This window comes from Condylostylus longicornis, unplaced genomic scaffold (assembly GCF_029603195.1).
Source record: "Condylostylus longicornis isolate FDR11 unplaced genomic scaffold, ASM2960319v2 ptg000074l, whole genome shotgun sequence".
In the NCBI taxonomy this organism is placed as follows: domain Eukaryota; kingdom Metazoa; phylum Arthropoda; class Insecta; order Diptera; family Dolichopodidae; genus Condylostylus; species Condylostylus longicornis.
In genome coordinates, this window is record NW_026578042.1 from 1636095 (window position 1) to 1746364 (window position 110270).

The window sequence follows — 110270 nt, forward strand, 5'->3', positions numbered from 1 at the left end:
TTAATATTATAATATTATTTTACCTTATACGGTTTAAATGTGTGTACTAAACTGTATAAATTATAAAAATAGAAATTTTTATTAAAATAAGAAAAAATTATTTGTTTGGTAATATTTTCATTATTTGTTCAATAATTATTTATTTAAAAAATTAATTAAAATAGCTTATAAGAATAAATTTACAATAAAATATTAATTTAATTCCAAACTTTAGGGGAATGTGGTTTTGTAAGCCACAAATTTGGTAAACAATAAACCTAAAATAAATATGAAACGTGATTTTCTTTCGAAAAAGACACAAGTATTTCAAATATTTTTCTTAAAGTTTTTTTAAATTCTAGAAAATTTTATAAAACAGTCATTTTATATAAATTTATATCTCGAAATTTTCAGTCACTTAATTTGCATAGTGCTATTAAGAGTCGTCAAACACACTTGACTGCTCTGAAAACGGCACACTTGACACATCTGAACCACAAGTGCTGTTTGGGGTATAACATTTTTAAAATTTATACTTTCGATAAAATAAACTGCAATATCTTCCGTTCTAGGGAAGTCATTAAAATGTTATATTATAATAGTTCTAAGATCTAATGGACATCAATACCATCATTCTGAAAGAGGCATCCATATAAATTAATATATGACTTAAGTGAGACTGTGCTATTGTATAAGACTTACAATATTTCACGAAAGCAAATTGCCATAGGTAACATGAAGTGTTGCCAGTGTGACATTTTTTACCAAAAACCGAAGGGTGTTTATGTAGAATAAAATTTTACGATATAAAACGGTATAGATTTTATGTTGCATAAATTAATTAAAATTATTTAGAAATAAAATTTACATATGTAGGCCCCCCTAATTTTACTTCATTGTATAAAATAACAAAAAAACAAAATATTCATGAATAAATAAATCGTACGCACATTCTTTTTATAAGTATTTTTGTTTTGTTCATTTTTTTTTTTTGTAGAATATTATAAAAATCACAAGTCCCAATTCTCATATCAAATAAAAGAAAAAAATTTGTTAAAAATAACAAAACAAATTTGAAGGAAAAAAGGAAAATAAGAACGAAAAACAAAATGTTAATGTTTTTTTCTTTCTTTTATTATAAATACAAGGACATTCGGGCAGGTACCCATTAGTTTACTTTAGTAATACTCCATAACCTATATTGATGCCTTTATAAATGTTTATGTGGGTGTTAGTAATTGTGATAAAATAAAAATTACACTTTAATTTCACGATATTTATCAATTTATTTTTAATTGTATATCCGCACTTTCTAAATTCTTAATGAATTAATGAATGTCTGAACATTCTCAAAAATTATTGTATTCGAACTATATGTTAAATATTTAAAATAAATATTTAAACGTAATAATTTTAATTTGTCACTTTTGAAATAAAAATCACAATAGGCGATTATTAATATTTTTGTTATTATTTAATGTACACGTGGTCTTTTACTAAAAATAAACTCTTGCCAACTAAAATACACAAAATATTCTTTTCAAAAGCGATTTTCAATAGTCAATATCTTTATATTCATTTAATATTAAAATTACTATATAGAAAGCTACCACATATTCATATACGTGTTTCGAATGAATGAATAAAGAGGGTTAAATATAATTTTTGTTTTGTTGTTATAACAACCGAATAACATTTTCTTTAAATATTTTTATATGTGATTAACGAATGGCTATTGCTATACCGTAAAAACCACCCTCATGTTATCTTGCTTAAATTATTAATTGCATAATAAATTATTTATTCACTTTCATTATTGTTGCTATAGTTAAATGCAATACAATGTACAAATAGAATAAAAAGAAAATAGAAATTTCTAATGCTATAACAAGGATATTAAATTTTGTTTTTGATTTCTGCAATATCCTTGTAAAAAAGTTTATGCTTTTTATAGTTTTTTATACAACTTACTAAATGCAGCAATCTTAACAGAATGTTAATGTAATAATATTGATTTTACAGTGAATTGTAAAGTTATGCATTAATAATTTTTGAGGATATTAATAGTTTTGTTGTATTTTCATACAATATTCTTTATACTTGGCCTTGACTTAGAGGTTTTCTTTTTAAAAAAAACTAATGATTTTTTTTTAAATACTTTTTTAATTTTTGAAATATTAAAGTGTATAAATGTATATGTATATAAAATATATTGTTGGTGCTGCTGTAAATTTAATAGTAGGTCTTTTAGAATTTAAATAGTTATAGCGTCACAAATAGTTGTGACGTAATATTGCAATATTTGAATGTAGAACGTTTTCCATTTGAATTGCTAAAATCAAATAATGAATTTAAATCAAGTATTCGTTATTCACCACATTCACAATTGTTTTTGAATTAAAAAAAAAATTGCATAAATTTAGGCTTAAGGTGATCTTATCAAAATATAAGAAGGTATGCAAAATAACTACGACTTTGTTTTGGAATTTTCACTTTTTTGTTTAGAAGCGTTTTGTTTTAGTGGTTCTTTTTATAAGTTTTATAGCGGTGTTTATAAAACCAGTCACACTTTTGTTAGCTTGAAAGATAATTTTGTTTTAGCATTTCATAAATAAAATGAAATTAAAGTTTTTTTATAATGCTCAAGAGCTCAAAAATATTTTGTAATCAATGAAGTTTTGCGAGGTTAACTAAAAATCAAACGAAGCCTTTTTAAGTTTTTCTTTCAAATGAGCTTAATGAGCAAATGAGATTTCATAATGAACAAATTATACTGTAAATAATTAATTAAATTAGTAATAACACGTTTTTTTTGCATGTTAATATTTAATGTGCGAAATATGAGTTGTTAATTCAGCTGTATATTTTATAACAATGTTGAAGATAGTTTATTGTAGGTGGATAATATTAAAATCGAAGGGTTGTCAGTTTCGTATACAAACAGTTTTTTTTAGAAATTTTAGAAAAATTCTTTTTAAATTTTTAATTATCAGAAAAGTTTCTCCAATATATTTTAAGAATGGGATTCCAAAATATAGGCCGTACCTTATAATTTTGTATAAAAGATTATATAAGATTCGTAAATATGCTTGTATACAGTGAAAGATGTCAAATGTTGTTATGTATTATATAAAGTATATTACGCAAAGTTTATTTAATTTAAAAAAAGTAATACTGGAAAAAGTAATACTCGTAATACTGGCCCGCATAAAATAATACTAGAAAAATATAGTACAAATATGGTATCAATCACAACTCATAAGTTCATACTAAAACTAGAAATGATAACTGTAATAATGTTTCACGCGGTCGTAGAAAATTAATTCTGAGAAATTTATACTTCAAGTATTTGACGTTTATATTTCTTTATAAAAATATAAGGACATCTACCGGAAAAAATATACGTGTAATTATTCTTGAATTATTTTTTAATATAAATAAAAAAAACATAAACACAAAAGAAAATTTCAACTGTTATATAAAAGTTTTTTTTTTTATTTAATTTTTCTTTTTGAAATAATCCATATTACATTTTTATTTATAAAAATTTAATAATATTTTAATTTTGAAAATTATAAGGGAAAAAAAACTTAATTATTAATTTATATATATAAAAAAAAAAAAATTTTAAATATTTATGAAATCATTTAAAGTCTGCAAAATTAAACAAATTAAAAGAAAAAATTATTTTAAAATATTTTATAAATATTCTGTTTCAATTGTATGTGATGTTATTTAATTTGTATTTTTTCAGTTCTATTAATATTTTTTATTTTACTGAATTAGAACTTAGAATAGATAATTATTAGACAAATTACTTAATTATTTTAATTTTTTTTTGTTAATTTTCTTTTATTTTTAATATAATATTTTTTTTTTGTTTAATTATTATATAAAATCTTTAATATTATACAAACTAATTTACATATTTTAATTTTAATTGTAAGGCACAATTATTTTTTATTTTCACATAATAAGTTTGTGAATATATTATTAATTTTTTAATTCCACATTAATTATGAAATTTCTCACTTTATTAATAACATTTTAAATTTTAAAAGTAGAAAAAATGAGTTTTTCAAATGCAAGTCCAGTAAAATTAGTATGAAACAAAATTAATTCTAAATTTAGTTTTTGTTTTTAAATATAATTTTATAAAAATATATTTTATATTTTATTTCTATAAGAATTTGATTAAAAGTGTAAAATATAAAAGATTAAATTAATAATAATATAATTTAAATATTTATAACTGCAATGATATTGTCAGCATCACTAAAATAAAGGATATTGTGATATATTATTAAAATTTTAAATATTTAATTAATTGAATGTGAAAATAACATTTAAAATTAAGTGTCTTAAAATGATTTAGACATAATACAAGTTTTGAAATATTTGTTCTATAAATTTTTGTGACATTTAGTTTGATTCAAATAACATTTGAACAAAATCTGTATAACACTTATAATATATTACAATCTTATATCCTTTATTAGCAAGGTGTCAATAACTAAAAAAAAAAAATAATTTAAAAATGAAATAAAAATATTTTTATATTTTCTTTTTTTAAGATGAAAATTATAAATAAGAATACGGAATATATGAATATTATATGTGTATGAAATGAAATGTATGAAATATGAAAGATGTATGACAAAGATGTATGATTAATACAAATGTATTGTTTATTTTATTATTTTATTATTGTTTACGCTCTTGTGTACAAAATATTGAATATTTTGACGTGTTGTGTGCTTAACGTAAGATAAACTTAACAAAATTTTTATATGAAATTAATATTGTTTTTATTATTTAATAAGATAATTTTTAAACAATTTTTTATTCGTTGTTTCGAGAACATTCGGTTGAAAGAACGAAATTTTATTTGTTTTTGATAAATAAATGACAAATTAAATATTTTAATTGAATGATAATGACATAAACAAAAATTTTGATCTGGCAATATTGACTCTATTTTGAAATTTCGTTTTTAAATTTTGAAAACAAGAAATTAATATAAATTTTTTTAAATTTTCTAGATTTATTTTTTTCACTTAAATTAAATTATTTATTATTTTTTTATATATGATTTATTTCAGAGTGTTCGTTGTTCATTTTTGTGCTTTCAATCACATTTTAATTTGTTCTTAAATTTTACATATTTTTATTTTTGCTGATTATAATTTTATATATAATTTTTTAATAATTTTTTTTATATCAATAATTTTTCTTATTAAATTGACTAATAAAAAAAAATATATATTATTAAAATATTATGTAAAAATATTTTTCTTCATACACTTATATAGTAAATTTATAACAAAATTACTTAAAAATTATGACATTTAAATTAATTCTTCTGGTTCTTGTCACTTTAAATATTTTAATGATATAAGAATTTTTAGGTTATATTGTTTGTATCAAATCTAATATTAAGAGCGGTGAATGATTATTTTAAATCTTTATGAAGAACATCAAAAGTTAGTATTAAATTATAAAATTTGAGTTAAACAAAAAAAACTAACGTTTTCTATAAATTTATAATTTGAAACCTATTTTATAATTAAATTTTTCAAAATTTTACATAAAACTACATTTTATATTTTAAATTTTATTTAAAGAGATAGATTTTCTTTCCTATATTAAAAACTAATTGTTGAAAATTTAAAGACTTATGTATATAACATGATGATGGCGTTTAGATTTTTATTCAATTTATTATTCTCTTCATTTCTATGTACTTTTCAGTTTTGTTGAATAATTTGTTTTAATTCCAGAATGGCCAACCCCATAATGATGGTTGGGCTGCAGGTTGTGTTTGTGTTGGATCCATTAAAACTCTTGATGCTCCATGAACTGGTGCAGGACAGCCTGTATATTACAGAAATATTTTTTATTAAAATATGCTAAACAATGATTTTATAAAAATGTGGTACAAAATATGAAACTTCTTAGTGATAATAAAATTAACTCCAGCAATTTACTTAAAATGATTAGAGCTTATGCAATTTTAATTGAATATTCTATTGATTTTTGCAGATATTTGAAATAAGTTAAAATTTTACCACAATTGACTTGTATTTCGAACGCCGCACGGATTTAAAAGTTAGGTTATATGAGATATTGAGATATTTATACAAAAGTAAGGGTAAATGAGTTTTAAATGTCATTTTCAATATGACTTGTGACAGATGAATATGTATATATAACTATGAAAGAACTCAGATTGACATTAGAAATATTTTTCGTGTATAAGAATGTTATTCGAATCACTTTACCTAATTTACATAAAAAAGCAATTATTCAATGTCTTAATTATGTAAATCGGGTAAATAAACATTTGGAAAAGAAATATGCGGCTTTTTTGCGAAAAATAATTTTGTTTTCTTTTTCTTCATGTAAACGCTTCTTTAAAATGTTTTCAAAAGACTTTGTTGTTAATTGAATTTCAATTTTTTTCATCAAAATCATAAAACAGAAAATTAAACAAAAAAAAAATGTCGAAAACTTACGGCATACAGAACAGGTTTCTTCATCGGTACCATCACCACATCCATCACGACCTGAACATACAATAGCTGTTGATCTGCATCGTCCATTATTACATCTATGTGGACAATAATGATTCATGCGATTACCACCTAACATTCCGTTATTATAATCATTATTTAAACTATAATCATTATTATTATTATTGTTATTACTATTTATATTAGAATTACTGCTACTAAAACCATTTGTAATTGTATTACCAAGATTTGCAGTTAATAAACGTAAAAAGAAATTTGGTACTGAACGTGATCCACAAAAATGTGGTGGTTCATCACTACCATCTTTACATGTTATTATTGCATTACAATATTCATATTCTGGTAAACATTCACCACTTTTACAACGGAATGTATTCTCTGGGCAATTACCATATTCTGATTTTAATGAGTTACAATTTAATTCATCTTCACCATTTGGACATTGACGTTTACCATCACAACGTGCTGCACGACTAATACAACGACCCGATTTATAACAATTGAATGATTGTTTTGGACAATATTGATTTTTTCTTGGATTATGTATACATTCTTCATCAGATGCATCTGTACAATCTGGGCGACCATCACATACAAAGAACCATGATATACAAACACCACTTGAGCGACACTATATAAAATGAATAATAAAAAATTATATAATTAGAGTAGAAGTATTTATAATGAAAAAAAAATTTTATAATTAAAACAATAAAAAAGTGTTGGGTGTATTTTTAATTAACTTTTAATTTCTATAAGACTTGATATTGATTTATTTTAATGTTGTGCAGGAATTATGACTCATTTTTCTTCATGTATGGGAATATTGTGCAGTGATACGAATACTGGGCAAAATAATGCATGATTTTTTAACCGATAATTTGTTAAATTTAAAGGGAACGACAGATTAAGTGCTGCAATTTACTTTTTTAATAATATTCATTTCTTGTACCAAAATATTGCTCACGTGGCCTATATGTCAGAATATTATCAATCACACATTCAATATTGTTTTCAAAAGATATAAGCACTCACGTTAAATTGTCTGATTTCGGCTGAAAATTGACAGATTCAAAATAATTTGAATAATTTGGTCTTTTTCGCTATGGTAAACTGAGTTAATTTGACGTTGACAATTCGAACTAAATATACGTAAAGATCTAAAAGCTCCTATGTTTGCTTGTTAACGGGCTAGCAAAAAGAAAGGATTTCTTTTTGACAACCACCTGAATACAATTGAATGGATCGAAAATTGAATGGATGCATTCTTGAATACAACAGGTATTTCATAATTATAGGCATACATATATTTTGAAAAAAAATTATTAAAGAATATTATTAATAATTAGAAGTACGAAATTTTATTAAAAATTTTTTTCTACCTGGAATGTTCCTGGACTACATCCGGTATTATTGGAACTACAAGCATTTGAATTATGTCCACCCGTTATTAAATTCACAGCACAATCACAAACTCTTCTTTCGTTACAATAAGTATATGGATCAGCTAACACACATTGGGTATCCGAAATACATGGCAAACCTAATGATACTGGTCCATTTCCTAAGTCAACACGTTTACGAAATTCTAAAAAAAAAAATTATATAATCCAATGTCAGTTTTAATTTTGATTAATTATACATAACGTTTATATCCTATTTTAAAAACCAAAAAACAAAAATACAATACTTACCACTTGGTTTTCCTGATTTCCTGGTACTAGTTAAATCCATTAGTGAAGCTTTTAACTTACTACTATTATCATTATTATCATTGCTACTAGTATTATCATGATTAAATGGATTTTGGAGTGGGGACGAGTATTCAATTACAGTTTTATTCACATTCGATGATAATTCAACAGAATTTTTATTATCATTCGAAATGACAGAAGAAATAATTGTAGGTGAATTGATTGTTGCTTCTGTTGTTGTTATAGTTTTTGCTGTTGCCATTGTTGTTGTCATGTCATTATCATCCATCAAATTAGCTAACGTTGTTGTTATTGGAGCAAGCGGTTCCATAAGAGTTGTACGACTAGCTAAATTAATCATTGTTTGTGTTGTAATTTCAGCAACATCGGCCGCTCCTGTTGTTGTTTCATAGGTTTTTGTTTCAATTTCGTTATTTATTTCTGTTGTTGTTCTTGTTAAACTACTATCTTCTATATTATATAGATTTTGTTGTGAATCAATAATATCACTTCTATTAGAATTACTATTATTTTCTTGATCTACTAAAGAATAATGATGTTGATGATGATCAGATTTTTCTTGATGATAGTCAGAATTAGCAGCAGTAACAGAAGAAATTGATTGAATTTGTTCTTGTTGTGAATTACTATAGTTAATGTCTGAGCTGTCTTTTATATTATTTTTTTCCATATTATTGTTATTTTTGTTGTTTTTTATTGTAAGATTATCTGAAATTGTTTCATCAATTTTATTGGCACTTAGTGGCGGTATAGCCATTGGCATTTTATTGGTTTTTATTATTTCAATGTCGGCATTAAATTTATTGATTTCATTCGTTGTTGACGTCGTCGTGGTCAGTTGAAGATCTTCAGGTAATAATTTTTCAGTTGTTATTTCACTATTATCCTGTTTTTCATTATTCTCCATGTTATTGATATTGATTGTTTTGTTGATTAAAGTATCGTCATTATTTTTATTATCAACATCATTATTATCATCACCATTTGAATCACTGTTATCACTGTTGTTGTTGTTGATGTTTTCATTATTGTTTTTATTTTCAACATTTTCATTTTTGATACTATTATTGTTTTCAATATTGTATTGGTTCCATAACAAATTGGGATCGTTTGTTGTTATTTGAACTGAATAAATATTCGATTCTGCTTCCGTTGAATCGTGAGAGAGATTATTTGATTGGAATTTTATATTAGTTAATTGATCTGGAATAGTATCGACAGCAGTGGTAACTTCAACATCACTATCATTTATTTGTTGATAAATTGGGAATAGAGTCGTAATAAATTTATTTGCAAGGTTTAATGTTTCTGGTCTTGTTGTGTATGATTCTGGTAATTCTTGTGCAATTTCACGTGATATATCTGTTATAAAGTGATCCTGTTCGGTATTTGAAATTTGTTCAGGAATATCTTTATTAACATCATCGAGTGGTTTAACAATTTCAGAATCAAATTCTTTCTCACTCATTTTCTCGGTTTCTTTTTCTACCTCAGTATTGAGATTATCTTTCATTGGTATAAAATTTGCTTCATTTTCTAAATCATTGTTTACCATTGAGTTTATGTCATTGATTCCATCAGGCTTTGCAGTTACGCTTTCGTTTTCAATAGTTTGTTTTTGTGAAATATCCTCGTTATTTGATGGCTTTTGTTGATTAAAATTATTATTTAAGGATAATATTTGACTTGGACTAAATAATTGTTCATCTTCGCCCCTTGGTAAAATTATGTTTGGAGCAATGGTTGTAGCATGAGTTTCATCTAACGATTGCATAGCTTCTTGAATCATTTGATCAATAAATAATGAGCCAATAGGAATTTCTTCACGCTCAATGTCTATGTCTGGTGGATTTTGTGCCGCTAATTCTGGGGCAACCGTTGTATCAACACTTTCATCAATTCCTGGAAGTTCTTCAGTATTTTTGAAAGTTTCTTCCGTTCCTTTACTACTATCTAATTGAGGTTTCAATGTTGTTTGTTCTAAAATATTTTCTATTTCTTCCTCTATTTGTTCGAAAATATTTTTCTCTGTACCTGAGGATTCGTCTAAAGGTTCAGACTTTACAACTTCTTCTTTAATTAAGTTAGGGTTAATTGTTGTTATTGTCATTATCTCCAACTGTATTGGATCAGTTTCCAAAAGAGAAGGTTTATCCTTGCCTAAAATGTCATCGGCTTCATTTTTACTCGATAATTCGTCAGCCTTTTCTTGTGATAATTCTTGGGGTATTTTTTGAGTTACAGATTGAACTGCTGATTCATTAGATATGCTATCATCTATTTCTGATTCCTTAAGTGTCTTCATAGTTGTCAAATCTTTTTTATCATCTAGTTTATTTTCCTCAGATTCCATAGCAGCTTGAAGAGCATGTTCCTCTGGAAGCTGGTTGGTATTACTAATCATAGGAGGAGATATTGTTGTAAGAGAATCGATATCACGATTAAGATCGTCTACCATTGAAACTATGGATTCTAAATTTTCGTTAAAATTCATGTTTTCTAATGGTTGTGATTCGAATGAGATGTTTTCATTTTTTTGAATTGATTCTACAGAAGGTTTCAATGTTATTATTTTTTCGTCAATTTGGTTAACAGAAGGTTCTATTGTTACTAAATCAATAATCGGAGCTTCTGTCGTAAATTTGTTTTCAATTTTTTCTTCTAGATCGCCTGCCAATAAATTTTTCTCTGGTTCAAGTGCATGAGAAATTTCCTCACTTTCAGAAACTTGTGACAAATTGTCTGACTGTAGTACTTGCACATTTTCTACAATCTTTTCTTCAGTCAAATTTAGAATTGTGGTTTGTTCTTCTGCTGTATCAACTGGTTTTAAAGTTGTAACTTCTTTCATAAGACCATATTGGTCCGTTAATTTTTCAGTATCGCCTGCATTTTTAATTAAAAATTCGTTGGGTTCATTGTTCTGACTATTATCACTGGGAAGAATAGCGGAATCACTTAATGTTGTACTTTCTGCGATATCCTCTTGCTGAACAAATTCATGCCAAATTGGTGATTCTGTTGGATTATTAATTTGTATTTTATATTGATCAGAAATATCTTCTTTAGTTGGAGCATCAGTTTTCCTTTCTATTTCTTCTTCCAAAATTCCATCTCTGATATGTTCTCCTGAGTTCACATTTTCACTTTTAGTTGTATCTCCTTCTACAGGGTGCTGAGTGACAGATGGCAACAATAAATCGTCTTTATTAACATCATCTTCAGATTGAATTTCTTCTCCAAAAGTTTCTTCTGAATGTTCACTAGAAACTTTGATTGGTTGCTCTTTTGAAACTTCTTCGCTTAACCTCTCGGCACTATTATTTTCCTCACTTAAAATATGTTCAATTTCTTCATTAAAAGCGTTATTGTTTTCTTCTTTAGAAACTTCTTTGTCATCATTTTGTTGCATCATAACATCTTGATGAACTGGCTGTTCTGTTTTAAGGTTAATGCTTTCCTTTGGTAGTTCAGTTTTATTTTCTTCGGCAGCTAAAGTTTCTTGAGACTTTTCCGTTGTACTTTCATTAGTGGTATCTACATCCAATTTTGATAATGAACTATCATTTTCTTCGATTGGTGAACTAAATAATGGGGTTTGTTCAGTATTTTCACTTTCTGGTGATGTTTCCTTTTCAGTTGAAATTTGTTCTTGTGGTTTAAGCAGTTCTGTGGTTCCGTCATCTATACTTTTATCTTCCTCGCTTTTTATTTGATCTGCAGCCGTAACAATATCCCCATTTTCGAACGTTTCTTCACTATTTTTCGTTATTAAGCTATTAATTGGACTAATAGTTGTATGTTCAACACTTTCTTTGTCTAAGTTATTTAAGTTCACATTGGAATTTGAGAAAATATCTTGATTATTTTCGAAGCTTTCATTAACAGAGTGTGAAGCGTCCTCCTTTTCACCTGAGTGGCTGTCGGTTGATGCGGAATCGATTGTTTCTAAATTTTGTGATTCATTTATTTCTACTGATTTTTCTGTATTACTATCTTGGGGTGCTTTAAACACTTGTGTAGTTTGTTCAAGGTGAAATTCTTCTTCTTTTTCAGTTTGTTCGGAATGTTCACTTTCGTGGTGTGCATATTCATCTTCTTCTTCTATTTTAAAAGGATAATCGTAACTTTCATCATTTCCAGAGTCATTCTCTTCATCCTCAAAATTTTCTTCTGGATATCTTATGGTTGTAGCTTCATTATCACCTTTTTTTTCCGTAGTAGCTTTAATTTCGTCTTCATCCATGCTTTCATCATTTTCATGCGAAATTGCGTTTTCTGTTGACCCTTCAATATCAGACTCGTTTTCACCTTCCTTGTTTTCGTTTTTCTCTGGTTCCTCTGATTTAGTTGCATCTTCTGAGGACAGTAGTGGTTGCAGAGTTTCTTCATGCATAACATTCTGATTTTCTGAATTTGACACTTTTGTGGGGTGATTTTCAGTTGATTGATTGTCATCAATGTTCAATGAAAAACTTCCACTTTGTAATTCATCTGCAGATTCATTGCTTATGCTTTCTGGTACATGATGTTCCAAAATGTCTTGACCAACTTGTTCTGAATTTGAGAAGCTTTCTGAATTATCTTGCGCACTTATATATTCCTCTGACTTATCCGGTAACATTTCGGTACTATTTTCCAAACTTGATTGGTTTTCTGTATATTGGCTTTCTTCTGTTTTTGAAGTATCATCAAGTATAGCAATGTCACTTTGATTTGTTATTTCATGGTTTTCTAATGATTGATCCGCTGAAATGTTTTCTTGCTCGGAAGAATCACTTTGCTGTCCTACCACATTTGAAGGAATATCATCTTGTTCTGCTATTTGATTTTCTGCAATTTTATTTAAAGGTAAATTAATACTTTCTGAAGTTTTAGTATCATCATGTTCTGACGAAGTTTCTGTTGATTCTAATTTTAGATCTAGCTGATTTTCAGTGAATGGAACCACTACAGGACCTAAAGTAGTTTCGCTTTGTTTTGTTGTTATTATTTCTTGTGGTGTCACAGATGACATTTCATAAAACTCTTCAAATGTTGACGTTTCGTTTTCATATAAACAATCTCCACCAACTTGACGTGCTGGTGCACTACATTGGCATCGGCCGAAAAGATTTGGTATTAAAAAATCACAGTGGCTTTTGACTGAAAACATTCGACAATGCGCATCGCTGTAACAGACGGCACCTGGATGTGCAGCTGTAATTAAAAAGAAAAAAAAAACCAAGTTTTTTAAAGTAAACTTTTAAAATAGCTTTATGTCTGTTTTTATGGACGTGGGAAATTTTCGATTTTAAAGTTCTTGCACTCTGCATGAAAAGTTCTCGAAATGATTAATTGCAGTTGAAATAATGCCGCAAACCAAACAAAATATTAACAATGACATCTTATCATTATGTCCTTAAAAGAATTTCATATAAATGTTAAAAATGGTTGACATACTACGCCACCACGGTGAAATATTAAAGGAGATTAGCGTAATATGGCAAAAGAAATTTTTCTTTTACAAAATAGAGAGCAAAAACGGCAAGAAAAAAAATTCTTGAAATATTACTAAATGCAATTTCAAGCTAAAATATTTAGGTCATAAGGAAATCTTTCGGCCTTCAATTATTTTTTATATAAACACATACATACGTACGTCAAAACATACGAGATATACACGGACGAGTATAATTATATTTTTGGGTCTGTATATCTATTTAAGTATGTAGAAAAAAATACATAATAAATATACCCATTCAAGTTTGTATACACTTGTAATTCTATACAGTGAAGCCTTAATTGTTTGTTATTCCAAATTAATTCCAGTTCAAAGAGTTGAACAATAAAAATTTCTTTGTTTTTAGGATATCGTTAAGTGCCATACCGCCCGTAAAGTGGATTCCTGGAATTGACCTGTATTTAGTTTATGCTTATAAATCAGGAAAACTCCACATTTTGAAGGGCAGTATTGCTCTGGTAATTCGTGGCAGAAATAGAAAGGAATTTAAAGAAATAGAAAGGAACCTATTACATAATACAAAAAAAATTGAATGTCAACATAATTCCATAATCCTAATAATAAAATCCATTTTATTCGGACTCTACTATAGAAATTCTACATGTACATATGTACGTGTTATTATTTATATTTGTACATAATTCCTAGTTCTCTTTCTTGCAAGTTTTTCTTTTCTCTTAACCCCTCTGCGTTTGTGTGTGTTTGTTTTAATTTCATCTTATATAATATATATCTATCCTTAAAGAAGCGAAATATACGACGGTCTTCACAACAAACTGCCGATAGCCAGACTTATGTGTATATAATATTTTATATGTGTATATAATTGTAAATTTTAATGAACAGAACAAGTTTTCTAAAGTTTCAACTTAGGAAAAAAAATATGAAAAGAGACAAAACTAGAAAAATAAAATGCATTTTTTTTTCATCTATGGAATTGACAATGAGAATTATACTTTTCGCGATTTCTCCTTTTTGGAAAAATGTGCAATTCCATTTATGTATGTGCAAAAACGGAAATTATATGAAAAAAAAATTAAGAAGAAATTTTAATCCCTCTTATATTTAATAACAAATTATATGAAGAATTTTATAGAACATTGGGTTTGTAATTTAATGATGACCAAATTATATTTTTAAAAGATTTTCGTCAAATTTAACTGACTTGAGCAATTTGCGTTCAGAATAAGTTTATATTAATATTTAAAAGTTTTAATCAATAATTTTACAATTCGTGATGAAGCTACCTATTGTAGTTAAAATTCTTGAATTATATTTTTCTAGTTTGTAGAGCAAATATAATTTGTTTTAAAGCGTTCACCATTCAAAAAATGGAGGCGACGTCCGGTATGTTGTTGTCCAAAAAAGGGTTCTGTGTATTTAATTGTCCATTATGGAAATTGCTGTACAAGATTTAAATTTTTAATTCCAAGGGTCCGTTGTTAGAAGCAAAAGATTATTTTAATTCTAACAAACATCAACCATAACTTTATGACAACAAAATTTGTAATAAAGTAGTAATAAAGCTCTTTAAAGTGCATGAAGGGTTGCACTTTAGCAAATATTTTAGAAGTTTTAGTGATTTGTCTTCTGAGTAGCTGGGTAGCACCAGAAAATTCGGCATCAATTGGAGTGACACCAGGAAATTCGGTAACAAAGTGCCAAATTATAGTTTACATGTTTCAAAAATTTTCTTCAGCTAGTTCGCTAGGATTTGATTCTATAAACAGATTGTCAAGACATATTTACAATTTATATCTATAAGGGTTGACTGAAATATTTTCATTTGTTTTTAAAAGATTCGGAAACTAAAATACGGCAATGCTTAGGCGTTTTGAAAAGTATATTTTAACGAAGGCTATGTATGTTTTGAATTTGCCAGAGAAAGGCTTACACTGACGTATAATACTCAATTATATCTGTTCAAAAAATATTTAAAACAGTGTTAAACGACTTTTTAAAAACTTTTAAAATGTAATAAAAAAATACTTCAATCATATTTTAAGTGTGGTCCATAAACTCAAGTAGTTGATGGCGAATCGTAAACGAAACTGATGTTTTTAAAATTATTTCAAAGAGTCCTCAATTTTTGCATTACGAAGCACAATATTTAATTAATAGATGAATTTAGAGCGGACATTCTCATTATTATTCCATTTTGTAAGAAGAGACTTTCAAATACTTGAAATAACTGGTATTTTATAAAGAGAATAATAAAAATTTGTTTCAAATGGATCAAAATGCATCCCAAATTAAATTTTAAGTGGAGGTGGATCCAATTGACATCGGCGTATCTCCGAAACTAAATGAGATAGCGAAAATCTGATTACTTAAACTGAAAGATCATCATCGAAAACCTATGAAAGTGGTCTTAAGTCAGAAATTTCGAAAGTGTCTTATGGATCAAAATAGCACTCAGCCGACGAAATGTATTACGCCTCGCTTTGATAATTTTGTTTGAATCATTTTAAAACAGCATTCGAAAATGTTACTAAGTTTAAAAATATAATTGTTAGAAAAGAGTAGGAATGAGTAGGAAATCGGGGAATGATTGGACGTCCCGTACCGATTATTAAACTATTCTGAGCTATAATTAATTAAACAGTCAACAACACATATTTCATTCAACACACGCATACTGATTTCCTGATCGATTATATTATTGAAAAAAGTAAGCAAAATAGTAATTACGTATTTGAAACGGGAATATAGGTAAAATTAACTACGCTAATTCTGTTATACCTTATAATTATGCCTTATAAAATTAAGTTTCAAGAAGTATTCGGAAAAATGACAGACAGATTTAGCGAAATCGCGGAAAAATGGCCGAATGAATATATAATCTTAAATAAAAACGCGTTCAATTTGAAATCTCCTTGAAATCGTTTTAAAATTACTGATCAATTAAATGTTTAATAATTTACAAGTTTATCAACAGAAAGTATTATATAAGAACACTGATTCCAACTTGTCTCCTGTTGTTTATATTACATAATTAATTTATATCTACTTTGTTAAATTAAAAGCATTATCCTATATTTGAAATTATCGATAATATAATAACAAATATCAATGCGTAGAAGTAAGAACTTGAAGTAATACACTAAAATCATAATTTTCTTGTATACTTTTCTTTAAATATTAAGTCAGAAAATAATTTCATATTTATAGTCTCTGTCTACACTGAATAATTTCGCATTAACAAGAGCTACTTGGTATAATATTCAGATACACGAACAATGTTAAGAGTTTTCTTTGAAGAAAATTGTTACTAAGGCTTGTTTCAAAATTATTATATAACAAATAATATTTCTTCAATATGCGCCATATAATTTTAAATCCGGCATTTCAACTATTATACATTATTGTTATTATATTTTTGTATGTGTAATCAAATTGCTATTACTAATACATAACAAAAAAAAAACAGAGTTGTATCCCGGGAATTTCTATATTCATGGGATCAATTAATAAACTAGAATTGAAAAAAGTTTTTTTTATACAAGTTCTAATATAGTGCCTTCTTGTATTTAAAAAAAATAGTGTTACAAATTCAATGATGCGTTTATGATATTGTAAATATCAAATTCACATAAGTTTATTGAAGTATTGTCCCAAATTTAAGTGTCAATCAAAATTATACTAGATTTATTAAATAATCTTGAATACTACAATTATCATACACTTTAAAAGCAGTCTTACTAATACTAGTATTAAAATACTGAGAATCAGAATTCACTTTACGCCACATTTTTTTCATCGACTCATTCCCACCATAACCATTCTCGGATCTATTTTTCTTAAACGAAATTTGTTGAAACAACGCGGGAGAAATTACGATTACACTCACAAGTTGATGAGTAAATGCTACCTCAGTAACCACCTTGCGTGATACCAGCGCGAGAAATATTCAGAACGATATTGTTTCTAACAGTATTCCTAACCTATCGCATATAAATTTTTTGTAATATATAAATCAAGAAATTCCTTTACCCATTTCATGACAAAACCACTCCGATTGTACTGAGAGCTCCATTATAATTTCATTTTAAAAAATTAATACTTTGATAATATCTTATGGTTGGTCAGAATAATTGTCTATACTTTAATACTATTGAAATTAAATCTATACATGTTTATTTGTTATAATTTTATTTGTACATTTTTAATTGATCACAAGATGAATGGATGGTATCATATGCGTATTTAGTAAAAAGAAAAAGCAGAAACAAACAAAAACTGGATTAAAGAACCGTCCATATTATATAAAATGATTTTTTTTTTAATATTTTATGACTAACTAGTTAGCTTGGTTAGATTCTAAAGTAGATCAAATTTTCAGGTAATCAATAATCACATATGTGTGTACAATATGCATATAAACATATTTTTCTTAACATTTTCTATATATTTATAAGAGTATGTGCAGTCCAATAATACTTTGTACTTTTTAGTTGCAATATGAAATATAAGAAAAAAAACCATCTGAAATTGAAGATAAATGAATATTGGCAATTCAAGTATATTTTTTTGTAATAATAGGAGTAGAGTTTCCTAATTTAGAAAAACGATGTCAATTCAATTCAATTCGACATAAAATAAGGAATTAGAAAATTTATTGACTTTTTTTTTGTTTTTGTTTTGTAGGATCATTGAGAAATGAAACCTTCTCTATAGATTTTTAAGTAATTTGCGGAATTTTTATTAATGAGAAATGATGGTATTTTATTTCCTTTAAATATTTAATTCATAGAGTGATATACAAAGCATAATTCTGTATATATATATACATACATACATACATGGTATTTTAGTATATAAGAAAAATTGTTGTAATATTGAATGAAAAGTGTTAATTATTACAGTTAAAAGGTGATAATTACTTGATATTTTTTTACTTTTATCTTTTGTTTTTTTATTTTATTGAAAAAATTAAAAGAAACTGGGAGAAGTTTATTATAAAGTAAGAATTATGCATAAAATTTTGAAAAATTATTTGGGAACATTTCAATTTATTTAATTTATAATTGTACTATAATTGTAGTATTATTACAATACTAATAGTATAACACTTTGGATGCATTCTAAGCTTCACCAGATTTTGTATAAGAAGGAGTTCAAATTTATCCAAATAGGCTACTTCCGCAAATTTAATTGAAATTGAAAAGAATTACCACACATACAGTACAGTATCCTACTCCTATTTTCAAACTACTTCCGACCCAACTACCTCGGATTGGTTTTAAGTGTTATCATATTCTCTGCAGGTTTCTTTTTTCTATAATTTTGAATTTTTCCAATAATTAATTTCACGCCATCCAAAGGTAATTTGATTTTACTTTTTTAAACTTTATTTATAAATGTTGCCGTGTTTGTATACGTATTCAATACACGATAACACTTTGCAAATAAAATTAAAAAAAAAAATTTACAATTTATTTTCATTTCTATAACTTTATTAGTTCCCATTTACAAAATAAACTCATAATTTTCTTAAAGAAAAAAAAATTGTGATTATAAACTTTTTAGAAATTTTGAAAAATAATTAAAAAAAAATATTTTTAAATTAACTAATAGATACGTTGCAATTAAAAGCAAACAAAGTTATCAAAATATCTGGGAACAAAACACCCAAAGTTTAAATTTTTTAACCCTTTATAGTTTTGTGTTTTTTTTTGCTGTTTTTGCTTTTAATATTGTACTGCATTTTTTTACCTTCTCAAATAACCAATGATCACACAATAACTATACTATTCACATATATATGCCTAATTACATACATATATACATATATTTATATATACAAACATATTTCTTCTTGGTATTTTTAAATTTCCTTTTTCACTACTAACCTGCTTTAAATTTTTTTTTTATCTTTTATTTTTTTCCCTCCAAATACTTTACGTTGCAATTGAAAATTCAAAAAAAAAAAAGAAAAAATAGGAAAAAATATAATAGAAAAAAAAAGAGAAAAAAACAAAACTAAAAATTATTTCCAAGTTTTCCCACTGAAGCGGCGAACATTTTCCGTGTTTATTTGCAGTTTAAATTGAGAATGAAAATAAGAAAAAATAGATAAAAAGAGAAAGAGAAAAAAAATAAATAATATTTTTTTTCTTATTTTGTTTTTGTTATTATAAATTGATAACCAACTTTGATAGTAAAGTGCAACACTGACTGACTTCTCTCTTTTAAAATACAGCGACGAACGAAGAGGACACGACCATTTCTTTTTTTTTATTCCAATTCAAAAGAATGGTTGATTTCGCTTCCGTTAGGTTTACAATGCGCTTTTTGATTACGGGGAAATCAGAACTATTTTACAAAAGTTTTACTAATTTAAATGAAAAGGGAAAAGAATTAATTGGTTTTTTTTTGGAGGTGAAAAAAAATTTTCAATATGAAAATTCAAATTTTCAAATTTCGAATTGCAAACTTTTAAATGAAGACATTTAACATCAATTTGATTTGTTCATTAATTTAAATAGTTTTTCCGAATTAATCAATTTGACATTAGTTTGCCATTTAGAGCTATGTCAGAATTTTCAAATAAATTTAAAATAAGTGATTTTAGTAAAAAAAAGTCTGATTAAATCATAAAAATCAGACATACTGCGTTATTCCGCTGATATTAGATGATAGATTGCAGATTTTTTAGCTGATTGCAGCTTTTCATATATTTAAGTTTCAATTAACAGCATTTAGTCGAAACCTAAATTAAAAATTTGGTTAAATTGGAAGGATACCGTTGCATTTAACTTTAAAGTACCCCATAACAAGGATGTTCAAAGACATTGTACATTTTCAATTCTATATTTTAGTTTGTGTGAATATTTTTGTTATTGTAGCTAACAATTTTTATAACTTAAAAAAGTTTTAACTATAAAGTTTGCAGCTGATTCTTTTTTTTTCTTTTCTTCTTTTCGTTGTTCAAAGTAAATGAAGAAAATTTAGTGGAAAAAAAATGAATCAGACATGCTTCCACATTCTATACACAGCACATCAAAGTTCAATTTAGTGCACTTGGCATTTAAAATGAAACGAAACTAACGATTGAGTCAAAAAAAATTAAAAGAGAAAAAAGGGGGAAAAATAAAGGTAAAATTGCATTGAAGGCACAAGGAGTCTTAATTCATTTAATTGGTGAATTTAAGAACTCGATTGGAATAGTTTAGTCAAGTAGTTTATAAGTTTCACGGATAAAATAAAACTAAAACCAAAAGCAAAAAAAAAAAAGATTTATAGGTAAAAATAATTTTTTTTTCCATTTCATAGAAGAATTGAAATTTTTTTTTTTCGTTTTAGAGAATGGCAAATAACATTGTGATTAAAAAGTAAATTTGTATTAAAAATTATAATGGATTAAATTCGATGAAATAATTGGAATACCTTATGGAATGTGAATTTGAAAAACCTATTTTTTTTTAATTCTAACAATTACTTGCAGTATAAAAAAAAGTTAAGAATTTTCATATTTTTACTAGGTTAAACAGACACTATTAATAATTTAATATCTTGTGCATTGTCCTCTCTCCCAAAGAAATTTTATAATCTCGATGTCTGTAAATCGCTGCGAAAATTTTAACGAGTAAATAATGCAAAATTCAGACTTAAACAAAATCTTCTGAACAAAATTGCTGTGTTTCTCTGTTCTTTTGACGCTCTAAAAGAGAGGATATACAATTTAAAAATATTAGTATGGACCCAAACCACATTAACTAGTTCAATTCGGTTGGCAGTTTTTTGTAAAAATACACAATACTCAATCACTTTCTTATTATCCGGCTGACGGCGTGGTAAAGCGGGGTACAGAATGCACTTTTAGGAAAAACAACATGAACGATAATATTTGTGTCAATATTCAGCATTAAAAAATTTTTTTTTTTCCTTTATGTATTTTGGTTAAATTTTGCTATTTTAGTAGTTTTATTTTGTACATTAAAAGTACATTAGTTTTATTGTATTTCATTAAATTTTTTTAACACCTTTAAGAGAAAAGTTTTTTCCTATTTCCTATACTTCTATTTTTTGGTGTTTTAAAATAAATATAAAAAAAGCGTGTGAGAATTTTTTTTTTCTAGAATCGAGATACAAAGTAATGAAAATGCAATTTTTTAATAATTTTCAAACTAAATAAAATTGAATTTTAAATTTACATTAATTTTTTACTATTTTAAATTTAATTACAGGCTTTATGAATGAAAGATTAATGGGACAATGACATCCAACAACATATGACTAAATAAACGTAGTAAACATTCTGCAGTTATGCTATCTCAATACGGCATCGATTAATTGTATTTGTCGTCTCTATGATGGCAAACTCACGAATCTGAAAAATTATAAATTTGTGATATCGCAAAGTAAAAATATTGATATACTATCAATGATTAAGAAGACTTACACTTGCTTATGGCACACCAATATTGCACCACATCAATGCACATTTAAAGGAAAAACTACGAAAGTTTGAAAAAAAAAATACATATGGATCTGCAACGGAATATACAGAAAACCCGAAACCAATTAAAAGCACTATTATTCCAACAAACTCTTGTACAAGGAAGCAAACATAACTAGAATTCATAATTTTCTTATAAAATTGATTCGAAATCATTATGATAAAGCACAAAACATTCTTGAAAATGGTTTAATATCACATATATTCTATTAAATAAAGAATATGGATGGTTGCACAATCGCCTTAGTAACATGTAAGTACAATATGAATATACAAGTAGTTTTAATTAGGGTATAAGTATTAGGATAGGATAGGTTAGGCTTTATTTTTTTCATTAAATAATATTGTTGGTTTTCATATCCCAATTTTTCCAATACATACACATATTGTCATTATTGTCTATGAATTTATCAAGATAAAAATTTATTTCTTAGTATAAATTTTAGATAGAACTTTACAAAGGTAAAGCTTTTTGTAAAGTGTTCTAGGCTCTTCTAGGCTTCTATGATAACCTTAAATATGATTGTTTAAAAGATTAGATAAAGTTTTAATGAAAAGAAAAGTGATATTGCAAAAACAGACTTTGACCTACCATATAAAGGTATTTAATTTCTTGCGATCTGGAAAGATGAAATACTTTTGGGTTGATGTTGGATTTGTTTTTAAATGTTTTAATCCTTTCTATTTTTGCTAAATTGCTGTCTTTTTCTCTACCTAATAAATGTCATTTAAATATTTGTATTTGACTCAATTCATGACTCATTCAATAAAATCAAAAATCAGTTAATCACCTACTGATGTTAAAGCGTGAATTCATTGAACCTACTCCTATACTCAAACTTCAATAAATTCATTTCAAATTCTATCGGCCACTCTGCCTCCCGTTTTTCTTTGAATTCAAACAATTAAATTTTCTTATTAGAAATTTTATCTCACGGTTTCAAAACAGTTCTTTATTAACAAAATTAAAAATATGTTCATCAAAATGTCATATAAATTGTAGTTAAAATGTTTTAAAATATTGTTAAAAGTTTATTAAAACGCCATGTTATTTCTTTTTACAACTATAAGTTTTAATAATAGGGTATGCTCTTAATATTGTAAAAAAATTTCTGACATAATCGTATTTTTCTTAACATTTCATAATTTTTTATGAGCTTCAGCCTTTGTTTTTTTAATTTAAAAGTTTTTTTTAGAATTCCCCCGTTTTTTTATTATTATTATTACTGCTGCACTTTCACAAAAAAAAAAACTAGTTGCTGTTTGATGAGAATCAGATCCTCATCAATTAAAGTACATACAAACATACATACGTGTATAGTTTCGAATACACAATAATTATGTAAAATGCAAAAAAGAAGAGGGAGGAGGAAATTTTTCACAATTTAAGAAAGAAGCTTCGCAATGGTATAAGAGTTGTTTGCATAAAAAACAACACCGTTTAAATGTTTTAAGAAAATTTTTTTTAATATTATTTTTTTTTGTTCTTGTTCTTTGTTTTGAAATTATTTTTATAAAATTTAAAAAATTCTAGTAAGTTTTTATTTAACAAAAAGGTGTAACATTGTTTTAATTCTTGTAATTCTTGACTTCAGAAGTGCATACGAATGAATTTAAATCAAATCATTTTTAAAATATAATTAGAAACGTGTTCTTTGAATAGCTAAAGGGTGTATTATGAAGCAATTATGGCAATAAAATTAAGAATATTATAAAATATTACAAACAAATGTAAAAAAGTTTATGGTTTGCTTAATGTAGTAACTACTCCGTATATCCGTGCTACCAGCGGTTGATTTGCACGTATACGTTCCAAAATATGTTTAAAATAAAATATAAAAAAGAAGCATTTGCATATACATATATAATGTCAGGAAACTTACGCGGTATGACAGTTCATATGACAAATTAATTCATTCGGAATCTCCTCCTAAACAACCGATTTTTTCTATTTCGGAAGAATAAAACAGCTATAGTATAAAGAGCAGACCTTAGTCATATTAGCTAGTGTCATCACTGAATTTGTATAAAAGTATATAACATAGTAAATTCTTTCCTTATTTCTTACTATACTAAGAATTCCTTTTGTTTATTCTGTTTTTGTTTCTTTTCTTTTACAAAATCTTAAATATTTCCCTTAAAAAATAATAAAACTTATAAAAAACAAAAAAAACGGCATAAGTATACCATTCAAAAACTTAACAGCTATAATCATCCGCATGTATCAACTGATTTGTATGAAATTTGTTTGTATGATTGTATATTTATAATGTATAAAAGGGCCATTCACCTGTCAGTATATACGTAGGTACTGTTTCACGCCACATAATAACAGTATGCATTTAAATTTTTTATATTCACATGCATAAATATAAATGTAAGAGTATAATGATATGTAGGGTACATATATGAAAAAAAAGACATACATATGTATATACATACACGTGTATAACATGCACATGGGTAAATAATATGGAATTGCATTTGTACATAAGTGTAATACATTAATTTATGACAGTAGAATCATGCAATATTTTTTGTTTCATATTAATGTTAATGTTATTCACTTTTTAAAACTTTGTTTTGATTTTTTTTAATACCTTTATAGTTTTATTCCAGCATGTTGGATGTGGATTGTTATATTTACAAATTCATTCACTTTTTATCAGTCTTTCAGTTGTCCTAATTATCTATATCAATTTCAAAATTGGTCTGCCTCCCTCCATTTATCACTTACTGATACAAAATTATTTGAACCTGAAGGGGTTATGGCTTTGTTTTTTGTTTCAATTTTTGTTTTTGTAAATGTGTTATAGAATATTGAAATTTTTATCATTAAATTATAATTGGATATTATTTTTATGACTTTCGTCTAAAATAATCGGTATCACATATCATAGATGACATCATATACATAAGTTGATCTTTACAAAATCTTTAAATGATAAATCGCATTAAGATTACATGTTTGTCGGGAATGCATTAGGAAAAAGTGAATTGTATTTCATGTTTTTTATAACACACCTGTTCTGAAACAACAGGATAGAACACCAATAGAAATACGAAATGTTATAGTAAAAATAAAATATAACCCTTTATCATAATTGTTTTGCTATAAAAGAGTTTATAAAAAGTGAACTGTCAAATTAGCTGTCATACCGCACTCTTCCTTTGGGATTTATAATAAGTATGTATAATGTGGAAGTTAACTCGTCATTAACAGGCTTATACTATTTGGCTATAGTAACAAACAGATAGAATAGGAAAGTGCAGCTGGAGAATTCGCAGAAAGTACTTTTATAATAACAAAAAAGAGAATGAAATTTGACAAGTTGTAAAAATTTATTGTAAATAGTGGTGTTTCGTCACGTTATACTCGTATTTTGTTTACTTTGAGAATAGACACAAATTTATATTTTTGGTACAATGTAGAATTTTCTTTCATCGGAACTTCAGGAGTAGGTTAAGTTCATTTCAAATGTTGCGATAAACATATAAAACTTTGAAATATAATCGATATAACTTTTATAACACATTATTTACCTTTATATAATTTAACCTTGAATTATGACTTAGAACTCATTCTGAATTTACCGCAATTTAATTAATTATTATAAAATCTTCAACATATTACACAATGTACATAGAGGCATTCATACAGATATGAATATTTATAAACTTACACTATACGTGAAGAAAAAAGAGATGAAAATTTATGTAGTGTTATAGCACCACAGCATAGCATCATTAATTAATTTCATAAAAATTTAATTAGCTCTTAAGTGGTTAGATATGCTCACTGAAACATTCACACATATATGCTCACTTATATCTGTAATGTATACGTATAATGTATATAATATTAAAAATTTTTATAATCTGCTTTTAACATGAATGAATTTTGTTTTGCTCTTCTAAGTTTTGAGACAATTTCTTTGATATTAAAATGAAAAAAGAAACTTGGAAAAGAAAAAAATTTAATTATATCTTGACATTTATGATTTAAGCATATGTTCACACGTTCTTTCATTTATACACAATATATATGTACATATACATATGGAAAGATCTCATACACAAATCAGAATTATTTAAACATTTCCCTATAATTAATGCAATGAATTAATTTTGTAATAAAAATAATTAAAAATAAAGAAAAGAAATCGAGATTCATAAAAATCTTTACCCTTAAGTTTAAAATACTTTAATTAAAATGTATATTTTGTGTAGTGAGAATTTAGAATTCTAATATTTATTATTGAGGAAATGATTTTTTAAAATTTTAATTCATGCTTTTGCATTTACAGTATATAAGTGAATGGTGAGATTGATAAGTTAGTGAGAACACAAGGAAGTAATTATAAGTACACGTCCTTTATGATTTCACATCACTTCCTTAAACTGAGATTTTAATTTTTGATTTCAAATAGTTGTTTACTCAAATATTTTTTAATAACTATGTAGAAGATGATCCGATAATATTTAATTATTCTTTTGTGTTATCATAATATTCCGATATAACGGGTAATTTGTTTTAGTTAAAAAAACAAGCGATTGGCCCTTATATATAAGTAAGAAATTTAGAAATGAGAAAACACTTACAATGAGAATGAAACTAGAATATATAATATTAATAGAAGACTATGCGAGTCAGTCAACATAAGTATACTAGTCGAAGCTGCCGCATTCTACCGAATGTAATACAATTTCTAGACGAAATAATGAAAGAAACCAGGTGATTAAGATGGGCAGTCACTTCCAGACTTCAAGTCGTTTGGAATATCTGAGTTATGCCGATGGCATTTCTTGTTTTCACATTATAACGTATATAATAAGATGCCAGGAAAACTCCATCTAGTATTTTATAGCAAAATTAAATAACATTAAAATTAATAACTACTGCCATTATTTTATATTGAAAGATTTCAAAAATGTCTTGTCAATTTAAACTAATCAAACGTCAACAATTTATCACAAGTTCTGGTTTTTTTCAAAAGTTCAAGAATTAAAAAACGACAATAACATTTTTATTTAACAAAATTTTCCATTATTTGACAAATAAAAATTTTTATTTGCCATTGCAATTTAAAATAAGTAATTCAGAAACTAGGGCAAATAAGGTAATGATTATCAATTAAGGTGCTGTTTTTTACATTAATATCTGTTTTTTTAGCGGCTCATCTTTAACTAGAATTAAGGTTTTAGGTACAACTAATGAATTTTCAAGTATAAACTAATTTTTTTTCTTTTTTCTATTCATTTTATTTTCTTGTTAGTCGAGAGTGAAAGAATTGAAAATTTTTGCTTTTTTTAACACCATCTCATTATGACATTTAAATTTTTGGAAGAGTGAGAAAAATTTAGATGATTTTTTAATGATTTTAAGTGTTTTGATAAAGTTGTGGGCGGTGTGCTCTATTTTGTATTAAAATTGATGATTTTCTTTCTTTTGTTAATGAAAAGTATTTTTTTTTGGCAATCTCATTAAGAAATGATAGAATTTTAAATAAGGTTTAAAGTAAGGGAAATCTCGCCGACAAAGAAACTTAACACAAAGAGTGTTTTCAACTGTTTTGCTTTGTATTCAGTTTGTTGTGGTTATTATATTTTCATATAAGAATGCGGAAATATTGTGTGTATAGCGAGACATTTAAAAATTTCATATTATTTATATGTAAATTAAGTTGAAAATTTTCTATTTTAGACAAATTATTATTAAATTACAATTTTAATAGATAAACTAAAGAGATTCTTCGATTTTTCTAGGTCAAACTTTCTATTATACCAATAATTTATATTTACACAATGTATTCATGTATAACATTATTTTAAATGTTACAATTGTATAAATTAAATATGTTTAGTACTTAAGGTAAAAAATTAAAAGGTTTATGTGTACAAAAAATATTTTGTTTATCAACAAAATTTGATCAATAATGTATATGTCAATATTTTAAATTCTAAAAATGTAAATTACCATAATGATGAATGAGAGAACAATACTGCCTTTGATATTAATAATATTGCGTTATGAACGCAATTATTGTTAAGAAATTTTAAAATTTTTCATAATTTTGTTGTATAAATAATTTGAAGACACTTATTATTCAATTAAACGCAGCAGATCCGACTCTGTATGCTAATATCACATGCCATTACTCCTCTTTCACCACTTTTTGAGAGTGATAGGTCTGCCATTGCTATATATATGTACATAACTTATTTACCCTCTTAATTTTATGTTGGTTTGGTGTAAAAAAAGTCATAATGTTTTTTTCAGCAAGGTGTTGCTCGCAACCAGCTCAACTTTGAATTGTTCTAATTACATACATTAAGTGATTTTTACATACATTTATTTTCTAGCATTAAATGCGACTGAATATTTAAAATAATTAAAAGCCTTTCAATGTGAACTTGACTAGATAGCTTTATTTGATATAAAATTTAGTAAATTTTTGCATTAGTTAAGGAGCTGCCTTTATAATATGTACGTTACAATTAATTTCATATGTTTTGAAACATATAACAACTTTTTCCGAAAAAAATCTGATCTCATTAATCTATCGTGTATTGACTTCAATTCATTTTAATTTTAAATTATTTATTACATATATTTATTACTTAACACATTGATATTCACAATGGATATATTTAGATTGAAAGATTCACAATTAATTGAAATCACAATTTTCTTGTTCAGTTTAACTTTAACGCCCTTAATCTCTCTTTATAATACAACATTAATCAATCACAAAAAATTCAATAATTCTCAATTAATAACAAACTTCGCCCTAAGTCATAATTAGTAACAAATTGTATTTTAAACCAAAACAAAAAAGAAACCCATATAGGCACTTTGTAATTATTATTTCATTTCATTATATTTTTTATGAATTTCAGCCTCTTTAAAGTTAATTTAATTAAAACTAATATCAATTACAACATTCAATATTTTTCAATTATATTATTACAAATACTTTATTAGCACCGAAACGTGGAATCACGCTTCGAAAACATCAAGTCAATAATGTTTTTGTTATAGAAGACGCTCGTGTACGTAACACAAAGGTAACCCCATTATAAGAAAAGGCACTTAATAAAATATAATTTTATATAATAAAAAAAAATATTTGTTCAAACATATTTTTGTTAAACATCAAACACAACTTTCATTGATTAATTTAAGCTTATGGGTATCCAAAAAGAAAAAGACGAAAAGAAAAGAACACCTTGTTCGTTACCTTAAAGATCATTTTCTCAAAATCATAATTTCATCAAAATTCAATTATAATTTTTTTTTTAATAGTGAGCACAATATCAAAAAACTCAACCATGTTTACCTCAATTGAATACTTTTGACCACTTAATTTGAACAAAATGTGAAGAAGAAAAAAAGATGAAAAAAAATAAAAAAAATATCTGACACATTTTTAAAATAAATTTTTTTTTAATGAAGTTGCTGAAGAACACCGTATCGAAATATATGGTCCAATAAAACTAGAAAATCAATAAATCTTGTCTAATAAATTTTGATATTTTTTTTTTTTCATTGATATAAAAATGAAAACATGGATAAAATATGGCATGTGCAGCAGCATGAATTCCATGTATAACCGTATGAACGTATATTGGAGCGGTGTTATAAATTATCACTCCATTTGCAGAAGATTGGGATATAGACATGTTTAGCTCAGTGTCCATATTTAATTAATTTATTTATGCTTGTCCTTTTGCCTTTGGTCCGTACATTTGCCGCAAATGTTAATATATTCTTGCTCAATGTCCAATTACGAGTTGATTTATATATATCCTCACCTGTGACTTAAACCTTGACAAATTAGATGTACAATATTTTTTTATATTTTTTGGAGCAGTTAACTTTCGAATATCGTTTCATTTAAGTTTGAACTAAGCAAAAATTCGAACAGCTGTCATATAATTCCAAAAAAAAATACTCAAATGTCGCAGGTTATAAATAGTACAATGTTCTAATTTTGCATAAGAATATTTTAATGTATTAGGACCATTATTCCAGCAACATTTTAGATTGTATAAATTCTAACATTAGCTAATTAAAATGAGTTATAAGAATCCTTTTGTCAGCCGTTATATAGCTCCTATAAAATCGTACAAATATTATAAAGGTGACGCGGTCAAATCTATCTTTTTTCGTTTTACATTTATAGCAGTCTTATAACTAGTATTAGCACACATAATAAAATAATAACAATATTTGGGGTTCCTTGACAAGTAAAGTGCCTATTGAAAAAAGAACTAAAAAAAAAAATTCTTAACTTACTTTCGAGAGAAATTTTTTGGTTAAAAAGATTACCGCAGCATTAAAAAAATTATGATGTGAGTAAGTGAATGAAATTGTGAAGATCATTACCAAAATACTCAATAGAATTGATTTGACAGAAAATTAAAAGGGAAAATTTCTCAAATTATTTTGTACACTTTTATATATAAAAAATTTAAACATATGTACACATACATGCACATATAGAATGAAATAACTTGTAAAATTAATTCTTTAAATTCACCTGTTGCGTGGTGAATAATGGTTTCTTTGTAATTTAATACAATAACCAAATCTATACTGAATAAATTCATTAAGTTTAGTAAGCTAGTGAAGAGTTGACGTATAAGACATGTGGAAAGAATTTTTTTGATTAAATTTCTTAAAAAGTTCGCAATATAGTAAAAATTACAGCCTATAGTAAAAGTAATATCACGTTTGAGGGAAAAGGCAGAAAAAATTTAACAACTAAAAATCACATTTTACCAAAATTTCACAATAAATTGTGTTTCGTGTTATTATATGGAAGGACCATATGCATTGACAGCATTTTTCATAAAAATTAGGGGAATGGTCACTATAATTTTTGATAAAATGAGCGAGAAATATTAATAATTTTGATAATCGTTATAAATTTGATTAATGACAACAATAAAAATGTTGATTTTTCGTATATGTTGATTTTTTCATCAGTGCCACAATAAACTGAATTGGGTCTCTTCTTTAAATCTCAAGTGTAAGATTGAATAGGAAATTAGGTTAGTAAAGAAAAAAAAAACAATAACAAAAATGAACAAAAAAATTTTTTTTCTTCTTTTTTGTCTAGCGCTCAGCGGCTATTCTGCCTTTTTTTTATTGGTTTTCAAAATTGTGTAGACGAATTTTTTTCTTGATGTTTCGAGATACTAAATCATTTGTTTAGATTTTTTTATGGTACAAAAAAAAAAAATTAGAAATTTTTATAAAAAAAAAAAATAAAATTGATTTTTTTCTATTTTAGAAATTTTTCGCTTTTATTTACAAAAAAATTATGTCAAAATTTTTCTTTTCAATTTTGGATTTCTGGTGCTTTAAAGCAAAATATGTGCTCTTTTTTAATTTTTTTATTAATAAAATTTTTCTACATAAAAATTTACTATTTTTCTTTTAATTTTTTTATTGGTATAGGAAAAATATTTTTAATTGTTTACTATTAATTTTTTATTTTTAAATTTTTTATGATTAATTGAAAAGTTGTTAAAAAGGTTTTTTGAGTGAAATTAAACCTTTCAAACAAATGAAAAGTGAAATTTTTTTTAAGTTCTTTTGAAACTCATTTTCTATTATTTTTGCGGTCGGTATTCCCCCACAATTTTTTTTTATGATTTTACAAATTTATTGATTTGAAATATTAGAAATCATTTTGACAATTGTCTGTCCCCAATTCATTTAAATAATATTTTTTTAGAAATTTTTGGAAATTTCTGGAAATTTGTACTTTTACGAGCAAAACTACTAAAGTTACCCTTTTACATTTAATTTAAAATCGTTTTTTCTACTTACTTTCAACGTATTTATTCACGCTAGATGTATAAAACTCCCATTTAAATCAGCCTATATATAAAAGATGGAGTTCAAAGCTTTAAATATGCGCATTTATTACGGTAGATGGCTTCATATTTTGATAGTCATCAATATTAAAATTATAGTTTAGTTTTTACCCATACATTGAATTTAAAAACTGTGGCCCCAACGACTCCGAAATAATTTGGTTAATATTCTTGTTAAAAGAAACGTATCCACTCACTCACTTTCTCTCTCTTTTTGAGTTTCTATCTAGTGTAAAACGGTGAATAAATTTTTTTTAAGAATAATGACAGTGAATGGAACAAAATGCTTTTGATTTCGGTATCTATTCGGTTTCAATAAATTTTATAAATAAATTTTATTATGACCCATATATAAATACCACGCCCCTTATTATTTATCACAAACAAAATTATGAGTTGATCAAATCATCTTAAATTTCAAGATTTTTTAATAATTTTCCATACATATGTTTATGAATTTGGTTATGTAAAAAAAAAATTAATCTTCATTCCAAAATTCAAAAAATTAATTATATGGCAAAAAAAAAAACCCAAATTATCATAATTTATTCATAAATGAAATTTTAATTAATATATTTAAGAATGAAAAAGTTAGAACGAACTGAACGAGCACCTGTCACGGAATCATATAGAAATTTATCTACCTTCCTATATCTTTATTCCTATATATTTATATACGCCGCGTTATTGTTGAAAGAATTACAAATGCGAAATTTGTTTGCAAAACTAACAAAAGCCGAAGAGTAAGAAATAACAGGAATTTTTATTTTTTAAATTAATTGGTCTCGAATCTTAATTTGAATTTTAAATCCGCAAAATGAAAGAACAATCGGCGCTTAACTATTTTTCATATTTCCGCTTTCATTTTTGAAAACAGACAGATAGAAAAATTAGCGATCGGTGATAGTATGGATAATCGGGTTGTCAAATTTGTTTTTTTCTTTAATTTTCTATTTTAATTATAGACAACGATACATCAATTTTAATTTAAGTGAACAAAAATGAATAAATTCTTTGTTGAAAAATCAAGTATGGAGAAATATTTTGTAGCTTTTGTTTAATCTGGGAACATTATAAACACAAAATGCAGAGGTATTAATTGATTAAATCGTTTTGAATATTTTCTTGTGCTTTCGAACATTGTTCAACATGTTCGAGCTTTATCAAACATGTTGTAAACGCTTTAATAAAATAGCTGTACAAAAACAAATATGAGACCGAAAAATTAATAAAAATTTCTGTATACAGTTTTGTATTGTTGCCAGACGTATAAAACACGTTTCTTCAAAATATAGTTGTGCTTGTTCATAACTTTAAACTAACTTTTATTTTCCGTATTATTAGCGAGGCTAGAAAACAGATATCATGTGCGTTCTTACATTTCATATTTTAAGTCAAATATTTTTGTTATGCTATTATTTTTTTATCCATTCGAATTTTAAATATTTTTTTAAATAAAAAACATACCACATTTCAATCGCAAATAAACTGTAATATCACAAATGTTGGAATAGAGAAATTTGTTAAGGCGGCATATAATTCTGAAGTTAGCAAAACCCTAAAGCATAAAAATAATAGGTGTTATTATAGTTATTACATAATCTTATTTACATATGTATGTTTCTTTCCAGAATTAAACAAATGAAAAGCTCAAACAAAATTAAATTAATAAAAATTTCATTGCAAATCAAATTATAAATTTTCAAAATGATGTTTGATTATTTTATTTTTCTGTATGTAGTTCAAAAATTATAAATTCTATTCACAAAATAAATGAATTATTTTAACCCAAAAAACGTGAAATATTTTTGCGGTATTAGTTTTTGTTTCTTTCTCTTTTCTGTTTATTGTTCTCTTGTTCTTAAATTTTACATACATTGAATTTTTCATGACCTTTCTAAAATTTTCCATATGCGCATAATTTACATTATTTTATTTTCAATTATTGCAGGCAACAAAGTTTTAAAGTGAAAAAAAAAGTAGTTCACCCTAAAGTAATAAACATTTTATTTTGCTACATAACACAATTATTATTTGACATATTGTATGATTGTTTACACAATGATAACGAAAAGTGCATAACATACATGCTTTATGTTTGAAGACGCAAATGTATGAATGAATTGCTTTCATTACGCATTATTTAAACACACTATATAACTATATTTCTTAAGTGTGTTATTAGGGTTTATACACGTGTTGAAATCTAATAAAATTAAAGTCTAATACATATGAATAAAAGCATAATGAAAATAAATTAAATTTTTAATTTGAATAAATTAAAAATACTTAATTAGTCAAATAGTGAAGACAAAAACAAAAAATGCATGCTGTAGACTTTTTTAAAATCCATAAAAATAAAATAATTTGAAAATAATGAAGTGACAATATGAGTGTAAACGTGATAAAAATTTAATTATGAAATTCGTTTTATTTATTCTTTTCTTTATGAGGTTTGACATTTTTTGTTTTTATAATCAAATAAAAACATTTTAAAGAGTTCCCGCTTTATGCTTTTTGATCTTTTCTCTATAAATTGTTTTAAGTATAATTTTTTATTACATACTTAGAATTCAAAACTGAGAGTTTATTATTTTGATAACACTGTAAAAAAGCAACAGAGTAGAGCTTTCTTAATTTTTTGAATATTAAGAAAGCAATTTTGGAAATTGGAACACTTTAGATAATAAATAGTAATTATTATTTTTTCGATGATCTAAATGATAGGTGTAAATGAGATTTCTGTTTTTGTTTCACTTATTTAAATTGTGGTTAAAACGTTTTTTAGGTTAGAAATTTAGAGAGGTGGCGGCATGTTTTGTTATATGTTTTATTTACATGTTTATTTTGCGTGTTTACAATATTTTAAAAAAATTTTGGTTTTTTTTTTATTAAATTATTAATAGAGTTAATATTCTCTTTTTGTAAGTACACAAAAAAACTTATTCTTACAGAATCTGCTTCAGTTTAAAAATTTTTGTTAAATAGGTGACTAACTGCACTGATTATTTGTTCGCAAGACGGTTTTATGAATCAGCCCGAATCCACACTAAATTCTGCTTATAGTTATTTTTAGGTAGTGGCGCGATACGTGTAAATTAATAATGCAAACCTAATTTTTCAAATGGCAAATTCATAATTCATTTATATTGTAAAAAAAAGAACTCAAGCTCTCTGTTGCGACCTCAAAATATTTGTTCGGTTGTATTCAGTTGCAGCAGCATTGTGAATTTTGTTTGTTTTGATGCGTGTTTTATTAAATATTTGTGATCATATTTTAAGTTCAGTGGAAGTTTTTATGTATTTTTATTCATTGGAAAGACTTAATAAGCAGCACTTTATTAGCAGAATGAAAGTCGTAACGTATATGTTCTTATACAACATTCATGATATTTCCTAATAATTTGTTTTAATATAGTGTTTCGAATCAATGAAATTTTATTATACTCTGCTTGTAGTCTAGAAATTAAGAAACCTTAAATATTTTACTCTAATCATTAATATTTAAAGACAAAATTCGCTCATTTAAATCAAACAATAATAATTTGGACAAAAAATTCAAATTAAAAACATAAAAACAAAAATAAATATAGTTTCTATTAAACGATTTTGTTTTTAATTATTCGCAATTAGCATAACCTATTTGACAATTATTTTTATTATTTCTCTTTTCTGTTCTACTACAAATTGCCATTTTTCGTTCTTTGACCCTGATCCTGACTTTTTTTTTATTGTTTCAATTTTTATTTTAATGTATTATATTTCGAATTGGTAATTTTTCTATACCAGTGTTTGTAAACCTAGAATAATTGATTCAATTACTGACGCTCTATTAGATTTTCATTGAAACATTTGATAATTTCTACTAACTTATATAATAAATCATAGATGAGAAAACAGAATATCAAAGATATCTTGATAAAATGAAGTACAAACGAGAGGCTCTTTAAACTGAATTTCAATTATCCAACTTAAAATTTGACGAAATTCAAATAATATTTGATAATTTGCCAAATTAATAACGTGTTTACACACGTTAACAGTTAAAATTATCATAAATCATTTCATAAATTCATATAATTCAAATAAGTTAAAGTACAGGCGAATGACAGCTAGATGAAGTTGTCGTAATTATCACTACATTCGTCTGAAGGCGGTCATGTGTATCAATACTTTCTCTCTTTATATTATAAGGGAAGCAAAAGGAGGAGTTGATAAAGGTTTTCAATTCCAATTACAACTAATTCTTAAAAATCAAAACATTTTTTAAACAAGTTTATTTACATTCTATCTATGTGGCGCCCGAGCATGTACTCAAAAGAATTTTCTGAAGAAATTTAAATTATTTTTCAAAAAAGGTTGACCATCACTGTTACAGAAGACCACATTTATACTAAAATCAGACTAATTTTAAGTATTCCAATTACACAAACCATCCGAAAAATAAAAAAAAAGTAGAGAAACCAAAAGCAAAAAAAAAGAAGAAATCGAGCGCCCATAAAGCAAAAAACAGAAAAAAAACTTTACTACATTTTTGTGACGATAATAATCTCGTCAAACGGTTAACGGTATATTCTTTAAAAAACGAATAACATTCTGATTTGCTTTTTTTTCGCGAGTTGTTTTTTGTATCACATATTTTTATTTTTACTATTTTTTTTTATTGTGTTCTAACTTTTTTCATCTGCCAATCTACCATTTTTATTTTCACTACCTTTCCTTATACTTATTTTTTTTTATCACTAAATTTCAATCGCAATTCACGCTTCTTAATTCAAAATCAGTGTTATTTGTCGTGTTTTGCTTATGTTGAGAGCGGTTCAGCTCATTTCATTTGATATTTGTTTTTTTTTTTCAATTTTTATTATTATTCTTGTGTTTTTTTTTGTCAATTTCCAATTGTTTAAATGTTTTGCAAAGCTTTACACATACCCTCGCATATATTTACATAAAATGTATGTAAATATGTCTAACTTTTTTTTGTTTCTAATTTTTATTGGCAATTTTATTTTCGTTTCGGTTTTTATCTTCGTTTTATTTGTGAATTTTATGTATTGTGTTGTAATTTTTTGGGTGCCATGCTAAATCTCTAATATTAGCTACAAATTTTTTCCTTTTTTTTGTGATTCTTTTTTTGTTTGTAAAGAACACCACTTGAATTAGAAATTAATTTAAAAGAGATGTTTACAAAATGTAAAATTGTTAAAGTTTACGTGCTCGATTTTTGATTACTTTTCATTTTGCTTTTTTTTTTGTTTGTGTCTAATTGAGGATTTTCTTAAATTAAGCAATTAAATTTGAAACTGGAACTAAAACCCCAACTAAAAATTATATCAAAGCGTATAAAAGTAAATCAGAAATCTATTTTGTTAATTTTTTTCTTTTTTTTTTTTTTCAAATTTTTTCATTTTATTACTTTAATACCAATTGGATAATAAAATAATCGAATTTTAGAAATCGAATAAATTTGATTCTTTTGTTAATGATTTGCGATTTTTATTTTAAAAACGTTTTTATTTCGATTTTTTATTTGAATTTCTAATATTTTAATTTTCTATTTTATTTATGTGTAAAAAAAATTTAATTTCCAAATTCAAATTAAAATTTCTAATAGAAAATTTGAAGGAAAGTTGGGAAAAATGTAGCGTTGCAAAATATTAAGATAGTTTCATACAAAATGTTTGTAAAACATCTGAAATTTACAATGGAAATGTTTGTTAGTGAGGAACACAAATGTTGCAGCATCAAAATTTCAAAATTGAACTGAAATTAAATTGCTGTTGCATATTTTTATGCATAAGGGGTCATATCTCCTGTATAATAATGTATAATATTTCCCACATAAGAAATTCGACGTCTAAGATCTCTTGGAAACGTGCAGTTTTTAGTTTTGCAACTGTTTGATTGCTTATTTGTGTGCCATAGTTTTATATCCAAGCGCGCACACATGCAATTGTATGATCGCTTGCAATCACTGTTTATATTGATATGATAACGAAGACGATTTCTTTTTGTAAACAGTGATGCTTCAAAAAAAAGTTTGACGTCATACTAAAATTTGCAATAAATATTAATACAAATATATAATACAAGTTATATTACACAATCATACATGTTCTGACATACAAATTAAATAATATTACAATTGCTTCCCAAAGAAATGATCTCAATTTTAAATAACCAGTTATTTAAATATTAAAAAATATAATTTTACATTTTCATAAATATAATTTGAGTACATAAATTAATTTCAATCATCCGAAGTTCTGAAAATATTTGTATTATGCATGCATACCACATTCAAACTTTATTTTTAGTATTATAAAAGCAATCATAGAAATAGATATCGTGTGTGAAAAATTTGACCTACTATGATGAAATTTAATGGTCGTAAAATTTTTGATATTAGAAACCAATTTTTATAATAGCCTAAGCCGTTTATTCTAAGGTTAAAATTTCCTAAGAAACTATAAATTTAGAAGTTAGAACTAGAAAAATAAAAAAATATTTTTTTTTTTTAAGATTTTTTTCTAAGAAGTTTCAAATATCAAAGTAAAAGTAAGTGTAAATGTTTTTCGTATGATGAAATGAATAAATTAAAGTGTGTATGTATATTTGGTTAATTGTATACCGTTATGTTTTTTTTACAGAAATGAAATTTAAGTATTTATGTGTAAATTTATTACGGAAACAAAAATTGTTGCAAAGTAATTCGCATTTGCAAAGTATTAATATATTTTTATAATATTTTCCGACACTAAATAGGTCTATTCATTTAAAATAGAAAATTTCCAAGAAAATTAATCCAATAAAAAACAAAAACCGGTTTGTTCTATTTAATGAATTTCTGATCCGAACACTGACTACCTGTCATAAGTGGTTCTTGACGAAAAACTTACTTTCCTAGAAAAAATTTTTTACCTATATTATAACATCCGTTAAAAGCTATCGTCACTTAGGTCCTACGACAGCTATGTTAGAATTGGCTGTATTATGACATAATTTTGTGTTTCAAAGTCTGCAATGATTTGCAATCAAAAGGTATTAATTTAAATTACTTACTTACCACAAAATGGCGTCATAAGCAAACTTAAAGAATTTAACAAATTGGTACTTGAAATGAACTGTTATAACATCATTTCTCCTAGAAAAGTAAATAATTTCGAGACTCTGTTCCTAAAATTAGAAATTAAATTTCAAAAATTCTTCGGCGTGAATAAGTACTTCGTTTCGGTAGAACAAAATGCTTGTTCCATCTGTCTCTCGTATCGAGTTATCGCCCCTCAAAATTAGCCGTCTTATTCGACCATTGTCCTACGGTTATAAGACATTTATAATATTAAAAGAATATTTTATAAAAGCAATTCATGTTGTTGCTTGGAAAAGTGCTATTACACAAAATCTTGGGTTTTCCCTAGGGTTATATTTTAATTTAAACTATCACAGTGTGTTGTTCAGTATGACTCACAAAAAAAAAAGAACACTTTATATTTTTCGCTTAATGAAAGCTATGAATTTGCCGACATTTTTTTATTTTCTCAATTTTTTTTTATCTTGCTTTGAATTCTTAAATCACTTTATTTCCCATGGAAAAACCAAGACGTGATGCCATTACATAGTATTATATAACAAATTATGTTGCGTAAATTCTTGTTTCTTTTTTTGTTTTTGTTCCCATCTAATATTTCAAAAGTATTTTAAGAATTTTTTTCATACATATACACATATTTTATGTTTTACCGCAAATATATTGTGTATATATATCTCCTTTCTATGAGACTATAGAGCGTTACCAACCACCAATTATAACAATGCTCTCTATTATTGTCTTCATTCAATCTAAAACCTGACAATTATTTAAGTTGATAATCACTTGTTATTTGTTTTCTCTATATTTTTGTCCATACTTTGTTTTTTTTTTAATAATGTAGAAGAAGTTTATTATAAATTATTTTTATTAAAAAAAAAGTGTTTGTGTATAAAAAAACAAAATTCATGCAAATTTATTCTGATTGTGTGTACATACTTGCATACTTGTTAAATTAATCGTTCTGATAGTATGCATGACAGATGACACTATAAAATATCACCTCTATAGTAATGACATGTTGGAAAAATTAAAAAATATTGTAGGATTGATTGTTAGTATTAAAAAATATTGTAATCCTTTTTGGTATTATGTAAAAATTAAAATCTTGTTTGACACATTTAATGCATAAGAGACAAACATTTAATTATTAATAAAATACAAATAATTCATATTAAATGGGAAAAAAACACGATATGTATTTGATGTAACCTGTCAACTATGCTTCACTTTTTAAGAAAAATAAATATATTTGGAATATACATGTGTTAAAATTTCTATACAAAGTATTGTAATGGTTAGTGCTGTCAAAACATGGTGCAATTACAGTATTTGCACTACAATCGAAATTGGTGTCCTACTTTATTGTAACTTTTATTTGACAATTAAGAACGTACCGTCATCTATTATTTGTAACATACTTATATCTAATTTTTGGTTTGCTTTAATAAAGTTGACTAATTTATGATGTGTCTGTGAAAATCACAAAAAGTCACTAGTCACTGTAACTTCAAATTTCATGATTTTTCATGAACTTATCGATTTACGTGGACGTGACAACCAACTTTTAACTGAAACTATTATATTTGTGGTCTAGCATCTAATATTATGCAAAGGTTTCATGGAAGGACAATGTACAGAATAAAGTTCCCATCTAGAAGAAAAAACTCATCTTGTGGATCTGCATTTGATAAAAATTTTGTTGGTATACCTAGCAAACGAAATCTTTTTTTAATTTTAGTATATTTCACTTGACACTATACAGTGACATTGTACTAAAGCCGTAAATTACAGTTAAGTCATATGTATATAGATAGATTTTCAAAGACAAATTTACAGCTCTATTTCAAATTAGATTTTGTACTGAGCTCGTAAAATTCAATTTAAGAAAACATTTAAAGATCAATTAACAACAAGTCCGCCTTCAATATGATTCTGTTATAAAAAGGTTCGTGCATTGCAAATAGTTCGAACATATACATATATTCTAAAGTTCTAAATCCAAAATAATCCCACATATAAAACCCAAATATAAGCAATTCCCACATAAGCAAAACCCAAATATATCCACACATACGTTACTTACATCAATTTATATTAAAAATCAACAACAAATCAAATATAAAACATCATAATTTAAAAGTTCAATAGATTAAATTACTAATAATAATGAGAAAGAATAAATTGAAAGGCAAGGAATAAAAAATTAAAACTTATTGCTTAAATTGCAAAGTAATACACACACACATATACACACAAGGTAGGTAAAAAAATAAAAGTAAAGTAATCAGTAAATTTTCTACTATTTTTCTTATTATTTTTATTGAGGAGAACGTGCTTTATTTAATTTTATTTCAATTCTCATATTATAATACTTGAGTTTCTGTAATATATTTTTAATGCTATGCACTTGAATGTTTGTATGTTGCATGTCTATTCAAACAACATGTTTGAATGTGCATTGGTTTATTTACCCTATAATTCTATAATGATGAATACATATATGTACAAGTTGGAAAATTTTTATTTATACAGAATGAAAACTAGTTCAATGATTCATGTTATATATTTATATACTCGTATATGTATATAATATGCTAATAAAATATTACTTACTTACTTACTTATTTCAAGTAATAAGTAGTAATAATAAAATATTCAAGAAAAACCTGCTATAACAACAGCATTAATATAATGAAACGCGTTGACTAACGCCCAAAATATCTTTACATTTTACCACACAATACCATATATAACCATAATAATCTATACAACACATTTATATTTCTATATCATACATGTATGACATATAGTATGATGAATACAACATGTATGTATGCATATATAACATATACCTATACTTCTTCTATTCATCGCACATACGTTTATAAACATTGAATGGTTCGTTATAGGATGGTTGGTTGTCCTACTTTCAAGGTAATATTTCTAGATTTTTTATTTATATATTTTCTTATTTTTATTCATTCTTTTATTATTATTATTATTATTCTTTTTGACATTTACAAAGGTTTTCTGATTTCTGTTTTTTTTTCTGCTTATAATAAAATTTTTGCTTCCTATTTACGCGAAATTATACCATATGCCAATAAAAAAGAATTCGCGTCATATTCGCGTATTTTCTTCATATGACTGTTATTCATTGTAAATGTATGAATGTTTGTATATACACATGTGTGGTAAAAGTAAGTATGGTGTGTGTTTTTTGTTTAACATTGGTAATAAGGTATGTAATAGAATTTTAAACTCGCATTCAATATATAAATACGCAATGAATGATACTATGGTTAAGATAATACTCTTCAGTTGATGCTATTGAATTTTTTTTATTATTATTCTTAATTCATTTTTGCTGACATGATGACTGAGTTGGCATATATTATTGAAAAAAAAAGCAGAGAAATGTATGAAGTGAAAATATTTTAAAAAATAACATAAATTTTTTTTTTAGAATTCATATGGGCAATCTTTTTTACAATAACTCAATTTATTATGTGTAATGGAACGTGTATAAAATACTGGGAAAGTTAATTGTGAACTGCATCTCCTTTTTCAAAATCTCATAGTTCATATTGTAAAAGATAACACTCGCTAAAGATACTGAGAGAAGAAAAGGTACAATATTTTCTTCCAATTCCAATTTCATTGTTTTGTATTGAAAATAAATCAAAATTTACTATACAGCTGAGTCTGGATGAAAAACACCTGGAGAAAAGCGTCAATTAGTGAAATTACTTTTGTATTATAAGCAAAATTTTCTTTTACTTTATTCAAAAATTATAGTTCTAATCGATTTTAAGAGAAAAAATGTTTACTCTCAGAAGTCTCATAAAATATTGTTTATTCTCTAAGCAATTCTCTTACTTTTATCTTTTGAGAATTTCTCTCTATTCACAATTTCCAAATAATTAAGCAAGTATTGACATGACGTTCACTAATACGGTTGACATTGAACATATGGAGCTCTATTAATTTTTCGAAGCGGATACGGGAAACGTAATTAAATAAATCAAAAGCATTTACGATAAGAATTCCGACAACTTGCATTAATTAGCGTCAATGGGCTAATTAATATTTTGTTATATAATACTTTTAACATTATGCTTCTTTTCTTATCAGTCTCTTTATGATAGAGTACAAATGTGACATGTTCCGAAATCAGAAAAAAATCGTTCCGAGATCAGATTTTTAATAATTTTTTAATTAAATTAATTTCGTAATATCGTAACATATAAGATCACCCAGAAGTATGTAGGTATTTGTTAAAAATAATTACCTTAAAAAATACAAAAACCCTGAAAACAGCAACAATAAAAGAATAAAAAAAATATGACGCAAAAGAAAGTACAACGAACTGAGCACAACAACACATTTTTGTTGTTCAATTGCATAATTTTTTTTTTCTCATTTTAGATACAAGTTAAATTTCATCGCACACGCAATATTCACTTAACTGTTACCTATATATGAATTGATAACTTTGAAGATGTACTTATCGCATATCTACACTCTTGAGTATAAAAATAAAAAAAGAAAAAAATAAAAAGAAATTTTCAATTGAAGGTGCACCGAATGAACACTAAACACTTTACTCAGTACACACCATCAACAAAAAATTACAGGTTGTTAGTAGATCAAAAACAACAACAAAAAGATGAAAAATAAGAAAAAAAAATTGAATAACATTTTGTGGCGTGTACCTGTACCTGTGCCTATACAAACAAAAAAACAAAATTTTTCTTGTATTTCGTTCTTCTTGTTTTATATAGCTGGAAAGACTTGTATAGCTCCCAGAAGTAGAACAGTGAAAATTCTTCTTTTTTTTTTGGATTTTAATTTTAAATTTGTACTTTGTAAATTTTTTGCCTTCTTTAAATTTTTCTTTTAAAATAGCCTTAAGAATTTTTTTAAAAGCGCGAATCAAAGTTTTTTTTTCGCTTCTTATAAATTTTTTTGCAAAATTATAAATCTTTATTTCAATATTTTCTTTGCATATAATTGATAGTTTAAAAAAAACGCTTCATGTGGTAGAAAATGGCAAATAATTTTCATTTTAAGAAAACAAAATATTTTTTGATTCATTTAAAATCATAATTTGAGGCGAATTCGCGTCGATAAAATAAAACAGAAGAGTTTTTAAAAATTACAAATGGTGGTTTGGGGGTGAATTTGACATTTAAATTTGACATTTGAGTTTTATTTTGTCTAAACCGAACTTAGCGTTTCTTAATTGAATAATAAAACGAAAAGAGACGTACAGAAAGCAAAATTGTTACCATTCCGTTAATTTTGAATTTTTATATCATGTATGTATGTATGTATTAGTATGATTTAATCTAAATTTCACAAACTACACACACTATTAATAAAGTAATTAAATTTTTAATCTAAGTTTAAGGCAATTACTACTTATTTAACAGAATATACAAAATTATAATGTTAATTTGAATCTTACTTATTATGGTTATGTTCGTTCAGCATATAACAAGCTTTTCAGTTATTTTTCTTTCAAATTTTTTTTAATTTTGCGACAAAAAATCAATTTTCAATTACAAAAAAAAAAATGAATTAATGTTAAGCAATTATGTAAATGAGATTTTTATGAACAACAACCGTTTACATAAAATTTGGATAAAATGTGAGAACATTAGTAAATTAAAGAGCATACGCACTTGTTTATATAGAAATTAGGATTTTACAGTATGAGATCGGAAAATTTTAAAAATTTATTTTTAAAACATTCTAAAGTATTTCAATTTCTGAGTCTGTAAGTTCTTATACTAGACTGATTCTATCACTAATATAAAGTTCACTCAAATTAAATTAAATTGTGTGTTTTCTAACAATTAATTACATACTCAAAATGAGGTGGGTGCAAAATTGAGGTATAACGTCATTAAAATACAATTCAGCTTATGATTTATAATTGCTGAATTGTGTAGAAATATACTATGATTCAAAGTCAAAAATATCTGAAGTCAAATTTAATGTCAAAAATATTTGAACTAGTATAACTACGGATTTATTGTCTTAATTTCTTAAGTTTTATTAACTGGATTTTCACTGTTATTCTCACATATCTGTTTACAGATCATTGCACTGCAATAATTTGTGAGTATACTCGTATTCTTTTATAAGCATTTTATACACATGTTCTCATACATTGTATGGAATTTATTTAACATGAAATTGACCAAATTGATAATCATTTTATTAGCATGTTCTGCATTTTATCATTTTGAACGCGAGATTATAATTTACGCGTGTTTTCAATAAAAGTTGTTTATGCGCATGTATCTGGGTAAATTCGAATACAAGTTGCATGTTTTATGAATACAAATCTTTAAAATTCTTTAATATATTGAATGTATACGTAGATACAATTAAATTGCATAAAATATCGATTTAATAATACTAATCAAGAAATTAACTTAAGAGTACGTACGTATGCATGTATAAAAGAGATCGTATTTATGGAAAAAAGAATTGTGGTCAACACATTAAAAATAATTAAAAATTCTTATCAGATATTTTTTTGTTTCCAATAAAATGTATATGTATGTAAAATAAGTAGATCATGGCCGTAGTACAGCAAAAAAAAAAAAAAATAATTATTTTGTTTTGTAAAAAATTCTTGACCCTGACTCTGAATTCATTGTAGAAAATTAAGAAGTAATAAAAAAATTAGAGAAAAAAAATAAGTAATCAACTATACAAGAGAAAGAGAGCAATAATTGTGTCAAATTTTTTTATTTTTCCTAAAATTAACAGGAAAAAAAAAACAGAAGAAATTTAAATTGAAAATTAGTAGAAAATTTTTAAAAAGAATTCGAACATTTTACACACACATATTACATTCCGAAAGTAATTCAAAAATCACGGATATTAGAAATAATTGCTTATTAAATGTTTACACGTTTAGATTTTTAGGAGATTACAAGTGGACATTATCATTCATTATCTTATATTTGTGTTATAGACTTTTGCAATAAAAAAAAAAAAACAAACTGTAATAGTTTAGAAATTATTTTTATAGGGATTGGTCGTAAAAATTGCAGTAATTTTATTATTTGTATTCAATAACGTAAAAGTACAAAACATAAATATTTTACCACACAGGTTATGTTAAAATTAAGAATAATCACATTGAAAATAAAAAAATGTTAGAATATGGCTATGGGGTTTTAATTTTCAAATTAAAAATTGCAAATTACTTTAATACGAAAAAATTAGTATAATAAAAGAAATACTTTATTTTTTACAGTGAAAGTTGATTTTATTTTCCGAAATAAAGTTAATATTTATTTTGAGTTTCTATTTCTCTTCGAAACACGAGAAATAAGGGGAAATTTATTTCAGATACAAAAAGATTTATGAAAATTTCATGTCGAATATGATTTTAAGAGATGGTAATAGAAATTTTTTCAAAATATTTTAATACTTAAAAGTAACGCGTACAGTACATCTCGTTAAATTCAAATAGGTGTTCTTAAAGAAATTTTAATATAAAATGTATGCAGTGTTCATTCAGTTAGGTCACGTTGTAAAAATAGGTCTATAATTTTTATTAATTAATCATTTTCATAATTACACAGTTCGTACATGGCTAGTATATGGCTAAGAGTAATGAAAATTCTATAAAAATTTCCAACTTTTGAAGAGAAGGAGACAATGCGCTGGGCTAATTGACATTTTTTCGCTAAAAAGCATGCAAATTACATTTTGCGTAATTACAGTAAAAAATATATGAATAAAAAATTCATTTATAACCAAATCAAATGATACCAAATTAAAGTTTAATATAGCTAAAAGTATATTTAATTTTTAAAATTGCCGCAAGAGGATACAAATCTATTCTAAAATTCCTCAAATTCAAATTAAAAGTATTAAGTTTTTTTTTTTAAATCATTCAAGTGAAATCAATTACATCAAAAATATTTATTATGCAATTTTTCTATTATAGCTTCTGAAAATTTAATTTCTAAAATTACCCATTAAAATTATTTCAATCCTATTCTAATAATTTCAAGCCAATCCTAATAATTTCAATCAATAAAACATCAATAGTGCGAAATTAATTCATGTATATTGCAATGAAGCAAAAATGATAATGATAGGTTATTAGTAAGCACAAAAAAATAAAAAAAATTTATGTCAAATAGATCAAAAGAGAATGAAATTTCCCAGTGATCCCATTTAATTTTATAAACAATCTATATATGCTATTTTCCAAAATATTATTTTTGGCAACTATTACAATTTAAATAAAAAAGTTGCATTTACGCGAAGCCAAAAAAAAAAATTGACATTTAATGAACTAAAAACAAATTTGATTTTTACTGGAAGTTAAAACAATTTTACATTCTCCAAAAAAATTGACATTTATGGAAGTGAAAAAAAAATTGACATTTACAGGAACTCACAAAAAAAAAACAGACATTTAAAAGAGTCAAACAGACAATGTTATTCTTAAAAATCGGATAACAAACAATGTGGAACTCAAAATTTTTGGTTGTAAACAATTTCTCTTGCTTACTGTACTTAAATTTCCAACAAAAACGAATGGAACTAAAGAAATTTCTCCTTAACATTGATTTGAATGAAACATTGGGATATTTGCTCGATATCAGAAAAAATAAAAAAGAAAATAATCGATCTATTCGATTTGATTGAAATCTTTCTTTATTATAAATCTTTCAATTTCAAGAACAAATTTATACCGCCCATACTTTATTAAAAAAAAACTACCAATACTCGTAATAGAAAGAAAAAGGAAATTTGCACTGCCAATATTCGTTTAAAATTAAAAATAAAATTTTCAATTTAACCTTAATGGTTTGAACACAAAAAAAAAAAAAAAAACACAGAAGAAAGACTTAGGATGCGTTCAAATTGAATTTTTAAGTAATTTAAAAAGCAACTGAAAAGAAAAGCATAAAATTACTCAGAAAAAAAATGTTTGTTTTTATATTTTAAAATGAAATTTAGAATTTTAACGGTGTACCTATAGAAAATTTATGAAATATAAAATTAAATTTAAATTATTTAATTGAATTTCATATTATTTTATTAGAAAATGTATAGAACTAAATAACAATGAAAAGTTTTGTAGGTAGAATCGAAAAAAATAGTTGAAATTATTTTATTATGGTTAGACAAAAAAAAAAAAGTTTCTCACTTTAGTCTTTCGTTTAACGCTCGCTATTAAATTCTGTGTTAATTAGGTAAGAGTGCTAATGTTGGCGTAACAAAAAATCAAAAATTTAAGAATACAAAATCTCTATTTAGGACTAAAGCCAGTAAAATTAACTTGCCAGTGTTCAAATTAAATTGATAAAAACGCTCCTGAAATATTTGATAAGTCTTGACTTGTAAAATGCACAACTCAGCTTCTATTAAAACAGCATTCAATGTTGCGTTAGCACAAAATTACTTCCTTCTGGAGGCCACGCAAAATTCTTCAAAAAACATACTATAATTTCGAAAATTCTTTAACTTTAAAACTATTACAATATTTAAATTCTAATGTAATCTTCTTGATTTACTCAATGCAATATTAATTACTTCGATTTAATTAAGAATACTATGATATTGCAATTAATATCGTTCACTAATGTAAATTAATTACTAGATAAAAACTATAGTGAAGAAAATTAAAATACTTCTATATTCAATTTTTGTTTTAAATGAAACAACTTATTTTTTAATTATATTTTAAGGTTATTGATCATTGAATGAAAAAATTTGGGAAATAAAAATTAAAAATTTGGAATTTTACAATATACAAAATTGAAGAAAAGAAACTTTCACTTTATTTATGAATTATTTATTTTAATGTACACAGTAGTGAACATTATTTATTATTATACTTTAAAGGATAACATGAAAACAGGAACTAACCCATATTAAACCTTCAACATTCTCTCTCTCTTTTTCTATTAATGATTATCTATGTTGATTTTTTTTTTTTTATTTTCTTTTATTTTCTATATAATGCTTTTCACATTATTTTAAAACTATAACATCTTTACCTGTAATATGCACATAAAATTCCTTTCCTCTAACCGTATTTAAACTAAAAAAAATTTCATATTATATTTGAACGGAAAGAAGAGAGAAGCGAAACAAATTAGTCTTCTGAATAGAGAAAAAAAATAAAGCACATAACAGTATATGAGTAATGTAAATTTATAAATTTCATGACATACTCATATTCTCATGTAGTTTAAATAACATTAACTTTAAAATTGACTGTACTTATACAATAATGTGAGATTTTATTCAAATGTAAATATGTGTGTGTACATATATCAAATTAATTTGCATTTTACCGATTTGCTTACATTACATATTTAGATGTCCATGTCATTTATTATTATTATTACAAAATATTGCTACCATATTTACATATACTATTCCATATGATTAACAATCATTTGTTATGTACATTTTTATTATATAGGTAGTGTAGTACACGCTATTTTCTAATGAAGAAAACCATGTACTTTCAAATTCAATTCACAAAAAAAAAATTTAAAATTAAAATTGTATTTATTTTTGTTCTTTTATAGTTTACTTTATTTATTTTTACTCTTATTTTATTTTTTTATTATTTTTATATTGTATTAAAATTTAATTTTTTATATTTTTCTTGTATTTTTTTAAATAAATTCAAATTTAACCCACTTTAAATGAATCACATAAAATATGTTTGTTTGTTGTATTGTAATTTGTACTAATATATGTATGTATGAATGTGTTTGCGAGTATAACAATAATTTTTATAATTTTCTATATTCAAATTTTAATATGCTCTCGAATTGAACTCAAATTTCTTATAAATTTTTTTTTTTAATTTGACCTTGATTCACCTGTTCTATAAATGAGATTTTATATATATTTTTTTTTAAACATGAATAATTCTAAGGACTAAATGTAATTTATATTGATTTAAATTTAAAACTTTTATAATTAAAATGAAAATTATTTAGGTTAATTGAAAATTTTTTCGGTAGAAATAAGTAGAACGGATAGAATCGGAAAATTCAAATTTTTAGTTGAGTATTTTACGTATTCATAATTCATAAAAATTATCGTGAACGAAGTAAATATCAGTAAAACACACGAAGTGAATTTTTTAGAGAACAATGTTATTCTTATCAATTTCTATTAAAGGTTCATCTGTTTCTCATTACATTAAATATTTTCACATTATTATTATTTAATTATTTACAAAAATCTTATTATCAATTTCGATTACCGATTTTAATTAATAATTTCGATTATTAAAATTTAAAAAATTAAAATAATTTATGTATTATAATAAGAAACTCAATGTAACAAGGACTCAGAACTTTCAAAATTTTTTATAAATGCTTAAATACTACTCTTATTTTCAGTTCAATGCGTCTGCTCTCTGACTTACTATAAGCTTCATCGAGTTGTTATAAAAGCATGAATGTTACAGTAGCCGGATACCTTAATTGTGGTACATTTTGTTTTCAAAAAAAAAACCTAAAATTTTCTTAAATTTTTAATTTTGTACCCAATACGTCTTCAATGTCAAAATAAGCTCTCTTTCCCCCTCCTATTTTTTTTTTCAAAACTCTCTTTCTCTTCCTCCGTTCTCTGTTTTTTCTATATACAATTTATTCGTTCATTAATAATACTAACAATTTAAATTATTAAAAAAAAATTTACGATATTGAATATCAGTTTCATCTTCTTTTATTTGCGATATGGTTACCATAGGTAACCCATAATATTATTTGTTATTCATTTAATTTGAAAAGAATTTTCATATTTCCTACATACATACACACACAGGTATATAATGTATACGCAATAATATCAAAATCATTATTATCATTGTAATGATTACAATCACATATGGTATACATATATTCACACATGTATGTAGTTATCATTGTTACTTAGGTATTTATTTATTCATTTAAGAAATCGACAATATACAACAAGTTTAATAGAAAATTTCATCTGAATAAGTAAAAAAATTTTTAAAAATTTTTGTTCATTTGCATATGTATGTATGTGTTTGTGATTATGTATGTATACATTCTCACATTGTTCAATAAATGTAAAGTTCGCTTTTCCTTTTCTATATTTACATATTTTTTTTTTTTTTTTATATATATATCAATTTCAATTTTTAACAATTGAATTGAACCAAATTGAAAATGGGAACCTTTATAGAATAAGTGAAAAATAATAACAAAACTTGTTCCAAATTGTCTACACTCTACACTCTACAATATTGTCAAGTTTATTTTTTCTATTTTTATGTTTTTTTTTCATTTTTCATTCTTTTAAAACTTGTAACCTTCTTAACTTTTATTTTTCTCTTACTTTTTTCTATTTTTACTCATTTCTCTTCATATTTCTCATATACATACCATATGTACATAAATGTCTACATAATATAGTATGTAGACATTTCTCTTTCCCTGTGATGCAAACAGGTGTGCCCCACAAAATTGTATATTTTCCATAATAATATGAGAAATATGGAAAACTAAATAAGAACTAATATAGTTTGTATGTATGTATATAAAATTTTTCATATTATGCATGTCATTTGATAAGTTTGTAGGAATATGTGAAATAAAATAGCTATCAATATTACATTCATATGTACATACAAAAATAAATCCATTGTAAAAATTATAACAACAACAATAAAAATACATATGAAATTTTTATCGATAATCATCAATATATCATTGCCAGATAGTTGCATATATACTTTGTATATACATAGTTGTTTAGTTGTATATTATTTCAAATATGATTCTTTTTGACTAAGTAAGTAATTTATGTGAAAATAATAAGGTAGATAATTTTTTTTTTGTTTAGTATAAATAACGATATTTTATGTATGATAAATGATTGTTAATATTGCCATTATGTTTGTACATACAGTCAGACCTCGCTTATAAGAACATTTACAATTTATTACAATTTTTTTATGAACTACCTCAGTCACACTCAAGTTTCCACTTATAAGCACAAATTTTGCTTCTAAGCTAGTTTTGTAAGTGTTATGTAAAGTAACGAACATTTGAAAGAGTTATACAAACAAAATTTCGTATAGGGCACGAAATGTTCATGCAGATCATGATGCATTGTCATTCAAATATACAAGTTTCAAGTATGGAAGTATAATTTATAATAATTGTAATATCAAAATTGTGTTTTTGATAAAATTAAAAAAATTTGGCGCTAAAGCTTTTTTTTCCTTTTAAAAGGACCTCGAATGCAAACAAGTATATGCGAAAAATTTTTGCATGATATTGCTTGTAACAGACCTGATTATGGAGCTGACTGTATATTTCTGTATCTTCTATTTCTGGTTAAAAGTATATTTTCCCATTTAATATACAATGTATTTAGTAAATTCGAATTCCTTAAATTGAAAATCTATAGAAATCTAATTATTCTTTATTCTTTATTCTGAATTTAAAATGTTTCTAAACATTATTTATACACGTACTCGTACAATACTTCAATATGTTGTTATAAAACTGTATGCATTATGTATAATATAAAGGTGTATAACGCCATAACCTGTGGTAATTTTGAATTTTCACATATCGCATATAATATTTTAATCCTTACAATATAACAAAAAGTAATCATAATAAAAATAATAAAAATGAATTGAATTCAACTTTCTCAAACAATCAGTAAGTCTATTAAGTTCGAATAGAGCACATTAAACTTTTATACAAATATATTGTACACAACAGTTTATAATTTATGCTTGGAAACATACATACAAACATACCTAACATTATGTGATTATGTCTATTTATGTAAATCATTTCTTGTATTTTATTTATAAGGTATGAAAACCATAAAAGGATTTTTTTGGTCAAAAAATAGAAAACAGAAAAATAGAAAAAGAATTAAAAAAAAATAAATTTCAATCTCATTTTCTCCCATTATGAGAATTTTATTTTACGGAATAATTTTGTATGAACTTTGAGAGTTCCAATGTTTATGTGAACGGTTATAGAGGTAAAAGCAAATAATATTAGAAATCTATAACTTTTTTTACATCTTAGCGAGATATTAAAATTAAAATGTTTTACAATAATTTATAATAATGAAATTATTATATTAAATTTGCTGTATAAATTGAATTCGATCTCTAAAAATAATTGCCGTCGATCTCCAAAAAATTAAAAAGGAAATCAAAAGAGAAATAATAGGAAATTTTTAAAAATAAAAAAAAAGTAAAAATATAAAATAAGTATAAAACAACCTCACTAAATAAAAAATATCAAATTGGGCTTGTTTACATGAGTATGCGCATTGTGGGTATGCACAGACTTTCTTTTAAGCATCTCTCTTTCTCTATCCTATAAAATTAAATATTACTTGTAGAAGAGAGCGTATGAGAAGCGCAACGTAACATACAGTATTTTAATTACCTGAGCAAGATCAAAGCAAGATAAATAAAGAAAATCGGACTTTACAAAAAATAAAAAATTTATACCAACTGATAGTCAAAATAGCACATACAAAATAAAATTTTTAATACAACAACTAAAAATGAAATGAACATCGAGCATAGTTATATATCAAATTACTTATTATCTCTTAATGTCGAGCACTGTTCTCACACTAGGAAGTACGGTACATCAACGTAATATGCGTGTGTGTCTGGAGCCAAGAGCATGTAATATTTTAGTTACGTAGTCAGACAGTCTCTTTCTTTCTCTTTCATTTAGTTTAAAATTTGAATTTAATACATAGTGTTTTTTGTAATACATTGTATATTTCTGAATTCCAATATTCGTATCGCATTGTATATTTTAGTGTTATTCATATATTTTAATTATATAAAAATTTAAAATTTCTCAATTAAAAATATTTATAAAAAAAAAACAGACATATTCAAAAAACATAAATAGGTAAATCAAAAAATTAACTTACGTCCGAGACATGTATGCTTTCTAAATTGTAAAAAACCTTCAACGCATCGGCAAGCTCCATCTAAACAGCTACTATTTGCGACTTTCATTGAACATTGTTCATGTAAAACGCAATCACTTCCCAATAATTGTGCTAAAAAATAAAAAAAAATAATACAATCATTATTTGAAATTTAAAGTACTTTTTTGTTGGGTTTAGTTAAAGTTTGAAATAAGCTAACTGTAGAACAAATTGATGGCGGGGGCAACGAAAAACGAAAATCTTCTATAATTTCATCATACCACTATAGCAGAGTTAAAGCAGCGCCCGCCTAGAAAGCAGGCACTCGTTCGAGTCGAATTTGAAATGACATTTTTTTTTTATGTTTTTGCCTTAAGACTCGTTTGGTCCACCTCAATCATTGAGTTCGGCAGTTGCATTATGTTATATTATAAAATATTCTCTTTGTTTACTTATTTTAAGTATACAATTACAGTTATTTAATGATTTGCATGAGTAATTAATCCGATAAAGTTAGAAAAGTACTATTATTACATCACCATTTATTATTGCATTGTATTTATTGTGAAAAGAACACAAAACTAATAAAAGCAGCAGCAAAAGAACAAAAAAGAATTTTTAAATAATGAATTACAACACTTTTAGTTCCTCATAACTAAGCTAGCACATTACAAAATTATATTAATTTGATATTCTCGATTTTTAAAGCTTTGTTCTTTATAAAGTTTGTTTTTTTATACTTTTAAAATCAACAGAAAAAGAACAAGTTCAAATAAAAATCCTTGCAATCCTTGATTTCTACAACCATTTATACTTTCTTTTCATTGTGGTCTTTTGCTTTTTTCCTATTTTATTTCCAGTTTTTCATTTCTTTATTTTATTTGTAAATGCTTTCGCATAATAGTGCTTTATAAAGTAGCATCAAATTTTCGTCACGATCGATATTGCATCTTCAAAAAATGGGAAAATTCTCACGATAAATTTTTCAATGCAGAAAAGAATATTACAAGAAAAAAAACAAAAAAGAGAACATAAGAAAAAAAGAACCCAAAATAGTGAAAGCAACAAAAAATAAAAATAATCAAAAAATGCAAATAAATATTGTAAAAAGATGACGTCTGTATGTGTGTGAATGTGTATTTCATATGAATGCAGAAATTAATGCATATATACAAAGTTATGTGCATTCCTAAATGGTGAATCAGCTTATGTTACGTACACAATATTAAAAGAAAATTTATTACTAAAATTCATAATCCACACCAAGGTGGTCATTAAACATGAGAAGTTACAAGAGAAAAAAATAAATGTCAAAATAACGCAAAAAACAAAAACAAAACATGCCTGCAAAAAGAAATTCTTCTATACAAAAAAGAAAAAGGAGAAAAAAAAATTTATTTGTTTATTCAAAGTCGAATCTAATTTTCTACTTATTCGGAATAGAGTACATTCAGAAAACATTCATACTCTTGAAATCATAGAGTAGCTTGTTCTATTAGTATAGGACCAAAAAGCCACACGACTGTCAGTCAACACTTTTCTGTTATCAGTTTAGCCAAAATAAATAAGGATTTCAAGAGCGGCGTTCGGCAAACTACACACGATATGGAGCAGCAGCCAGATATCCAGAACAATTAAGATCAAAATATTCCGGTCCTGTGTAAAATCAGTCCTAATGGATGCCAGAAAGATTTTGGATAACATCAAAATTCATCAGCCAAAAAGTGCAGGCATTGATCAACAGGTGCTTCATAATAATATGCCAAGTATGCTGGCCAAGTTGTATAAGCAACAAAAACCTCTGGAAAATAACAGGCGAAAAACCTATCGGTAGCCAAATAAGAAGAAGAAATGGGAGATGGATTGGACACACTACAAGAAAATCGGCCATTAATATCGCTAGAATGGCTTTAGAGTAGAATCTACAAGGTTCGAGAAAATCCGGACGTCCCAGAAAAGCCTGGCATAGATTTGTAAAGTTCGAAGTAGAAAAATCAGATCTAACATAGGGTCAAATGAAGCAAACAGCAAAAAATTGAACGACGTGGGGATGTCAAGTGGAAGCCTTATGCTCCCAAGAGGAGTAAAGAGGAAAACAAAACAAAAAGTCGATTTTCGTATGTAAAGAAGAGAGTTGGTGCTCCTTAAAGTATGCAATTTTCATATACATTTTTTTAAACTTAGTAATATTGAACTGTCTTTTCTAGCTACATACTGCTTTTCCCATCTCCCTCTCGTACCTTTTTATTCAAAATAAAATTCTTGCATTTCAACTAGATTAATAAGAAAATCTAAATTTAACTTACTTCAGCGCTAGACTTAAGTATAAAATGGAAATATATACTACTTAATACTTAAATTAGGGCCTCAGAATTGAATACATATATAATTGTACTTAGTACAACAAAACTGTAGTGTATACAGTTATTGTAACCAATTATATTAGCACAATCTCTTTATATTGGCACAAATTGTACTCAATTATATTGGCATAATCTCATAATTCTAATATGCAAATTAATTGCTCCCCATTCAATAGTGCAATTTTCGATAAAAATTTATTAATTTCTTCTGATCTAGTAAAGTGCAAATACAAAACATTTAATTGTGAACATTTAAAATATTTTTTAATATTCTAATTTCTCATCTTATATTTGTCTATATTATCTGCTTTTTTTCATAATTGAATGCTTATATTTAGATTTGCATTTATTTCAAGAACAAAAAGTAACATTAGAATCTTTGGTCTTTTCAAATACAAATACTTTGTACAAATGAATGCATTTTTAAAGTGAGTGCATTTTATTGAAAAAAAAACTGGAAATTGATACCTTCTTCCATAGTTTGTTATCATTATTGTATATTGAGTACAATAATAATAATAATTGTGTACACATACAAATACACATATAATATGCAACTGCTTATATATGAGAATAAAAATTTTAGTAACATTATAAAACACCAGTAATGTACAGTGAAAAAAAATTTGAAGAAAATTTTAAAATTTTCGTTTGTTCTTCTTTTTTTTTTATTTGTTTTGCTAGCGTTTTTTCTTTTCAATTCAAAATAAAAAAAAAACAAAAACAGCTGAACGATTCCATAATCGTGACTATTTAATAAACGCTTTTCTTCTTCATTCAAAATCATAGAATTTCAACTAAAATAGAAAAAAAAGAAGAAAAAACTTTAGACAATTTTTACACGTTTAAAAATGAAAACAAATCTTAAAACTTTTTTTTAGAAATTCTCGTTCTATTTTACTGTTTTTTCTCTTTTCTACTTGCTTTCTATGCAATATTTTGTTATATAATTTGTTTAAAATGTTCTCGAAATTTCAAATTATTTTCAAAGCAGTTAATGATAGGGAGCATGTAATAGACATTTCTTCAATTAAAAGGGAGCCACAATCAATAAATTTAAGAGTAAATACTACAGTTACTTCAGCGGTCGCAAAAACTCGGTTGAATACGGAGAAAATTTGAGTACCTTTTTCAAAAAAGGAGAGAAATGACGTATACAAATTTCTTGACGTTTATTTTTGTCACTTTTTTTAGTAAACATACATCGAAATTTAAGAAAATTTTGCGAGTCTTACAAAAAAGACATTTTCGCGCTTTCTTTATTTAAATATCTGATGAGGTGATTTTTATTTAAATATCACGTGGGTGTTCTGCTGAACATTGTCAAGAGACTTGGATTGATTTAGCGGAGAGAAGCATCCCGTTGAGGATTGCCGATTCTATTCTGTTGAGGAATTTTTTGATCGCGCTATGTAAAAACTTTGAACAAATATAAATAAAATAAGTACGTATATATGTAAAATCATAGTAAAATTTTAAATAGATAAGAAATATAGGTATAGAAAAATATTTATAGTAAAATTTAAGAAGATACTATCATCATAACTATTATCAAAATCATCTTCAACACCATTACACCAGAACATCCCACCGTATTCCTACATAACTATTATCAATATCAATATTGTGTCTGATATTTTACTAAAATGTCAATAATAATCAATATTATCATTGTAATCATCATATAATCATTATCATCATCAACGTTATCATTTTGAATCAATACTACTACAGTATAGAATACTCGTAGTAGAAAAGTAAAAAAAAATCAAATATAGAAAAATTACAAAAAAAAATAAAAATAAAAATTTTAAGAAAGAACGTTTAACTACAGATTCTAAAATATTCCCTGTATAATATGCATTGGTACTAAAAAAAAAGTACTATATTGTAGCTTCTTCTCTTTCAATATGACATTTATCTAGGTACATATACTTATATACATATATAAGTCAATTTCTATATAATTATTATTATTTTTCTTAATATGCATAAGCAATCGTGTACCTGCTGTTAGAGCACATTATGAACAATAAATGTTAAGAGCATATCTATTCAAAAAAATAATATTCTAACAAAATTTGCTTAAATATAACACTTCATAAGTATAAGGAAAAAAAGGAGAGTTGCACAAAAATTAAATTTTATTTTTTGTAGAGAACTTCTGAAACAATGAATCCAAAGTCAAAACAAAATGGTCATATCGCACTGTTGTACATACATGCAAAAACAAAATTTTTTTTAAGTGGCAAGACTAGAATGTAGAGAACATAATATTATTGTTGACTTATAAACAGGTAATACCTGTCAATGCTTCTGGCTTATATTTTTAGTGTTTATTGATAATGCAACTACTATACATATTATATTTTTAATCTACATATTATTTATGGTATGTATAGTAAAAAATTTATTCTGTAGATGCAAGTATTTCTATGTTTATGCAGATCGATGTTATTAGAGAGATATAGAAGACGATAAGGTATTAATTACTTAAATAAGCAACACAATTACATTAGAAAAAGCATAATAACATACATACATATGCATATAAAATTTATACCACGCACACCATCTATGAAAAAATTATTGTAATTATAACATATATAGAAGACGAGTTCTCTTATTACAGTAATTATGATTAAAAAATTTATGTAAAAGATTTGTTTTTGCATTCTTTACCATATAATGGTTTTTGTATGATACACGAACTTTAAGACCACATATTAGAATCTTAATAATTATTTAATAATTTTAAAAAATTATGAAAACATTAATAATTTAAATCAATTAAGGAGAATAAACTCAAAAAAAAAAAACAAAATACTAAATATAGGTTACTTATTTTATAAAATATTCAATTAAAATATAATTAAAAAATGTTAGAGTTATGAAAAAATTTTAATTAAATATTTAAAAGTAAAATCAATGAGTAATAATAATAATAATAAAAGAGAATTGACATATAATTATTGACATATTAAAAACGGGACAATTTTTCTCTCATTAAAATTAAATTTTCTCAAATAATTGAATATGCGTCTGTGTCAGTAATAATTTTAAACATAGAACGGTATATGGGAAGAATTAAAATTTATTTCACTTATAGTGAGAAAAATTGTTTAGATCTTTATAATTAATATTTATATTAAATGACTTTTTTTTGGATGTACTATATATGGTACAATCTAATATAAAAAATTAAATTGATTAGCATATATATAACAATATGTAATTTTTTTTTGAGATTTTTAGAAAATTCTCTTTCTGAGAGAATTTCTTATTTTGTTCAAGTATTAAATTATTTTCACAGAGATTGATTTCAATCATACGAGTATCATACTTATATTATTGAAATTTCAAAATTCTGGAAATACTAGAATATTTTATATGAATATATATACATTTAATATTTAAAAAATTTACTTACATGGTAAACATGTTGAATCATTTAATTGTACATAATATGGTGAACATTCACAAATATTGTCCATTGAACAAATACTATCTTTAATATAATCGGTACAATCCATATCATGTTGACAAGGTAAACCTAAGCGCATTCCATTTATTTGATAGCTCCTACTTATTACTACTATAAAACATAGTAATATCTGTAAAAAAGGATTAAAAAAATTAAGAAAATTAATGAAGTAATAAATTTTAAGTAATTAGATTAAATCTTATAATTAGGTTCAGTTTTGATAATCTTTTAAATTTTCCAGAAATGAAGATATCACAAAAACTTTCGATATCTTAAAACACAATATGATTTAAAGCTATTTAACGACAAATGTGTGTAAATAGCAAACAAATTCGAAAAATTACTACAGTTGTACGTTCACAAATAATATTTGCATATGGAATTTCAGAAATTATTTTTACTCTTTAATACAAATAGAACTTAAGTAATAAACACTAATTTACTTTAAATTCCACTATTATAAACAATAATAAAAAATTTTGTATTAATAAAGCTAAATCCTCTCTATACCCTATACATTCCCAGACTGTAATAACTTTACAGAAACTTATGTAAATAACCTTCAGCATGAATATGTTATTATCGTATTTTATTACAATATGCGATAATAGAAATTGTTATATGTATATATACATTTTGTATTGGTCATAGTTTCACAATTACTATTTCAGTAGTTGTAAACCTATGACAAATGGACACATTAAAATATTTTAAATAGTCACGTGTTTTCACGCAATTTATTTTAATCTATTAGTTAAAATTGAGTAATAGAATAAGTGAAATAGATCTTTAGCATTTTAATAAAAAGGGTCACTTTAAGAACAAAAGCAAAATGAAAATGAAGAAAACCCATGCAAATCCTGCTTATGTGATCCATAGGCTTTTATACCTAAAAATATAAAGGCATCGATCTTATGAACTCTGGACGGCGTTCTCATTATTGGAGTAATTTAGGAATATCACAAAAAAAAACAGGATACTCACACAAAATATTAGTCACTACAGTGACTAAGCCACTCTCGACACTAGGAAGTAAAATAAGGAGACGAGCATTATTGGCGAGTTGTAGGAAATAATATAACAATTCTAAAAGAACGGGGTAGGATAATAAAAGAACAGGGTGAAAATTTTTATGAAAAATAAGGTCTGGTGTTAAGCCAATTTTTGCCTGTCTGGGTTGCGAAGGTATCGCAATATAGTAAAAGACGTGGGTTATTTTCCGTACGAGTATTAGTTCCTGATGAGAAAGAGTCAAGATTAAGGAAAACTTTTCCTTTTATTGCGCCGGAATAACTATTATAGATGTTTATCTGGCGTTATTATAGATGTATTTCACTTGAAATTTCTTAGATGAGTAGAATAACTGATAGCGAACTATTGCATTATTCAAGTAGGGGTTATTGACTTGAGAGTTGCCGGTAAGATATCGTTCCGGTCAATTATCTGGTGTTGTATGCAAAATACAGCCTCTATGCCTAAAGAATTGATTGAATGTGACACACTTTTCAAAAACATTCAAACAACATGATTTCTATACACATTTATTTGTACGCAAATATGTATACACATGCCTATGAACGAACATTCATTCACACTACACAATAATCATAAAGGAATTACTGATTATTTAATGGCATTTAAGTTTAGTTTGTATCGTATTTCGGGAAAAGAAAATAAATATTGTGAAAAATTTAGAAACATATCTACTTGCGAAAAATTCTTTGCAAAAATACAATAAAAAAACAACAAACGTAAAACACGCAAAAAAAAAAAAACAACATTTTTTTTTTTAAATTGATTGCTTATGTCAAAAGTTTTCCTTCATAATATTTATTTATTTTCATGTAATCATACAAAAATAAAATAAAAACAGCAACATTTTTGTGGTAAAGGATGTGAAAATTATATGGAATTTTTAAGAATATGGAAAAGTGCTACTTTCATAGTTGAAAAATGAAAATAACAAGTAGGCAAACCAACAAAAAACGAAACAACAACAAAATGATAGATCGTATCAACATCTAGAATGTCTATTTAAAATTAAAGTCAAGTGTAAATGCTACTAACTTTAATTTTGTAAAACATTATAAGAAACAACACAGCAACACTAACTTGAAATTTATCCACATACCGATATTTCTGCATGCATGTGTATTTCATATGTTCAAAAATATTTTGTAAGCTATAATTCATTGACAATTCTACAATACCGAAATGACCATGATGTTAGGTGAACATAAAGCACAAATACATATGTGTGCATACGTTCATAAAATGTGAGCATTCCTTACTTTGTTATATTAACATTTTTTAACTTACTTATATTTTAGTTGAATATGAAAAATATTTTAAATCGAAAAATGGCGGTGGCTTTGATTAGTACATACTTGCATATTTTACCGTGTTAAGGCACCTACTTTTATAGTTATTACTGTTATTAATATTCATAATAAAAATTATGTTACATTTTGACAATTATTTTGCATATGTCATAATATTTTAAGCGGATATTTTAAGAAGTACAATAAATAACTAAAATATATTTGGATTTTAATAAAGGAAGTGAATTTTTGCGAAGATTTTCAAAATCAGGTCATGTTATACATGTAAAGTATCATCATTTATTTAAAGTTTTTGACTGAATTAATGCATAAAATAAATACATATTTCTTGTCAAAGTAAAGCGTCACTTAATTTAAAAAAATTTAATTATTTAATTTTGCAAATTTATTTATTTTAAAATTTAATTCATTTGAATTCGTTATTGATATTATCTCCCTGTAAATATTAAGTAGCTCTACTGCAAATAATAGTGACTTTACACCTTTATCAAAGTTAGTAACGCGACCGGTCTTAATGAGTTGTATTGTTCATTTTTCGAACTCTTTGAGTTAATTTATCAAAATCAATTTATGACCGAACTTTAATTTCAATAGGTAGGTGCTTGTTGCTGACGTAGGGCATGCGTAGAGCCACCCAGCTAAACTCACATTTCGTTCGAATAAACAAGCCTCAATTACTTCCAAATAAAAAATCGTTCTCAATTGTACAATAAAATGATTTTCATCGACCACAATACGAGTTCCGGTTTAATTTTGCGGCTAATGAGTAAACCGGAAACTAAAACGCATCTTAACGGAATGGGACATTTTTCTAGACATAAAGGAGGCTGTTTTACTGTAGATTGTTCTGTAATCCTAGGGCATTCGGGTCGTCTTTAACCTTGAGGGTTCCACTTTAAGCACATTCTACCGATATTATTGACGGGTTTTCTTAGAGTGTGTCCTATTCCTTTCGCCTTTCTTTTTTTTTTATTTATTTATAGGTAGATTCCTCGCTTGTTTTTATCAAGAGGTTTCCGTTGCTTATATATGACCTTCAAAGGGTCAATATGTTTTAGATCACCACTATGCTTGGTCGACACAACTCCAATGCGGGTGGAACCCAGCCTGCTCTGAAGTTAACATATGTATTTTTTCTAAGGCAGTTCTGGATAACTGTAACTGACCTTGTCTGCTTTAGTAGTGTGATGGCTCTCCAACTTTCACAATGAGTGAAGTTGCCCTTTTTTGACAATTTGATTTTTTCATTGCAAGCTCTTGATGAATATGATTTAAATAACTGCGCCATAGAAACGTGTCCGCTTCTGGAGGATGGTCCGCTCTGCGATGTTGAGTTGCCTGTGATGTTTGAGTTTTCTTATTGCTGCTTTAATTTTACTGAGGTTCGGAGGATCTTCAGAAATTCTTAAGTTTGCTTGTCTTCTGATTTGATTACACTCATGTGTTTCTTCGCTGGGCACATACATTGTGAAAATATCATAAAATTAATAAAAATTACAATGCAGACTTACAAGAAAGATTCAAAAAAGCAATCGTTGCCTCTTCGTTTAAGATTGCTTTACATATTATATATATCTATACATTTTCACATTCTACATAAATAATAATCTAAAGGATTTATTCATCATGATGTCATTATCCTTAAATTTTAAAAATAAATTTCTCTGGCATTCCAATTGAAAACAAAAAAGTTAAGTAAATCTGCCCACCTATTAATTTACCATATACATATTATATTGAATTTTTTAGTTTTAGCTGTGTCATGCGGCAGATTTTATTAAAAATCATTAATAAAATTTTTTCGCATCCGTAATAAATAAATAAATAAATAAAAAATCGTACATAAAAATAAAACTGTCTTTTTAATAAACAATACTTAAACTATAATTAATTTTACAACTGATTGAAATCTCAGTGTTCCAATTTAACTCCACCATATACATAGGTGGTTAGTTTAAACCAGATTAAGATTTTTATTTTCTACAGATTTCAAAGATTTTATTTGTTTATTTCTAATTCATTTTTACTGTATGAGATCTGATTTACTTTTATAAAATAAAGGAAAAATACATTTTTGAATTAAAAAAAAATGAGAATTCGCGGAATTTGAACTTTCACAATTTCTATAATATTATAATTAGTTATATTTCCTGTCAAATAATTCCGGCTTTCCTTTATTATTTATAATTAATTTAATTTTTGTCCAATAATTTATTTATTGTAATTAATTTGTGTATTCCTATAAAATTCTTGATTAAATTCTTGTACTATTTAAATGTTATACAGTTGCTTTAGGAGTTAAAATTAAACAGAAATAATGTTAATTTGAAGCAAAATAATTAACAAATTTGAAGTCAAAGTCAAAACAATTATCATTCGCTTCATAATATTGTATTCAACGTCAATAATTAAATTCAATAAAAAAATTTTGACTTTTTCGGATAATAGGTTAGAGTCTCAATATGTATGTGACATTAAACATTTAGGTACATGATGCTCTCTCATCACTAATACGGGCGTTTTCCGGCAAGTCAAATATTTGATGATCATATTAATCACGTCATTCGTTTGAGTTTGCAAATGACAATCATCTGCAATTCAGCAAATTTCGCAATTGATATTTTAAAAATTAATTTAATAAACCAGAAAATTTTAAAATTTCAAAATTAAAATGTTTCTTCGTCATTCATTCTGTCCCATATAAAATATTGGAATTCATGACGCGTAAGTTAGAATTATTATGATTAAAGTCAATTGCACGCATTTGATGTACTGGAATACGCCCTTCTTTTACGGTTTGATTTGTATGAACAACATTCGTAAGCTAATTCCTTTAGAATGGACTAAAAAATTTAGATTCGTTCGACAGATCCAACCGCTGAAGATCCAAAAAAAATTCTATAATTATTTTGCAAATTTTACTTGGTATAAGAATCAATTTTAGACTGACTTTAAAAAAAAAAAAATATATACAAATTTTTTTTTTTCATTTTCTTATTTAATGCAAAAAAAACGTGTTATTGGTTACATTTTTCCTTGTTTTTTTTTGTGTATATGAAAAGCAGTCAAAGAAAATTATGACTTAACAACAAATTCATTGTAACATAAATCATAAATGAAAGAGATGGAAAATGACTAAATAAATTTTTTTATCGTTCCTAATTCTTTATTTTTTTGTTTTTTGTTTTCTTTAAAAAAAAAAGAAGAGCCGAATCAAAAAACAAAAAGAGATAGAAGACTGTATGTTTGTTATGTTTGTATTTTGAGATGAGTGTGTATTTTTACATAAGAAACATGGGTGGTTTTTAAGTAATAAAAACACAAAAAAAACAACAAAAAATAAAAAATAACTGCGTTTTTTTTATTTTCGTTTTTGGTTGTTAATACTTTGCGGTTTAACGGTACTTAAAGAAATAAAAAATGTATTAAATTGTCAAAAATAAGAAAAAAACAAAAAAAAAAAACAATAATAAATAAAATATTTTAAAATTATTCATAATTTTTTTGTTTTTATACACTCTGTCTGAAAAAGTACTTAAAAGAAATTTTCAATTATTCTTAATGATGTTGAATTATGTGTTGTGTTTGTTTGCAAAAAAAGAAAAAAGCAAAAAAATTTTTTTGGTTGTTTTTGCCCATTCTTAATGTTAATTTTGTTAATAAATTAAAAATATCTTGCAAAAGAAGGAAATTGTTAAATTTTGTCCAATTGACAAAAAAAAAAACGAAAAATAAAAACAATGAAAATGCAAAAATTGTACACATACGAACGTTTTCAAACAAAGATAACGGGAAATGTCTATATACTTGACACTTAATTTACAACAAATATTCAAAAATACTTAAAATTAAGTGGACAAATATACTCTAAATACTCATAATTTCTGTTAAATTTATATTATTAAAGGTTCATGTTGTCATTATCTCTCTGCTTCCGTACTTAAATGCTTCTCTTTCTTTGAACCAATTCTTCTGATCGGGAAGTGTCATATACACAAGGCGGTTTAATAATTTATTACAGTGAAGGATGTCGATTTGTAATAGTGAAGGATGACGATTTAATTTATTCCAAGAGAAAATTAAATTAGTGTTATGAAAATATTAATTCTCATGTTTAAATAAAGAGAAAACAAGTACGTCTCAATCAAAACAAAATGAAGACAAGATTAGAATTTAAAAGAAAATTAATATTAAAATTAAATTAACTCAAAAAGCAAAGTAGAGCTTATAAGGGTAATCGACTTAAAATAATTATTAAAAATAAATGTAGGAAACAGAGAACTTTGACGCCCCGACACTGAAGAAGCAGTTGATTTAATAATCATCAATGCAATATATGAAAAATGTATACAAACACGCATACAAAATTTTGGTTTCGGCAGGTTGTAGTAAGTTCAGTCGTACTATATGACTTTCGCCTTTCAAACGGAGGTAAGATGGTGAATCGATACAATGAATTAATATTGGTTGACAAAAAATCGCACATCCAATTCTCATTATCACTAATAGCCAGTCACAGCAAACAATCATAAAATGATTGACATCGTCTTTACTGACATAATTCTGTTTAAGCACTTGATGTGGTCATTTGAAAATTATAAACGTGGTCAACATCCCCTAATCATTCATATCAAGTGGCAAGCATCTTAAATGGTTTTCTTATATAAATTCTTCAACAATAGTGTGAAGAACTCGATTAATAATAATTATCAGCTTAAAAACCTAGTTGACAAGCCGTATACTAAATTCAAGTATTTATGAAAAACTATTATAATTCTTATTTTGAATTAATGTACTACAATGTTTATGAATGTCAATAATTCTTAACTCATTTTTTTGTGATTTACCATGTATTTAACAAAATACCGTGCCTTAAATTCCCATGTCATGCACACGGTTTCCTCAATAATTTATGAAAATGGTCAATATTTGAACAAATTTTATACCGCATAACAATTATAACAAAACAATATTATTATTTTAAAATCATTCTTTGAGAAAAATAATTGAGTGTACATGCTTAGAAAAAAATTTTATACTAAATAGATAAAATTCTCTTCTAATTTACTTTCATAATAATTTGGTACATAAATTTCCGGTTCAAAAAAACTACTAGAAGCCATTTAATTAATGTACACTGTACTTTTACGTGATTTTAGATAGTAAACTTTAAGTAAAAAATAAAAACAAAAATTCTTTAATGAAGAACCGAAGTGAATTGAATGCTCGACTCTAAAGCGCTAAAGCACTTCCTTTCTAAGAACGAAAAAAAAATTAATATTTTTTTTTTGCTTATGCAAACACTTCTGGTAATTTTCTGTGTCTTACTGCTTTAATGTTTATAATTGCCTAAGTAAATTCTTATTTAATAAGAGTACAATAAATTTATGAAATATTTTATAATTTTTAACAATAATTAATTTTTTTCCTAAGCAAACGCTACTTCAACTCTTCCAAAAACTTCAGGCGTATAGAGGAAAACCTGTGCTCGTTCCATAAGTGATTTCACTTAATTAATTTTTTTTTAACTTAATTTATTAAAATAAAAAAATTCTTCACTTTATCGTGAGATTTAAATCATAACAATTCTAAATTATAACAACCATTGTGTTATAAAGAGAGAAAAAAAGAAGTAGAAAATCACAAGGTATGACAGATAAGTTGATTTTTTTTTTGAATAACTTTTAGTGCAAAGTTCTATCTAAGCTTGAAGTTTTTATAAAAATAATTTAATAATGTATACACGAAAAAAATATCAATCAAGTTGCAGTGATATTAGATAAATTTTACAAAGCTCTTCCTCAAAATTTTTAAAACTTTTATACACTTTTAAAATTTAAACACTTTTTAAACACTTTTAAGTTAACATGAAGCACGTATATAAAGACCTTAAATTTTTAAATCCAAATAATTACGTCCAGCATATTCTTTTATAAAATTTATTTATAGATTATTAATAATATAGGGGGCTTTGATTTTTCCGTATAATTTTAGAAGATACTTGAGACAAAATAAATATTTTTCATACCCGTTCGGATGGCTACTACTGCAATTTGATCTTTTCTATTATAATTTATTTTAAAATTATTTTATATAACTATGAAATACCTGGCGGTCTCAAATACAAAAATATTAAGAACCATTAGAGGAGAGTACCAGAACAATACTGACCCTCTCTTTTTGATATACAATTGCTATATAGTCATTATTAAGTTTTGATGTAACTGAAGACTTCTCTGTAACACATTAACAAGCGAAATATCAATAAAGTGTTTCTTTATTAAGGCGTACTTTGGTTATTTGGATCTTGCAGTAAATTCATTTACAAGATTTACCTTGTGGAAAATCGGAGGAGGGAATGCTTTTTGGGAGGATATCGGTTCCACGGATTATAAGAGTTGTCGGGGGCGCGATTGGGTGATCTGCTAAATTTTTTCAAGGAATTTCGATTGTTGGGTGTGCTGTGCCGAAGGGCCTGGTCTTGTGCTACCGCCTCTCCTCTCTAACTAACTAACTACCATCTAGCAATACATGCAATATGCGGTGGATAAGATCACAGCAATAACGTAGCAAACATTCACAATAAATGTTTTAAGAGCGCCTCTATATATTAATGATCCAGTCAATAATATTGTATGGAGCGGAGGTATTTTTGACACTGAATACTTTATTTGTTCATCTGATCATTGGTGCAGTGGTTATGGCACCGGCCCTTTAACCGAAGGGTCTCGGGTTCAAACCCCGGTCAGGTCACTATAAAAATTATATTCAATATTATATAACTTAATATGCAATACTAATAAATATTAAACAAGTAATTTTCAAATATTCATAATATTCGATACTAAAAAAAAAAAAAAAAAACTAAGAAAAATAAACAGTAAATATTAATAACCTCAAATAATTAATATAAATAAAAACAACTACGGCAGGCTAGTCACCTACCTAGCTAACTCTCTATGACTATAGAAACTAGGGCATGATAGATATCATGCACTAGCCCTATACTCCTCCTAGGAGTGAAGAAGGAAAAAAAAAAAAAAAAAAACTTTATTTGTTAAATTCTCGTGTTACTTGAAGTAGAGGCTTAGAAAACAAAGGTTTGACATACTTAGGTAACTCGTAGAGTTTCTCACGTTTTTATGTTGTATTTTAACTGGATAATGTAAATTCGTGAATTTTTTTATAAAAGTTTATTATATTTTTCTGAGGCGTACTTCAACATTTGGTTATTTCCGGTTACCTTCGATTACTTTGTATTTAACGAGTATTTTATTATTAATTCTTGTGTTAAGACGCAGACATCATTCGTTCAAATGTCAAATTTATTTAGCAATCCGAAAGTGACACGTACGCATAATATAAATTGAACTAACGTCCTATTCAATAGGTTCTTATAATGCCTCTAAAATGAAATTATTGAAAAGAATTAATTTATAAAAATTTATGAATTCAAAACAAACTTATCATATAAAAATCTTTAGAAATTTTTCATTTAATTTAATGAAACTTTAAATTATTTGACTTTTATTATCATTTCCCTCATAAAATATTTGAAATTCTTTAACAAAATAACTTTAAAGTACTTCTAGTCAACTTTATTTCTTGTATATTAAGTGCTATGCTATCCTGAGATTCTAATTACTGACATTTTTATGTCATTTATTTTTTTATTTCAAAACAAAATAAATCTTTTTTTCCTTTCTTTTGTTTTCATTTTTAAATTAAGTCTAGTTTGGCAGATGACATTAAGATTATCTGAGTTTAAGTTGAAAATAATAAGAAAAAATTGATCATTTAAGGTGTAAAAGAATTTTTATTTTGCTTTTTTTTTTTTAAATAAAAGTGCGTACCTACTCGTTTGTTTTGCTATGAGAAATATTTTGACGAACTGTTTTTCTTTTATAGCTTATTAAGCTGTCCGTTTATAAAAGGTATTTTATATTTTACATTTAAAGTATATTTGTGTTTCGTTTTCATTTTCATTCTAAATTCTTTTTGACTTGCGCTTTTTTTTCTCTCTCTATCTATCTCTCTCTCTCTCTCTCTCTCTGTGTTCTTTGAATTTTTTTACTTTTCTGGTGTATTAGTATTATTGTTTGCTGGTTCAATCCATAAGAAGCATAAGAACAGACGTTCATTGACCTCAACCTCTAAATTAAATAACTATCCCTAAAGTATATTATTAAATATACAAGAATATTGTACTTCTTTCATGAAAATATATGTATAATATTTGTAAATATGCAAACATACCTGCATTACATGTTATTTATACATACATAAATATCGATGTAAATAGGTAAATACACAATATATGAGATCATCGTTCATTAAAGATTCATCAAGATTTACTTAAAATCAACAAAAATTTAACTCAAAAGGTATATACACCTATATGCTTATTATAAAAGATCACAAGAAATTATATTTGCTTATATAAAAAATTATGGTGTTTGACCATTTCTTCTCTATACACTGTTACTTCCTTTCAAATCAATAATACCACAATGTTTAATACTAACATAAATGCATATGTAAATACACATGTAAACAAATCTCTGGAAGAAGAAGCATGGATAGAGTTGTATATTTTAACTTAAGAAGATTATTAAGAGCTTCAATATTTAAATGTGAACGGATAAGCATATATAAAAGGTATCCGTTTCACCCTACATATACACGACCCCGTATTAAATTTGAAAAAAAAAAATATACGCGAAAACTAAAATGCTTTTTTGTTGAGTTTTTTTTTTTTGCAAACAAATTACCATTACCAACAGTAAAACTAATTTTGTTATAAAGATGGTCGGCTGGTAATTCAAAGTTTTTTTGTGAGAATCAAAAAATAAATTAAAAAGACAAAAGACACAATTTTAAAATTCTTTTGAACTTTTATTTCGTTATACTTATGGCACTATGCACTCTAAATTGATAATGCGATGATCGCCTTTGGTGATTAAGCCAAAAACAAAAAGAAATTTAAAATGAATTTTTACAGACCACAGATTTGTTCGATACGTTTTGGTTTTTATATTTCAAATTCGTTTTCATTTACAATTTATAGAGAGGCATTTTCATTTTATCTTTTAGAAACAGCAAAAATATAAGAAGATTCACTTTAACAAAAACGCTATTTTTAAATACAGGTGTTAAAAAACTGTGTAATTGTGATTCGCTAATGGGATTAAAATATTGTTAAATCGAATTCGAAAAATAAAATTTTTCACAGTGCCTTCTCAAACATATAAGCCCCCGCTCCATGTAGTCTGATTTTACAGGCTCTTTTTAATCTAAAATCACAAATTGAGCAGATCGACCGACTGAGATTTGATCCATCTATCGGAATAAATGTGAATCGTTTTAGGAATCGAGAGTGTTATACAGCTAGAGTGTTATAAATAATGTTAAGTAATCCACATGCCCTTAAATGCAATAATATAATACATAAAGGACAAAAAAAAATGTCAAAAAATAAAATCGGTAGAAATTAAACTTTAATAAATTTTAATATAAAAAATTTTTGCGTCTTATCGCTTAGCTCCAGGCAGCCGCAACTATTTGCTATAAAATGCTTATATTCTTCTCAAATCCTTTAATTTTATTATTCAATTCCAAAATGATAATGGGTTTAAAAAAAAAGTCAACAAGATTTCAATATTTTCTAAAACACACACACATAATAAAAACCTTTTTAAAATTGAGAGTAATGATTATTTTATGTAACCAAACATATTTATTCATTTAAACTAAATATAAAAACGAGAAAATGAAGATCGACACTAATAATGGCGATTTTAATATATGTAGAAAAAAAAGTAATATTAATTTAACGAATTGAAATTAAAAAGATAACAAAATAACACCGAATGTCAACTTTTTAAATGGAAATTTATTTGCTTAACTTATTTAAGAAAATGCTATTTTTACGACATAAGATGAATGTTCTTTATGCTCTCTTGAAATTAAAATTATGGTGAATTTATAATCTTAAATTGACATTAAAAGAAACAACAGACACTTCATTTAAAGTCCTTTAAATGTTATATTTGTACATATATGTGTACATAAGGTGTTATAAATGACATTATAAATATTTGCTTTAAGTTCAGTTGTAAGAAAAATTGCAATTTTAATGTTAAATAATAATCTATATTTTCGGACTTGAAGTTTTAATAAAATTGCAATACAAATCGTATTTTTTTAAAGACTTGTTATATATTTTATTTCGTTAATTACTGAAACTGAGACTGAAAAATAAAAAACTGAAATTTTATATGCGATTGATCTATCAGCAGTCCTCTAAGACCTTGTTGCACCCTATAATATAAAGAATATAATAAAAATATCCTTTATAACATATTTCGCTCTTTCAACTATCAGAACTTATTAGATTAATAAATTGCAAAAAAAAAAAACAAATCGTTGAAATTCTATTCTATTCAATGTTATATTCTAGCCGAGCGTGTGAAAACTCAGTTTGACAGATCAAATATGTTTTATAATTTTAAATAGCTCAATAGAATTTGGCAATACTATCTTCAAATGTAAAATTTAAAACATTATTTTTAACATGATATGGCAAGATGCAAACGTCAATGACAATTATTAAGTCGGTAGTTAATCGCATAAGTGTTAAGAAGTCACATGAACTTAAGAAATTATTGAAAAGTTTCTGCTAACAAATAATAAATTTATAAACATATAAATTATAGATGGAAATTATAGTTATTGTTGAATAAATATTATAAAAAACTAACCGCACTAGACATTCATATTGAAAATAAATATTTATGGTAGGAGTCAGATACCTAGTATTTCCTCACACAGGAATGTAGCAAGTAATTACATCTAGTATTCCGTTTATCAGTCGTATGCTAACCTTCATGCACTATCTGACTTGGCGATCTCCATAAGCGTTAATAACATATGATTGAAAGAGTTAATACTGGGATCAACTGAGAAATGAGTCTAACACAGCGAAAACATATTTCTATAAGCAATAATATTGAAATCAGCCAGAATTTTATTATATACCCGTATAATTATTATATTGTGTTACCTCCATTGTAGTTGCCGCAAATATAGAAGACTACAAACGCTATTTTTGGAAAACAAATTTTCAAAATTTCAAAGAAATATATTCGGACCATATGGTTTACAACTTATAATAAAAATATATTATGACTTTATAATAATATTTTTTATAACAGGGCTACATACAATGTGGAGATGCTGCTATATTTCATTTTATGTATATTGTGAAAGCTACATGAATTCCTTGTAATTTTTTGTATTAATAATTTTCAAAAACTTACTACTTACCAACATTCAAAATATATTAAATAGAATTAAATAGACGTTTGACTTTACATATAAAATTACAGTGGAAATTTTTCCAATCTTTTATTCACACTTACCTAAAAAGAAAAAAAAAATTTCAAAATTAAAAAAATTTAGAAATAAAGTTTTTTTTTTTAAATAAAGCTAAAAATTTTCGTATTTCTCACAAAATAAGCAAAAATAAAATTTAATTGCAAAATTCGCAATTTGATTAAGTCAATTTTTATCTATTGGAAACATTTTTCATGTTAAATGCCTAAATTAAGATAAAATTTGACCTTAAAAACTAAAGGAAGAAGAAAAAAGACATGATAAACAAAATTTATACACGATTATTTTTCTCAATTCGGTTTCAACATAGAAACTTGTAAGCATCATCAAAGAAAAAAAAACACAATTACTGCTATACTGCTAACATAAAATGCCAATAAAGTTCATTTTACTTGAAATAAAATACATGACAATCTTTTTCCAGGTTAAAATCTCCCCTTCCATACACACTTGCATATGAACATGTAAGTAGCATCTCTTAAAATAAAAATTGGGTACAATTACATAGTAGATTATGCATATACAATGTTGCAAAAAAACATTTATCAACAATGTTTATCGCGAAAATTATTGGATATATAGAGAACATGAAGTTAGAATAAATTAATTTAGTAACAAAGTATTATTTTAGAATATATTAAGAATGAATGCAAGAATAAAGAAAACTTTTACTTAAAAAAACTGTAAAATTTTAAGTGATTGGAACAGGTTTGAGGCAAATATTTGAAAATAATTCATACTTGTAAGTCACACGGACAGTTTAGTTAGTTAGTGAGATAATTAATTAGAAAAGCGAAGTGCAACCAACTCTGTCCCTCTTCCACGACACACTCTTCTCCGCCTAATTTATCCTAATCTCATATCCATACCAAACCGATATCCTCCAAAATAGCATTTTCACGTCTCTACCAAAACGGGGCACTCACAGAGCACGTGTTGCGCGTCCTTCACTACCCAGATACCTCGGCATTCTCTCGGAAAAAATCGATTAAAAAACCCTTTCTTTGCCATCTATTAAAGTGTCCCATCAAACTACCAACCACAATACCGAGATCTCCTTGCCCGTACCTCTTGGGCTACAGAGCCTTTGTCGTTGAACAAGTATAGACGCCATCTCAATTCAAGTTTTTCAATCACTTGTAATACACAAATGAGACTATATGTATAATATTCTGAATATATAATATAGAATAGAGCACGAAAAACGCATTGACGTCTGAATTGACCGCTTCAATCAACTTATTTCAAAAATTATGTTTGTTTTAACTTTTTTCTCACAGTTTTCAACCAATCCGCCTCAAGTCAGATGCGGCTTTATTTGAAAAAAAAAAACTATATTAAATAAGTTATTTAACTTTCCATATATTAAATTTCGCACGTTATATGTAGATAATTGCCAATAAAAATTACAAAACGTCTTATAATAATTTTAAAGAAATTGTTATTGTTCCTTTTCCAGTTTTTTCAACACAATACGTATATAAGTTTTAATGCTAGTAATATTATACTTTAAAATTAAATTAAAACATTTTGTATACCTGAAATGCCATGTCATTCCTTAAGAATGAAACTGTTATAAAAAATGGGAAAAAAAATAAGAGACAGATTAAAAATATTACATCTTTTTTTTTTCTTTCAACAATTTCCATTTTAACCTTACCTCCCCATTATAATTTCAAATAAGTAAATCATTTTCATTTTCTTTTATTATTGTGTAATTGCAAACACTTGTACTAATTTCACACTTGTACTAATTACTTGTATGATTTTAAAAATATTTCACATATTTTCTCTGTTTCTCTATTAAAACACACGTTAAGTTTGTCTGTATTAAAAAAAATAAAATCATTGCAAAATTATTTTTGTAATTATTTTAATAATTTTTAATTTTATTATTCTTTCTGGTCAATATAGTGAGTAGTGACCAATGTTCGCGATATTAAAAATTAAGCGTAACAGAAAAAGATCACGAGCATCATTTAGATGACATAAAAAAATGCAATTCGCAAATTGTGCAACATTCATTTGGATATTTTACATGTAGTGCCTTCGTTATTTTTCAGAATCGAAAATTTAATTCAATCATGCTATATATATTATTTTTTTTTAGGTAAATTCAGTAAAGTAGGTCGTTAAATTTAATGTAAATTCAACCTATTCAGCAATATCGTTGCAATTGCTGAATAAATTAAATTGATATCGGACTAGGATTTAGCTGTTCTTTTTTATATTGAGGTTTTAAAAACTGCAACAATACGGTATTTGAACAACATCAACAGTTGTTACTACTGTGTCACATAAAGCTTAATAATATTTTTACAGTTCTAAAGCCACTATTGTGAAAAATTTTTAAAGTGTCAAACAAAAATTGTCACATTTTGAAATAAAAAAAAAAGTTATAACTCTAGCGTTTAGAAATGTTAAATGAAATGACTTTATAATAGAAAACAACATTTCCGACTTCAGAATAACGGTAATACTCGATCGACATACAATTCAGCTTATGAATTATAATTGCTGAATTGTGTAAAAATATCAGAATTACTTTAATTTTTAACTCACAAGAATAAAATTAAAGTAGATATCTAATTTTGTGGTACAATTAAGATCAAAATATAAAGAACTATTAAAAAAAAAGAGGAAAGTCAGAAAAAATTTATTTCTATAATTGCTATTTTTTTATTCACTATAAGTGAATAACACTACAATGTGTGAATATTAATAAAAGTGAAACACGCACATTATTTTTAGTTAAGAATATAAAGAATTTATAAAGACATAGGAAATTAAAATGAAACAGCTTGGATTTTACAATTTTCATTGTTTAAGAAATATTTACTCTGCAATTTTCTAAAGAAAGTTTAAGTATGTTTAAAATATAGTAGTTTTGGTATTTATACACAATAATTATCATACAATATAATTATGATTGTTTTGACATTAATTGGATATAGTGAATTTGGTATCATTTTAATATTGTATTTAAATTATATTAGAATGAAGCGTATAATACATACAAATGTACAATGGAGCAAAGAATCATGTGAATCTTTGAAAAAATTTTCATTTACTTTAATTTTATTAAATTTTTGCATGCATGCACAAATCATGTAACTTTCTTTTAAGATTGGCACATCTAATCAAAAAATTCTTCTCATCCGGAAATAATATGTGATTTTAGTACATCTTGTCAAGACTATTTTACAATATGCAATTTAAAAAAAAAAATGATTTTAGAATTAATTTATAAATTAAATTTATATTAGATTTTTGAACACTAACTAAGATATAAACACTAATTAAAATCAAAACATTGCATTCTTCTGAAAAATTGCCTATATAGACTAATCTGAACTAGTGGAGAATAGTTTGTAAATGCAACAATCTAGCTGTATACTAGTACCAACTTACCTATAAGTTTTATTGAAGTTTTGATGTTTTTCACATTAAAGCCATCTATCGGAATAAGTGTGCATATTTACTCTTTTTAACGGCTGTCTGGGACATTTGGTGTATAATTACACATTTAGGGTAGTATATCCCCTGAATGGAACACTGTTTTAAGTATGTATTTCTTCGTTAATCGCTGCATTCTGGTATAAAAATTCTTGATATTATATTTAATTTTCCTTTAATTCCAATAAAATACGTTCGAAATGAAAAAATTAAATGGAATTCTGTAATCATACTCCGACCTCATATTGTTTCAAGAAATTTTATAAAATATTTTTTAAACAAAAAAAAAATTAATTCCGAATTCAATCAAAAACTATCGATACTTCAAAGAATTTTTCAAATTATAAACAAAATTCATTTTACGAGTAAATATAATTTTAAAATGGTAGCTAGCTTTGTTCTTAGAATTATTTTCAGTAAAGTAGTACATAATAATTTTGTAATTGAATACTTCCTTTTGTAAATACAAAAATTTAGTAAGTTGATGTTGCCAAATGGATAATCATACAATTTTTGTTTGAATTCGTATGAATTGATATGCATAAGTTCTTATTAATTACCATTTTTATTCTAAAAAAAATATTTTTTATTTTAAAAAATCATGAAGAAGTTAAATATAAAATATAGAAAGTTTTTTTTTTAGTTATAGAGCTGACATTATCGAAATGAGATATTCAACTGTAATGAAAAATAAAGCAATTGATGAAAGTAAAAATTGTTGCTGAAAGATCGGAAGATTTTGCTGTTACTATGCAGTTTGCGTATTATACGGTATAATAAAAGTAGATTGTAGATTACTAAAAAGAGATATGGGGAAAGGAACTCCTCCCATATAACAATCGCATTCAGCCATGCCTTATTGGAGCCCTTTCATATTCTATTTTTTATAAATACCCGGCGATATCACACAGGAAGTTGGACATGAGCTCCCCCAACGCTTCAAAAGACTATATTTCAAGGGATAATCCAAGTAAGTATTTGAGCATAAAATTAAACAATTGTTATAGCTAGGTTTGAAGAATGGTTGTAGGATAGTATTAAAATGCTACCAATGCATGCTACTTGTTGACATAAAATATATAGGTAATTCTGTTTCCCAAAATATGTATTTATATAGGTATATACGTTACAAAAAATTGCAAATTTATTTTGACACAAGAATACCTTAATAATTATTTCTGTTTCCTCAAATACTCGACATAAATAATGTTAGTCTTTTATTCTTTGACTGCAAAAATGATTGTCTTTCAAACATATTTTCAAGTATCATAACAAAATTTTTATTACCACCCAATTCGTATGAAATTTGCCTCTTTATATTTTTTTTAATAAAAATTACTAAGAAATTACGAGAATCGAATAGATATTATAAATTCATTTGAAATGTATTTAATGCAAAAACACTTGCACATACTGCAACACAAGAAATCATACCTAGTGACTTAATGCTGAAAACAAAAACCTAGCGTGAAAAAATCTAACAAAAGAAAAATTAAATAAAAAATATTGACGCCACCATCATTAGGTGTCATGAAATTGCAATTATATTTTTTTTTTATTATTAGGAAATTCAGTTTGATTGACAGTGTGGTTTCATTCAGTAATTTTTCTTTTTTTGTTATTTTTTTTTCATTTACATTATTTTTAATATAAATTGACCATGTTTTTATGCGCAATAATTGCATGTTTATATGCAAAAGGAAAAAGTTCATTTTTATTAACAAGAAATTCATTTAAATTATTAAGTAAAAAACATTTAAATGCAAGTAATAAAATTTAAAGCGCGTATCCAAATGGTATTTAATAATTTCTCATTGAGACTAGACAATTAATGAAAAAATGAGCATTTTTAGGCGGTCAGCGTTCTAATAACTAAATATGAATAACAAGAAGGGTTTAATTGTTATTAACCAATTATTTATAATTTAAATGCATTAAAACATCATTATTATTATACGCTTGCACATATACATTATAACTAATTGAGTGAAAAAGCGTGATAGTTTAAAAATTTCCATAGAATTTTTGAACGTGATATAATCGTGATTAAAGATTGTACTCTTATAAAGATTATACCTGTTATGTATGTGATAGGACATCATTATAATTATAATATTTATTTAATATAAAAAATATTTTAATTCTTTTTTTTAATTTAAATTCATTACAATCTCTAACTTCGACATTGCGCAGTAATACACTACTAATACACAATTCAACTATTCGCTATTGCAATAATGCAGCATTAATACAGAATTTGAGCATATTCGTTCTAATAGACAATTGGTATACACTGCGTTCAAAAGTTCAACTCCCAATAAAATGTCAAACATATGACAATAATCGTTAAGAATAGAAGAGATTTTGCCGAAAATTGAAACAAAAAAAAAAAAACCAACAATATAAAAAAATTTAAATGTCACCGCAGACATCTGCCATTATTAAAATTATTAAAAATTTATTGTTCAATTCAATTTATAATATCTATTTAACTTGTTAATGACCTTTCTCATAATCACACGGTTTGAACTTTAAAGAACGCGCAACCCGAAAAAAAGGTATTTGAACTCCATAAAAAAGTTCTATATAAATTTTCACTTGTACATTTTTTTTTATCATTAAATTCAATTATTTTATTTTTCCCTGTTTCATTTAGCATTAAAGAGAAATGTGCGCGCAAAAAAACAAACGCAAATGAAAAATAAATCACCAGACTATATAATTTTTTTTTTAAATTATATTGGAAATGATCGTTTAACACTTTATAAAAAAAGATTATATACCGGATGTTAAATATTATTATGGTTATTATCACTTTATTCACTAATAGGTTAATATTTATGCGTTTCTGCAGTATAGTGAATACATCTATATACATGTATATTTATATTAGTCAATTATTAAAGTATAGGATTACGGTAATGATAAGATTACGATGAGAAGAATTTGTATTGATTAAAGTAGATTGCACTTTTCAAGTTAGATATATGAATGATTAGATATTAAACATAAAAAATTTTTTTTCTTACTATGCTTAGACTCATAAATGTGCGATGCCTAATAATATTTGTGCGTGATCCAGTAAATTGCATTGTATAGGACGGAGATAAAAGTATTTGGTCTGAATATGGAATTGGAAAGAATTCGCCAGGCATCGGTTGAACATAGAAAGGTTGTATTAAAAAATGCAGCACTGAAACATTGGTCATGAAGAATAATATTGGACATTGTCATCTGGACGTAGGTAAAAATGTTGAAACTGGCAATATTTTTGTGCCTATACTTTAACAAAATGGGAAGTTGAGAAAACAAATACTATCGCATTCGTCTTTTACTGCTTCCCAATTTTTAATGATGAAACTAGAAAGCAGCAATGTAAACGCAACTCATATTGGGAATAATGCTAAGGAACGTGGAGAAATGAAGAGTGATAGTGAAATATATAGATATAGTGTTACGCAGGAAAAGTAAACCAAAATTTCCGCACGATCCAAAAGAAAGGCAAAAATAATAAAGAAAACAACCTAGAAAGGTACGATTCGTTTAGTAACTATCTATAGTTCTTGTTTCTCAATCAAATCTAACTAACAACCAAAATTAGTTAATAGATTAAAAACCTCTTCAACTTTAAAATATTTCGTGATATCAAATTGGTACACATAGAATTTTAAACTCTTCCAAAATTTTTTTTATAATTTTTGCTTAAGAAGAACATTCTTCGAAATGCTGAATTAATTACATAACAAAATGGTCTAGATTTTGTACAAGACAAGGAACACGTACCTATTTAAATTTAAAAAGAAACTGTAATAGAATGAAAAATTTTGCCGGTAAAACTGTTAAAATTAAATAATTACAAGATGTGACTATGATTTTTAATGCACAAGTTAAAAATTATACATAATATGCAAACATCTTGGAAAATTGATTATCATACATGCAGGACACATACATGACTTTGATATTATTTTATTTTTAAATGCTTAAGTGATCATTTGAATTTTATGTCATCTTCATAACTCGCATATTATATGTTTGTTTCTTTATCATTAGATCACTTGTAGTATAAGAAAATCTGTATTCACATATGTGTTTACTATTATTGAACTACCGTTACTCTTACCTGTTTAAAATCTTTAATGTTAAACAAAATAAATTACATAAAATATAATTTTTTTTCTTCCAACTTACTTAACAAAATATAGTGGTACGCTTATGCGAGCATATGAATATATTAAGTTACAACAAAAAAAGAGAAAAAGAGAAAGAAAATTTTTATTAGAATTTCTTATATAATAATTTAATTTGCAAAAAATTTAATTTTCATTACAGAAAATTAAGTTAAAAAATTTAAGCAAAAATATGAGAACAGATTATATCACAAGTGATTCACCTGCTGTATGTTTGTTTGTATGTCTCAAGTGGAAAAATTGTAAATTAATAAATATATACATATTTACACATACATGTATGTATAGATATGTTACATTCTGTAAATATGAAATATATAAGATTTACTTACATACATTTATAATATTATGTTTATAAAAATGTTATATTGCTATAGCTATGATTATGGTGTAAATGAGCCTCTTTGATAAAACTTATTCAGATATGCACTGTTGATTTTATATGCACGAAAAGTGAAAATTATAAAAAGAAAATAATTATAAATATATTTACTTGACATTTAACTAAAAATAAGATTAAATTAGAAAAATATTCCACGTAAGAAAATTTAATACTTTCTTAAACGTCATAAGAACCAACCAATTTTAAAATTCTTAGAAAAGTGATGCTATACTGAACACATTGTAGAGAATATTAAAATGATAAAATGACTGTATGATGTAATTATAATTTTTAAAAACTAGGATGAGGGTTATTACGTTTTCAAATTTTTGGCGCCTCAAATTCTCCAGTCGAATTATATAAATACTTCGATAGTTTGTAAATAGAACGCTGCTTTATACAGGAATTCTTTCATACAACTAATCTATTAATTAAAACACATACTCGTATTACAAAATAGACGTTTTTATATAAAAATATGAAGAAATCTAGCAGAATAGGTACGCTACTTCCCTCAAGTCAAGTCCTCTCCCAATAGACCGTTGTTATTTAATAAGTGTCATGTCAGTCAAATAAAGCAATATATTCCAAAGGACTTCTTATTTCAATTGTAATTGCTAATGAGTAATGACAATATATTGTCTACCACAAAGTTCACAATATTGTTCAAAATTACTTATAAGTCTAATTCTAAAATATTTATCTTGACTATCGTGAATAGTCAAGTAAATAATCCAAATAGATACTAATAATAAGAACATTTTTCCTTTTTAAAGTCAAAATTTTAATAAAAGAAAAAGAGTTCTTTGACTTTGAAAAAAATACTTTCACTATATACAAAACTCGTTTTTTTTATCTTTTAAGTGATAAGATAAATTTGATTAAAAAATTTATGAAAAGTAAATGATATTTTAAATATTTAAGTAACCCAAATTCATGAAATTCTTTTAGTTTTTACCTACATTATTTCAATTATGATAACATTTTATTGCCGGCAGGAAGTGTAGTATTCAACATAAAAGAATTTTATTAATGACATTAATTTACTTTGATTTTATTATCAAAGCGGGTTGTTATAATACATACATATAAAGTGTTTGTCATTTTAATTGTTATACAGCACGTGTATTATAAAAACTATTCAAACAGTTTCCAAATATTAAACAAACAGTTTCCAAATATAAATATGAATTCGAGTGATTAAATACGATCTTTTCAATTTGTTCTATATCAATAAATTGCAATTAAAAATTTCAAAATTCTATAATGAATAAATTCGAATAAAGTATCGCAACTGGATATTATGCAACTATACGTCAATCATAATTAACTAAATTATTTAAATTAAAATTTTAAAGTTCTATGGAATGATTGCTTTCGCTTTATTATTTATAATGAAATAATCTTGTTGAATAGCGTAATGTTAAATATGTTTTGAATATAAAAATTAAACATCATGAAAATCGCAAAAACCTGTCCATGAAAGTTAATAAATTGTGACGTATATTTAGATTTAGCATTTATTAATCGAATTCATGTACCACTCTTATCGCGAAATTAATCTTAATTACGAATATATAATTTTATTCACATAGAGACCATTATTTTATAGGGGCAAAAATCAGATAAACTTAAAATTAAATAATAAGTTGTATGTTCCACTTTATGATTCATGTAAACAACACACGATTAAAGATCAACATGTCCAAAAAAAAAAAAATTAAACAAAAACAATAATAAAAAATTTTAGACTTTAAACCTATCGAAAATTTTTATATACTTACACATTCAGATACAATATAAAGGTATCTTCAATAGCAAAAAAATGTTTACTTTAAATGAACTCTTATAAACCGTTATATTATGTTTATAATTAGATGTATGTATATATATACAATGATTTGTATATCATTTTACTATAAAACAGTAAAAAAGTTTTAAACGAAATATAAAATAATGTAAAAAGAAAAAACAACTCAATAAATTTTCCATACCACTGAGTAACTAATCTTAAATTATCATAACACCCCTGATCTACAATGTATTATTTAATACACAAATACTACATACATATATAAATACATGCAAATAATATTTTAATGTCTGGCTGAAATTCTTGTACTGGAGAAAATTCATGTGTATCATGAAATGAACCTGAATTACCGTAATAGTAATAGCCAAGATATTATTATACTTCATCCGACCTATGTCTGTAAGTGTATGTATAGCATTAAATATATTATTATAATATTGTTTCCTATACTTCTACATTTATATGTGAATCATTTAGAAAAATAAAATATTTAACAGTATTTTTACTGTTTACATTAAATTTTAATCAAGATTAAAATCAAATATAAACCCCTACAAAACTAAATGATGTTATACATTCTGTATTAAGGATATTCTAATACAAGTTCAGATTAATTTACAAGATGGTTATGTCCATATTGAAGTTTCATGTAAATTTTCTACTAATTTTAATAATTAATTACAAATACAAAATTTATAACGAGTTTCGTGTTCTTTCCCGATATTGGAATAACCGAAAATAATCGACACAATATGACGTATGTTCAGTTTATTTTTTTTTTTTATCACACTCGATAACTAAATATCGATACTCGATTATTACTTGAAATCCTTAATATCACGTTGACAGATTTACAATAGAACGTAATAAAATGTGAAAGACGAAAGTCCTCATATTTTTCCGCAATTTTTTTTTTATATAATTAAATATTAAATAATAATTAAAACAATGAAAAATAATGTAAAATAAACTTTTAGGGACCTTTGATTTAATTGAACTTGAAAAAGACGAAGAAAAATTGAATTACACTTCTTTGATTTAAACTTTGAATGTAAGTATAAAATTAATGTTAAATTTTAGTTTTCATAATTAAATCTTAATTTTAGGTATCTATCGACTATACATGGATAACTTTGCTGCTCGTATAATTTTAAGAATGTTCAACAAAAAGATCTGATGTGAAATGAATTATGGACACAGTTAAGATTTAAAACACCCAAGCAGTATATATTCCTGAAATAATTTTTGAATAATAAATTCATATCTATGTAGGCACATACATACACAATATGTATGTATATATGAGTAATTGAAAAGAAGTGAAAATTAGCATTAAACTGTGTTTAGCAAACACATATATTTTTTTGGTTACATATACATACAACATCAATGGTCTTACGGAATTTTCAGATTCATTGAATTTATTTTCCTGTAAAATCAAAATCAAAAGTTTTGTCCAAATTGTAAAAATTCACAGATTATCGAATTAGTTACGAAACGAATGGGTTAAAAATTATTTGAGGATTTAATCATATTTCTTGAATCTTTTTCTTATATTTTTTTTTCATTTTTTTAGCTTCCGATAAATTACCTATTATGTGAACAGGTGAATAATTATGTACCATTAGAACATATCTACATGCATGAGTATTCCCTATACAAGTATTACATAATTTGCATATTAAAATAAAACTTAAAAAAAATATATAAGATTTACTGCTCAAAAAACAACAAGAAAAACAAATTATAATCACTCTTTAATTCATTTGCTAAAAGACCGTATCCAGAAATATTATGTACATATGTACGTAAATAAAATAAAATGATATACAAGAAATGATAACGTTCTCAAATAACTGTAAAATGTATCATATATGAATGAGTACATACGAATGGATTTTTTGAAACATTTTTCAAAGTAGGAAGGTTATGAAAAATAAATTAAATGCAAACGTAGATCGAAAATTCCTTAAGTAAAGAAAATCCACTATATGTATGTATATTGCGATATCACAAATCAGACAAAAAATTATTTAAACAATTTTAATAGAGTAATTTTAAAATTCTTTTTTTTTTTAAGTTTAATGAATGGAATTTCAAGCATGTATGAGCTTTTGAAGATTGTGAATCCCGCTTGTATTAGTAAAATATCAAATAAATTCAAGATGCGTTAAAAATTTCTTATTTTAATGGTAGGTATATAATATATATGTATGTAATATAAATTTAACATGTATAATATTTTGTAGTACACATTATAATGGTTGAAACTGTATACTAGTAATTTGAACTGAACTTAATAATATTATGACTTCAGGAAGAAATAAATCAGTGAATTGGAAAAATTAATATTTGCTGTTATGGTCATTGAATTTCTATATTATGTAGCTAATTTTCATTGGAATTATCATATGAAGTATATACCCACACATGTATGTATAAATGCACAATGCGATGATCTTTAAAGTTCCAAGGATGAAATTTTTGAAAATTTATTTGTATGTACAAATGTATTAAAATTTTTAAGTCAATTAATTTTGCATATAGATACTTATATACTTGTAATATGTTTAAAAATTTGTTAAAAAATTTTTAATATACATATCTTAAATGGCTTTAATTGTAAATTTATACGACAATTTACTAATTAATTTTATTTAATATTACAATAAATTATTGTAAAACTTATGTAATAAGCATTGGATGATATGTGTGTATGCATAATGTATTATGTAAGAAATGAATTAGGTATTATTTTAAAAATTTTATTCTGTTTAAAGTAAATATTAATTTCGCTAAAACAGAATTACAAATTTTGTAAAACTTGTTACAAATTTACATAATTTAATACATTTTTGTTTGTTGTCATCTTTTAAAAGAAAGAGGTTGGGTTCATATTGATAGTTGTAGTAAAAACAGTCCTACTTTTAAAAACAGTTGACAAAACTGCATAAATGACAATTGATTTTTTAAGCTAATTAATGCTTTTAAAATTTATTCAAAGGAATTAAAATATTAACTTACATTGATTCCTCCATCTTCACTTCATGTTTATAACCTTTCAATTAAAAATTTAGGTTATATCAGTCAATAAGAGAGTAGATCTTTCAAAGTTCTTTACACAAAAACGATCTACATTTTGCAGCGTTGTCATAAAAACGCTCTACATTTTAAGTTCTAAATAAAATCTGCTAACGTAAACTTAATTAGATTTAAATTAAATATTAAAAGATAAATCTATATTAAAATTAAAAATTGTTAAAATTTCATTTAACCGTGGTAATCAAAAAATTTAATTTACAAATTAAATATTAATTAATTTTAAAGTTTTTTAAATTTTTAATCTATGTATGTATTAAGTATTTTTAATGTAGTTTTAAATTTATAATTTGCTCACATTTTTAGTATATAAGCTCTATCCTTACAATTAATAGTTCTGAAAACAGACGTTGACTATACTTTTTAAAATCCCATTCCAGATTATGAAATAAACTCAAAACAAATTTTATGTGTTTAATAATTATGTAAACCAATAAAATGATTTAAAACTGAATAATGCCGAATCAGTAATTTGACATTAAATCTTGATTTTCATATATTCCCAATAAGTTTTACAAAATTTTAATTTTATAAAATTCGGGAAAAATTTATGTATGTAGGTATGTAGATATAGATTTACTATTTAATTTTTTTTTATTAAAGAATGTAAAAGTAAGTAAAAGTAAAATATTTAAATTATGTTAAATTTAATTTTATTTTTCTGTTTCTTTTTTATTCTTATATAAATTATGTAGGTAACATACAAGTACAAGTATATAAGGTTAAATTTTCATTTCTTTTATAAAAAAAAAAGACTAAAAGTGGTTCAAATTCCTTTTCATAGCGTTTTTTTTTCTTTTTTTGTGTATTTTTTCATATTATTTTTTTTTCTTGTAAACAATATGGAAAGGCGAATTCCATTAAAACCACTCGCTTATTTGAAAATTGATTAAAGTAAAAAAATAAAAATAATAAAATAAAATAAGAAGGTTATAAAGGTATAAAAAAAGCTAGTTATATCTTGTCTTAATAAAATGTAGTTTGTTGTTATTATTGTTATTGTATTTTTTTTTTATGTTTCAAACCACATTTTTACTAAAACGTTAAATTGAATTTAATGAGCCATTAATAATTTACCATAGGTATTTATTAAAAAATTTATAGAATTATTTCAAGTTACTTTCTTCACTTTGAAGACTCGGTGTATTACTTACAAAGTTTATTGTATATAAATGTATACATATATTTTAGTATACAGTAAGAAAAATATAAATTTACCATTATACCAAATGATTATTGTACATTATAGCTATAACAATTGCTTTTAAATTAAAACGACTATAGCGATGATGATTTTCTTCATTGAAACAGCAAAAAAATAAAATAGTAAATAATTTTTTTCTAATACCTACACAGAAAAAAAACCAGCAACTAATAAGTCTGGTATTTAGAAAGTAATCTTTTTAAGTAAAAGTTTTTTAACGACAAAATTATATAAAAAAAAGTATAGAGAATAAATAATTAGAAAAGCGAAGAGAAACAGAAAAAAAAAACCATTCTTTTTGGCGATCTTCAAATTCCTAACTTTTTTTTTTATTTGTTTGTGTACTTATAATTTATAAATGGCATTTTTCTTGATCATTTTTAGTTTCTGATAAAATCGTAAAAAAATAGTTAACTTAAACTCTATTCCATAGTGCCAGTGAAAGCTTAAAATAGTTTGGATTTTTTGTTGTTTCTTTCGTATAAAAATTCTTCTTTGCAAATTTTGGTTATTTATTTTTGAAAAACCGTGTTTATAAGAAAACGAGTTAATTTAAAATTATTAAAATATTTTTATTTCTCTCGCATTTTATGCTTATAAATTGAAATAATTTTGTAGATTTTAAGTTTTTATATTTTACTTTAATCTTAAAATTTTAAACGCTTAATTATAAGCACTTGATTTAAGATTTTTGAATTAAGTTAAAGGAGTTTTGTTTTTATTTTTCTACATATCATCAATTAAACAAATTTAATGAAATTATATTTTATGATTCACAGAATGCTAACTACACCGATGGAAAAAGATGACTTAAAAACAGAAGAAAACTTCGTACTGGACATAGTAGTCAAGAATGGTTATTCGATTGAAGCTAAAATGAATAAACTCATTAGAAGCTATAAGAGCACGTAACAATAAACTCGATTGAAGCTATAAGAGCACATAACTTGTTACTTGTTCTTTTTAAAAACGGGTATCTTTCAATTGTGATTTTCATATTCAACAAATTTCATAAATATCGGAAACCATCAACTAAGAAGCTTGTTAAATTTGGCCAAGAATAAAATGAAAATACTTGAGAGATGCGGTGTATATAAAATCAAATGCAGTGATTACGACAAAATTTACATAGCGCAAAAGACCTATAGTTATAACAAAGCTAAATGAACATTTAAATGAGATATACACATTTAATAAGGACTACCTACTGAATACGGAAGAAGCAAGTGCAGTTACCAGTCTTTTTAAATTAATTTTCTTGGCCAGTTTAAGGTTTAAAACAGGTATTATTTTATTTTTTAATAAATATTATAATTATTTTATTTTTTAATATATAAAATAATAGAAAAAGAAAAATTAAAATTAATTGATTATAAATTTAGAGTTAACGTTAAATTACGTCAGGTGTCAAGAAAATCAAAAATTCAAATCTTACGTTTCTTTTTTTTTACCAAAAAGCAACAAAACAAAACTTTGACTAAATTTTTGACATTCATGTCTGCAGCCTATTTTTTATTATCTTTTCCAAATCGTTGTGAAGAAAAACAGAACTTGTATAAAATTTGAAATCTTCAAATGATGAAAGAAATTGTGATTAAATTTTTTAATAACAAAAAGTATTGCAAAACACTAAAATATTCTGACATAAACACTATTATAAAATATAGATTTTATAATTTTCCCTCAAATTTATATAACATTAATTTTTATATTCTAAAGGAAAAATATAATTTTCATTACAGGAATACAATTATATTTAATAATAATCTATTTCTCTTGTTATTAAACTAAATACATAACGGTTATAAAATATTTATCATGAGAAAAAAATTTTTTGTTTTTTTTTTTTTCAAATTAATCTCATTCTTAAATTTTTGATACACAAACATACCTAAATCACTTCCCCTTATTTATCAATATGATTATATTGAATTTATTCAAGTGCTAAAATATAATATAGAGAAAATTGTTTAACCAAAAATAAAATTAACCGACATTTTGCCAATTTTTGATAATAGCGTATAATTTTGTCATTAAAATATAAGAGGAAAGAGAAAACAAAAAGGAAAATTTTTTTTTGTTTTTTTTTTTTTTTCACACACTTCGTCGCGATCGTATTTATTTTGACATAATTCTCTTCGTACGCCATCTTTAGAAAAAAAAATTAACTAATTCTTATTCTTATTTTTGTCATTAAATTTGATCTTGCTCTTCAATCATTTCATTCATTCATAATATTAAGCTAAGAAAAGAAAAAATTTTATCAAAATTTGAACTACAAGTGATTGACCCTCTTAAAGATCACCTGTTTTTAAATATCTAGTTTTGCAACAGTACTTGGGTAATATAATTTTTATATAATATGAATGTGTGTACTTATTTATATTTTTAACAATATAATTTACTATTTTATACTCTTAAAAATGATGTTATTTTATTCGTAAAAGTAGCGCTATATAACAAAAAATATTATGTAAAATAAATGGGAAGATAGAAGATCAATAGACATAAAAAAAAAATTATTATTTACTCTACTCTGATTGTTTGTTTTTTTGTTTTATTTTTCCTTCTCATCATTATCAATAAAACACATCAATCAATATTATTATTATCAATAATAATCCATATAAATTTTATTCATCCCATCATTATTAAAAAATTTCTCTGTTTACATGTTTATACATATTGAGCACAATGGATATACTTACATACATAAACAATTACAATATTCTATTTCTATTACTTACAAAATGTTCCTAGATATAATATTAAGTATAATCTAAATCTAATATTGTACCTGTAAACACAATAAACAAAAAAAAAATTCTAAGAATAAAAAAAAAAAAAAGAAGTTGAGAATTTCTATCAAAACTCATTCATCCATATTATGAACCCGTCACATACAAGAGATCACCAAAAGCATAAAAAGTAAAAAAGTATAAAACCAACCAAAAGTACATAAGAAAAACCTAAAAAAACTGCTAAAAGAATGAATTCATAAAGAGAAAAATCAACTAAACACACCACACACTATATTATAGACTATAGAGCATTTATAACAAACACACCGTTTTTGAGTTTTTCAACTTCAAGTATAACACCAAAAAGATTAGAATCACCAATAGAACAATAATAATAACCACAATCGAATAACACTATACCACAAGTAGGTAATTCTTTAAGTTAACAAAAATAACAAAACGAATGAGTAGAATAGAACAGAACACCATCATATGTACATATTTATGTGTATACCTATAGGCTATAGTGTAAAACGACAGAAACAATGATTTCGAAACTTCGTCGTCTTCGACGATGATGATGACTATAACGATGACGACGGTCAATTAGCCAATCATTAATGTTACCGTTATAATATTTATAGAATTAAAAAAAAACCGTATCTTTTTACTTTTTACATTCAGGAGGGTAGTATGAGTAAACATAACATATATACACATGAACACATCTATGTGAATCTATATAAATGGTATAATAATAGTGACACGAAAAATAAAAATAAAAAACATTTAAGAATTTCACTGTTTTTTCATCCGTTAATACATTTGTAAAGGAGATAGATAGATCGTTATAGATAGAAAAAAAAATGAAAGAAAAAAAAATAAACGTTTTAAGAAACTAACACTTTTTTTAACAAATTGTTGCCATATATAAGTTTTTTTAACATATTCATCCGATTTGATTTGTTCCATTAAATATAAAATTAGCGTAGTACATTAGAAGAGGGCTCGTTGGAAAGGTCTCAATGGCGAATTCAATCCTATTGGGTGGGATTGACTAGCCATTGGAGATGGTCTTTTTTTGGTTTTGGACATTGGTGATGGATGGTTTTGATGAGAATAATTTAAGAGGAAAGATACCAATTTTCAGCTACTCAATTATTTTTAGTTTGAGTATCGGTGATGCGTACGCATATTGCATTGTTTAAAAGTTTTCTTTACGTATTATTTCAAAAACTTTTGAAAATGGAAATCAAAAATGTAACGCGGATATATGTGAAACTGAAAAAAGTTAGATGTGAAAGTGAACAGAGACAATCAAAAAAGCCAAAATCTGGGATTATTTGAGAATCTCTGGTGTAATCACTGTTATAACAGCCTTTCAGCTACCCTTTCAAAATATTTTAGTAAATTCTAATATATAATAGAGACTTTTGAATTTTTTGTATATGGTAATACTAATTTTAAATAATATTTAGAGTTCATTAGACTTCTATGTTTATTATATTTGTACATAATATACACATAGTTTTTGAATGTTTAAATACAATTTGGTTTGTTTTGAAGATTTTCGGTGCTTTTTTTTTTGTCTCTCTCTCTTAATGTAGAAAAGGTGTGAATAGAAAATATTCTACTATTATTTTTTTTTTGATACTATATAGTCATTAATGTATTTTTAAAATTAAAATGCTAGTTTTACAAGAACATTATATAATCATAGTGAATAAAGATTTTAATCACTGAAACATTTGTGTATATGTACATTATGTTGTATATTTCTATGACATGCCTATTTCGCTTTGTTAATGGGTTAATTATAACAGTTTTTACACGTGTATTTTGAGTTCAATTAACATAAAAAACAAAGAGAAAATAAACTGAGATTATATTGTATGAAATTGAAATTAAGTTATTTTAAATGAATTATTAAGTTGTGAGAATTTTTAAGTGTGAAATTAAATTTATATGTATATGTGTATAGGAACTTATTATTGAATTATTTAAGCTTGAATTTCGAAAATATTTTTTAATATAATTGAAGAATAATTTATTTATTTAATTAAAAGCCCGGCATTCAATTTAATAATTTTCAAGAACAACTCTTGCTTACAATCAATTTGCTTCAGTTTTTTATACTTAAAATATTAATTTTTTTTTATTAAAATATTATTTAATAAAATTAAGCCGTTCATTCCATTAAATTAAATTTAATTTGACAATGATTATACGCGCCTGATTAGAATAATAATTATAATTTTTGCATGTGTGTAAGTATGTATTTGAAATTACGGTGATTGTTATTGAATTTGAATGTAGATCAAACATGACTTTTATTCATAATTTTTTTTCTCTTTTAAAAATTACAAATTATTTACATATAAGTTGTTTTAATGATAGACCAATTTAATCACAATTATTTAAATTAAGTAAAATAAAATACAAATTATTTGAATTGACCTTAAAAAATTAAAGTGAAATTTTTTAGAATATTTTATTTAGAATATAGTATTAATATCATACAATAATGACGATCAAATAGAAATGAATATAGCAAAATTGAATTGACACAATATGTTGAATCTGGACAGAAAACGTACAGGTATCAATACCTGAATAAGAAGAAAACTTTAAATATTGAAAATATTTTCGAGCCTTCTTGATACTTTTGACAGTATTTCATACAATAAAGTGGAAGTTTTGTCAGAAATTTTTTTTAACTAGAATAATTATTACTAATATTTTCGGAATCATTAAAAAAATAGAAAAACACAAATAACAATTTGGCCCCTAACAGGTTAATATAAAATTTATATAATTATTATTGCAATATATACCTACTACATATAAACATTAACTGTAAAATTATAATTTTCTTTTTCAATTTGACATTTTAACCAGAATCTGCCACCTATATTAAAAACTACACACGAACTACCAAACAAAAAACAATAATAATAAAAATATTTACAAATAAAATTTTCAAACGCATTATAATTAATAAACTTGCATAATAAATTCTTAATATTTCGAGCCTGTGAGAGAGACACCATAAAAATTCATTTATAAAATAATGTTAATTAAAATTAATCCCGCTGATTTTATTTCATATAATGAAGAAAGAATACTATAAAACCATACGATCAGTGTTCATGTACCGTTTATGTTGAAAGTGTCTTTTTTATATAGGAATCTTTAATGAATCATATAAAATGCCGGCATATCATGTGTGTACATTGAAATTATAAGTATTTGTAAAACCAATTTAAGTGTGTATTAAATAGATTTCATATATAATATAATTTAATTAAGAGATATGGTCAAGAATCCAATATTTTCATTAATATTCAACAAGTTTTTGAAAAAAAAAATTTTTTTTCATATATAATGGGGTATGTAACACTCATAAACTCAAACAAAACACCCACTTTTTTCACCTTTCCGACAATAAAAGACACGTCACTACAAAATTAAATAAAAAATATTTTTTCTTTTGTATTAAAAAAAAAACTTGTTAAATTTAGTTTTTCGTTCTTTATCATATACAAGCAGGCCCAGGCTACTCATATATATATATTATAATCCAATAAATATAATCAAATGACTTTCATTAAAAAATTTGTAAAAAAAAGAAAACATAACCTAAAAAGAAATTTATGTACCCTCAATAAAAATCAATTCAGAAAATTAAAAAAAAAATCTCCTCTTATTAAATTTAAATTTTCGAATAAACTTTTTAAAAATCGCAAAGAAAAGAGAAGACAAAGTACAAAAAAAAAAATCTTTACAATCATACCAAAATAAATTACGTTATTTTTGTGGAAAATAAAAATTAAAGTGTGGTTGGATGGCAACATTGAAATTTCAACTGGTATTTGCGTTGGTAATTTAAAGATTGCATTTATTATATTCAATAATTTTTGTTTTTATGATTATACAATAAAAATATTAAAATAAAAAATAATTCTCATATACCAATTTTAATAACAAATTTCTTTTTATACCTCAACGAGAATATTTTTTTTACACTATAAGTGCGGCTAATACTCGTGTGTTCATCTACAATTTATGATAAGTGTACGAAAATTATAAATTACAAATCATTAAAAAATTTTTTTTTCTATTTACGAATTTTTGTTAGAATATAAAAGGATTTCTGTAAATGAAATCGATTCATAAAAATTGAAAATGCGAGCTCTTTTATTTCAAATATATTTGAATGAGCATCGTCTATAAGCGATGGTCATAAAAGTGGTAATATAGTATAGAAAAAATTATAAAGGTTGCGTGCTAATTTTTAATAAAATTCTATTTTTTGTTTTCCTTATATTTTTAAAATTTCATTAAATATAAATCACAAATATCAAATTTAATTTATGGTAAATGAATTTAATAAATTTTGATTTTAAGATTCTATATTTCTTGTTTAATATAAATTATTTATTTTTTATAAATCATATTGAATTTTTAAATAGAATTGATTTTCATATAATTTTTTTTTATTGTAATTCCAGAAATTTGCAGTCTTTTTTTATTTATGCCAAAAAAACGTACATGCATTCGAACGTAAAATTTGCTTGGAATATTTTTTTCAATTTGGATTCCATTGGAATTTTTTATAAATTTGGAATTGCACTAATTTTGGATATTTACTCGCATAGATTTGCCAATATAAGATTTGCAATTATATATGTACCTCAATCTCTCGTGAATGAAATATCTTATTTTGGTAAAATGAAAATTTGACTTTCCATTTACGTTTTCATGAAATTCAGTAATTTCATTAGACTGAAAGCTGAAGAAAAAGAAAGCCCAGGTTCGATGTAGAAAAGTAGTTTTAATATTTGAATATTTGTAATTTTACATAAAAAAGAAAGTGGTCAAGTACGCAACTTATGGGTGAATTTCTAAAAATACCATAATAACAAAATACAACCAAAATTAATACAATTTACTTTTACATTTTAAAAATATATTCAACCACATAAAAATAATAATAATTATAAAATATGAATTTTATAAAACTAATTAAAAACTCTATCTACCATATAATTAATTTTCATTTATTTTCCTTCAATCCATTAAATAACTAAAACATAAAACGCATTTCAAATAAAAAACCAATCGAATAATAAAATATGAAATTCTTCTCTTGTACAAACAACTGCACACTGAACACATAAATATATAATCAATACTTATATAACATTAAAACAGCTCTTATTTCAATTATTGAAACCGAGAATTAATTTTACAAAGAAAGCAACACAAACAAAAATGAAGAATTAAACAAAAATTGTCTTTTAAATTCCTTATATATTTCAAAAGAAATTGTAATTTAACACTGAATAAAAAAATGTATGTATATACATATATGTATAAATAATTATGTAGATTCACTATTGCATTTAATGTTGCGATATAATTTATGAAAATCGGCTTTATAATAATCAAATGTCAGAAAGTTAAACGTTTTTAGTTTTCTTCTTCTTATTTCATTGTATAGGAATGTTTTCAACAAAACAAAGCAGTGGTATACGGTTGAAAATTTTATTTGAAAATTAGATAAAGAAGCTAAAAATTAAAATTATATGTGATAAAAATTTAACATATTAATTAAAGCAATTCTCATGGAGCAATGTCTACTTAGTTTTAAAGCGTTCCGTTTAGGAGTATATAACACTCTAGGTGTATATTACCCTAGGCGTATAAAAACATGTGAACTTACATATATAGATAGAAACCTTTTCAAACTCTTTAAAGAGTTTTTTATAAATTGAAATTTTAGTAAACGTCTTATTGAGTACTTCTAGAAATTGCGTTAGGTACGGATCCTATTCGTTTCATTTGCCGAATATTCCGTAGTATAGCAGGCGGAGGAATTTTTTGTGAGAGTGAGAATTTTTTGTGAGAAGTTGTTGTAGTTGCCTTAGTTCCATGTATTTTCTATTTTAAAATTAAAAAAAATATTTTATTGTATTTAATAATTTAATTACAAAAATATTTGATCAATCTATATACATGTATAATATGTTGAGATTCCCGCACGTTCTAAATTTAAATTGAACAGTTCTCCTATATAATATGGGAACAATTGCATGTTATTTGATTTATTTTTAACTAGATATGTGAGTTTTTTCTTTATTTTCAATTCATTATCGAATATAAATTTTAATTTTATTACCATTTTCTTGTATAATGCACCTTTTTATATACACATATTATGTATGCATTAACATAACTTATGCATATACATACATTATTATAAATTACACATTTGTTGTTTTTTTCTGGACAAATCCATATATTTTTGTTTTCTCTTTCTCTCACTATTTTAATTGTATTTTTATTAGGAATTTATTTTTATTTGAATATAACAAGTTTATTTTAATGTCTTTCTTAAAGGATTATTTTAAACAATTCTATTAATCTGTTAAAAATAAAAAATGAAAAAATAATAATAAGAAATAAAAGAAAAAAACAAAATAAATCTAAAATAAGCTGTTAAAAAAAATAATAATACGAAAGATTGTCAATGGGTGGCGTTGGCGGATTAATTTATTGGAAATGCCACTATTTTTTTTTTTTATTATTTCTCTCTTTTCTTTTTTTTTTTTGTGTATTTGTGCCACCAACGATAGTTATGATGAAAAAAATTTAATACAAAAACAACAAAATTAATATTAAAAAATAAAAACAGAGATTTTTCCAACATAAAATATTATGTGAAAGGATAAAGGTAAAAAAAAAGGTATTATATTTTGTTTTTTATTAAAAAATTAAGTGAGTTATAAATAAAAATTATTATTTATATGTCATAGATATTTATATACAATACACTACATTACAGTATATAATATTTATGTGAGTTCATGTAACAGCACTTTGATTAGATGAAGAAAAAATTCTCTCATTACACATGAAGGTTGGAAAACACGATGAGTCAACAAAATTTGAGATGCATTTGAAAGGATGTCAAATACAGGTTGTTAGAAATAAAAAAAAAAACAGGTAGAAAATTCCTTAGTTATAAATTTAATTGCAAAACATAAATTTTCTTATATAAAAATTAAGTAATTATACTTTTCCTTTTAGGTTATGCAAAAAAAAAATGGAATAATTAATGAAGTGCGTGTAAAACAGAATGTAACAGAAATTTACGGATTATACACCTTATAGACTTTGAAATTGGATTTTAAAAGAAAATATTTAAGTATTAGACTCTTCCCAGTTTCTTAAATATTTTTATAAAACAATAAACTGATTACATTAATTATTATAATATTTTGGCGTATATAGTCGAAAATATTTAATAAAAAATTTTTATTTAAATTATGCTATGTTTATAAAAATTAGAATATTTAACAATGGCATAATTAATTTTAAAAATCACAATTAAATAATTATTTATTAGTAATTAAGTATATTGTAATTACATAATCTCTATATTATACATTAAGTTATTTATGAAAAATTAATAACAACTAGTTAATTGTTTGCAAAACCGCTCATTATTTAAGTTTCTTACAAATTTTATTTGAAAGAATTAGAAAATAAGAATCATTTTAATTTTTTTTTTTTAATTAATTTGACTAATTTAATTGAAACTTGTTCTCATTAAATAATTTCTGACATACTGTTTATAAATATTATTTAAAATAATAAATTAATAATAATTATTTCCCAAAATTTTATTATATGACTGTTATGAACGCAATTTGTAATAAAGATGTATTTATTACAAGTCTTTACAACAAATTAAAACTAATTTTCATTGAAATTCTAATTAATCATTTTAATATATTAGAAAATTGAAAAGTCATAAGTAATTATTTTTACAATTTCCTTAAATTGTTTTATAATAAAATTTAATAATAGTTTTATTTAAGTAGTAACAACGACATCTATATGGTGATATTTTCAATAACAAAATTAAAATTTCTTTATTTATAATGTTCAATATACACACATGCGTATACATTTTATAATATGCATACATTCAATTCTCTTCATCAAATACCCGAAAACTTTATTACTGTCATTTTCTTATAATTATATTTATATGAGAAAAAAATGGGAAAGAAAAACAAAAATAATTTTTTTTATTGAAAAAAAAAAAAAGAAATTCACAATTTTAAATTTAATTATACAAATTTAAATTTTATGCATATGTGCATTTTAATTTTTAATAAAAATTTTTTTTTTTAAATAAATTTGTACTTACCGTTATAAAGTTCATTGATATTTCCATTTTTTTCGTTATCATTTCCTTTTTATTATATTTGAAGTTTTTCTTTAATTTTTAAAAACTATTTTCCGATTAATTGTACAAAATTATGAAAATTTTGTACAATTATTTTTTGAATTTGTTTTAATTTTTTTTTATTAAAATTATAAAAATGTTTATAAAAGTTGTTCTAATCTTAATTCGATATAGTTTTAAAATGTAAAATTAATAATATAATTAATTAATTATTTTATTTTATGTAGTAAATTTTTATTTGAATATAAAATTATATTCCATATTTTTGTTAAAGTAAAGTCTATTAAAAAATTTTATTAAAAAAAAAAAATTTCAAGGAAGAAAATTTAAAATCCAAATATAATTACGGTACACACACGTAATTATGAAATTTCTTTAATATGTTTTTGAGGTTAAGTCATAAAAAGTTTGATTATAAATTTATTGTCGTAATTTGTACAAATCGAATCGAATTGTAAGTACAATTATAATTTTTTTTGTGACCGTCAATTTTATTTGTTTTTTATTGTTTTCTTTTTTCAATTTTTATATAACGCTGCAAGCTAAAATAATCTATAAGATTAATTTTTATGTTCATTAGAGAATTTAATTGTATTTAATAAAAAAAATTGCAATAAGTATGTAAGTATAGTTTTGTAAAATAATATATAAAGACAATTTATAATTTGAATGCTTGATAAATCTTAATAAATTTAATAGAAAAATAAATACATAGATGTAGTTCAAGGCTTATTAAAAAGAATAATTACATTAAATTTTGTAAATGCAATTTTCCTTGAATTTTTTCAATTGATTCAAAATTTTTTTAAGTATTTTTTATTTAGAAAATTTCTAATTCAGTAAATTTCTTTACGAATTTTTAAAAGAATTCAAAAAATTATTTATAAAAAATTAATATCAGACAGAACTTAATGCCTTTTTTTATTTTAGGAGTGTCTTCCAAAGGATGCGATGATTAAATATCCTGCCTTTATATCAATTATTTGAAAAAAAATGTTCTTCAGCACTTGTTGGTTTTATTTTTATTATTATTCTTTTACCTTTTTCACTATTTATAATAAATTAACGGTAATTTTTTTTTATAAATACACACAAACATGAAACAAAAAATAAAATTTTTTTTATCACTTCTTATCTTTTTTAATATTTTCTTTTCTATTTTTCTAAATTATTTGTTTAATTTTTTAAGAAAATGCGTCAAGTTTTACGTTTATTTTTTATTTTAGTTTTAGACTTAAAAGAATTCTAATTCTGTACACGTTCTCTTCTTTTTTTTACAACAAAAACTTTACAAAACTGAACTGAAGTTCTTTTAATAATTTTTTTAATTTCTATTCTTTTTTTTTGCTTTCTATATAGGAGAAAATTGTTTTTTAAATGAATATGGCAAAAAAAATATTTCAAGAAAAGATGAATATATTTTTTTTCTCTCCAATAATTTCTCCAAATAAGGTAAAATAATAATTATAATAGCAAGAAAAACGAAAAATAACTTCAAATTTATATTATTTTTTTTTTCTTCTCTTATTAGATTTTTCCACTATGATTTCTTGACGGAAGAAATTTTTCCGTGTGTTTTTTTTCTATTTTTTTTTCTACTTAATGTGTGCAATCAATTCGATGGTCAGATACTAACTGAAGAGGACTAGACCATCATCTGGCTTAAGAACGTTACAGAAAAATAATCCAAGAAAGTTGAAAAATGTAAAAAAAAGCAGCAAAATAAAAAAAAAATAACATAAAATAAAAACGTAAAGAAATAAGAAAAAAGTTCATAAAAGTAAGAAAAATAAAAAAAAATGAAAAGAAAAATGGAAAATGAAAATAAGAAGAAAAAAACAAATTAAAATTTTCACATTCCAACCATAGGTGCTGCATATATGGTGGACAGATTGAAAAAGCAGTGTGATTAAATGTCAAAAAATTGTTCCGCATGTGAATTGCAAGAAGAAATAATTAAACATTTGTCTTATACGTTTTTGTTCTTAAAAAGGTAATTAATTTCTAAATTATAAAATTTGAAAAAAGTTTGAAGAGAAATCCATGGTATTTAAATGGCACATTTTCATTCAACAATATAAGTCTAGAGTTTGTAAAACACACAAAGTTTTTATAGGTCAGGTAATGGAAACGATCTATTAAAATAATTTTCTTTTCATAAAATTTTGCATATATTTAGGAGTAATATCTGAATATTCATTTTTGAAAAACTTTATACTAGTGATAATAAAACCTACATAAATTTTATACCGAACATAGGGAAGAGAAATTTCACAATTTGAAATTATTCATTTAAATTACTTAGTTTAGCCTGAAACCCTTTAACCTTAAATTTATTTACAAATAAGCTATTAAAGAAATTTTTTACTACAGTAGAATAAAATAATTATGAATATATTGCGTAAACTATTAAAATTTTGTCACCTATTCGACTGACCGTGTAGTAGAAAAATTACTTCAAAAATTGCATATTCACGGTTTGAATTAACGGCTCAATTCGAGCGTCAGACATAAATAGAAAATGATAGAAAATGTAATCTGTAACCTTTTCTGCATTTGGAGAATAGAAAATTTGTGTTTTGGTTTGAACACAGTCAATTTGTAAAAATAATCTTCTATCTAATCAAAAGATTTCTGAGTCAACAAAGAAAAACTTCAAAACGTGAAAAGAAAATGAGAATTGTATTCTGTTAAAAAAAAAAAAACATTTTTATGCACGGATATTTATAACAAGATTTTAAATTTAAGCTAAAAACTGAGCGAACGATTTGAAGCTGGTGCGCTTCTTTCTTTTTCCCATTTTTTATTCTTTTATTTTTGTTTCTTTTTATTCTTTTATTTTTTTTTTTGTATATTTTTGCCCATTTTATTTTGTCTTTTGTTTTTAATTTTTGGTTTTCTTTTTTTTTTTTATTTTCTTAATCCAACAACATATCTTTTTAAAGCATATATAAATAACTTCACATGCATATAATATCAATAACACATATGTACATACATGTATACAAACATACATATGTGTACATTAATTTATTTTACATATGATATAGATATGGATATAGAGATTTATATATTTTAATGCTCGGTTAAATGCGATATACTAAATACACATACCTAATATATATGTATATTTCTACATTTGTACACATATAATTCTAAAATATGTACATATATATATATGTATGCATATGATTATGTGTTGTTTTTTTTCTTTTTATTTTTTTTTCTTTTCCCATTTCAAATATAATATAAATATAAAAATTCTATGTTTACTTTTTAGAGCAACTTTCTTATTTTTATATTAGGTACTCATTTCTTATACAATTCAGCTCTTTGGTAAAGTCGTAAAATACGACAGGTTGGTATGCATGCAATACAAATGATGTTTTTGCGGTTTTTTTTAATGCCGCATCCAGCTAAATATCAAGTAGGTAACTACATAAATTCATACATAATATGTATGTATATTTACATTATGTTTACCTATACATAAGAGGAGTAGGTAAGTATATTTTCATATAATATTAAAAATTAGCGATTTTTGTTTTATTATTTTTTTTTATTCTTTTATTTCTTTTCTATTTATTTTATTTTGTTTTTTTTTTTTAGGTTTGTAATCAAGTAGTTGGCTTAGATTCACGATCATCATTTTACATCATCATCAAAAGAAGAAGAAGAAAAAAATAAAATTATCATTATTGTGTGAATAATATTTTTAAATGAAATTTATTACGATATGAAAATTTTTTTAAATTAATATATTAATAGGAGTATGGCAACACTGATTAAAATTATTATAGAAAAAATGTTGCTAAGTATTTTGTATATATACAAAAAAAATTTGCAATAATAATGTTTGAATATGAATGTTAAAATGTTGCCTGCAATAATTTTTTCAGTATTGGAAGAAAATAATTTTTTGATAGAATATTTATTTTAAAAAGATTTTTTTGTTAAAGGCAATAATTAGCTAAATTAAAATTTTAATATAAATTTATGTTTGTAAATATTTGCATTTTGTTAATATTATAATAGTTGTTTGGGCAGGCACACATTCACTCTTAAATACAAAACTAAAATATGTAAAATTAGACAATTAAATTATTGTATTGCACCATGATTTGTTTATTAAATTATTATTATTACAATAAGTTTCAAAATAATCTATATACCTAAGTACACATATAAAAAAATTGTTTTTTAATCTAGTATTGTTTTAGTATTTTGTTTAGAAAAATCTTATAGTGATGACAATTTTTTGTAATTACATACACGAACTACTATTTTTTAGTGGTGCTATTCCAAATTAAAACAAATAATTCTCTAAAAAAAAAGTAGGTCGCTTGGTAATTATAAAAATTGTCTTCTGCATACAACTATAAGCTCTATACACAATAGAAAAAGGTCAGATTAATATAACACGTAAAACCTAAATTTAGTAATAATTATTTTATAGATTTTTAAATAAATTATTTAATTGTGATTTTATACTATAAAATACATAAAAGTGAATTTCTATAATTATAAATGGAAGTTTCAAATTTGATTAATTATTGTAATGTATAAATAAGTTTTACTAATTTTGGTTACTAATTCTAAATTTTAATTACAATTTATACAAAAAATACAACTGATCTGTTATAATTACTGAATTATGTATAGCTGCAATGGTATTACTGCAATTTCGAAGTCAAATTAAATTAGTTATATTAAATTAATTTATTGAATTTTATATACAATATTATATTTTAAGAAAATCATAAACTAGATTTAACATTCCTGAGTTTAAAATAATTTTAATTTCCGTGTTTAATGAATGAATTTTGCCCTTAAACAATATTGAACAATGTATTGTTCTAAATACATATTAAAGGAAATTTGTGTTATTTTTTTCAACAAAATCAAAATTTTCTTACAAATTTTATCCTACTTTCATTAACTTTAATGTTAATGAAATGAATTCAAAATTTAAAAAAAAAATTATCATTTTTTCCATAAAAATATGCGAAAATTTTCTTAAAGCAAAATAAAAATTAAACAATACAAAAATGTAAAAAAATTGCAATCTTTATGAGAAAAAATTTCAAGCTCAAGCATAGTTTATTTGAAAAAAAAAAAAGACAAGTTCATTGAACTCTTCATTAATTTTTTTTTTTTATTTTTAAATTTTTCAATAAAAATTTTTAATTTTTCAAAAATTAAGTTGCAATTTTTTTCCCTTTCTTCATATTTAATTCTATAAAAGAAATATCGTACACATTTTTTTTTGTTATCAAATAAATTTAATATACAATTTATGTAGGTATGTCCACCGTGCATACTATGTGCCTCTTCTTAAGAGTGTTTTTTTTTTCTGATTAAACATTATGTAGATTTTATTTAATATTAATTATTACAAAAATTTTTAAATTATGCCTTCTTCCGAATAAAAAGGACCATTTAAAAGGTTATATGCAATATGCATGGTGTTCATGTTTTTTGCCTGCTTTCGCTGCTGCATAATATATAAAATCGCGATTTGTTCTAAAGTTAAATCATATCATATTTCAATCTGAAAGTACATAATAAAGAAGGTTTAAAAATTATTTTTGATTTGTATTGACAATTTTATAAAAATTATAGTACTTATGCTACATTATAAGAAATTGGTACATTTTTTATATTATTTTCGACTTTACATTTTTCCAGTCTTCTTCCATTACACTTCATTTAGTTTTTTTTTTAAAAAATATCACTTTCAACTGAATAGAGATCTTCAGAAAGTTAATTAACCTAAAAATATGCAATAATAAAACTTCGGAAAAATTAAAATAAAAGTTATTTTTATTTCATACATATATAGTTTATTTAGCTAGAAAAAGTGTTTCCGATATTACTCTATACAAAATTATATTGTATTGGATTTATAACCTAGTAAAATTTATTTTTAACATATTTCATATCAATGAAAAGCAAAATATTATTGTAATCAGTAATTGTAAACTGTCTCAATTAGTATATATTTTAATTTTCAATTTTATTGCAATTAATTTTTATGGCTATGGCTTTCTGTAATAATTCCATATTATTTGTGGTTGTAAATTTAAAAATTTATATTATAGTTTATGTGCTTTTTAATCAAAGACAAAGGCAACACTTTTTCTGTATCATTAAAAAAAATAAAAATTCCAAGAATTCTGGTTTTTTTTTTGCAAAAATAAAAAAATAATAAGTTGAATTTTTTTTTATTTTTTGGGTTTTAACCAAAAAAACAAAAATCAATTTTTTTTTCATTTATGCTTTTATTTTTCTGTTTTTTTTTCTTTGGGAAGAAAGAACATCTTTAATATGGAATTCGATTCGCATCGAGAGGATGCAATATTATAATTGCAAGAGGCATTATTTTAATAACAGCATCCACATTAGATTTGTTCCTGTTTTTTATCTCATTGGTGCGCTTCTTGATTTTTTGTTCATAAAATCTAAATACAATGAAAATATTTTATCAAAATGTTTTATTTTTAGTCTTATTCACAGTGATTCAAGAAGTAATCAAAAAAAAAATATTTGGAGTTTTATAACTTTTAATTTAAAAATTGAATTTAAAATCTTTATTGATTACACATGTATATTAAAGCTCATATTTTTGAATGATATTCAAAATTTTCTGTCGAAATTTAAAAATTATTTATTTTAGTTTAAAAATTAATGTAATGGTTAAAAATTAAAAATAAGTATTCTTAAAGAATTAATGTCCTAAATACAATGAGGCAGCACTTTAAGCTGCAAAATTTGACAACGTTTTTGCGCTTTATAAAGCGTTTAGACTAAAATTTTGCAGTTTTGAAGTGCTGCAATATTATGTTTAAGGGATAAAAGTTCATCTTAAAATTATATAGTTCTAACAGTAAGTTAAAATTTTTTTATTCATTGACACAAATATCAACTATAGTTATCTAAAATTCAATTAGTTAATTCTTTTAAATATCGCATTTAAGAATTTTGTATATCACATTTTGTACAAATTAGGATTTTTTTTAGAGTTCAATAAAAATTCGATTAATATTATTGACAAAATTTTGAGAGAAAAAGTTCAAAGATCAAAGAACCAATTTCAAAAAATGTAATTAAAAAATTTCTAAAAGAAAAAATTTTGATTTTAACAATTTCTATTAAACAAAATGAACATATTTCAAACTATTTTAACTACCTAGTGTATGACTGTGCGCGATAATGATTAAATAGTTTAAGTATGTACACATACGTATATAACTATGTATATACAGTGGTTTTGTATTGACTTTTCACATGACATTGTTGATTTCAAGAATATTAATTTTTTCATCTCATTTATCAAAGAGTTACCGAATTCTATTAAGTATTGATTTTCTTTATTCTTTCGTTTCAAAGATCAGTTCTTATTTCCGTTTTTCCATTTTTACCATGAGCAACTCACAGCTTTAAAGAAGTGAAACTAAGATATGATTTTATTTTATCACTTAATTTAAATAATTTTATACAATTTAAAATTATTTTTAAGCACATATGTAGTTCTCTTCACATTAAATAATTAAATTTTTATAGTCACGTTTTTAAAACTGTTTTGAAATTAAAATTTTATATAAAATTTAAATAAACTGTTAAACAATATAAATTAAATTTAACCATTTAATTTATTTTGTAGAACAGTTTAGATTGACGTATCATTTTATATAAATAACATAACATCAATTTATATTTTAAATAAATTTATAACATAACATTAATTAGTTTTAGCATAGAAGTTGTGGTCCTTTACTGAAGAAATTGTGACAACTTTGTATGAAAAATTACGCCATACACTCAATATATTGGAAAATAAAAATGTTGGAGATGTTCCGATGGAACCAGATAATTAAATAAATGTCAAATTTTAAAACTCCGGTGATTTACGCCGTTCTACTTCTAAATAAATTTCCTCTAGAGAGAGAGAGCAAAATTTTCAAAGAACTGCAGGCATTCCAATATTTTTTCGAAATTTAAAATTGGAATTAAAATTATTTTATAAAATTGGTAACATTTGGTATTCTGAAGATTTGGATCAAATTTTATGGTATTTTTGCAACAAAACCAATATATTTATATATGTATGTAAATATCTACAATACATACTAATTTAAAAGACAATAAACTCATCAAAAACCACACACAAGTGTCATAAAAAAAAACTTTTCTTTTTTTCTTATTTCGTTAATTTTTTTTTGGCGCGCGCAAATAAATTCAATATTCACGTCGCCAATTTCCGTTTTATTTTTTTAACTATTATTTTATTTATTTTTTTTTATTTTCCAGTAATAAAGTATGTAATTTCAATGAGAATTCAAGAAATTTTTGTTGCTAGCATCTAAAATTTATTATATTATTTTAATAGAAGTAAATTTAGGTCGAAAATTAAAGAAAAAAAAAACAAACTAATAGAAAAATTCCGGATTTTTTTTTTAACCATTACAATTTTCTTTTTGTATCCATACATACATACATACATACACAAATATACTTACATGTTTTGTACATATTTGAAATATTTTTCGCACTTACAAGCATATTTCTTCTTCTTCTTCCAACCAATATGTACACATTTTTTATTTTTATTGTTTTTCTTGTTTTTCAATTATTGAAAGACTCATAATGATGGTGATTTGGAGATATTTACAAATGTCATTATAAAGAAATAACATAATCTATGATATATAGAGAAAATAGTAATTATAAGTGGTACAAACATGACACAGGTGATTATTATAAGTGTATGCGTGTGTGATATATCATAAATGACTTAAAACTTTAAATTTATAGTAAATTTTTTTAAAAGCTCTTAAACTAATACTCGTATGTGTATTTAGCATATTAATCCGATCTTATTTTCTCTATACGAATATAATTGTTAAGCAATGAATGAAAGATTTTTTGATTTGAAGAAAGAAAAATTCGCATATAGCCCGAATTTAAACGAAAATTCATTATTATTCTTTATTTTAGAACAGAAGAATAAAAGAATGGCTAATAAAGGAGGTGGCAGATGAATTAGCTGGAAAGGTTTTGAGACTGAATTCATTCACAATTTTGTGAGTTAGCAACAGTACTCGGCAAAAAGAAAACTAAAATTGAAATCAAACGAAGAGTAATTTAAACAGAGAAGGATACCGATCAGTTAAGTAATTTCTGTTCTAATGCACTGAAAGAAATTTTCTTCACAAAATTCTTTGTAACGCTTGATTCGAAATAGAACAATCGCATATTTTCTGACAGGGTATGTCAGGTCAAATGAAAAAGTTATCATTGTGCTGTAAGAAAATTAAAAACCTCGATATGCATATAGTATCAATTATCATTTTATGTAAAATAACACTCTGACTGGGAAAACATTCCTACATTATACATTCAGTTATCCTCTAGAAGTTGGATATTGGAAATTTATTGTGGAGTAGCCCTCGAACAAGGTTCGTATATAAAGCTCGTGTCTACGGAAATGTTTACAATTTGTCAAACTAACTGCGGCAATATTGGGACCAGCGTAGAAATCCTTGACCAACAAATTAAGTTTGATAATATATTTGAATTATATAGTACAGTGCTCATTACCCCACGGTAGAGACTTGAAGATATAGCTCTATTATATGCGCTATTATGGATACGTGCGAGGATTCACTGTGTAATTCCAGGTATGTATGCATATTTTCGTTACCAAAATATATTTATTTGTTTTATTTAAGTACATATTTTGTAGATATGTAGATTTGCTTGTGACACGCTTGTACATTCACACGATTGAATGTACAAGCGTGTATTGATAAAATTTGAATTATATTGTATGTTTTGTGGTAAAGTGAAATAATTTTTACCATAAAATTACAATAGACAGTTTTCCTCCCCTCAAGCATCTCAAGTGAAATCAATATATACAAAAAAAAAATCGTTTTAACTTCATTAATTTTCATTAAAAATAAATTTAAATTTAAAATATTATTGTTAATAGTTTTAACACTTCATTGTTTCAATTTTTCTTAATAACCGTTAAAAAGTTGGAAATATTTGCGGTAAAATTTGTTAATAATTTTAAATGACTTTCACTAATTTTGGAAATTTATTTAGAAATCAATTGCAAGGTACATTATGCATATACATATGAATGTTTGCAGCTATATTAATAAAAGAATTAAAATTTTATTGAAATTTAACAATAATATTTAAGAGAAATGAAAGAGAAATTTTTGTCGATTTTTTCTAAGTCGTCGATTCGTCGAAATTTACAAAATAAAATTCAAACAGGTAAAACGCAATAAAAGAAGTCAAGTAAAACTATGCACCAATTTTGGAACAGCAGGTCTCTTCATAAACGTAATATATCGCGATTTATAGCGAAAACTTCGCTAAATTTGTGTTCTTTAACAAAATGTTGCTACCCTAAAATGTGTCCATTTGTTCATAAACATTGCTAATTTTTTTGTAATATAGCGAATTTAGTACAAATGCCCGCTGTTAAATCGTCTGAACTGTTTTGATTTTATGGAACAGCTAAAAATATTATTGCAAATTAATTACGTTATACTTTTGCAGTATTGCATTCATGAAAATCTCTAAAACAGCGCAACTATGATTTATAATAAAATTTATAATTTTTAAAATTTTTAAAAAAAAAATTTCGTTTTTGAGAATTTATTTCTTACAAAGTAGAAGCTACCCACCAACTCCAAAAGCGTTATACATATATATATTACTGGTATTTCAATCTATCAAACAACGCCCATATTAATGTTCATATATTTTTGATTTATTTAGTACAAAGGTTTCCACAAAAAACCCAAAACAATAATAATAAAAATTATGAAAACAAAATACAAAAAAATCGATTTAAATTAAAAAATTATAATCATCTAATAATTTTTCTAACTCCTAAACGGGATTCCTAAAATCTAACCGGATATATTATAAAAAAAAATTATAAAAACAATACATAAGTATAAGAAAAAAATAAGACTATAAACAGGATTAAATTTCTTGCACACGTACGTAATTTTTGTATATGCAAACAATTGAAATTTTATACTTGTAATTCTTTCTCTTTAATTCATTCTCAATTTAAAATTAAATTAAATAAATATGTACAAAGAAAGTAAAAAAAAAAAAAATAAAATCTACAACTGCTTTTACATTTATATCTAAGAATTTAACAAGTAATTATGTATATGCATTTACATATTTACTCACATATTTACTCGCATATTTACTCACATACTAAAATGAAATCTCAAGAAAAAATGGTACGACGATCATATGTTTATCGCCATGCTATCAACAATTAAAATAAAACTTTTAAGCACATTTTATCCGATTGCTATCATTTTGACACATTCACTTCAATTCAGCATTTTATGCACGAGC

General features: G+C 24.7%; 1 protein-coding gene and 2 long non-coding RNA genes across 3 annotated transcripts; 2 read left to right on the forward strand and 1 right to left on the reverse strand.

Moving 5' to 3' along the window:
* Positions 1 to 5526: 5526 nt before the first annotated feature.
* On the reverse strand, positions 5527 to 100517 carry LOC129612512 (protein PFC0760c). Its single transcript, XM_055526155.1, has 8 exons — positions 99911 to 100517; positions 98832 to 99029; positions 59936 to 60119; positions 54143 to 54274; positions 8207 to 13426; positions 7895 to 8100; positions 6495 to 7143; positions 5527 to 5853 (listed from the first exon to the last, which is right to left on the reverse strand). Exons 2-8 carry the CDS (start codon positions 98871 to 98873, stop codon positions 5750 to 5752), a joined length of 6537 nt encoding a protein of 2178 aa, XP_055382130.1. The 5' UTR covers positions 98874 to 99029; positions 99911 to 100517; the 3' UTR covers positions 5527 to 5749.
* Positions 21984 to 80570, forward strand: LOC129612514 (uncharacterized). Its single transcript, XR_008697238.1, has 3 exons — positions 21984 to 22444; positions 77825 to 78151; positions 80220 to 80570. It is a non-coding gene; the product is annotated as an uncharacterized LOC129612514 (long non-coding RNA).
* On the forward strand, positions 85462 to 85985 carry LOC129612513 (uncharacterized). The gene is made up of 3 exons (XR_008697237.1): positions 85462 to 85559; positions 85647 to 85758; positions 85816 to 85985. It is a non-coding gene; the product is annotated as an uncharacterized LOC129612513 (long non-coding RNA).
* Positions 100518 to 110270: the final 9753 nt, after the last annotated feature.

What these genes read in the sequence shown, in the direction of transcription:
- LOC129612512 (XM_055526155.1), bottom strand. Translation starts at nt 98,873, where the DNA reads ATGATAACGAAAAAAATGGAAATATCAATGAACTTTATAACG. An exon ending in AAAGCATACATGTCTCGGAC is followed by an intron (nt 13,427 to 54,142) that starts GTAAGTTAATTT and finishes TTTTAATTACAG; the next exon opens with CTGCACATCCAGGTGCCGTC. An exon ending in AGAAACCTGTTCTGTATGCC is followed by an intron (nt 5,854 to 6,494) that starts GTAAGTTTTCGA and finishes TGTAATATACAG; the next exon opens with GCTGTCCTGCACCAGTTCAT.